General features: G+C 35.8%; 10 protein-coding genes and 1 long non-coding RNA gene across 40 annotated transcripts; 5 read left to right on the forward strand and 6 right to left on the reverse strand.

Annotated features, from left to right (window-relative positions):
• Positions 1-13,276: 13,276 nt before the first annotated feature.
• LOC110812919 (serine/arginine repetitive matrix-like protein) lies at positions 13,277-17,847 on the forward strand. Its single transcript, XM_022039842.2, has 5 exons — positions 13,277-13,618; positions 14,213-14,318; positions 15,368-15,491; positions 16,105-17,019; positions 17,332-17,847. The coding sequence occupies exons 1-5, from the start codon at positions 13,441-13,443 to the stop codon at positions 17,725-17,727; spliced, it is 1,719 nt and encodes a 572-aa protein (XP_021895534.2). The 5' UTR covers positions 13,277-13,440; the 3' UTR covers positions 17,728-17,847.
• A 1,401-nt stretch (positions 17,848-19,248) lies between these two features.
• Positions 19,249-21,070, reverse strand: LOC148253485 (uncharacterized). Its single transcript, XR_015812786.1, has 2 exons — positions 20,472-21,070; positions 19,249-19,972 (listed from the first exon to the last, which is right to left on the reverse strand). It is a non-coding gene; the product is annotated as an uncharacterized LOC148253485 (long non-coding RNA).
• A 92-nt stretch (positions 21,071-21,162) lies between these two features.
• LOC110812895 (putative inactive receptor kinase At5g58300) lies at positions 21,163-23,709 on the forward strand. The gene is given in 3 exon segments (XM_022039787.2): positions 21,163-22,546; positions 22,735-23,322; positions 23,325-23,709. Coding segments are annotated over 3 exon segments (1,974 nt in total). The 5' UTR covers positions 21,163-21,312; the 3' UTR covers positions 23,477-23,709.
• Positions 23,710-23,806: 97 nt separating this feature from the next.
• On the reverse strand, positions 23,807-39,011 carry LOC110812896 (Mitochondrial ATP synthase D chain-related protein). Of its 12 annotated transcripts, none has more exons than XM_088206240.1 (14): positions 38,803-39,011; positions 38,360-38,598; positions 30,437-30,484; positions 30,213-30,278; positions 30,003-30,065; positions 29,756-29,821; positions 29,546-29,608; positions 29,350-29,412; positions 29,202-29,264; positions 28,195-28,257; positions 25,885-25,944; positions 25,470-25,610; positions 24,765-24,857; positions 23,807-24,589 (listed from the first exon to the last, which is right to left on the reverse strand). In XM_088206240.1, the coding sequence occupies exons 2-14, from the start codon at positions 38,561-38,563 to the stop codon at positions 24,119-24,121; spliced, it is 1,464 nt and encodes a 487-aa protein (XP_088062366.1). In that variant the 5' UTR covers positions 38,564-38,598; positions 38,803-39,011; the 3' UTR covers positions 23,807-24,118. The 12 variants fall into 12 exon arrangements, with proteins under 12 accessions (XP_088062366.1, XP_088062364.1, XP_088062365.1 ...); XM_088206238.1 differs by having other exon boundaries at positions 38,360-38,642; XM_088206239.1 differs by having other exon boundaries at positions 38,690-39,011.
• Positions 39,012-43,746: 4,735 nt separating this feature from the next.
• TH9 (thioredoxin H-type 9) lies at positions 43,747-49,888 on the forward strand. Of its 15 annotated transcripts, XM_088222880.1 has the most exons (7): positions 43,790-44,103; positions 45,762-45,916; positions 46,143-46,353; positions 46,642-46,704; positions 46,928-47,047; positions 47,549-47,686; positions 49,481-49,888. In XM_088222880.1, exons 4-7 carry the CDS (start codon positions 46,684-46,686, stop codon positions 49,637-49,639), a joined length of 438 nt encoding a protein of 145 aa, XP_088079006.1. In that variant the 5' UTR covers positions 43,790-44,103; positions 45,762-45,916; positions 46,143-46,353; positions 46,642-46,683; the 3' UTR covers positions 49,640-49,888. The 15 variants fall into 15 exon arrangements, with proteins under 15 accessions (XP_021895522.1, XP_088079010.1, XP_088079006.1 ...); XM_088222884.1 differs by lacking the exons at positions 45,762-45,916; positions 46,143-46,353 and adding an exon at positions 45,129-45,181 and having other exon boundaries at positions 43,789-44,103; XM_088222877.1 differs by lacking the exon at positions 45,762-45,916.
• Positions 49,889-57,770: 7,882 nt separating this feature from the next.
• FER (Malectin/receptor-like protein kinase family protein) lies at positions 57,771-61,216 on the reverse strand. The gene is made up of 2 exons (XM_088206515.1): positions 61,061-61,216; positions 57,771-60,691 (listed from the first exon to the last, which is right to left on the reverse strand). The coding sequence occupies exon 2, from the start codon at positions 60,674-60,676 to the stop codon at positions 57,998-58,000; it is 2,679 nt and encodes an 892-aa protein (XP_088062641.1). The 5' UTR covers positions 60,677-60,691; positions 61,061-61,216; the 3' UTR covers positions 57,771-57,997.
• A 2,229-nt stretch (positions 61,217-63,445) lies between these two features.
• MAN6 (Glycosyl hydrolase superfamily protein) lies at positions 63,446-65,294 on the forward strand. The gene is made up of 6 exons (XM_022038199.2): positions 63,446-63,549; positions 63,641-63,914; positions 63,982-64,176; positions 64,251-64,373; positions 64,454-64,665; positions 64,731-65,294. Exons 1-6 carry the CDS (start codon positions 63,464-63,466, stop codon positions 65,161-65,163), a joined length of 1,323 nt encoding a protein of 440 aa, XP_021893891.1. The 5' UTR covers positions 63,446-63,463; the 3' UTR covers positions 65,164-65,294.
• Positions 65,295-65,558: 264 nt separating this feature from the next.
• Positions 65,559-68,603, reverse strand: STN8 (Protein kinase superfamily protein). The gene is made up of 4 exons (XM_022038198.2): positions 67,850-68,603; positions 67,133-67,306; positions 66,256-66,660; positions 65,559-66,053 (listed from the first exon to the last, which is right to left on the reverse strand). Exons 1-4 carry the CDS (start codon positions 68,411-68,413, stop codon positions 65,706-65,708), a joined length of 1,491 nt encoding a protein of 496 aa, XP_021893890.1. The 5' UTR covers positions 68,414-68,603; the 3' UTR covers positions 65,559-65,705.
• Positions 68,604-79,898: 11,295 nt separating this feature from the next.
• On the reverse strand, positions 79,899-84,649 carry LOC110811621 (serine/threonine-protein kinase AtPK2/AtPK19-like). 3 transcript variants are annotated; one of them, XM_088222766.1, is made up of 7 exons: positions 84,493-84,649; positions 82,671-83,613; positions 82,334-82,416; positions 82,125-82,245; positions 80,755-80,928; positions 80,445-80,549; positions 79,899-80,363 (listed from the first exon to the last, which is right to left on the reverse strand). In XM_088222766.1, the coding sequence occupies exons 2-7, from the start codon at positions 83,343-83,345 to the stop codon at positions 80,061-80,063; spliced, it is 1,461 nt and encodes a 486-aa protein (XP_088078892.1). In that variant the 5' UTR covers positions 83,346-83,613; positions 84,493-84,649; the 3' UTR covers positions 79,899-80,060. The 3 variants fall into 3 exon arrangements, with proteins under 3 accessions (XP_088078892.1, XP_088078894.1, XP_088078893.1); XM_088222768.1 differs by lacking the exon at positions 84,493-84,649 and adding an exon at positions 84,363-84,484; XM_088222767.1 differs by lacking the exon at positions 84,493-84,649 and adding an exon at positions 84,215-84,356.
• Positions 84,650-93,710: 9,061 nt separating this feature from the next.
• Positions 93,711-109,231, reverse strand: LOC110811626 (uncharacterized). Of its 3 annotated transcripts, none has more exons than XM_022038178.2 (7): positions 108,566-109,231; positions 108,272-108,352; positions 107,946-108,020; positions 107,582-107,626; positions 105,583-105,672; positions 105,297-105,398; positions 93,711-94,051 (listed from the first exon to the last, which is right to left on the reverse strand). In XM_022038178.2, exons 1-7 carry the CDS (start codon positions 109,100-109,102, stop codon positions 93,863-93,865), a joined length of 1,119 nt encoding a protein of 372 aa, XP_021893870.1. In that variant the 5' UTR covers positions 109,103-109,231; the 3' UTR covers positions 93,711-93,862. The 3 variants fall into 3 exon arrangements, with proteins under 3 accessions (XP_021893870.1, XP_088078387.1, XP_088078388.1); XM_088222261.1 differs by lacking the exon at positions 93,711-94,051 and adding an exon at positions 94,597-95,086; XM_088222262.1 differs by lacking the exon at positions 93,711-94,051 and adding an exon at positions 99,065-99,295.
• Positions 109,232-120,134: 10,903 nt separating this feature from the next.
• Positions 120,135-121,291, forward strand: LOC110811634 (myelin transcription factor). The gene is made up of 3 exons (XM_022038186.2): positions 120,135-120,631; positions 120,730-120,804; positions 120,878-121,291. Exons 1-3 carry the CDS (start codon positions 120,203-120,205, stop codon positions 120,977-120,979), a joined length of 606 nt encoding a protein of 201 aa, XP_021893878.1. The 5' UTR covers positions 120,135-120,202; the 3' UTR covers positions 120,980-121,291.
• The last annotated feature ends 5,633 nt before the right edge of the window (positions 121,292-126,924 follow it).

A 126,924-nucleotide genomic window follows, 5' to 3' on the forward strand; every position in this document is an offset into this window, starting at 1 on the left:
TATTGATAATTTTTATAGTCTTTTCGATTATTTGGGTTAATTGGCTCATTCTTGCATGATTTATCTAGTTATCTTATTACTCGGTTAGTGATTGTGATAAATTTAATCGTTTACTTAGATGATGTTTTATTGATATGTGAATATAAAATGAGATATTGGTATTGCGTAGTTGATTGTTATGTTGATGAAAATCTGTATGTGAAAAACTTACTAGGTACCTGGAAAAGGGTGGACGGACCTGATACATAGAGAACCTTACCGTAAATGTTACCTCAATCGGACGAGGCTAGAAAGTTCCTTACCAGTAAGGTTTAAGAGATATGGTTCACTCTCATATCGGACGGGGTATCAAGGTGGTGGAATGTTTGGCGCCCATTATTAGACAGGGTATGGGGACGACCGATTAATTGTTTAATTGGATATTGGGTTCACGAATAGGGAGACATCCCTATAGACTTCTAGGGGTACCAGTAAACGGGTTAAAAAAAATAAAAAATGATCGTCCCTTATTATCTTATATGTGAAAATAAAAAGTGATGAATATGAGTTTTCATATGTTGTTTTTGAAAAAATTCGTTACGTAAATACGGAATAAGTGACTTTCTTTATATTAAATGAAATTACATTAAATTAAGGGCTCCATTAATTGTTTTCTGATTTTTACTAATCTTCAATTTTTCATATCTGTGATTACTGTGATATTCATACTGGGTTAGTGTAGCTCACCATTTCATTAACTATTTAGATGAAGAGGATCATGATTCAGATCCCATTAACAAGAGGATTGTAAGTAGTTCACTACCCAAACTTCCTTCAAGTGCTAGTGAAGGTCATCCTATGATATTTATTTATTCACTTTTTTTAATTACTATTTATCTTTTAAAAGGGACATTCTCGTATCCTTATTGGGCATTCTAAATTATTTTCTAAGGAATATAAATCCTGACTTTATTAATCGTTTTCGCATTTAATTTATGAATCTATTTTCATTTAAATTCTGGACCTTTACACTTAAAGTCAAGAACACTTGTGGGCAAACAATTAATAGAATATGACAATTCTTGCTTTATGCTACTTTATTCTATTATGGAGTGTGGACGCATGATGATTCATGTCCTTCTTGGTGAAAGAATGATGAAAGTGTGTTATTAAAAAAATCTTTAGCTTTATCAGTACATAATTTTTCATAGATATTTTAAATTGAGTTTTTATCATCTTACAAAACTGAGGTATGATATAAATCACATTATATTTAGCTTTAAGCAGAAATAAGCAGGTGACTCTAATGTAATCGTCAATAAATAGCAAAAACCATCAAATCTCATAAATATTAATATGTGAGATGGTCCCCAAATATCACTATAGATTAATAAAAACGTAACTAAATTTCGTTTATTACTAATAAAAAATATCACATGCTTATATTTTGTAAACTCACAAATAGTAGTAGTAGAGGCCATTTATGGGTTCAGCATATCCAATTATCTTTCCCAAATTCTAGTCCTAAAAGTCACAAAGAGAATATTCAAATATAATTTTGTAATTTAAATCTTGTGATAATTTATTTAATGACACGAGATTAGTAAATAATTTAAGAACATGTAATACATTTTTTAGGATAATGATAAGGTTAAGTTTAATGTCGTTTTTGTCTACAATAGAGTAAGCCATCTGCAATTATAGTTTGTCTGTTACTCGGATGTGGAATGTATGTATAAAAATATTTAAAAGTATTGATCATATAATTTGTGACTCTTGAGTTTATAATTTAAGAGTTTTCAAGAACTTATATGAGGTATTTAGTTCCTATAATGTAGAAGTCATACCTGAATGTGTCAAGAGTTTTCAAGAGTTTATACATATTTGTCTCTTTAGGGACTCAAGTCGTGTCCTAAATCTTTCAATATCTACTCTGAATTTACTAAGATCTGAAGTTGGCATGTTGGGATTTGCTCTAATAATTTAAGATGCACTCTTTCACATCCTTTAAGAATTAGCTGGTAATTAATTGTCGAAAATAAAAAAAAATTACAGGAAAATTTTTACCAAGAACATGTTATTGTATGAAGTTGTTCTCGTCTGGCCACAATAAAGGTGACAGAGAGAAGCACATTGTAACGGCCCCGGAATTTTAAAATGAAATATGTGTATTAAAATGGTCAAATGCGGAAGCGTAATAAAAAATTTTGATTAACATCCCTTACACTAAAACCAAAAACGTGCTCAAAGTATAAAAGAACAAACTAACTAAAAGAGAAACTCGAAAATAAAAGCTATAAATATAACTACGGAGTCTTCAGGCGTCCCCTTCGCCGTCTTCCTGCGGAACGGGCTCGGGAACAATGTCTTCCTGATCTGAAATGGTTAAATAAGGAATGAGCTACACCAACTCAGTAAAGACATCACACTATCTCACTGTCACGGAGGTAAAGGTGGGTAGAAAACACAAAAAGACCAATGGAGCATAATTTACAACAAATTCTTTTATCAATAATAAAATTCTTTATCGTCCACTTAGCTCGGTGAAGTTCATAAAACAACATACGAAAGCAATAACATTATCATCATCATGAAATCATATGAACTGTATAACATAATACTTATCACGCCTTTTGCATTTCAATCATTGCACAACATATTTTTCCTTATTTACCAGCCTACTAGTATCCATGGGGATCTATAGGGGTCCCGCTACCCGTGAACCCTTAACACTTGTAATCATATTTCAGGGCCGTCCCCATACCCCGTCCGGTATGGGCGCCAAAACTATAAACCTCAATACCCCGTCCGGTATGAGGGTGAAACGGGCCGTCCCCATACCCCGTCCGGTATGGGCGCCAAAACACATAAGGTCTCCATACCCCGTCTGGTATGAGAGACCACAATCCCGGTAGGGTTCCCTACGGACCCGGTCCGTCCACCATCTCCCAGTATATCTAGTCAGGCTGATCACATTATATAATTATCAATTTACATAACCTTTTATTCCCCTTTTCCTCAGTCAGCATCATCAAATCACACACAAACAAGCAAACCAGTAATTTATGCCAAACAAGACAACATCGGGTTCTCAGTCATTCAACCCATAATCAATAAAACAGTGATATATACACACGAAACTATGAAATGAAAACATCAGACCTCATACTGCATTTAAAACTGTAAAATAGGTCAAACAACAGCTGACCGACAAATACACCAGACTCGGGCTCCATTAGCGACCTTAAATAATTTCACACATCTATTGATTCATAGAATACCGTTTTATCATTTATTGAACTTCAATACCGTGATAGGAAATAGGGTAAGAGGTCCTTACTTGTTTCGGGGTCCGAATACGGCTCTACAGTGCGCCTACAGGCTGTCCCTAATTTTTTCTGAATTTTTTCCGGGCAACTGAAACGCACTACTGGTACCTGCACGTGTCCCAAAAAATCCCAAATTAGACCCAGGGCCCTTTTCGGCCAATATCGCAATTCCGGCACGGCGGCTCCGCTGTGCTCCGGCGACGGCGCCGCCGCTTGCGGCGGCAATTCGCCTCGGGTTGGTCGTTTTCGGCCGTTTCCAGCCGAATTCGGCCACACTTGCATCGGTCCCTGCGATAAAACAACCCTAGGGCCCTCGGGGGGACAAAAAATACGAAAAAACTGAAGCTTACCGGCGGCGGTGCTCTCGGGTGCAGCGGCTCTCCGGCGATGTTCGTGTTTTGGTGATTTGGCTCCGATCAACCTTTAGAGAAAAGAATGGTGATCACGGTGATATAAAAATTGTATCAAACGGAGGCCGGGAAGGGCCTCATCGGAGGCAAAAATCGAGGAGAGGCGCGGCGGCGCCGCTGGGTTTCGGCCGTGTTTTCTAGCCGTTTGGCCGGGATTTGAGCTCCGATTTGGCCACAGGGGAACTCAGCATTGAAAAACGAGCCGGGGGTATGAATTTTACCTCAATCGGCGGTCGAAAAACTCCCCAGTGCGGCGGCGGGTGGCAGCAGCCGACTCCTCCAACGTCTGGTTCGTCTTCTCCGGCGAGGGCAGGCGGCTAGGGTTTTTGTGATCAGGTGTGGGGGTTTTATTTATACCCTTTTGTCTTTTGATCACAGCCATCCATTTTGATTAAATCTGGGTCGTCCGTGCTTAATTGAATCTGGACCGTCCGTGCACGTGCATCTGGGCTGTCCGTGCGCTTACATCTAGGACGTCCGTGCGCACGCTTGATCTAGGCCGTCCGTGCGCGCGGGGACGCATCTGGGCTGTCCAATCGCGCGCACGCGGATCGCCCACGTGGCCCGTTCCTAGGTTGACGTGGTCTTGCCACGCGGCAGGTCCTGGTTGGCCAGGACTGCTGATTGGGCCGCTGACGTGGCTGCTGACGGGGCACAATTTTTCTAAATAACATTTTGACCCCCGGTTTCCGATTTTCTTTTCAAAAATACCCCCAGAATTCAAATTTTCACCCCTTTTTCCCAAAATCAATTTCAGTTAAATCCAAATAATATTTTTACCCAATTTTATCATTATTATTATTTTATTTTTATTTAATTTAATTTAATTAAATTAAATAAATCAATTAAAATTCAAAAATCATAAAATAAATTAAAAAAAATCAAAATAATAATAATAAAAATTATAAAATTAGTGGGTGTTACAACTCTCCCCCCCTTAAAGAAATTTGGTCCCCTAAATTTGTTTCTTACTCTTTGTCGAACAAATGGGGATACTTGGCTCTAAGTTCTGATTCCAGTTCCCAAGTAGCCTCCTTGGGCGTGTGGTTCTGCCACACGACCTTTACAAATGATATTTCCCGGTTGCGGAGTATTCTGCTCTCTTGGTCCGTGATACCGATCGGTACTTCTTCATAAGACAAGTCCTCTTGGAGTGGAAGCGGTTCATGAGCCAAGACATGAGAAGGGTCCGGGTTGTACTTACGTAGCATAGATACGTGGAACACACTGTGAACTCAGGAGAGCTTAGGAGGCAGTGCTAGTCTGTAGGCAGCGGTACCAATCTTGTCTAAGATTTCAAAGGGTCCAATATATCGGGAGTTTAATTTTCCCCTCCTGCCGAACCTACTAATTCCCTTGAAAGGAGTGACCTTAAGAAACACACGGTCGCCTTTCTCAAACGCTAGGTCTCTCCTCCGGATATCTGCATAACTCTTCTGCCTACTTTGAGCTGTCTAAATGTTCTTCTTGATTTTAACTATCTTGGACGTGGTCTCCTCTACCAACTCCGGGCCGAACAATCTTCTATCGCCCATTTCCTCCCAACAAATCGGTGACCTGCACGGGCACCCATAGAGCGCCTCATATGGAGCCATGCCGATACTTACTTGGTAGCTGTTGTTGTAGGCAAACTCTATCAGGGGTAGATGGTCGTCCCAATGGCCCCCGAAGTCAAGGACACAAGCTCGGAGCATATCCTCAAGCGTACGAATTGTCCTCTCTGATTGTCCATCAGTCTGGGGGTGGAAGGCAGTACTAAGAGACAGCTTTGTTCCCATAGCTTGCTGGAAGCTGCTCCAAAACTGAGAGGTGAACCTGGGATCCCTGTCGGACACTACTGTTACTGGAACCCCATGCAATCTTACTATCTCCCGGATATACATCCTTACCAACTTGTCCAATGAATCGGTCATCCTGATGGCTAGGAAGTGGGAAGATTTGGTAAGTCGGTCAACGATTACCCATATGACATCGTGTCATGAACGCACCTTGGGTAGCCCCGATACGAAGTCCATGGTGATATGTTTCCACTTCCATTCTGGGATCGGTAAAGGCTGAAGTAACCCACCTGGGAGCTGATGCTCTGCCTTGACCTGCTGACATACCAAACATTTAGATACAAAGTCGGCTATGTCTTTCTTCATCCCATGCCACCAAAATCGGGGTCGCATGCTTTGGTACATTTTGGTGCTTCCTGGATGCATGGCAAACTTTGAGCCATGGGACTTTGTCATGATGTCCCTTTTTAACTCACTATCATCTGGAACACACACCCTGTCTTGGAAACGAAGTAGTCCATCGGCAGATATTCAGAATTCTGAGCTCCCTCCCTGTTCCGCATCCTTCTTACGTGCTACCAGGGAGGGGTCAACTGTTTGGGCTTCCCTTATCCTCTGAATTAACTCGGGCTGGACTGTCAGGCGGCCCAAACATGTGACTCTCTTCAGATCATGAAGTCGAACCTGTTGTGTGGCCCCAATTGGTCTGCATTCTGAAACCATCAAATGGGCTAAGATACCTGCACTTTTCCTGCTGAGGGCATCTGCTACCACGTTGCCCTTACCCGGATGGTATAAGATGTCACAATCATAGTCCTTAAGGAGTTCCATCCACCTTCTCTAGCGCATGTTGAGATCCTTCTGAATGAATATGTGTTTCAAACTCTTGTGATCGGTATAGATCTGAAAGGTCTCTCCGTACAAATAATGGCGCCAGGTTTTCAAGGCATGAATGATTGCGGCAAGTTCCAAGTCATGGGTGGGATAGTTCTTCTCATGATTCTTTAACTGTCTGGACCCGTATGCTATAACCTTTCCATGCTGCATCAGGACACAACCTAGGCCCAGATAGGAGGCATCACTATAAACTGTATATCCTCCCGATCCACTCGGTAAGGCTAGCACAGGTGCAGTGGTTAGCCGCTTCTTTAATTCTGAAAAACTTCTTTCGCAGTCTTCATTCCACTCAAACTTGGCATTCTTCTTGGTGAGTCGGGTTAGAGGAGCTACTAGACTGGAGAATCCTTCAACGAACCTGTGGTAATAACCTGCCATTCCCAGAAAGCTACGGATTTCCTTAACTGATGTCAGTTTCTCCCAACCAAGTACCGCTTCAACCTTTTCAGGATTCACTGATACCCCTTCCTTCGATATGATGTGTCCTAGGAAGGCAGTCTGCTCAAGCCAGAATCCATACTTACTCAGCTTCGCATACAGCCTCTTGTTTATAAGGACCTGCAAAACTTGGGCCAGATGGTGAGCATGATCTTCTCTGCTTTTTGAGTAGACTAAGATGTCATCGATGAACACGATGACAAACTGATCCAAGAACTATCTGAAAACTCTGTTCATCATATCCATAAAGATTGCCGGGGCATTGGTTAGCCCGAATGGCATGACCAGGAACTCATAGTGTCCGTACCTGGTTCGGAATGCCGTCTTGGGGATGTTTTCTGTTCTTATCTTTACCTGATGGTAACCTGATCGTAGATCTATTTTAGAAAAAACCTGTGCACCCTGCAACTGATCGAAAAGGTCATCAATCCGGGGAAGATGATATTTGTTCTTAATTATTACCTTGTTTATCCCTCTGTAATCAATGCACAGTCTCAACGTTCCATCTCCCTTCCTTGCAAAAGTAACTCCGGCACCCCAAGGGGAAACACTGTGTCTAATGAAACTACTGTCTTGTAACTCATTGATCTGTTTCCTTAGTTCTTCCATCTCAATGCGGCTCATTCGGTAAGGAGCAACCGAGATGGGCTGGGTACCTGGCTGTAAGTCTATGGTGAACTCGACCTCTCTGTCCATTGGTAGACCAGGCAGTTCATCCGGAAATACGTCTGGAAAGTCTCGGACTACTGGAATCTCTTGGATACAAACTTCCTTCTTGGGCTTACCTAGTTAGAGGAAATACAAGATTAAGGTACTGGGAATTAAGAAAACTTGCCATCAGGGAAAATCAATACTGAATGATTTTATTAACTTGTAAATGGCTCCTCGTTGGGAGGATTAAATACAACCTTTTTGTTAAAGCAGTCTATGGTGGCGTGATACGCCGCTAGCCAATCCATTCCTAGGATTACATCAAAATCCCCCATGTCTAACCCTATCAGGTCTACCCTCAGTTTCCTATCTGCTATCTCCACGGCACATGCCCTGTAGATAACCTCTCCTAGCAATGTCTCCCCCCCAGCAGTAGATACAAGCAACAATGAATCAAGTCTATCAGGTGATACATAAATTTTGGAAGCAAGGACATGTGAAACAAAAGAATGTGATGCACTAGTGTCAAATAAAATATGAGCAATATGGCCAGATATAGTATACATACCATGTACCACGTCCGGGTCTGCATCGGCATCCTTCTGGGTAAGGTTGTAAACTTTGCCCTGGATTAGACGCCTTCTTTGATTCTGGTTCCTCGGGCATTCCCTTGCATAGTGCTGGGCACTGCCGCATATGCGACAGGTGTTGCTGAGGCGGTAGCAGGGTCGGTCCCCATGATCCCTGCCGCAGTGCTGGCAGATCTTCCCACGTGCTGCCCCCGTAGCCTGAGGAGGGGCCTGGATGGCGGGTATGGGCCTCTTACTGGGTTGGACAGACGCGGTAGGTGCTGGCCTGCGGAGCGGGGCTGAGGGTCGGGAACTCCCCGCTAGCTGAGGGTAGGTGTCGAAGTTCCTTTCTATGATCTGCGCCTTTGCTAGGACTGCTGAATATGTCTCGAGCTCCATTATCAGTAAGTGTTGTCTGATCTCCGGGCGGAGACCCCACTGGAATTTCCTGGCTTTCGGCCCTCATCCATCAATGTCTCTGGGGCATATCAGCCCAGCTCCAGGAACTTACGGGCATACTCCGACACGGTCATGTTTCCCTGGACCAATTGAGCAAACTCCATTTCCTTCAGGTGTTGGATGTGTTTAGGGAGATACTCCGCGTGGAAGGCCGCTAAGAACTGCTCCCAAGTAGCTGGTGTAGGCAAGGTGGCCCGCTTGAGCTCCCACCAGCGTACTGCTTCCCCTACCAGCATGAAGGAGGCAATGGCAGCCCTCTGCTCAGGAACTACTCCCAAGGTCTCGAAATCTCAGTCTCTGCCAGCCAGTATTAGGCCTCTTCAAAAGAGGATCCCCCTGCAAAAGTAGAAGGATTCAGTCTTTTGTACCTCTCTATGAAGCCGGGGTCGATCAAGGAAGGAGCGGGATCCCAGGGTAGAGGGACTGGGGCCGGCTGAGGGTGAACTAGGGGGCCCTGTGGTGGCACCTGCTGATGTGGTGGGGGTACTGGAATGTGTTGTGGCAGTGCCTGGTGGTACCGTGGCTATGGTACCGGGTCGTACCGCGGCTGTGGTGCTGGGTGGTACTGTGGAGGAGCAGGCTCCTGCCGGGGTGGCTCGGGATCAGTCTGCTGTAGCGGGGGCTCAACCTGCGATAGTGGAGGAGGTCCGAGTAACTCCCTTCTCTCCTCTCGCCTTTGCTGGGCCGCTACGAGGGCTTCCACCATCTCAAATAGTCTGTCTAAATCCTCCCGAAGTGAATTATCTTGGGCCGCTCGGTTTAGTGGGGGCCTTCCTCTCCTCATTTCCGTGTACCTGCATTCACAAGGAATGGTTGAGTAACGATCTATTGGTGAGTATTTCTCTAAGGCACTATCGTGTAAGGGATGAGTCCGAGGAAACGCGGCTCTGATACCAACTGTAACGGCCCCGGAATTTTAAAATGAAATATGTGTATTAAAATGGTCAAATGCGGAAGCGTAATAAAAAATTTTGATTAACATCCCTTACACTAAAATCAAAAACGTGTTCAAAGTATAAAAGAACAAACTAACTAAAAGAGAAACTCGAAAATAAAAGCTATAAATATAACTACGGAGTCTTCAGGCGTCCCCTTCGCCGTCTTCCTGCGGAACGGGCTCGGGAACAATGTCTTCCTGATCTGAAATGGTTAAATAAGGAATGAGCTACACCAGCTCAGTAAAGACATCACACTATCTCACTGTCACGGAGGTAAAGGTGGATAGAAAACACAAAAAGACCAATGGAGCATAATTTACAACAAATTCTTTTATCAATAATAAAATCATTTACCGTCCACTTACCTCGGTGAAGTTCATAAAACAACACACGAAAGAAATAACATTATCATCATCATGAAATCATATGAACTGTATAACATAATACTTATCACGCATTTTGCATTTCAATCATTGCACAACATATTTTTCCTCATTTACCAGCCTACTAGTATCCATGGGGATCCATAGGGGTCCTGCTACCCGTGAACCCTTAACACTTGTAATCAGATTCCAGGGTCATCCCCATACCCCGTCCGGTATGGGCGCCAAAACTATAAACCTCAATACCCCGTCCGGTATGAGGGTGAAACGGGCCGTCCCCATACCCCGTCCGGTATGGGCGCCAAAACTATAAACCTCAATACTCCGTCCGGTATGAGGGTGAAACGGGCCGTCCCCATACCCCGTCTAGTATGGGCGCCAAAACACATAAGGTCTCCATACCCCGTCCGGTATGAGAGATCACAATCCTGGTAGGGTTCCCTACGGACCTGGTCCGTCCATCATCTCCTAGGATATCTAGTCAGGCTGACTACATTATACAATTATCAATTTACATAACCTTTTATTCCCATTTTTCTCAGTCAACATCATCAAATCACACACAAACAAGCAAACCAGTCATTTATGCCAAACAAGACAACATCGGGTTCTCAGTCATTCAACTCATAATCAATAAAACAGTGATATATACACACAAAATTATGAAATGAAAACATCAGACCTCATACTGCATTTAAAACTGTAAAATAGGCCAAACAACAGCTGACCGACAAACACACCAGACTCGGGCTCTATTAGCAACCTTAAATAATTCACACATCTATTAATTCATGAAATACCGTTTTATCATTTATTGAACTTTAATACCGTGATAGAAAATAGGGTGAGGGGTCTTTGCTTGTTTCGGGGTCCGAATACGGCTCTACAGTGCGCCTACAGGCTGTCCCTAATTTTTCCTGAATTTTTTCCAGGCAACTGAAACGCACTACTGGTACCTGCATGTGTCCCAAAAAATCCCAAATTAGACCCAGGGCCCTTTTCGGCCAATATCGCAATTCCGGCACAGCGGCTCCGCCGTGCTCCGGCGACGGCGCCGCCGCTTGCGGCGGCAATTCGCCTCAGGTTGGCCATTTTCGGCCGTTTCCGGCCGAATTCGGCCACACTTGCATTGGTCCCTGCGATAAAACAACCCTAAGGCCCTCGGGGGGACAAAAAATATGAAAAAATCGAAGCTTACCGGCGGCGGTGCTCTCGGGTGCGGCGGCTCTCTGGCGAGGTTCGTGTTTTGGTGATTTGGCTTCGATCAACCTGTAAAGAAAAGAATGGTGATCACGGTGATATAAAAATTGTATCAAACGGAGGCCGGGAAGGGCCTCAGCGGAGGCAAAAATCGAAGAGGGACGCGGCAGCGCCGCTGGGTTTCAGCCGTGTTTTCTGGCTGTTTGGCCGGGATTTTGGCTCTGATTTGGCCACAGGGAAACTCAGCGTTGAAAAACGAGCCGGGGTATGAAATTTACCTCGATCAGCGGTCGGAAAACTCCCCGGTGCGGCGGCGAGTGGCGGCGGCCGGCTCCTCCGGCGTCTGGTTCGTCTTCTCCGGCGAGGGCAGGCGGCTAAGGTTTTTGTGGTCAGGTGTGGGGGTTTTATTTATACCCTTTTGTCTTTTGATCACAGCTGTCCATTTTGATTAAATCTGGGCCTTCCGTGCTTGATTGAATCTGGACCGTCCGTGCGCGTGCATCTGGGCCGTCCGTGCGCTTACATTTGGGTCGTCCGTGCGCACGCTTGATCTGGGCCGTCCGTGTGCGCGGGGATGCATCTAGGCCGTCCGATCGCGCGCACGCGGATTGCCCATGTGGCCCGTTCCCGGGTCGACGTGGTCTTGCCACGCGGCAGGTCCTGGTTGGCCAGGGCTGCTGACTGGGCCGCTGACGTGGCTGCTGACGGGGCGCAATTTTTTTAAATTGCGTTTTGACCCCCGGTTTCCGATTTTCTTTTCAAAAATACCCCCAGAATCCAAATTTTCACCCCTTTTTCCCAAAATCAATTTCAATTAAATCCAAATAATAGTTTTACCTAATTTTATCATTATTATTATTTTATTTTTATTTAATTAAATTAAATTAAATAAATCAATTAAAATTCAAAAATCATAAAATAAATTTAAAAAAATCAAAATAATAATAATAAAAATTATAAAATTAGTGGGTGTTACACACATTGAGAGTCACAGTTTGCTGCAGCTGCTGGTAGAGTTGGTCGGTCCTGTGGTGGCAAGCGGCACGAGGGTGGTGCCCGATTATGAAAGTTGTCATTTTCAAGTTTTTTGTTTCGGCAATTAATGTTGAATAAAGTTTTTAAAAGAGTTGAAGGATTTCTTAACCTTAAGCTCTAATACAATTTAAAAACAATTTTTTTATTGATGTATTTTTCATCGAATATTATAGTTCAAGAAAAAAAATTGATATTTTAACCGATAAAAAAGAGAGATTTCTTTGGCATGTACTTCTTCATAATTAAAGGTATCATGAAATCTTTCCCTTAACTGCAACATATAAAACAATCTGGAATATATATTTTATCACCAACTCTATAAAAAAAAAGTGACAAAGAATATTTACAATATGCATATAATTAGTAATCACATAGTTCAATTAACTATACTTTTTGATAAAAATTACAAACTAGATCAGAATTTGTGATGTGGTGATATCTGGAAGTATACTTTTTTTTTTTTCAATTTTTATGGCCAACCAAATTAAATTAATAATAAATCAAATTTGGTAGTTATGGTTTAAAATAGAATTAATAAATTGAATAATTAAAATTTTAAATTTTCATTTGTAATAATTATGTTTAAATATATTTTTTTATAATATACACAATATGTCATTATATAAAAATAATTTTCCTTCTTTACAAGAGAGTGAGAATTTGACATTTTAATATTTCACTTAGCCAACAAAAGAATAAATAATTAATAGAAGTAATAAAATATAAAATAAAAATGAACATGGAGGAACACATGGCATGGCCCCACAAGAAGATGAAAAGTGGTGATCCTCTTGAGTTTTAAAAAAAAATGTAATAAAATGCAAAATAAAATTATTTTCTTTTATAAATATATCCAAATTTTCAGTAAAATCTTTAGAATAAATTAAAATATTTACTTTAAATTTGTCCTTAGGTTTTATATATTTATTTTACCTAAGGTTCATATAAACTTATTATTTTCTATAAATTATTATACATTTTAATTAAGTAATACTAAAATTAAAAAATAATTTATTAAAATTTTAGTGCTGACTCTTCTTAATTATGCCACCTAAGCTAATCATAAATTAATCACAACTCAAACACTTTAATCTCTCATAACATATTAATTAATTAATTATAAGTTATTATTATTATTATTATTATTATTTTAGGATTTTTTAAAAAAAAAAAAAAATTGGCTTGAGCTCGGTGAATTACGGCCTCGCTTTGCATCTACTCTTCTACACTCTGTCTCTTTCTTGCAGTAGATCCCAATTTCTCTCTCTGGAGAAACGTGCACTTCGGACGTTCAACATGGCGTCGTCTTGTTAGTGTACTAGGAAAATGCTATTGCTTCCTCTTCTCAACTAGGCCGTAAGCTTAGTAGCTACCATGAATAGGAATATGAGGGAATCTCTGGTTGGAGGGAGGAACATTTCTTCGTCTCTCTCGCACCACCGGAGGGCTCAAACTTTGACCGGATATTCCAAAGATTCCGATGAGAATCTGGATCTATTCTCCAGGACTCGCCGCAGTCTATCTGTTGCCTCTTCCGATGAATCCTCTGATGGTTCGCACGATTAAACTTCTCTCTTTCAGATTGTTCGTTCGATTTTTGTTTTTGTTTTTTTTTTAAATGAATTTTATTTTTACTTTGCTGAGCTCTGACTTCATTAGACTAGGATGCCTAATGGCTTATGAATTCCTCGAATCAAGGATTATCTCTGATTAAAAATTGCTCAGAACCTTTTTTTTAGTCTATTCTTGTCGCCATTCAGTGGGTAGTTTTCTCATATCAACCAGATCGATTTGTAATGAAAAGGATATTCACTGGCTAACAATGATTAATTTTAGCCGCTAATGTCTCAATTCCTAAACGTTGTCGTTTTGGCTCGCTCTTCTTGCAACCATCAGCGAATCCTCTGCTTTCAGTTCTGAGTGGAGGGAGAGATAGAGACATGGACTACAAGTAATTTGTAATTAATGGCTGAATTGGATACTTTCTGAATTCATAGAAGAAGAAACTTGGAAGAGATTTAATTTTCAGTCATATCAGAATATATGGAAGTCTGTAACGAGCTTTGTGGTGCATTAGTGATTTCTCCCGCCCCCGGTAATGGGCTCGCCCTTAAATTTTCTTATATTAGGTTCACTTTTATTGCAGTTTCAGTAAAACTGGGAAGGCTCTCCGTCGGGTCAGCAAAATTGGCTAGGAGCGGGATCGATGATCTTCTCTCATCCACTGATGGAGGAAAGCACGACTATGACTGGTAAAATTGTTGACTTCCACTTTTTCTTAATTATCATTTAGATCCTTCTGTGCCATTGTGATTTGGTCAAATATTATACTATTTCTAAGCTGAACATAGCTTTGTATACTGAAATGTAAGTGGAGGCCGAGTTAACAAAGTACCATATACAGTTAAGAAATGTGAAGAGAAATAAGAAATAGATCTATTTTCAGGTAAAAAGGTAATCTCTTATGGAGCATCCTATGACTCTGTAAAAAGAAAAAAAGAGCATTCTGTGATGTCAGCATTAAATATTTTTGCTTGCACCACTTCATGACAGTACTTATAAGCGGAGATCTTTGTGATAGTGAAGCATAACCTGCCAAATTTTGGATCCTGATAATGAAGCATAACCTGCCATCTTTAGCTTCCATTTTTTGTTTTGAGAATATGAAGAAGAAACCATGAAGACAGGGTCAAAGAAAGTCATTTAGTCTAGCTGAATTCTAGAAGACTAGCATTTTGAACTTTTTTATTTGAATTCTACTTGAAGTTTTTAATTTCATTAGGGTTCTTTTTCCTCTATAACAATATGCTTGTCTATATGGCACCTTTTGTGATGACCTTGGTTTATTTAGTCTGCATATTTTGTACCATGTAAGTGCTTCAGGTGTTTATTAGATTAGTAGTTTCAGGCATGCCTCAAAATACATAATGCATGAACATAACTGAAACATTGAACTTCCTTTGCTTTAACTGAATTTCTATGAAACCGGGTTTAAGTTCATTGTGTCATGTTTTCTTTTCATTTTGTCTAATCTAAAGAGAAAACTTGCATAAGCCCAATGAGATATATTGATCGAATTGTTTATTTACCAAAGATAATCGAGGCTTGAAGACAGTACCCATGCTTTAGCATGTTTAAGCTTCTTATTTTTTGTGATAACCTGATTGTTGTTTCCAGTTATCGCTAAAAGTTTGAACTTAAATCAGCATCCAATGGTTTTTTTTTTTTTTCCTAAGATTTGTAACTTCTGTTGGTTTTTTTGTTTGTTTTTGTCTGTGTTTTTTCCTTTTAATTTCCATAGGCTTCTCACTCCTCCTGGAACTCCCCTTTTTCCTTCATCTGACTGTAATGAATCTCAACCAACACTGGCAGCTCCGAGAAGCAGTTCTTTAGTCAGATCACTTTCTACAACGAAGGCTTCAAGGGTATGAAGAACTTTCTATTTTCTGAATCTGGCTATTTGCATACCTCACACTTGTATTCCTATAATTTACTGTTGATCAACTTAAGACTACTTGAGGTGATTATTCTCTTTTTTTTTTGTCAGCATTTTACAAGTTAAATGCTAAATACATATTCAAAACCACTGCCGAAGATCTAAGATTAGCATTATGTTTGGAACTTATGTACTCCGTAGGAAATGTAGAATTTATTTCCACCTCTACGTTCTTATGTTTAGTTTTACTCTAAAGCATAGAATTTATTTCAATGGAATTGAGCAAGTAAGTTTTAAATTCCATCAAGTTGAACTTTGAAAACAACTTGAGAGGTAGAGAAGAAAAAATTTAATGTGTTTCATTAATTTTTGTTTTTGTTTTTCCTAGTTGAGTTATTAAGTTGATTTATAAAATATTTTAAATTATGATGATATATTTAATATTCACCTGCAATTGAATCTCTTAGTCAACTGGTTTACTAATGAAATGAACTTCATTATTCATTTGTTGCAAACGAACAATAAGAATGCCCCTTCTTGTAAATGATATCTCATGGAATCAATATTTATGTTTAACTCTCATAATTCTATCTTGGCTTCAGCTTTCAGTTTCACAATCAGAAAGCAACCATTTATCAAGGCCATCTAGAAGCAGTTCAGTAACCCGTTCTTCTCTATCTACTTCACAATATAGCACCTATTCGTCAAACAAAGCCTCTTCAATCCTTAATACAAGCTCAGCTTCGGTCTCGTCTTACATGAGACCTTCTTCTCCTAATATCCGTTCTACATCCACTGCAAGACCTTCCACTCCATCATCCCGTCCAACATTATCACGGCCTTCAACTCCTTCAAGAGCTCGGCCAGTCTCAGCAATTAGTTCTGTTGACAGGAGTCGACCATCCCAGAACTCAAGGCCATCAACTCCAACTTCTAGATCGCAAATTCCAGCAAACTTTAATCCATCAGCTGCTCGACCAAATTCTCGTCCTTCAACACCCACTCGTAGGAGTCCAGCACCATCTCCATCTGTAACCCCAAGTTCTACAGCTTCATCTGCACGCTTTTTGTCAAATGGACGCTCTCCGGGATCTCGCCCTAGTTCCCCAAGTCCTCGGGTCCGGCCTCCACAGCAGCCAATTGTTCCCCCCGATTTTCCTCTGGATACACCATCAAACCTTAGAACAACCTTGCCTGACAGGCCAGTTTCTGCTGGGAGGTCCCGCCCTGGTGCTGCTATCCAAACTAAGGGGAATGCAGAAACCACAGGCCCTTCAAATGTGCCAAGAAGACATTCATCTCCCATTGTTGCAAGAGGAAGGCTCACTGAGCCCGTAGGAAAGGGCCGTTTGAATACCAATGGTCTTGTCGCTGATGGATCTGAGTCCCGTAAGGCCTCACATGTGTCAGATTTAGCAACACGTAAATCTGTAAAAACTTCCTCAATTGCATCTGAGAGCACTGGATTTGGGAGGACAATCTCCAAAAAATCACTGGATATGGCTATCAGGCATATGGTATGTATGCTTTCTCTTTCACGTTGTGATGAATAAGATTTATGCATGATTGATTTTTGTCCCAGTTCATACATGCAGTCCAAGCTTTTGTGTTTTTTGATTGAAAATTATTTAGCATAGCTTCTATGTACAATCTACTAACTATAAAATACTTAGCTTTATCTGTCAACTCAGATCTCTGCAACCTGCATTACTAACGCATTCAATTGTTTTATTTTTTTGAACTTTTAAAAACTGAATAAATATCTTCCAGCAAAAAACAAGGCTTATTCTGTAACAGGGAATGCTGATAATATCTTTACCATGGTGTAGGATATAAGAAACGGCTCAGCAAGCACTCGTACACTTTCAAGCACTACCCTATTTCCGCAGAGCATTCGATCCACTACTTCCAAAATCCAATCTGTCCGCGCTTCGAGTGCTACCGATTCCACCAATAGCAACGGAAGCCTGCATAGTGGAGACATTTCAGAGAATGGAAACAATGTTAGCAGGCCTATAGAAAATGGAAGTGAGGCAAATATGGGGAGATACTCGGCAAAATTGAGTGAAGTGGACATCTACGAGAGCTCTCGTTATGATGCACTGTTGCTGAAAGAGGACTTGAAGAACACAAATTGGCTGCACGGTATTGATGACAAATCTGACCAAGGACTTATCTTTGATAATGGGTTTGAATCTCTGCCAGAACCTTTTGATCTGTTATAATACATTAACACCTGAGAATTGGGTGCTATTTTTCTAAATTATATTATGTGCTCATCATTATTTGGTCACTTTGTGAAAGAATGGAATCTGTCAAAGTATATTTAACAGAGAGTCAAGAAGCAGTGTTTTTTTTTTTTTTTTTTTTTTTCTGTTGAGAAGTAAATTATTTTTGGTGTGGGGAACAAAAATATTATGCTGTTGGTTTCTGCTATTTTGCCCGAGAAATAAGGGTGGATCTTGTGGGTGGAGTCTGGATATTGCCAAGGAGCTTGTTTGGTTACTAGTACCATCAGCTTTAACCATTATGATTGATGGGCTGGCTACTACATTTTATGCTCTTATCTGAAAGGTTATGTTCTCTGGACCTATTTTGTCTAAAGACATAGATTTTTACACAATAACAAAAGTTGAAAATTTTGCAACACTCGGTTCAATGTTAGTTACTATTAAAGACGTTTATTTGATTTTAATTCTTTAAAAAATGGAAATATATGTATATATTTACACACACGGAGAGACAACACTTGGCACTTCTGTGGATTATCGCAAAGTATTTCTCAAAACATTTTGCCATGTGTTGAGTCCTGAGTCCTGACACAAACACGGCAGAGTACCACGAATAGTGGAAGTCAAAGTACGAGAAATTGATTGAATAAGAAGTGGGCCACACACTTTGTGATACCGCTTTTAACTTTTCTAAATTATGTAATTAAGAGAAATTAGTATGCAATTAAAGCATGAGGGAATCACTAATGGCCATTTGTTTTTTGTGTTTCCTAGTTATTATTCGTTCACACACACATATATTTATGTATATATGTATATATTTTTTTAATTTTTTAATTATTATTAGATGTCTTAAATTCTGAAATCAATAATCAAACTTAATTGCAATACGGAGACGTTTTCACAACCTCATCCTTGTAATTCATTCCTCCATATTCTGTGGTTCCACAAACCATTCGTCTTCAATGTCTCTCTTATTTCTTCCGTCAACCTCTGCATTTTCTCCTCTTCTTCTCCTTGTCTTTCTTTTACTACAATCAGGAGTCTTGGTAAAGTTTAAAGTAAACTACATTGTACCAGACCAGACTAAACTAGGAGACAAATAGATAATCAATCGGATTAGACCAGTTTCTTTTGAACTAGTCATGATTAATTAAGAATAATTGATGAGACAATAAAAATTAAAATTATGAAAAAAAAAAATACGACAATAAACTATAATTATTTGTCAGATAGAAAAAGTGCTATTTTTTTTATAATATAAATACATTAATATAATAAAATTACCTATCTGAATTTAGATAAAATAACTTACAAACCTAATATAGTTTGAAAAAATTAAAAAAAAAAAAAAAAAAAATCAAATCACATCAAAATCAATAAAACACATCTAATTGAATTCAAATTTAATAAAACACATCTCAAACTCGGTTATTATATATAACATATAATTTAATTTTTATTAATATATAATATATCTTCCTCATTGTCTCTGTCATTTTATTCTTCTTCAAATTTCCTATTATCTTCTTCTTTTCCCAGTCTTCCTCTCCCTCTTCCTCTTCCACTCTCTGCCTCATCTGCTTCAAATCTTCCTTCTCTCCTCTTCCTATCTTTGTCGCATCTCCTTTCGATCTCACACGTTGGATCCCTCTCTTCATTGCTGGATCGTCATTTTATCTCACTGCTCAAGTCTTCATCTTTGATCTTAAACTTGCTTAGGCACTCAGTCTCTCCATTTCAGCTCTTCCAGCTCATTTGGGTTTACATCTGTCACAAACTGACCAGTTTCCATTCCTAGCGCAGAGGAAGATTTAGTAAACATGCCTTCTATGGAAGCAAAAAGATGCCCGTAACATGAGCAAGGATGACTTGAGCTGTAACTTTTAACATGATCTCTTTTCCTACTTATGTGTCTGCTAATTATGAATTCTTTTAATCATTTTCTTGACCCAAGTAGTTGAATTAGTTGTCAAGGATCTTCTCACTGTAGCTGGTAAACACAAATATTGATTATGGGCATTAACCCCTTCTGAATAAGTAACTAATGAGTTTGACCCAATGTCATCTCGTACTCCCTCAAGATCCTGTTGAAATATCGTACCTCATCCTGTGCCTGTCCAAAAATAATACCATCATTTGCAAATAATAAACGTGAGACTAAGGGAGCACCCTGGCAGATTTGAACAGCATGGATAGCTCTCTCCCGTATGACCTCCCAAATCATGGCGTAGAAACCCTTTGCACAAAGAATAAATTGTTTTTGTAAGATAATTATTCACCCACATGGACTCAGAAACAATGTAACACATTCCATTACTAAATACACAAAAGATCAATCAAACCCCAATTTTTTAACATGATATCCCGAAGATATAGCCACACAATTTATTAACATCTAATCTAAGAGTAAAATACTGGGTATTTCTAAAATTGGTACATCTCCTCATAAAATGGAACAACTCTAAACTTACTAATGCATGATCAGTAATCAAGCAACCAAGTATAAAAGCTGATTGAGGCTCGTGAACAATTTCAGACAAACATAATCTCGGCCTATTAGCAATACATTTGGTTACTAATTTCATTACAAAATTGCAGAGACTAATACGACAAAAATCTGAAGAGGTACTTGTATTTTGGTATGGAAAAAATAGAGGTATATGTCACATCTCCTGAAGAAGGAAAATCTAATTTGTAACGAGCAAACTTCTAAAACTCCCGTCAGAAAATCTTACCAGAGAAGGCAAATGAACCCAAAACCAGGCAAGTAACTGGGACCCGCCTGCTACTGACAGTAGGGAAAAAGAACCCTAAATCAAGTACCATAAGTAACCATCTATGTAATTAATATGTCCACTTCCCTCCCTGCAAATTCACCTACTCAACACGGAGCTTTTAATAAACTTCCAGCTTATACTGATATAATTATAATGGAGGAGGAGGAGGAGGAGTTAGCATCGAGATCTGCGTTCCACACTTTTTTGTCCTTGAGCATTTGCTTCACGAAGAAACTTCGCAACGGAACGTTGGAAACTCTGCTACCGAATCTGGAGCTGCTTCTTTTTACTATTTTAATCTTGTACGTACGTCTTCTTCAAGAATCTGCAGCTCCTCCTTTTTACTCTCTTTAATCTTTTTACTCTTTAATCTTCTACCTCTTTCTTGTTTTTTTCGTATGCGTATTTTTGAAGAAACGCCGTTAAAGTTTATTCCACCTCTCTCTCTCTCTCTCTCTCGTTTGCTCGCTATTTTATTCGATGCTGCCACTCGCCCGAATTGTGAGTATATGGTGGCCGACATGCTCATTAGAAGGTTTGACTTGTTTTTTCTCTCTCCCTAATTCAAGAAATTTTCTGTTTAATTTTCTTCTTCATGTTTTTCATCATTGCTCACATGCTCTGTTTCTTAACTGATTAATAAAAAAGAATCTGTGTGAAATTTGAAAATGAAACAACTTAATTTGTATATTATAGTACTTGCTGGTTTTGAATGGAAAATTAGGAAACCATTCGCGTAAGGAAATCAGTTGACGTTCTTCTGAATCTTCTGTTATTATGCCTGCAGAGTAGAAACCCCATGAAGCTACTCTGTGTTCTACTCGTGTTTTTGATTCCCTTAATATTGGCTGATTTGAATTCCGACAAGCAAGCGCTTCTGGATTTTGCTGCCATTGTTCGTCATGGTCCAAAACTCAACTGGAATTCCTCTAATCCACTCTGTACTTCTTGGATTGGTATCATTTGCACGCACGATGGCAGTCGTGTGTTCTCCCTGCGCCTTCCTGCTCTTGGATTGCGAGGCTTAATTCCACCAAATACACTTTCCAAGCTAGATGCTCTCAGAATTCTTAGCCTCCATTCCAATCGTCTCACGGGGAATCTCCCATCTGATTTAACCTCTCTCCCTTCACTCCGATACTTGTATCTTCAGAGCAACAATTTCTCTGGTACTATTCCATCATCTCTATCTCCTAATCTGATCGTCCTTGATCTTTCCTTCAATTTCTTCACAGGCAACATCCCACCCACTATTCAAAATCTAACTCACCTTACTGCTCTAAGCCTACAGAATAATTCTCTTACAGGATTCATCCCTCTTTTTCATCCTCCTACTCTTAAGCGTTTGAATTTGAGTTACAACAACCTCAATGGTCCAATTCCATCCGGCCTCCACAATTTCCCTCTTTCCTCCTTTGAAGGGAATCGTATGTTATGTGGTGCACCGCTAAACCACTGCTATGAGATTAGCCCATCACCGTCTCCTTCCCACTTTATAATCCCTCGGAAACCAGGAAATGGCTCCCAAAGGCTACTCAGTACAGGAGCCATTATTTCCATCGCACTTGGGGGCTCCGCCATACTCTTCTTTCTACTCCTGATTGTGTTGATCTGCTGTTTAAAGAGAAAGCAAAGTGAAGCGTCGAAAGGGAAAGGTACGAATAAGGAGAAGGCAAAGGAGGAGTTTGGGAGTGGGGTGCAAGAGGCTGAGAAGAACAAGTTGGTTTTCTTCCATGGGTGTTCCTACAATTTTGATCTTGAGGATTTATTGAGAGCCTCAGCTGAAGTTCTTGGAAAGGGAAGCTGTGGGACAACCTATAAGGCCATTTTGGAGGAGGGAACTACAGTGGTTGTGAAGAGGTTGAAACAAGTGGTGGTGGGGAAAAGGGATTTCGAGCAGCAAATGCAAAGTGTGGGGAAAGTTAGTCACCACCCAAACTTAGTTCCTCTTCGTGCATATTATTATTCCAAGGATGAGAAGCTCCTAGTTTACGACTACATTTTAGCTGGAAGCCTTTCTGCATTACTACATGGTATGCTTCCTCAATCATCAAACACAAAAGGCGACTCTTCTTTTTCCAGACCCTTTGATATACTATTCTAGAATAATTATTTATAAATTACTTAATGTTACCTTATTATGATATGCAGCTTTTTCTAGAGTTTGAGAACATTTTGAGATCTTATTCTCCCTATTCTTGTATACTTTGCAACTTCACAGGAAGCAGGGGAACTGGACGAACTGCAGTAGACTGGGAATCCAGATTAAAGATTTCCCTTGGATCTGCAAGAGGCATTGCCCATATTCATTCTGCTGGCGGAGGGAAATTTATCCATGGCAACATCAAGTCCTCAAATGTCCTTATCACTGAAGATCTCTATGGCTGCATATCTGATTTTGGTACAACTCCTCTAATCACTTTCCCAAGTGTTCCATCTACAAGTACTGGATACCGAGCTCCTGAGTTTATTGAAACTCGAAAATTTACTCAAAAATCAGATGTATACAGTTTTGGTGTACTCCTGCTGGAGTTGCTGACAGGGAAAGCACCAGCTCAATCAGCCGGTCAAGAAGAAGTTGTCGATCTTCCAAAGTGGGTGCAATCTGTTGTCCGAGAGGAATGGACTGCAGAGGTGTTTGATGTGGAACTAATGAGATTTCATAATAGTGAAGAAGAGATGGTTCAGATGCTTCAGATAGCAATGGCCTGCGTGGCGAAAGTTGCAGATACCAGACCTACAATGGAGGAAGTTGTTAGGATGATTGAACAAATCCGGCCATCCGAATCAGACAATAGGTCATCATCAGAGAGAAGAAGCCCAAGGACTCCAATTTCCAGAACCCCTTAATTGATTTATCCATGCTATTCCTAAACGGCTATTCCCAGGTTGAAGACATCATAAACTGCTGCTTCAGCCAAATTCCACAATGGAAGATTTCAGGCACTAGTAGACTATCCTAAAATAAAGAGGCCTTACAGTAGAGTGATTTTTACCTGTAACATTTGTCCAATAGTGTGATTCTCTCTTCTTCTGAGAGAAGAGTAGGCTATGATAAAAATTATATTTATTATTGTTTGTTTTCCACTCATTGTCACTTTTCCTAAAATTGTATTTTAATTCTTATGTATATTTTTTATTGGACAATTTGCTTTCCACCCCCCAAAAAGTAATGGATACTCACTCATTATATGTATATGTTTGTAAATACAGCTATTTTCTCGATCTGTCAATCTGCCTAACTCTTGGTCACTCTATGTCACCCCTATACATAATCAGTATACACACGCACCTGAGAGCTTAAATAACATTCATCATCAAATTTCACACAACTTTATGCAGTCAGGATCAAGACCGTATCATTCAATTTAAGGCCACCATGGTCAAAGAAATAATACAATGCGAGCTTCTAGTCCGTTAAAACTAGGGAATCTGATTTGCTATTTTTTTCCTTCATTGGCTTTCTTTTCCTCCCTCCAGGTAACTTATATATTCCCACTATAAAAGAATACAAAATGGCCCAATTAGACCTACCTTTCTCTACCTCCAACCTGTATTACTTGTGCACGACCAAAAAAGATATATATATATATCATACTAACAGGCTAACTTAAATTTACTGACTTGTCTAAAGAATTCTTCGCTGCCAAGTCAGCTCCACTAACATATTTAGCAACAAATGACACCAGCCGGAAAGGAGCACCAATCAGTGGAGCATCTGAGAGTGCCACTGCTGCCTGTTTCTCTCTCTCAACAGCCTCTGATTCCAAAACCTGAACTTCATTAGCATCTGACATAATGTGCACAATTTCTCCAGATTCTCCTTCACTAGGATTTGATGACATGTCAGCAACCTCCACATTTTTACTATCATCAATTTTCTCATGTTGGACGAATGCATCTTCTACAGACTCCAGCTCCTGTCCAGGTACGTACATATTTCCATTTGGTATAGACATATGATCAGCCGCCCTCTCACTCTCAGCCATTCCAAGCTGAGGATCAGGACCCTCAGTAGATGAAGAAAGCATTGCAGACATGCTTTGCTTGTTTATCTTAATACACAATTCATTCACCTGGAGACGAGGAAGAAATATGTAAAATTCCACAATGGACTACATTCTAAGAGAATAATAAACTTCGCTTATATATTGTCCGGGTAAAGAAGGCTTTTTGCAAAACCATCAACACGAATTAAGAGATTGGCAAATAATGGGGAAGATAAAAATAGGAAAGAAGGCAGTTAATTACCTTCTCGACAAGCTCTGCGTTTTCTGTGATCAACTTCTCAACCAGGACGCATGCTGCTTCAATTTGAGAGTTGAGCTCCTCTTTGGAAGCAGCCTATATTGATTAAACAATTATTTAGATCAGCAGTTTGCCAGAATATATCCGTGATATTAATTATTCCCTTCGAGATAAAAAATGGTAGAAGTGATATTAATTATTTCTTGTGCATATTTTTCATCTTAGGCATTCCTTAAAGAATGGACACCAAAATTCCCATGCCAGATTGTTGCACCAAATATTTCCAACATGAAAGAGCTGCCAAATGACTCAAGGCTGTCTTTGGAACAAATAAATAATTTCTGTAAAATTCATTTGGAATTCACATTAGTTAACTACAAAGTATGAAGATTTTTTACAAAACAATAAAAGTTAACCTCCTAAAATCTTAAGTTGAATTGGAACTATACACTCCAAATTTCATCAAAATTGTTTGAAATTTGTTGTTTCAATACAGCTTAAAAGACTCTAGGAGATTAATTTTCATCAGTGTATAAAGAATTTTCACAAGTCATTGAATGATGTGTCAATTTCCAAATGAATTCCATGTAAATCATTTATTTGTTACAAACATAGCTCAAATCCCAAAAATACGATAAATATAGCAGATCTTATTATGGTCCAAAATATAAAAAGCGAAAGAAATAGAAAGAATCACAAGAAGCAAACCTTTCTAGGTTCATATGCTGAGTGAGCAGAGGAAATGGATTTGTCAAGACTTTGAAGCTCCATCTGCAGCCTCTTTACATTTTCAATTAGCTGTTGGTTTTCTTTTGAGAGATCGTTCTTGGATTCTTCCAACTCCACAACCTGCCGGGCTTTGTTTCAATTTCCACTTATTAGAAAAAAAGAACTATCAACTATCCAATAGCCAATGAAACCAATTGATGATTAGAAATTTTAAGAAATGTGAAGATCTTTTATTAGTAGCTATATCCTAAGAAAGGCAAGAAAATAATATTAACTCAAAAAGTATACCAAATTACCTACACAAGCAGGCTAGCAGGTTCCTATGAAAAATCCTTATCCAATTGATTCTTAGCACTAATTTTATATAAAATAGAACAAAAAGAAAATCAAGTACCTGCATTTGTAGTGTCGTGATATCATCATTCAGGCGAGCATTTGTTTCTTTGCTTGCAAGCTGTAAAGTTGTAAATTTCCACAATGAGAAATGAATACATCAATTGCCCCTATGCCTGACTTGTCTCGATAAGGTTGAAAGCTAACAAGTTACAACAACAAAGATTCTCTTCATAATTATGTATATACAATCATCTTTATCAATTTAGAGCAGAGACCCTTGCCCTAAAGACCTTGCTTTTCATATTGTTCCAGAAATATTCCATAAGCCAAATATTCTTGAATATTCGGTGTTTCATACCCGCTACTCCAGCCAGTATCTTTTTTTTAGATGAATACTGATGTAGGATAGAGAACAGAAATCGAGAAAGAACAGGGAAAGAGTCAGACAGTAACGAAGTTTTTTCCTTTTTTTCTTTTAAAGAAAACATTAAAGATTTATAAAAAATAAAGGGGAGAAAATCCTGAGGGGAAGCAAACAGGTAAAAAGGAGTTGGCAAAAGTTCCGAAATTATACTAGATTAGAAAAAACATCATCCGACATAAAACTTAGTCTAGAGATTAATCCCATCATAATGGGTGTAAATCACAACCAGAATAGCTAATAACCAGATCCAAATGACATCGAAATCAATTGACCCAGAAAAGAATGTATAAAAGGTGTCCTAATTGAATTAAAACTATTAGCATTAATCCTAAATAAATTAAAATACTAAATAATTCACATAAAAATTCCCAAGACTAGAAATGTTCAATCTACTTTGTCTTCTTTTTGCATCATTCTCCCCTTCTTGGAGAAAACTCAGCCTCCATTTCAGAAGTGACAAAGCATCAAGAATGGAAAAAGAAATGGAACAAGCAATTCAAAACCTTAAGACTTGCAATAAATGTATTTATCCATGATAAAGCAGAAATAATGGTGCAAAATTTTGATCTGCTCAACATGATCAGAGGGTTGCTTCAATTTTTCTTCTTCGCCGGTGCTAATATAGGAGAAACTTCAAGCATTGATTCTTCCAGGATAAGTATTAGCTAGAAACTTCAGCTCATCTTGTAATTTTGCACAAAATCCAACAGATCTTCAACTTCCAAACACAAGTCATACTCAATGTTCAGCCCTCGTGAATGCATTGATACTGACTATGAACTTGAATAGGCAAAAGTATATTAATTCTTTTATAGATCCATAGGCGTCAAAAAACTTGATATAACACATACTTCCAACTATGATAAACTATATGATGGATTGTACCAAAAGAAGTCAATTTTAACCCCATTTTAAAGCGTCATACTTTTCTCTTTTTTTTTTTTTTTTGAATCCCTTTTCTTTATCTTTTTAATTAGCATAGCAAGAAAAAGAAATATTAGAAAGTAGCTCAAAAAGTGTTAGGTTAGTTTATGTCAACCTGAGTTGAACAGCTTATATAGGCTTGAATCGGATAGCTCAAACAGATCTATTTGAAATCGCTCATAGCTTTCAGCATGTGTAATGCACAGTGGCTTTTCAGTGACATAGGACAAATTAGGATTGTTAGTCTACCTAAGTTTTGGGGTATAAAAACCTAGAAATTACATCCAGAGTTTCATATCACATCTAAGAAGTTTAAGCATCAGATCTAAAGGTTGATTGCATTATACAACCAAAAATTTGAAAAAAAAAAGTCTCAAAATATTTATTGAATAAATGAAGTTGGTCTCACAACCAAAAATTATTACGGCACTTGAGTGCATCTTAATTAACCTTTCCCACATACAATTATATTAAGAAATACTAATATAATTAGAAAATACTACTACTGATAAAAAAGAAAAATTAAATACTGGAAAGAATATGTCAACTGCCTAAAACAGATGAAATCTGTAAATATACAATACTGCAAAATCAAACTGATCAATAAAATAACTCAAAAACAGAATAATAAAAAAAAACAGAATCATGGCACATTTATGATGCACTATATCCAGAACTAGATAGAATCATGCAAGATTACTTTTTCTTTTCTTGGGCGCATGTGTTCCACCTGTACATGTCTTTTTTTTTTTTTTTGAAAGAAAGGGTTCCACCTGTACATGTCATGACAGTAATTGCCTATATTAGAATTGACTTCTCTAGTTGTTTAGTTTCTTCTTCAACTAAGCTGGCCTGTTTGACATCATACAAGTTAATTTAGCATTTCAAACCAATTTCCCAGGAAGTATTCTACCAAAGCAACTAGCCAAAATAAGAAAAAGCACAACAACAAGCAACAGAACCAAATTAACTTTCTATTACGTTCTTCACTAAAAGACTTGATTAAATACAAAACATTACCTCTTTCAGTTGCAGAGTGGCAATTTCCTCCAGTAACTGACTAATATTTTCCTCCAAACCAGCCTGAATGCAGCAAAACACCATCTTACCAATTCATGATATAGTGTCTCAAGATCCTTAAAATACTATTCTTCACGAGGACAAAATTGAGAGATAAAGTCAACAATGTTCATATGACCCTATTGTCGGAAGAAGCAAACAGAAAACGTAAATAAAGAACTTCTAAATTTCAAATATCACAATCATTCACTCTAAATTTCCTCTTTTGATGTCAGAAAATTTTTTTTGTTCATCATTAACATATAAATAATATATTGGACTCATTTCTATAAGCTTAAGTTTTTAGGATAACTGGCTACAACCAATTTTTTTCACGTAATGTTAGAGCCAAAGAACTAGATTTCATATCCTAGCTGCTGCTCCATTCAGTTATTTAAATTTTAGCACAAGGTTGGGTGGGTTACTTGATCTATACTTTCAACTTGGTGAACTTGCATATAAGGGGTGTGTTAATGTGAAAATAATATATTGGTTTCTTTTCTAAAAGCATTTAGGATAACTTACAACAATCAATTATTTCTCATAATATCAGGAAACCTCTTTGAATCTTGATTGGTTTCCTATCTTTACTAATTATTTTAGCATAAAACATGGTGGATTGTGTTTGATCTATGCTCTCAAAAGGTCCAAAATTCAAATCTTTGTTGCCACCCTATGTCTATTAATTAAATTTCATCACAAAGTCTGATGGACCTGTATTTGATCTACATTTCTAACCTCATGAGCTTGCACGTGAAAGAGCATGTTATAGCATTTAAAAAATGGATCTGACTCATTCCTATCAACTTAAACTTGAGAAGTAATTAGCAATCATCAGTTATTTCACATTCATGGTTTGAGAATGTTGATCTCTATACCAGCCTCTGATCATAAGTCCAGATAAGCAAGCCAAATCAGAAAATGCATACACCCAAAACAATAGGAAACAAAGCACAGCTAGTACCAACCTCTTTTTGAATATGCAAACTGTTTTGATTTTGTAATTTTATGATTGTATCTTCTAAGATTGCCTGTCAAAGAAAGTAAATTAAATTTGCCGTTCAGTTGGGGGATAATGAGATAATCTTTGTGCAACTTCAGTTTCTGTCACATTACTTCTTTCTGCATGCATGAGGCATTCTCATTTCTTAATCCTGTGATTGTCTCTTCTAAGATAGCCTATAAAACAACACAAGTTAGTCTATGTTACATATAAATAATTTAAAAGAGAGGGAGGACTGCAGACATTTTGCCCAACTAAGACTTCACAGAGTATTTCCTGTCAGTCTGGTATAGCTTAGTTTTTCTGTACCTCTTTCTTTAAGTGCACATCATTTTCCATTTCTAATTGTTTGATCCTCTCTTCTAAGGCAACCTGTAAAATAACATAGGGAGTTACAACATCATGGCAAAGAGATGAAGATAAAAATATTGTCTAGCATAATTTAGGGAGAGGGCAGGAGTGCAAGAAGTTCAAAAGCCATGAACCTTCTTTGTCCATAATTGGATAAAATTTTATTACCTCCTTTTTCATATATAAATCATTTTTTTCTTGTAATCGTTTGGTTGTCTCGTCTAAGATAGCCTGCTAAAAAGTAGTGAGATATGATGTGCTTCACATTAGATATACATTAGTAGATGTGATGGTTAACAAATTATTGCAAAAACAACACAGATGCATGGACATAGACGTGTGTAAGTAAAAGACGACATAATAAGAGTTAACAGAGTATTTCCTATCAGTCTGCTCTAGCTTATTTCTTCCGTACCTCATTCTTTAAGTGCACATCATTTTCCATTTCTAATTGTTTGATTCTCTCTTCTAAGTCAACCTGTAAAATAACATAGAGAGTTACAACATCACGGTAAATAGATGAAGATAAAAATATTATTTAACATAATTTACGGAGAAGGTAGGAGTGCAAGAAGTTCAAAAGCCATGAACCTGCTTTGTCCATAATTGGATAAAATTTTATTACCTCCTTTTTCATATATGAGTCATTTTTTTCTTGTAATTGTTTGATTGCCTCATCTAAGGTAGCCTGCTAAAAAGTAGTGATATATGATGTGCTTCACATTAGATATTCATTAAAAGATGTGATGGTCAACAAAAAAAACGCAGATGCATGGACATAGACATTTGTGGAAGTAAAAGACGACATAATATTTTTATCTATTTCCATGACTGCAATGAATGTATTACCTCCTGTCTGTATGAATCAGTTTCATTTTTCAGCTGTTCTGAGATTCTCTACAGTGGAAAAAAAAGACAAATTAAATTACTTTACATTCAGACTAAAACTGACAAATTAAATAAGGCAGTCTGACAAGAGGAAATGCATCTCTCAACTCTCACAGCATCTAAAGTTTCTCAGCTTCAGCTAAGAGGGATTGCATCCATATTAAAGAGATGCATATGTATATGTATAGAAATGGTGTTTGACTCACAACCACTTGCACATGTCTATATATATGCGTGTACATTTGTCTAATTATGTATGTATTACGTGTTATGTTGTAAAATGCAATGTAACTTGGATCCCACATAAAAGGCTTACGACTTAGATGTGAAGTTTATATGAGTTTGGCCTCTCCCAGCCTAAAAGCTAGTTTTTAGGGGGTTGTACTCTTAAACTCACATCAATGGTGTCATAGCAATTCACCGCCTCCCAGAGTTGTAATCATGTTGCCATCTGGTAATGTTTAAAAAAAGCATTAATGCAAAGCCAACCTGTGGGTGTTGGGACTGCAGAGCATGGTGGATTGTTATGGGTTAATTGCAAAATAACTTAGTTCCAACATTGAAGACACACAGCTATCGTGTAGGGTTTATATGAGTTTGGGGGCTCCACCATAAAAGCTAGCTTTTAAGTTGTGGTTCTCATAAACTCATATCAATATGCATGTATTTTATGCATCTAGTGCAAATATCAGTGGGGAAACTAAAACTATATATATTTTCGATAAAGAATTTCTAGAATCACTAGTAATGGAAAGTGGTCCCAAAGAATTGTCTTATCTTCAATCAGCATTAGTTATAATTTACCACTACAAAAAAGCATATGTTACAGAAATACAAATAAACATATAGGACTATGATAGGTAGGCAATCTATTTTACCATATGTGCACAAACTTGAAGAAACTATCAAACCCTGTATATCACATAAGGCAGCTTTCTATGAAATATTTGTTACTTCTACTGTGGCAGTACTTATTGGTATCTAGTAAACTGGCACTTATATCAACCTTTCTCACTTCTTCGATTTTTTAAGGACATCCTTTTGTCTAACTTACTGTTATATCCTGACTAATAAATCTAATTATGGGACGATTAACACATAAATCAGTAGGAAGAACGAAGTTCTTCTTTGACTTTCTGTCTTTACCTATTTTTTAATTGAAACTAAGGGCTCACTAGGAAGAGAGAACTCGATGATCTCAAGAGTAAGAAGGTACTCTGCTATAAAATTCTTCTTCATACATAATCTGTCTTAAGGACCACAAATTTGGTTTTAGTACAATAATAGGGTAGTTATTGGAAGTTATTTCCAGAATTTGATAACTACTGTGTCTAATCCCTTTAATTTCTTACTTTTAACTACCCATACTTTACCAAATATTCCTACATAACATTCTTTTTTTTTTAGATAAAAATACAGAAATGTATTAAGAATTTACACCAAAGAGGTGTCACCCATGTACAAAAGATTTATGTATTGATAAGTATATTTACAATTGCTCCAAAGTCATCTAAGCTATAAATGTTATGTCCCAAAATATAGGAGCCAAAATAGTGAAACCAACTATCCTTAATGTTAGTGAACAGTTCTTCCTTCCCGACAAAAGCTCTGTTGTTGAGTTCTTTCTAAATAGTCCATAAAATGGGTAGGGGAATGAGGCAGACAGCTTTGTTGTTGCCAATGAGCCCTCCCAAGCATTTAGTTCACAAATGACCGAGCCCGCCATCACCCAGTTGATGCCCATAAGGCTGTAAACAAGAGTCTAGAGATTGTAAGAAAAGGGCACCATAGCAGTGGATGACTACAAGATCCAGCAGTGCTTTTACAAAGAAAACATCTGTTCACCAAAATTTTCCCCCTTTTCATAAGATTATCAATAGTCAAGATGCTTATTTAGACATTTCCTAAGCGAAAAATGATACCCTTAGAGGAGCAAGAGTCTTCCATCTGAGTTTGTGAGGGAAGCTGTCGTTCACACCAGTCCTGTAACTGATCAAGATGTTGTACAGAGAGCTGACCGAGAAAGATTTATTCTTAAAGTCCAACAGATTTTGTCCATGTTATCACTGACCTGAACCGTGTTTATAAGGGAGAGAAAATTTTCAAACTCCTCAACCTCCCAGTCTTTTAAATTCCTGCAAACAGATATAGTGCAAACCTTGCGATCGGTGTTACTGAATGCGTCTCCCAACAGAATGTGCTTGTCTTTGGCAAACAATGGAAAACTTGGACATGAGATTTAACTCCCCACACCAGGTATCCTGCCGGAACCAGATTTTATTGCCATTTCCGACTTCCCATCTGGTGAAGTCAAGCACCCTGCTGTGCATGGCCATAATACCTCTCCACAAACTTAAACCATGAGGCCTGTTGACTGAAGTGAGATTACCACTGCACTCCTTTCTCATCCATTTAATATCAATGATCTTCTTCCAAAGGCTGCTATCTTCATTTAGATACCTCCCTATCCATTTTTCATGGAGAGCTTTGTTCATGGTGGTGAGAGATCTTAGCCCCAACCCACCTAACCTGGTAGGGCACTTCACCTCTTCTCAATTGACAAGATGGTATGCTCTTTTACCGTCGACATCACCCCAAAGGAACCTGTTTTGAATGGATTCAAGTTGTTTTGCAACATACACGGGAATTGTGAAGACTAACATATAGTAAATGGGGAGGTTAGAAAGTGTGCTTTTGATGAGTGTTAATCTGCTACCCTTAGAAAGAAATCGTCTCTTCCAACTGGTCAGCCTTTTCTCAAACATATTAATCACAGGAATCCAATTATTTTTGACTTTGAACCTAACATCCAGTGAGAAGCCAAGGTATTTGTTAAGAAATTGTTTCCAACACAGCCCAGAACATTTGCCGAGTGCTTCCCTTTACTCCCGATTCAATACCCACAAGTTCAGACTTTCTAAGATTGATTTTGAGACCGGAGACAGCTTGAAAACAAAGAAGTATACATCATAGGTTTAGCAGCATCCCAGCATCTGATTCACAAAATATTAAAGAATCATCTACGAAGAAGAGGTGAGTTTTTTCAACCTTTTCACCATTGTTCTCCAGAACAGTGCCCTCCACCAACTTTAAGGCCCTAGCCTTTAAGAGAAATTTGTTAAAGGCGTTCATAACAAGAATGAAGAGCATGGGAGAGAGTTGATTACCCTGTCTCAACCCTCTAGATGCTTAAAAAAAAAAAACAGAAGGGCCGCCATTGATCATAACCGCAAAACTAGTTGTGGCAATGCAAGATTTGATCCATTTTCTCCATTTATACCTAAAACCGTGTCTATACAACAAATAATCCACAAAATTCCAGCAAACGTGATCAAAAGCCTTCTCCAATTTACAGAGTATCCCAGACCTTTTGTTGTGAACCATCCCATCAACCACGTCATTTGCAATCATAAAAGTGTCAGAAATCTGTCTTCCGGCAACAAAGACATGTTGGCATTCATCAATGAGCAAATGAAGGATTTTTGAGAGCCTGTTAGCAAGAACCTTTGTGATCAGTTTGTACAATCTGCTAACTAGGCTGATTGGCCTGAAATCACTAATATCTTTTGCTCTCTCCTTCTTAGGAACAAGGACAGTGAAGGTGACATTTATCGATTTTACAAAGGAGCCTGATCTATGTAAATCAGATAACATATCCAGGACATCTTCCTTCATAAGAGCCCAAAAGGTCTGTAGAAACTTGAGATTGAAACCATCAGGTCCAGGGGCCTTATCCCCATTGCAGCTACAAAAAGCATCTCAAATTTCCTCCTCGGAGAAAGGAGCCTCCCGCTGACTGTGATTTAGATCGTCTAATCTCTCAAAAAGTAGGTTATCCAATTTAAGTATTTGAAAATAATCCTCCTTATAAGGATTCTGGAAAGAAAAAACTTTTGCACCCTCTCTCATGGCCTCATTGTCTGAGATCGAATTCCCCTCAATATGCATCCCATCCACATAATTAATTCTTCTTCTATGGTTTGCAAGGCAGTGAAAGTACTTCGTATTCTTATCCCCCTCTTCCAGCCACTTCTCGCTATATTTTTGTTTCCACGAAATTGCTTCCATATGAAGACTGTTTGTCAATTCTGCTCTCAGCTTGTTCCTTTTCAGTAATTCCTCAAGGGAGAGGCCCGAGGAGCTCTCAAGAGAGTCAAGGTCAGTAAGCTCCTTCATGATATCATCAATGTCCCCCCCCCCACTCCCCCTCCTTGAGGCCAACTCCCTTAGTCCATACTTTTATCTCATATTTAAGCCTTCTGAGTTTGAAAGCAATTCTATAGCTAGCAGTACCCTCAACGACGGTATTGCTCCACACTCTATGCACTAAATCCCTGAAACTATCTACCTTCAATCATTTATTCTCAGACCAGAAAGGGACAGGACCTCATTTTATACCATCAGATGTTAGAAAAATTGGAAAATTGTCAGAGATGGGTCTAGAGAGTATCTTTTGGATCAACCCGATAGAGTGCAGTAGGAAATTGGGAGCTACCAGGAACCGGTCTATCCTGGAAAAAGAAGGGGGATCTCTTTGATTACTCCACGTCCACAGTGGCACATCGACTAGGTTGAGCCGATCAATGTTTTCACTAAATCCGGTGGCACAGGAGGCAGAGAAGTGATCTCCCAACCTCTCATTACGCCCCAGAGTCATGTTGCCTACATAATATTCTTACAAAATAGAATAGAGACAAAAAAAAAACAAAATATTCTTGTACAATATTCTTAGAACTTTTCCAGAAATTCTTCACTTTCCTTATTACCTACATCTAAATAGCACTCTAAGATTACTTCCCCCTTTGAAGATTGCGCTTGTCCTCAAGTGCAAGAACTGATGCCTAAGGTGGATCTCATTGGCTCTCAAACCTTTCTTCAGCCGAAGTGTTGGTTGTGAATGATTCTTCCACTTCGAGCCAGAAGAGCCACTTGCATCGATGGCCGGGCGTGAAATGTTCATCACAGTTGAAGCAGAGGTTCTTTGTACACCACCGGTCTAATTCTTGAGCAGACAACCTTTTAATGGTGGCTGGTCAGGACAGAAAGTTGCAGCAGCTTCAAGGCTGCTATCATTGATGAAGTGCTACCCACTGGAGAAGAATCAAAGGAAATGCTATTGCCACAAGAAGGCATTGAAATACCCACCTCTGTTTTGCAGTAATACTTGCGCGCCAAATTCATTGTTGTCGTCAGATTGGTGGAAAGTGTATTTCCAGTTCTACAGCAATATAATCTTGCAGGCTGCTCAAGAAAATTTCCGCTCCCTGTTCAGATGTCAATGCACTCACCTGTGCTGACAGTAACTCATAATTTCTTTTGAGTAACTCTGAAAAAGTCCCTGTTTGGGACAATTTTTTAAGTTCGCCGAATATATTGGTTCTAATCAGTGGCCCAAATCTAAGTTGATAAAAGTACCTAAATTCTGGTCACCGCAAATTAGGTCGACCACGATCCAACTTCATGGATCAAAGTTGAGCTTCGGCTTCAAGATGAAAGAAGGCCAAAAAGACTTTACCATCTTCCGGTGTAGGTTAGTGATGGAAAAAATATTCACAGCAAGCCCACCATGATAAGGTATCTCCATAACCATCAAAATAAGAAAATCCAATTTGGTGTAACGAGGCAGAAACAAGCAATCAGCATGATGGTGGTACCCGTGTGCGGAAGGGTCACGCTGGACACACAGAAGTGCCTGCATAGCATCTGTTGTTGCACGCAGAGGGGTGTCATGCTGGAAACTTTCCTCCTCGTGCATTTTGGCTGCGGTAGAATCTGTTGCATCCAGCTTGCGTGACTGCTGGTAGTTCGCCTGGCTGCTTCCTTCACTGGACTTCTCCAAAGAAATTCTCGACAACTCCTCCAATTCCCCCACTAAAAAGTCTTGTTCCAGTCTTCTTGATAAGTCTGCAGATCAAACATGGACTACAATTCTCCCATAACTATTTGACTCTGATACCAAATTGATATGGTTCTGACTAATGGATCTATTTATGGGATTATTAACACATAAATCAGTAGGAAGCACAAAGTTCTTCTTTGATTTCTGCGTTTACCTATTTTTAAATTGAAATTAAGGGTTCTTTAGGAAAAGAGAACCTTACGATCTTTAGAATGAGAAAGTACGCCTTTAAAATTCTTGTTCATGCATAATCTATCTTAAGAACAGCAAATTTGGTTTTCAATACAACTGAGAGGGTAGTTATCTAGAAGTTATTTCAAAAATTTAATAACTACTTTGTCTAATCCCTTTAATTTCTTACTATTAGCTACCCATACTTTACCTAATATTCCTACAAAATATTCTTACAAAATGAAATACAGAAAGTAAAACAGAATATTCTTTAAAATTTTCAGAAATTCTTCTCCTTTCCTCATTACCTACATCTTAGCTGCACTCTAACACTTACCCAGTCAAGTGTTTTTTCTCAAGTGAAGGAGAACAATGGAAAATGAATAGAAGAGAACTTCAGGTATAGAAAAGCTAAAAAGAAAAGAAAAGGGAAGGCTAAGAAGACTGTTGGTATGGTGACTAGAAATAAGGAGGGTTTTGCAGGGGAATATGTTTTGTGTAACAACAGTAAAATTAATCGGAACGTTCTCTTGGCTGGGAGGTTAATCATATGACTACCTAGTTGGCTTTGCTGGAATCATGTAAGTTGCACCCTCATGAGAAGGATCAACCAATGTGGAGCTTTACTAGAGTACTTGTTTTCTGTGAAGTCCACCCTTGTTGATGCAGAAGATCTTGGGACCTCACATATTTCCTCAAACAAATTCTGTAAATTGATTTTACATGGATGACAACCCTTTTGTCTCTAGCAAATATAATATTATCTTTTTTTCCTCAAAAGTCTAAGCTAGTTTTGCTTTGTAGTTTGTTTCTTTAGTATTTCCCATCATAACATTTTCGTTAATGACTTCAACTTTTTCATTCTTTTTTGTTTTCCTAAGTGGTTCATACCTTTTCTTTATTCTGATTATATTGGTGTTTATATAAAGGATATACTAGGATAGTCTCAGACAGACTTCGAGTACTACTATTTCAGAACTTAGAATTATTATTGAGATTCCTTATCTAGATTTTTGTTCTCCTTTCAAGTTCTTCCTAGTTTGAGATAAGCTCTCCTTGTCTTCCATCATAAAGTCCAGTGGTAATTTAAGACATTTCTCTGTGTCAACCATCTATGCAGAAACCTAAGGTGTACAAGTATTACACACACTGATGAAGTATCCATAATATCAAATAATCTTTAATTGGTATGTTATGATCCCTACTGATGGGTCAAGTTACAGGTAGATGAACATGAATCAGTAGGTAATCATGAATATTTTGTGTATCTTTCTTCCTTCACCTATGTTTGAATTAAATATAAACTCGTTAAGAGAGAAGCCCATGATCCCTTTGAAAAGAGCACTCAAAATTTTGATAAAATTCCTTCATGCATAATCTGTCAAAAGAGACAGAAATCTATTTTATTACAATTTGGGAGAATAGTTGTTCTCAAAGTTATTAGAATTTATTAACTACCTTGTCTAATCCCCTTATTCCTTAACTATTAACTATCCATACTTAACTACACAACACTACATAATATTCATACAAAATAAAACACTTTGGGGACATATATAAGTAACTATAATTAATTCGTCCAGAACTGCTCTTCCTTCTCTGATACACCTTGGCGAAAGGGGTTCTTTTGCCACTAACATGGTACCCTAAAGCTTAGAGCAATGAACTATCGTTTAGATGGAAAAGCAAAGCAGAATCTCTGGGGTGGGTAAAAATATCCGTGTAAGAGCTAATTAAATAATGATGCACAAAACAAACAAAATCGTTCTCAAAATAATAAGACATTCAGAACGCTAAAAGCCAACTAAACTTACGCCTTCCGTTCCACTGAGCTGGTGGTGCCCGTCCATATCCATCTCGGTATCTTGTACATTACCATTCATCGCATTCCGACCACCGGTGACGCTACTCTCATTCACAGATGCAGTTTCTCCACCGCTTAAGGCCACATCCGTCGCCTCGATCAATTTGTTCTTCTTTTTCTTATTCCTCTTCTTCTTCTTCTTATCGTCATCCATTTCCGCTTGAACTCAGGATCCGAGAGCGAGATCCGCTTCAATTAAATGAACAGCCAGCAATACATCAGATGCGAAACCCCTAATATCCCAGGCACGAAACAAAAAGAAAATAAAAAAAAAACAAACCATAAGATTCCATACAATAGAATTCGAACTTTGCAGATCCTAGGTTTAGGCCTGAATCAGACAAACGACAAGTTCAACACAATGGATTGCAAATGCTGAATTAGATTTGACACCTATGGTTGAGAAATGAGATACGAACGGATCCACAGAATCCAACGAGGTGGATGTCGAATTCCCAGCAGCTTGCAAATGCAAAAGTTGCGATATCTGTAGCTTTTTAAACGTAGCGTTTTGTACCAGCAGAAAGGGGAAAGCGGAAGCGAGGAGCAAAGCTTTGGCGACGGAATAATACGATTCAAAATTGTGTGGGCTCTTATAAAAGAGGTACCAATTACATTTTATTTGTTTAATTCCAAGTTAATATATTTTTGCCAAAAGCTTTTATTTCTTTTATTTATTAAAAGTGTGTGAATATTTACGTTTTTATTGCGTCACGGTTGTATTCGAATGAGCCACGTGTCGTACTCTACCAAAAATTCCTATTCTTTTTTTTTTTACCTATTTCAATTTATTTAATGCAAAATTAATACAAATTCTTATTTTCTTTTTAATATATTTCAATTTATTGAATGTAAAATTGAAACACGGATAATGAATGAACAATTCTTTATTATATACTAATACAGTATTTGTGATTTATATATACTCATAATTACTGCCATAATTAAAATTGAGAATGATTTTTTTTACTAAAAATTGAAAAAAAAAAAAAAGATAAGTAAAAAGATGGATAAACCTAGGGCCTTTTATATATGTATAAATTGTAATGGCGACTCAACAAATGCTTATGATAGGGATTGATACGAAATTTTTTAGATGAATAAATTTTTGTTTGAATACCAACAAAAAATTATAAGGACTAATTTAAACAAAACTATAAAATTCAAGGTTTTATGTATTTTAACCAATCAATTTATATATATATATATATAATGTGATAAATCTAAGGTAGTCACTGAAATTTACATACATCTACACCAACTATTTTAATATAAAATTATAATACTAATTGATACAATATTTATTACTTTCTCAAAGTAATGAATTATTTGAAGATACAAAATATCTTCAAAAATATTTTTTTTTTTGTCTTTTCGTAATTGGTTAAAATATAAAATTAGTTTTTTTTTACATGATTATTTATGAGTTATAAAAAAATAAAATAAATATGTAACGGCCCCGAAAATTTAAATGAAATATATATATTAAAAATGTCAAATGCGGAAGCATAATAAAAATTTTGATTAACATCCCTTACACAATAACCAAAACGTACTCAAAACATGAAGGAACAAACTAATTAAGAGAGATATTCGAAATAAAAACTATAAATATAACTATAAAGCTTTAGGTGTCCCCTTCACCGTCTTCATACGGAACGGGCTCGGGAATAACGTCTTCCTGATCTGAAATGTTTAAATAAGGAATGAACTACACCAGTCCAGTAAAGACATCACACTATCTCACCGTCACGGAAGTAAAGGTGGGTAGAAAACAAAAATGACCAATTGAGCATAATTTATAAGAAATTCATTTATCAGTAATAAAACCATTTGCTGTCCACTTATCTCGGCGAGATCCATGAAAACAACATATGAAAACAATAACCTTATAATATCATGAAATCATACACACTTTATAACATAACATATATCACACATTTACATTTCAATTATCAGGAAACAGATTCCCTCTTTTACCAGCCTACTAGTATCCCTGGGGATCCATAGGGGGTCCCCTCTACACGTGAACCATTAACATTTACGATCTAATTCCAGGGCCGTCCCCATACCCCGTCCGGTATGGGTGCCAAAACACATAAGGTCTCCATACTCCGTCCAGTATGAGAGACCACGTTCCCGGTAGGGTTTCCTATGGACCCGGTCCGTCCACCATCTCCCAAGATATCTAGTCAGACTGTCCACATTATCCACTTATCAATTCACATAACTTTTTTGTCTTTTTCCTTAATATCAATTATTCAATCATACAAAATATATAAATCAGTAATTGACACCAAATAAGATAATACAGTACCGGGTTCACCATAATACAAACCATAATAAAAGAAACATAGTTCATGCATACGAGAGCATAACATAATTACATCAAATATCATGCTGCATTTAATACTGAAAATTAGATCAAACAATAACAGACCAACACTGTATCAGACTCGGGCTCCATTGGCAACCTTAATCAATTAAACATCTATAAAGTCACTCGATACAGTTTAATTATTTATTTAGCTTTAATACCGTGATAGGAAATAGGGTGAGGGGTCCTTACCTGTTTTGGGGTCTGAATTCGACTCTACAGTGCGCCTACAGGCTGTCCCTAATTTTCCTGAATTTTTTTCAGAAAACTGAAATGCACTACCGGTACCTGCACGTGTCCCAAAAAATTCCAAATCAGACCTAGGGCCTTTCGGCCAATATTGCAATTCCGGCACGGCGGCGATCCGCCTTGAGTTGGCCGTTTTCGGTCGAATTTGGTCACACTTGTATCGATTCCTGTGATAAAACAACTCTAGGGCCCTCGGTGGGCTAAAAAAGCACGAAAAGCCGATACTTACCTGCGACGGTGCTCTCGGGTGCGGCGGCTCCTCCGGCGTGAGTCGCGTTTTGATGTTTGGCTCCGATCAACCTGTAGAGAAAAGAACGGTGATCACAGTGGTATAAAATTTGCATCGAACTGAGGAGGGGTGCAGCGGCGCCGCTGGACTTCGACTAGGTTTTTCAGTCGTTTGGCCGGTGGTTTGGCTTCGGTTTGGCCATAGGCGGACTCAGCATCGAAAAACGAGTAAGGGAGAGAAAATTTACCTCGATCGGCGGTCGAAAACTTCCTCGGTACGGCGGCAAGTGGCGACAGCTGGCTCCTCCGGTGTCTGGTTCTTCTTCTCCGGCGAGGCACTAGCGGCTAGGGTTTTTGTGGTCAGGTGTGGGTGGGGTTATTTATACCATTTGCCTTTTAATCTCAACCGTCCATTAAGATTAAATCTGGACCGTTCGATCACGATTTAATTGGGATTAAATCTGGACCGTTCATCGCGATGCAATCTGGACCGTCCGTGTCTGATTGAATCTGGGCCGTCCGTGCGCGCGGGAACGGATCTGGGCCGTCCAATCGCGCGCACGCGGATCGCCCATGTGGCCCGTCCCCTGGTCAGCGTTTTGTTACCACGCGGCACGTTCTGGTTGGCCGGGGCCGCTGATATGGCTGCTGACGTGGTGCTGACGTGGCACAACTTTTCTAAATTGCGTTTTGACCCCCGGTTTTCGATTTTCTTTTCAAAAATACCCCCAGAATCTAAATTTTCACCCATTTTTACCAAAATCAATTTCAATTAAATCCAAATAATATTTTTACCTAATTTTATCATTATTATTTTTATTTTCATAAAATTAAATTAAATTAAATCAAATTAAATTAATTAAAAATAAAAAATTCTAATAATTACAAAATAAAAATAATAACACTTGGGTGTTACAAAATAAGTCTACTTAATTAGACCATGTATTATTAAATTTTATTCAAATTAACCTATGTAATATTTTTGCATTTATATTAGCCTCGTATTTAAAAATTGTTAAATATTTATTATAAGAATATATGTGATTGCTAATTTACACGTATAAGTAGTCATATTTTAACAATGTAGCAACTACATAGCAAAAATATAAAAAAATAATTATTGATTTAGTCTCGAAATTCAATATTTGTTACAATTTAACCCATAATATTTTTTATTATACCTAAGTTCTGAATTTTTTTTTATTTTAAATGTCTATTTTCATTTCATTTTTAACTAAAAAAATAAAATAGTTAGATCATGTTATGATGCTTTGAAAAATAACTTTTCTTAATAAATTAAATTAATAAAATAATAATAATAAAAGTATATAATAATATTATTAATTTAATAATATATCAATTTATTTAATTGGTTAAACTAATTATTTGAGCTGTTATAAGTCATGAATGAATGCTCTGAAAAAATAATTCAAATAATAACCTTTATTAATTAATTAAATTCATCATTTGGGCTACTTTTTTAAAGCATTCAAATATGGTCAAAATATTTTACCTTTTTTTTATTAGAAAAGTGAATGAAACTAAATATTTGAAACAAAGAAAAAAAGTTATGAAACCAAATTATAATGAAAAAAAAAAGTAAAAACTAAATTGTAACAAGTGCTAAATTTTTAAAAACTAATTTAGTAATTTATTCAAAAATAAAACACAAAAACCTTATACACTTTTTCTCTTTATATCTTCTTACTTCCCTCTCCCTCTTGTTTGTTTCGTCTATTTTTCTATGAAGATAAATTTTATGGTATTTTGGTGGTTAAACGAAGTATTTTTAGTGTAGATAATAAAATTATTAAACAATTAATAAAATAAAATAATTATAAGCATTATCGAGTTACATATTATTTTAAAATATTGAATTAATAAAAAAAATAAATCAAAAACAAACTTAGAAATAAGCAGATATTGATTAGTGACAAAACCAAATACGAACATATAGTGAAATATAAAATGTCTTATGTCTAAGAACAACCAAAATCCACCATAGTAGAGAGTAAACCTATCTTAATTATACATTAGATAATAAACTAGTAAGACCAACATAAATATTTTTTTTTATAATTACTCTAATATTATTTTAAATAATAGTGAAATTTGACTCCCACGTAAAAAATAGAGAATTGTGAAGTTCAAAATTATGATGAAATACGATCACATGTAACAAACATTTTATTTTAGTATTATCTAATTATTTTTCTCACTGTTTTTTGAACATTAAAATTAAAAAAACTAATAAAAAATTTTATGTTTTAGGAAAAGATTAAGGAAAAAAACCGGGGTCAGACCGAGCCCGGTCCAACTTACCTGTTTTTTTCAAGATGTCGGTTTGTCCGGCCCAACTGCTAAAGGTGACGGGCTTGAACCGGCCGTTTTGACTCGGTTGAAAGCTGCAGAAAAAAATTTGAAGACAATTTTTACAAAATTAGAATAAAAGAACAGAAACACAAGCTGAGCCGGGACTTGGTCTTCCTTAAATCCTTCAACCTTATTTTCTGTCTTCGGCGGCACAAACTCCAGCTTGAAGCTCGTCTCTTGTTGCAAAACTCATTTTAGAATTTATAGGGTAACGGCTAACGTTAACACTGACCGTGCAGTTGGGTTTAAAAGCCACGTGGATGATGACGTGGTTTAGAGTTGAGGTGTCACACTCCCATTGGTTAGACTCATCGTTGATTATCAGGTACGGACACAGCATATAATTTCTACGCCCCGAAGAGAATGCATTGGGTACGACCTTGTGAGGCCGGGATTAACGAGACTGGCAAGGATTTCGGGATCAAAACAAAGCTAGGGCTCAATTTGAAGGGAGGACAGGAATCGAGGTAAATAGACTTCTTTCTTCTTTATTTTTCTTCCGAATTTGGATCTGAGATTAAGGGTGGAGAAAGGGAAAGATCAGGAAAATTCGAGGGTTTGTCGTTTCTGTGAGAGTTTGGAAGGAGAAAGCGGCTTAGGAAACAGAGTAACGGAGGTAATCTTGAAGCTTTCTAGAATTGAGGGGTTAAACAAAGGGCCTGGGATTTTTTTTTTTTCTGAATTTGGAAAGCGAAGGAGGAAGATTTTGTTTTAAGAGAAGAGGCGAAAAGGAAAGATCAGAATCTGGGAACAGGGTTTCTGTTTTTGAGGTCCTTTAGGTAACAAGTTCTGTAACGGATTTTTGTTAGTGAGTTTTTTAATGTGAGTTGTATCGACAGTAGAAAATGAACGCATTTTCTAATTTGATCGCGGGATTGAAATGTACCTTTTGAGTGTGTTAAAATGAAAAGGAATTTATGCTTGCCTCAGTACATATTAGTTTGTGCTTTGGTTTCTCTTAATCTGATTTAACACCTTAATATCCTTTAGATGACTTTTCAATTTGTTTAGCTCTACGATGATATGTGAATGGCTTCTTGTTCTGTTTTCATAATGTTTGGGTTTACATCATAATGATATGGCTTTGAGTTAGATTCAAATCTGGAGCTTCATATCTTGGTTTATTGTGTACATGACTATTAATGGCTATGTTCATTGAGGAAGATATTTTATTATTTAAGAGCTGGTTTTGATCGGTAACCTGAGTTTCTTTTCTTTTGTTCTTGTATGGATGCATTGAGGAGAGGATGAATCTGAAATACACTTTCATTTCATTTCGAAATTAAAGTTAATGGTTCAATGATTATTTTTCCAAATCACACCGTTTTGTGTAACAACCTTTTGTTTGTGCATTATTGGGCCTCTTTGAATAAATGCCTATTGTTAATTAGATGAACTTATGTTCCATATGTAAAGGAGAGATCTTGGATTCTAGATCATTACCTATTCTTTTGGTATCAAATTGTAATGGAAGAAAGGTAACAATTTTCAGGTAGTCATTTTTGTAAAAGGCATGTTTTGAGTTTGGAGAGGTAACCAGGAAAGGTAACAATTTTCAGGTAGTCATTTTTGTAAAAGGCATGTTTTGAGTTTGGAGAGGTAACCAGCTTTAGTTGTTTGATTGTCCTTCATTTTCTTTTTTTTTTTAACAGTATAATACTAAAAAAAGAGATGCAACCAGTATATAAAAACTGTACACGTCTATCTAGTTCCAATATGAGTGTTTTACTCTTTGCAGTGTTATACCTTTCTAGTATTTTTGCTATGATATATCATTTGTTTGTTTTTCTATCCTTTGGATTGTCATGGAATGTTCTGTTCATATATTGGTTTCATGTGAGTCCTAGTATTGATGACATTTCATCTTCCTTGGTTACCTTTTAGTATGTTTAGGTTTAGAAAATCTTTGGTTATTACTTAAAAGCCCATACCACAAGATGGGAGCCATGAGAGAGTAGCACTTAGAAGAAGATTGGACCTGAAGCTCATTGTTTTTAATTTTCTATGCCCCTCTACTTTTATTCTATTTTACAGTGTATTTAATTCCTCCTTCCCCAATTTGGCATTTTTTAAAGTAATTTTCTCTTTTTTTATTAATTTAAGAATAACAGTAGCATTCACACAGGGGCAGTAGAGCTAGGACAAAAACATTGTTGCATGAGATCAGATTTTAAATTAGTGCACACCATCAGGAAACCTTCTTGTCCTGGTTGTTAACAAACTTGGGTCTCCAATTTGACCAGTGCCAATCAAGTGCGTCTGATCCTGTCCCCAGATAAGGTCAATGATGGTTCCAACTGTCAAGTATCATTTTTAATTTCTTTATCCTCTTATTTTTAATTTTCTATGCCCCTTTAATTTCATGGTTCCAAATGCGCGCATTATTTTTAATTTTGCTTTTTCCCATGACTTTTATCCTACTCTACTTTTTTTTTTTTAATTTTTGGTGTATTTACTTTCTCCCTTCCTGATTTGGCATTTTAAATAATTTTTTTTTTTTTTTCAGATTTATGAATAACAATAGCACTCACAGACAGGCACTACGTCTAGGACACAAAAAACTGTTGCGTGCAGATTAGATTTTAAATTAGTGCACTCCATTGGGACACTTCTCGTCCTGGTTTGTTAACAAACTTCTCGTCCTGGTTTGTTAACAAACCTAGATCTCCAATTTGACCAGTGCCAATCAAGTGCATCTGACTCTGTCCCCAAGTAAGGTAAGTGAAGGTTCCAACTGCAAGAATCATTATTTGGAGCACTCGCCATTGCACCGGTTACAAAATGTAGGAATATTGGTTTCATGTTTTCCAGTCTACTTGCTTTGTTCAGAAGCAAGTTTTGTTTATGACTGCTTTGGAGTTTATAGAAAGACTTCTGATGTTGCAAGACTTTGTTTATTATCAGTGTTTGGAACAGATTTCATCACATTTTATTAAAGAGTTAATCTATGATCTCAGTTATCTGATCAAATAGGTGTTCTTCTTTTTCTTTTTGTGTATTTCCAGGCTTCTGCAACTGGGTTTGGAAATTGTCTTCTAGGCATCAAAATGGGAAACTGTGTAGCTAGGGTAAGTAATTTCTCCCAGTAGCTGTCCAACTCTTCATGTGGCTGGGGGAAGGGGGTAGTTGTGTATCTGATGTTGGTTATATATTTATATATTTGTGTAATATGATATGCGTGATGTCCGTTCTGGGTTTGTTTGTCGTTTTCTCTTCTTATTGCGTTGGATTGAGCATGATTTACATCACATATGACTAATTATTTACAGATGGTGTTCATGATGCTTGTAGCCAAAATTTGAAGATGATTCTGAAGAACATGTAGAGCTTGCCGGTGGGAATGTACATCTAATCATGACAAAGGAGAGTTGGGATCAGAAGTTGTCAGAAGCGAGTGAGGCTGGGAAGATAGTAAGTGACTCATTATTATCTTTAGATACTGGTTTGCTGCTTTTTCATATAAATAAGCCTTTTTTTACAAACCAGGAATCTGATGGTCGGTTGTGAATCCTTTTTTTGTTTGCTCAATGGCTTTCTTTGTTTTTTTTTTTTGGTATTCTATTAGTTTGAAAATGATTGCAAGTGGTTTGGAACTCTTTCAGTTGCTAGGGATTTAGTTCCTTTTATGTCGGTTTATGCACCATATAATTTTGTTATATTTATCTTAACATTTTTTAATTGCTCCTTTTGTCGATTATGCTCTTTATATTTGAACTTTACTTGATATTTGTTTCTTGGATGATTTCATTGGGTTGTACTTCTTTTCTGTTTGCTCCTTGTGTGGGTTATGCTGTTTATAATTGGAATTTACAAGATATGTTGGTTCTACAGCTTTCTACATTTCTTCCCTGCTGTGGGTGTAATTTGCTGACTCTTTGATAAACTTCAGTTGGTGTAATCTAATGAGTGAAGGTGGATATTTGGCAGGTTCTGGCAAACTTTAGTGCAACATGGTGTGGTCCTTGTAGGATGATAGCACCTTTTTTCTCCGAGTTATCTGAGAAATACCTTTCTCTAATGTTTCTAGTGGTTGATGTTGACGAGTTAACTGTAAGTGTTATATACTTTAAGCTTTAGATCAATGGTTATGTCTCTTCATGGCATGTTCTAGTGTCGTGGATAGGGCTCTAAATGTTTTCTTGATTCAGATACGCTTGACAAACCGAAGTGAAGAACCAGAATATATCTCGTTTTTCTTTTTCCTTTCTGACTTATCTTGACCGATGGAGAGAAATAAAGATTTCCAAGAGTTCTCAGTAACTCAAAACTTTTTGAATAATACTCTGCATATCTTATCCACTACTCAGATGGCCTTTTATGGTGTAAAAAATATGAGCCAAGTAACTGGTATCTAGGGTCATAACAACCCCAAGAGAATTGCGGACCTAGCATGCAAATTCAACATAAAAAAAAAAACTGTCTCCCAACTACCACTGACAATAAGAAACTGTCAAGATATAGTAAAAAGGCGCAATAATAATTAAATAAAAAAATTAAAGTTAAACACTTGGATAGTAGTGACTGATCCTGCTGCTGTTTCTTTCCACGAGGGAACCTTCTATGAACTTTGCTAGTGAAAGGAATTATTCGACTCACCTAGACTGAAACTTATAATATCATTCATGCCCTCCAAAGAGCGTTCATTCTTAAGTGCAATGTGAAGTGTAGCAGATTGGTGAGTGATCAATCGTTTCTTAGGAAGCATGCATCTACAGACAACTCTTTCCAATAAATTAATGCCTCAAACTGTCCAGATCCAACATGGAACCTAAAGCTACCTAGGAGTAGGAACAGGAACACCTCGATTGACAAAGCAGAAAAGTTGGAAAACAGGATCAACCATGGTTTTAGGTGGCAACCCCAAGCTAGGGATGATCATGGGGTCGATTTAGGATGAGTTTTCCTTTCTTTTGATCCTCTCTGCTGAAAACCATCCTTTACCTGGACTTGCCAGGTGGTTGATTCTTACTATCTGAAACCCATCCCGCCACTCCCTCCACTTGCTGTTTGGAGAAGTCATCAGCAAAAGAACAAAATAAGGAAGATGTGGGTCTTCCTAATCTCTATTGTTACCAGAAAGATGCATAAATGGTGAGTTGAAGACTAAAATTTTTAAAAGACTGAAAATGAATTTTGATTTTAAAAAACATTATTAATCTAAAATGCTGTTCATTCAAACATATTGCTTATATTATTATTTTGCTATTTACAGTATGAGATATAATAATTAATCTAAAAATGTAGTTCACATAGCAAGAAAAATGTAAATCTCAGTCAAATACATGAAAAATATATGAAAATCGGAATATGTATGAAAAATGAATTAAAAAAATTACGAACAAAATAATAATAAAAGATTGCCAATCAGTTCCCGGTGGTGAGTTCCTGTTGTGGTTTGTGTTCAAAAGATATATGTGGGTCCCAGGTGTATAGGCAGAGTTGGGTGAGATGATTTTGATAGTTTGCATAAGAGGATTAAGCACTTAGCTGATAGTGACTGATCATGATTGTTCTCTCCATGAATGAATATTCTAAGAAAGTTTTCCAGTTAAAGGAACTATTCAACCCAACTCTATTCATTGACATGGGTTGTGGATGAGTTCCATGAATGGTCTTACTCCCCACCTTACCACCAAAGATATCAGGACTACCAAAAGAGTGAAAAAAAATCCCTTGGCAGGGGTGAAATAGTTGTTTTGTAGAGGTGCTTTAGTATCTGTTCCTGCTAATTATTTCAAATAAAAAGGCTCGTATAATTGGCATACTTGCAGTAAATTTATATTTTGAGGTGTTCATGGTAGACAATGGTCTAAATTGACAAGCTTGTTGCTTCACAACGTGCAGGATTTCAGCTCTTCGTGGGATATTAAGGCAACTCCTACTTTCTTTTTCCTTAAAAATGGGCAACAAATTGACAAGCTTGTGGGAGCAAACAAGCCAGAGCTACAAAAGAAAATAATTGCTGTTGTAGAATCTGCTGAGCCTTCCCCATGTGATCTTTAGCACGATTCTGTCCTCTGTTAGTGATAAGGCCATTTTGATTTGTTTTCGTAGTTGCTGATGTGTGGCCTCTCTGTATATCCTGTCTACATGCATATCTGATGCAGAAACCTTGAACCTTCATCCCTTGGTAAATAGCTCATTGGTTGAAAGACTAGAGTGCTTGAATTTAAATTCCTGTTATCTGTAATTTGGGTATTGATTCTGTTCCATTCTTCAAATGAAAATGATTCAATGTGTGATTTTTCCCTTCCCTCTTCCAATACGCACATATAATATGTATATATATGGGTGTGTATGTAGACATTTATGTGTGTGTATATATGAATATATTCATTTGCATTCATGAATATGTGCAGATAACTCCAGATTTAAAGGTGTATTATGTGCTAATAGTGGCAGGTCGATAATGCTTAACCTATGGAGTTCAATGACTTAATTTATTATTGTGTTGATGAAGTTGTAACGATTAAATTAATTAATTTTTTAGTGAGGCACGACACATTTAGGCAAAAAGAATGTTATGTGACGACTAAATTTTTTTTAATTGAATAGTTATGATAGATTAAAATATCTGACTACTTATTTTTTTCTTTCTTAAAAAACATGCATTTATAAATAAGTGACGTATGCATTTGTAGCTTGCCTATGCATGCAACAATGGCTTGTTATTTATGTTGCTGAATTCGTAGGTCCGAGAGATTGCTTGTTATTTAGGCTTTGTTTGAGGGAAATTTTGACTTTGCTTTTTACGTGTTTAAGAGCACTTTGTAAATAAATAGGTGAAATGAAAAGTATTTTGGGCAAAAATCAAAGTTAAAATATATTTTTGATAGGTTTAAATAAAAAAAAAAAAATGTATAATTTATAATTTTTAAAAAATAATTTTTACTTTTTATAAAATTTTACACTTGAAATATTAAAAGTTTTTTTTTTTTTTTTGAAAATAACAGCAGTTTTTTATAATTATTTTTATCAAACACTAAAAATAATTTCAGTAAATAAATATTTTTAACACAATTATTTTAGCATAATTATAACAGCTCCAAACAACTACTTAATGCAATTAACCATAGAAACAGAAAGATGGTCTTTAACAGCTCGTCTCGTCATGTCCTGCGTACTCCGTGCGCATAAGGGGCTAAAAGTCAATTAGTGATCACGGGCTACATTCAGATTCAACATTGCGTGCACATTCGGCCTACTCTTTTTATTTTTGTTTTAAAGCAAGAAATTTAGTAAAATTAGGGATGATATTTTAAAACATCTCAAATTTTATAACAATTCAAAATTTCAATACCAATTTGGACTATACCATATACTAAATGAATTATTTTATTTAAATTTTCTATTTAGTTTACTTCATCCATTCGGTTCGGTGTAATTTTAAAAAAAGTTATAAGACAATAAGTGATAAGAATAAAAATCTTTTAAACAAATTAAACTTTTGTAAAAAAAAAAAAATTAAAACTAATCTCATTCTTCTTTCTAGAGGTGTACAAATCTCAGTTTGGATTAGAAAATTGAATCGAACTAGTTTATTTGGTCTACACAGTTACGAACCAAATATATTGTCGATACAATCTTCAATTATTAGATAAGTGGAGTAGATCATATTTTTCGGTTCAAACCAATTATAGCTTGATTTGATCTTGACCTAAAAAAATAAAAAAGAAACACTCCCTCCTCTCTTACATCCACTAGCTAGTGGTTAATGCTCCTCTTCTAACCTCTATCTCTAGTGGCCCAATGCATTACTAGCTCACCGTGTTGCACTTCTTCTTTAGCCTCTTGGATCTTGTCCCTCCACCTCCACAGGTTTGTTAGTGAATGACGATCATCGATATCTTGTCTTTTTCTCTACACTCTCCTTGTTATAAGAACTAAGAATATTTTATTTCCCTTCTTTCCATGTGTGTATATGTATATGTTCTTTTATATCTATTAGTTAAGAGATTTAAGCTTATTTATGAATCCACTTTTGCTTCGGTGGCTTTGTTAATTGCTATATTTGATTTATAGTTTCGTTGATTTATAAAGTGGTAAATGGATTGGTATGAAGACTATAGTTTTTTATGGCATTAATTTTTTTTTAATCTCTTTTATTAATTATTAAAAAATGATGAAGATGATGAATATGTTGATACATTTTTTTAGAGTTCCCATAATTCAGAGAAGCATATAAATATGTTTAGTATGAATTAGACGTTAAACATGATGATAATGGAGTTAAAAGATTAGCACAACAACTGTTTGAGGGCTTAAGTGGTGAGTCGAATCTATTGAAAAAAATTAAGAGTAAAAAAAGCTGAAAGAAGATGGACAGGTGGACTGCCCATATCAAAACCCTAAAATGAAGGGTCAAGATTTTTTCTGCTTTAAAATTGGTTAGATTATTGGGGACAGCTGGTGGTCTCAGTAGATTCTAGAGACCACCTTTCCCCCTTTTTCTTTTACTCTCCTGCATGTGTATATATTCCCAATGCCTTCACACAATTAATAAGGCAAAAAATCAAAAGAGTACTAAAATTCTATTTACACCCGATTGGATTTTTTTACATAGTATCAGAGCAGTGCCTGTAATAAGTACTGATTTTTATGATTTCTACACTATATTATTACTCAACTACTTAATGGCAAACCCTAATACAAATGTGTTGACACTCCTAAACTCGGATAAGCCTGGAATGCAACTTGTCACAACTACCCTTGATGGCTCTAATTATTTATCTTGGAGTTGAGCCATGGTGATTGTGTTGAGAGCCAAAGACAAGCTCGCTTTCGTTGATGGCAGATGCCAAAAATCCCGAACTTAATGCAACAGAATATGAACAATTATACAAAACAGACAGCATGGTGATGTCCTAGATCCAAAGCTCGATGAACAAAGAGCTTGCTAGCACATTTTTGTTTACCACATTAGCAAAAAACTTGTAGGATAAAATAAAAAAAAAGTATGGTGAAAGTAACGGGCTTTTGTTGTATCAATTAAAACATGAAATAAGTTTAATCACGCAGTCTAACATTTCTATCACAACCTATTATATAAAATTCTTAACTCACCTAAGGCCCTCACCTGTTTGCACTTGCCATGCTGCAACACAACACAGTGAAATTGACAATACTGACAACTTGATCCAATTTCTAATGAGTCTTAATGACTCATACGACCATGTGAGAAACCAAATATTGATCACGGAACCCTTACCCACTGTGACAGAACTTATTCCATGGTCATTAGCGTTGAAAAACAAAGGAAAGTACACAATATCAACTCACCTGAAGGGATACACGTTGCATTTTATACCAACCTAAAAGACAATCAAAAATTCCAAACCAAAAAAAGAAAAAAGACAGCAGAACATGCACTTACTATAAAAATACAAGGCATATAAAGGACACATGCTTCAAGTTCCATGGTTATCCAAAATGGTTTGCAGAACTCAATGGGAAAATGAACAAAGAAAAAGCCAATGCAGTGGCAAACAATGCCCCCGATGGCACCAAAACAGAAGCATCCAACATAAATTGGGGCATAGAAATGGCTACACTCATACAATAAAAGATCAACAAGTACATGAAAAACCAAGGAGCAAACACATCAGAGTCGACAGGATGCATGTCTGGCCTCGCTAGTAAGCAACCTAAATGCTATTTTTTGCATACCTCTAATGATATAAGAACTTGGGTAATAGACACAGGTGTCATATCACACATATGCCATGATTTTAAAATGCTTTCAAAACCCGTAAAACTAGAACCAACAGTGCCTGTCTCGCTAGCAGACGGAACCACCAGTCATTCAACCCACAAAGGAACTATAAAGCTGTGTGATAATCTAATTCTGCAGGATGTCCTCTATATACTAAAATTCATTTATAACATTATTTCTGTCAGAAAGCAAACCCAAACTTCAAATACCTACATTTTCTTTCATCCTAACCATTGTATTGTGCAAGATTTGACAGCTAACAAAATATTAAGGAATGGAATAATAATGAAGGGCTTGTACACCTTGAGTGAAGATATAGACTCTAACAAAGCATGCATCAGCCACACCCAAGAAAATAACCTACAACTATGACACAAAAGACTCGGTCACACATTCACAAAAAAATTAATTCACGTACCCAGTATAAAGTTATCAAGCAGTGCAGTTTCACATGATTGTGAAATATGCCCTTTGGCAAAATAGTAATGTTTGTCTTTCTCTAAAAGTTCCATCAATACCAATGACATTTTTAGTTTGATATATGTTGATCTTTGGGGACCATACCCGGTCAATTGTATGTCTGATACATTCTTTTTTTAACCATAGTTGATGATTTTTCAAGAGCCACTTGGACTTATTTATTAAAAGAGAGAACGAGTGTATCAAATAACTTAAAATACTTTTGCAATCTAATACACAATAAATTTCAGAAAACAATCAAAATAGTTAGGACAGACAATGACATTGAGTTCATAAACACCTCATGCAAAAATGTTTTCAAGAAAGGGGAATCATGCATTAAAAAACCTGTACATACACACCACAGCAGAATGGTGTGATGGAAAGGAAATATAAACACCTACTACAAATTGCTAGGGCATTGATGTTTGAATCAAAATTACCAAAAAATTTTGGGACGAAGCCATACTCACAACCACACACATAATAAACATTTTGCCAAATTCTATTGTAAAATAGAAAACTTCTTATGAAATTTTGTACAAAAAACAGCTAGATTACTCAAATCTAAAAAATTTTGGTTGCCTATGTTTTGCTACAAACATTAACCCCCAAAAGGACAAGTTTGAACCCAAGGCTTTAAAATGTGTTTTCTTAGGGTATGCACTCGATGCTAAGGCCTACAAATTATATAATATAATATAATAAACATAAAAACGATTTTGTTAAGGGATGTCATATTCCATGAACATATTCACCCATACCAAACACAACACCCTAAACTAGATTATCATGACACACCACTACAAATACTAAGCATCGACATAATAACCATACCCAAAAACTAGTTACAAAGTAGAGAAAAAATTCCCTTACCAGACATCATCCCCCAAGAGTCTGAAACGAGGAGGAGCACCAGGGTGAGAAGCAGGCCCGCCTGGATGGAAGACTTTATTGCCCATATCATCGAACAACCTGTGCCCGAATCTCCCTTCCTCATGTCCACCTCACCTGCATACAATCATGACTATGTTAATTTTATTGCATAAGTGTTTATTATGAAAGAACCAATGTCATACAGAGATGCTAAAAAGGATAGCAAGTGGGTTGAGGCCATGCAAGCCGAACTGTTCGCACTAAAAGATAATAACACTTGGGAACTAACTGCAGTACCAAAAGAAAAGAAAGCAATTGACTCAAAATGGGTGTATAGAATAAAATACATACTCCACCCAACATCTCAATCAGTTCATGCAACAACCCAGACGGTCCTATCTCGACGTCGCACTAAATGTTGCCGAGTACCTAAAGCAATATCCGGAGCAAGACATCTTCTTTTCGAGAAGGAATGACCTTAAAGTTTAAGCCTTTTGTGACTCGGACTGGGCATCGTGTCCGATGACCCACAAATCTCTCACAGTCTTCTGCGTCTTCCTCAGGCTAGCGTTAATCTCCTAAAAAATAAAGAAACAAACTACGGTTAGCAAGTCTTCTGCAGAAGTTGAGTGCAGAAGTATGTTATTCACAGTACGTGAGGTTCAATGGATAACTTACCTCCTTCGAGATTTTCAAATAGTACCTCACTTACCCGTAATACTGAACTGCGATAACAAATCTGCCAAGCACATCGCAGCAAATTCGGTCTTTCACGAACGAATAAAGCACCTCGATATTGATTGCCACATAGTTAACAACCAGGTACAAAAGGGCTTTGTCAAAACAAAACACGTCACCTCAAGAGAACAGCTCGCCGATCTGCTCACGAAACCTTTAAGGACCTCAGCACATCACCAACTTCTGTTCAAGATGAAGCACCTGCAACAAGAAAACACAAAGGGTTAAAGAAGTGGTGGTGAGGAACTTGAAGAGTCGAAAATGAACAGGCTTCATCTTGTGGAGCGGGTGAAAAAAATTAAGAGTAAAAAAAGCTGAAAGGAGATGGACAGGTGGATCGCCTAGATCAAAACCCTAAAATGAAGAGTCAAGATTTTTTCTGTTTTAAAATTGGTTAGATTATTGGGAACAGCTGGTAGCCTCAGTAGATTCCAAAGACCACATTCCCCCTTTTTCTTTTACTCTCTTACATGTGTATATATTCCCAATGCCTTCGCACAATCAATAAGACAGAAAATCAAAAGAATATTAAAATTTTATTTACAACCGGTTGAGTTTTTTTTCATAGAGATAGATCAAATTTTGTGAGTGTATGACAATTGATTTTTTAGATGTTTGTTTTATTTTGGTGATTAATTTCCACTTCTATTTGCAAAGTGGATGTTTACTTCTATGCTTGGCTGGTGAGAAGGATATTATATCCATTTATATTATTGTTAGTAAAGGAGGCCATGGATAGATAATAAGCTGATGCAGAAGTAAGCTCTTTTAGCATAAAGTTTTGTTCACTATTATGTTTTAATTGAAATTAACCAAAAATGTATAGGTAAAAAGTTTTTATTTATTTTTTTAAATAATAATAATTAAAAAAATGATGGTGAAATCAAGAAAGGCCACATCTCATGGGCCATGAAAGAGCCTTTTAGACTTTTTGTGGCTAATAATGATGCAACATGAAAATTTTCATGTTTTAATTTTACTTTTCTTTTTAGGTTATTTTCAATTTTGGTCCCTTTTCCTCTGGAGTTAGAATGAGAGAACCGTAATCAACACGAGATTGGGGTAGATAATGCGGTAATAAAGTAATAACTAAAATGAAGTAAAAACAGAGATCATATGCATGCATGACAATAGTAATTAATTATAATAAAGTATATTAATCACAATTTATTAGAATACATCATAGGATGAGTGCTTAATATATTCTTCACCCATAGAATCAATGTGACTTAAACATAGAAGCGTGACTACTTGTTATAATTTTCGATCACATTTTTAATAGAATAAGTAGTGACAGACTCCAAAATCCTTCAATCTTATTTTTGTAGAATTTTGTTCCAAGACACTTAGATGGCTTCGCTGAAAACATTTCAAAAAAAAATTTCAATTGGACAATAGTCTTAAAATTAATTACAATTTGTATGTACGATGATTTAAAATAAATTTATTTATTTTTTTCAAATTAGATGTAATGTATTAAGTCTTACCAGAAACTGAAGGAGGAAGATTAATATAAATATTTATTTTTTAAAATACAACGACTAATTTGAGAAAAAAATCAGTTTGGACATACATGTATGTATATATATATATGTATCAAAAATATATTTTAGTGGTTGTTCTTTTACATTTATTTCAGAATGGGACAGAGACATTTGAGACAATTAATAGGGTTGAGCTAAAAAAAAAAAAAAAAAAAAGCGGCTAGTGACGTGTAGCTGGCACGTCTTTTTGAGCTGCACGCCACATTACCAACCTCCACTCCATTATATTGCCATCAACTTCGTGAATACAACTAACTTCTACTTTACCTTACATACTTATAATTAAAATATTCTTAATTTTTTAGTAATTTGAAATATAAATTACCATGTTTTATACAAGTAATTATTTAGTAATTTGGAAGGCAGCTGATGTCTCATTCGTCAAATTTAATATCAGAAAACAAAAAATTATTAGTAATTAATAACTACGTTAGTTATTTTAACTACCAAAAAATCTAATTTAATTTAATAAATGTGATGGGCATAATCATTTATTCGACCATCCACATGGCCACCTACAAAAACTCAACACACACCTATCTCAACTTACGTAACATCCATCCACTTACCAGCCATTTTCCAGCTGATCCCCAATTCAATATTCTTTTGAAAAAATAAAAAATTAATGAAATTTCCCCGGATCTTATGGCATTAATTACTATTACTATTATATTTTATTTGTAATCTTTTCAATCATAGATGTTCTGGGCAATACAATGAAGTAGTGGACATGAAACATGGTGTATATATATATATATATATATATATATATGATATCAAATACATAGATATAGCCTCCTGGAAATCCATAACAAAAAGTGCTGCAACATTATTTTACACTCTTCAGCATTTTATCCATACAAATTACAACTGACTTTATCAACACAAATTAGGGGAACCATGTAAATAAATAATCTGTTAATTCAAATAATAATAACACATTCAACAGCTGAATTCAAAAAAAAAACAAAAGGCAAAACACATTGCCTTACCGGATTCTTGTGAAGGTGAAACCAGTGGCAAATGCAACAATCAACGTCCCTTTGGATTCATGATTTGTGAGAACACAGCACTTGGTGTGAGTCCATCAGAGTCTTCACTCGCAAGGCTCCGTCCCCCAATGCTCATACTCATCCCGCTGCTCCTTGAATCCGTCACATTACCATCAAAACCCGACAATGCATTGGGATCTTTCTTCCCCTTGCAGCTCACATCATACGGCTCCTCTTCTATGTTCATTTCTCCAATACCCTTCCCGCTTTCCTCTGCACTTTCTTGTAGCTGCAATGCAAACTCTAGGTTCCACAACACATCACCCATGGATGGCCTCTCGATTCCTTGATCTGCCACGCACTTCATTGCAGTCTCTGCAAACTTTCTGAAGCATTCATTTGCAATCTTCCCCTTCAGATGAGGGTCAACAATCTGATCAAGAACGCCTTTCTTGTGGCAGTGTGCAGCCCACTCTGCCAAGCTAACTTGCTCCTTTGGCAGCGTTGGGTTTAAGGCTGGCCGAGCACACAGGATCTCGAAAAGCACAACCCCAAAAGAATAAACATCCGACTTATCTGTTAGTTGCTGCCGTCTGAAGTACTCTGGATCCAAATATCCAAAGCTACCTTTTACAACAGTGCTCACGTGTGTATGATCCAATGTGGGACCTGTTTTCGACAATCCAAAATCAGAAACCTTGGCAACCCACTTCTCATCCAAAAGAATGTTAGTCGTTTTAACATCCCTGTGGATAATAGTGTGTTTGGCACCAGTATGGAGATAATGCAAACCACGTGCAGCCCCAATGCATATCTCAAGCCGTTGCTTCCATGGCAAAGGGGGCTTTTGGGTTTTGTATAGATGTTCTCGCAATGTCCCATGAGCCATGTAGTCATAAACAAGGATCATTTCACAATTCTCTTCACAATACCCGATCAGTGAAACAAGGTGGCGATGCCGAAGTTTTGAGAGCATTTCAATTTCAGTCTGAAACTCATGCACACCTTGCTCAGATAGTGGGTTTCCACGCTTGATTGCAACCTTTGTTGTTCCACCATCAATTTCTCCCTTGTAGACTTTACCAAAACCTCCAACCCCAAGAAGCAGAGCTTCATCAAAGTTATTGGTCGCAGCCTTGATCTCTGCAAACGAGAAGTGTCGACAAAGATTTGAAGGGAGGGAGGATGCATAACTTCCTGTAGTGTTTGTCTTTGCAGAGCCAGCAGAGTGTGAATTTCCATATAGAGATAGAGGAAGCCATCCTGATGGCCCATCACTTGTACTGTGGTCCTTCCCTTGCCTGCGACGACGAGAAGCAACAACAACACAGAAACCAATAAGAAGAGCTAGAATAATTCCACCACTAACACCACCGGCAATAATCCCTTTCTGGCTTTTTGAATGACCAGTAGATGGTAAAACCAATGAGGGGTCAATTTTTTCCTGTACAGGACCTGGGATAGGATTGGGCCCTGCAAGATTACCATTTTCATCACTTATTTTGAATATTTCCACTCCATTTAAGATGGAATCATAATACTGCGGTTTTGTGGCTGTATTTGGGTGAAGTGCAAGCCATAGATCCTGCTGTGAACTCCCACCAGGACCGAGAACCACATAATCCTTATAAACTGGAACTCCGTTATTCTGTGCCCAAGCTATTACATCAGCCGATTCCTCAGCTGTTTGATTATTGAGGAAGATGCTAAAGACTCTCTCATTGATCTTCGTAATATTTTCAATAACCTCACAGAAGTGGAGCCTTACGAGGAAATTGAAACTGGGGTCAACACTGAAAATCCAGGTCAAATTGTAGTTAAGATTGATCTGAGAATTTGGCCCCATGGATCTAGCAGTTGCATAGACATTCCTTGGTGCTATATAAGAAGGCATGTCCTTGGGATACTGAATGGACAAGTTTGGACTAGCGGTTACAGGAACACCAATTGCAGCCCCAAAAATATATGGCTGGTCATCACCCCAAGACCTAAACAGTCCCGTATCACCGGAAGGCGAGATATCATTTCCGCCAACATTTAATCGATAAACATTCTCAAGAGCAGTGGAATTATCGATGGTGAATGGACTGGATTGACCCACAATCATCAAGGATCCGTCAGTACTGCTATAAATATCAGGCATAGACATAACCTCAATTCCATTGACAAAGGCATATGCATTTGAAGGAGTTGAAGACGGAGTGAAAGTTATGTTCAACGTACCACCGTCTACGTTAACTGAATACTCCTTGACAAGAAAAGCATAATTCAAAGCTAGGGTGGTTTGAGCAGCACTGAAATTCTTAAGAAGAGTATAGGAGCCGGTTGAGACGGAGAATAGCGCATTGGTTGCATTAAGTCCATCATAAGAATTGGAATAGAAATAGAGACGAACAAACTTACGACCAGCTCCTACAGGGAAACTGTAAGTAAACTCGGAGTGGAAAATACGAGCTGTCATGAACGGGACTTCAGGAACCGCGGGATCCTGAGTTGCAGCCTTGGCTGGCTTCGAATCTCCGGATGAGGACAAAAAAGTGGATCGGACATCCGGAATCCAGGTCCTGTTATCGGAATCGGTAGCTTCCGAGGACTCCCCACAATTTAGTAAAATCTTATCAAGTGCCACAAACTCCGCAGCTAAGATAGCAGGAAGCACAGATCCCAAGAAGAAAATAACAAGAAGAGAAACGGGAAAGAATCTTCCGACGTTCCTCATGAAAATAAGCCAAGTCTGAGAAATTTAACAAAAAATTTATATGAGGTGAAGATGTTCAAACCTATAGACTGAGACTAAGCAATCAGAACCAGAGAAAAGAGGAAGTTGAAGCTTGAACTCAACATCTATCAGCGATTAGTGCCAAGATCTAACGATTTTAGATCTAGCCACCAACTTTCATGAAAGCTGAAAGGTATAACTAGGTCGCAATCGGCAGAAGGTAAAAAAGTTACGGAGAAAGGTCAGCAGATGGGAAGACTGGAAGCCATTGTTGGTAGATTAACAGAAGGTGAAAAGAATAGAGCGGAAAATAAAGTAAGAGAAGTAGAACAAATAGAATGTGTGTAAGGAAGAGATAAGGAGTGAAGGTGGAGAGATATTCACCTGTTGAATCGGCAGAGAAGCTCAGGAGAGACACTGTAAGAGAAGCGGAGAGATCTTGAGAGATTAGGGAAGAGAGAAGAAGAAAACTTAAAGCCGAAAATTTAGTATTGAATTTCTGAATATTTAGAGCAGCTGTAATTTAGTTGCGTCTGTTATCAAATGTTTTAGAAAATAAAAAAAAAAATAATAATAAAAAAAGAAAATACTGGTTCAGTCTAGTAATGGTTTTAGTGGGAATTTAATAATATCGATTTTGCGGTTGTTGAAATGACGAAAATGCCCTTAAGAGCTAAAGTCACGAGTCGGGGTAGTAGCCCCATCTGTCATGGATTCACGAACGCGTTAACGCGTTGCATGTTTTTAGGTACGGTGACGGTGATGAAGTGGGGCCGGAAAACATCAGGATCGTCCATATTGGAGGGAGTTGATAGCTGATCATGTACCTGCACGTAGAGTATAACATCCCTTTTCACGCATTTATTCTAAAAATCTTTAGTTGTCACCTTATTTTCTTATTGAAATAATTTTTCTTATTATATCTTTTAAAATATGTATTATTATACTTGCTAATATATTTAGCATTTAAAATTTTTCTAATCTTATATTTTAAAAATAATTTTCTATTTTGTTTTATTTTATAATTTTACCATTATTTAACTTTCTTTGTTATATTAATTGTCAAACGTGTTAAATTATGTCAATACCATCCACTAAATTGATCAGTGGTTTTCTATTTCTTTCAATAGTTATTTGTTTGGTTTTAGTTAATTAATTATTTTACATTGTTAATTGCCACTTCCAAATTAATTTTTGTTTAATTATTTTATTTTTAATTTATGACCACTTTTCTTTTTCCTTTTTTTTTTTTTTTTTCAATTCTCAAAATTTACTCTCACCTTTTTTTGTACAATAGAAAGTAATTTTGATAGGAAAGCTACCTTTCTACACTTGTAAAAATATTTAAGCTTTTACAAATTGATTACGAGCCAGAGAGACTCAAAATTTTGATTAGTTCAGTGCTTGGTTTAAATTGAACCCAACAAAATTTTATAAACAAAACATTCAAATAATTAAAAACTTACTTAATGATTTTGCTGCTTCTACTTCCAGACGGATAAACACAAATAAGAAGAAAGTTGACATTTTGCTGCTTCTTCTTGTGTAGATGTATATTATCTTTTTCCCTCAAGCCTCTCTCCTCCTAGGGTTTTTAGATGTGGGATTTTCTTTCTTTTTTTTTTTAATGGATGAGTTGAGGGTAACTCACTCCAATTTTCTGCAAAGAATAGAGATGGGTTTTGTGGGGAAGGAGAAGTCAGCAGCTGTTGCTGATGAAGAAAGGGAGGGAAAAAAAAAGAAAAAAAAAACAAAAGAAACAGAGACCAAAATGTATATATATATGTATTACCCCAAATATACAATTGAGCATTTCACATTTTGCCAACATAAAATATGTCTCCTCTTTCATATCACAACATCTAACATTAAAATATAATAAATTAATTATTAGTAATGAAATCAACTCTTAATTTCAATTAATAAAAGTAATTCAGTAATGATAGAAATCAGGAACAACTAATTTCACACAATATAAGCTCTTCAATGATCGAACTAAACACATCAATACAAGTGGAAAAGAGTAAGGTACAAGTTCAAACTAAATTGACAAAGATTCAACCATCAGTCTCAAACCCATACCACTCATTTTAAATTTCACAGTTATAGAAAACACTATTAATTGAAAAGAAAAGGAGACAGTCAGATAAAGCATACTTCATTTTGCAAGTTCTGGAAAGAATTGTTTTCTAAGTGTTTTCTTATCTCCAAACAACTGCGCTTGAAGTCTATTTACTCTCAATTTTCATATTTTTCCAACAAAGACAAAATACTCTCAGTTAATTTTGTTCTTCCTCCTTTACTTCCATTAAAAATTAAGGGAATAATCAGGGAAAGAGCAGGAGAAACGAACTCTAGTAGCCACAAACTGAAGAAGAAAATGATCATCTTCTCTCCTCATCTCCTTCAGTCTCGCTAATCACTGGGAGATTCAAAATAATGTTCACTTTACATCAAGCAAACACCTATAGTCCCATGTCCCTCCTTATTCTTCTTTCTTCTTGATTTTTACAGAAGGTTGGTATCAGGACCTTCACGTTCATTTTATATTGCTGTAAATAGAAAGGCTGGATTTCTATTGAGTTTAATCGATTCAATTGCAGTGACTTTTAAGCGTAGCTTAGGACTCATTTTTATGCATACTTTCTTTTCAAGTATCTGGTTTTAGAAGACAAGGCAAGAAATTTTTCTTGGCTTCAAAGCTAAACACTCATCATAGACATATAGATGGATGTATAAATTTGTTGTCCTAGCAACACAAGTGATGTGGCTCCTCCTCTTCAAACAATGGATACCCACAAGACAAAATTGGTTTTCTCACTCACCCTTTTTACTATCTTGATCAGGAATGTGGCTATAACAACAAGTGATGGGTATTTGAATAAAGCAGTAAATATTTTGAATACATATATATATATATATATTTGTATGAGTTGATGATTTTTTTCTGGTGGTGGTGTTCAGGATTTATGAGTTGGAAGATGATGATGCATGGCAAATGGCGCAGAGAAAAGGGAACCAATTTGTTGTCAATGACAAACCTTTCTATGTGAATGGATTCAACACTTACTGGTTAATGGTATTTGCTGCGGATGAATCAACAAGAGGAAAAGTGACCGAGTTGTTTCAGCATGCATCTTCAGTGGGTCTAACTGTGTGTAGGACTTGGGCTTTCAATGATGGTCAATGGCGAGCTCTTCAGAAATCTCCATCAGTCTACGACGAGCAAGTTTTCAAGGTTATCTTCATGCCCAATTGCACAAAATTAGAGTATAAAAAATGACTAAGTATTCTTCAAACTGCAGGCCCTGGATTTCGTGGTAAGTGAAGCAAACAAATACAAGATCAGACTCATATTGTCATTGTCTAATAATTGGGATGCATACGGAGGGAAACCACAGTATGTGAAATGGGGAAAAGAAGCTGGCCTTAATTTGACATCTGATGATGACTTTTTCTCCCATCCCACTCTCCGAAGCTACTACAAGGCTCATGTTAAGGTGTACTGCTACTGGCTTCTAACTTTTCCTTGCAGTGTTTTCCGTTCTCATTTGTTCATGTGTTTCCATGGCAGACGGTGCTCAATAGAGTCAATACATTCACAAACATCACTTACAAGGATGATCCTACGATTTTTGCCTGGGAACTGATGAATGAACCCCGTTGTACCTCGGATCCCTCTGGTGACAAGCTGCAGGTTCATTTTCTCATATCTACCTTTGCAAAATCTCTGTGGCATCCAACGAAATGATGTTAGTGAATGTGTTTGTGTTTCAGTCATGGATACAAGAAATGGCAGTGTATGTGAAGAGCATGGATGCAAAGCACTTGGTTGAGATTGGATCAGAAGGATTTTATGGTCCCTCTGCACCTGCAAGAACTCAGTTCAATCCAAATACCTATGCTACACAAATTGGAACTGACTTTATAAGGAACCATCAGGTTCTGGGTATTGATTTTGCCTCTGTTCACATTTATGCCGATTCCTGGTAAGCATCACACCTTCTATTCAAACATTTTCCCCTGTGCTATGTTAAACATGTCACATGTGCAGGCTTTCACAAACCATCACTGATGACCATCTTCAATTCACCAAATCATGGATGGAAGCACACATTGAGGATGCTGAGAAGTATCTTGGAATGCCTGTTCTGTTCACTGAGTTTGGTGTATCTGCTAAAGACCCTGGTTACAATTCATCCTTCAGAGACACCCTTTTCAACACAGTCTATAAAACACTCTTGAACTCAACAAAGAAAGGAGGCAGTGGAGCTGGGAGTCTTTTCTGGCAGCTCTTCCCTGAAGGGACAGATTACATGGATGACGGCTATGCCATAATTCTTCCCAAATCTCCTTCCACAACCAATATTATATCTCTTCAGTCAACAAGACTCGCAATCTTCAATACCATGTGCTCTTGGCATTGCCACTGGGGCTGCAGGAAGAGAACTCCTTTGGAGTCATTCCTTTACCATGATGATCTGTAACTTATTCAAGTAATGCTGTTCTCCTATTGGAGAAAACAACAAATATGTATTAATCATCATAATATTACCTGTATGTACTTACTACTGCAAAAATATGAATACTTTAATCTTATAAACAAGGGTTCTGAGAAGTCAGAGTGAACACGAGAATATATATTTCCTGCAATCATATATATATTTATATATATATATATATATGTCATAGTTATTGGACAACCATGGTCAAGCAACCTGACTCCAGCCAATGGACAAACTCCAGCTAGAAATCTGCATTACATGAAAAATTGCAAACCTGGTACTACCAGCTGTTAGTAAATGATTGGACAGTATTCTACGTGGTAGCTAATCCTCCTTGGATACAAAAACATTACCAGACCAACTTGAGATTCTTGAACTGTTCCCAACCCAAAAGGAGGGCTTAGAATACGAGATGAGATGGTTTTCATTGATTAAATCTGAAAATAACCTATATAAACTGGTGAAATCTGCAAAATGAAAGAATAAGAGAGTAAAAAATATATATTTACATCCCAAAAATCTTATTATTTGGTTAAGCTGAACTTTGACAGAACAGCAGCTGCCTGGTCACCACCCAACAAAAAATAAGGATGCGCCAGAGCTGCAGCAGCTGATAAACGTCCTCTTTGAAAAGAATCTCTTTCTGATATTAGTTTTCTAGCTAGATCCCAGCCTCTACCAGAGTCAAGGTCAAGAATTGTCAAATCAGGCCTGGAACGAGTCCTCTCCCGCCAAAGATTCAGATCGTATTTAGCTGCCTTTATTTCTGAATTGAAATTTTTTAACCCAGCACTGGATCTTAAGCTTGGTATTGCCATTTGCAGGAGTACAATCCCAGCAGAATACATATCAAATAGATCAGGACTGTTTAGCTGCAAAAAATAAAAATGTTAACCAGGTTATTAGTAAGCTGTGAAAACATGTTTCAGTTGCAAATTTAATAATCTGAGGTTATGCAAATACCAGACTACATAATCACGGTTATGTTGCTAAGTCCACATACCTTCTAGGAAGCAACAATGAGTGACACATTCAATTTCTTCAATCAAAATTTGATGGTAAGTCAACAAGTACCTGCCATATAATTGGAGAAAGAAAAGCAGCGATGGGTTCTGGAGGAGGACTTGGTGTTTCCTCTGGAAGTACATAGAGTTCAGGGGGACAATAGTCCGGATCAAGTAAGGTGCGGTTGGGTACATAGTTCTTGCCAATGCGAAGATCTGTTGCTGCTCCAAAATCTATGAGCTTAATCTGCCCGCTCTTTGTTACCACTAAGTTGGCTGGCTTTACATCCCTGTGAACTATGCCAGTGTCATGAATTTTTCTAAGAGAAGTAATAATCTGGCGCATTATTTGCTTGATGATGAGTGCACTCCGTTTAACAGAGTCTACTCCTTGCAAGACACGCCCAAACATTACGGACTCCAAGTTAAAAGGGAAATTACGATCCTTCAAATAATCAGCGAGACTTCGATCTCCCTGTCATATGGACATCCCTACAATTAGTGCAGCGGATAGAAGGTGAATACCTACACCTTCATAACAAAAAAAAATCTGCTTGCGCTACCACACAGAAACTGCATTTCGTCAAGGAAGATGATGAATTTCAAATGAACAGATAAGCTACATACAAGAAATTAGAAAAATTATTAGGTACTCAACAGAACAAATGAGTTGGAGCAGCCTATGAATTTAATTGGTTTATTTTAGATTTTATATGGCAGAAAAAGAGCTATATTTTTCTAAAGTTGACTAATAATAAATAAATGTCCTAGCTTATTTTTGCTCCATGAGCACATAATGCTTTCTCAAGAAAATAACATGCGTGTGATACCTTCAAACAGCTGTTTATTACAATAGATATCATCATTTTTAGCTGCTTACCCAGAAAAATGGATCCACAAGAAAAACAGCTTCTAAATCAGAGATTAGATCCAATTAGGTAGAGTACCTCAAATTTCCAAACAAGCCATTTTCCACCTTTAGTAAATTGTGAATTTGTTTTGTCAGCAACAAAAGTTCCTAGGAATTCAGCACATGTTTCAGGCGCTGCCCTGGACAGCCTGTAGTTAAACCATTCCTCAAAATCACCACATTCTTCGGCCTCTTGAACTCCAACTTTCACCTACATGATCACATCAGAAAAGAACGAAATTTCTGCTTCCTTATGTATGGGATAATTAATAAAACAAGAATGTAAAATCATCTCTAAGGGGGCAAGAATACGAAAATTTAGAAAATGTGGAAATCATCATATTTACAAGAGCGCAATCCATCCATTAGAGAATAGAACAGTTGTTTTCTAGACTCAGCCCAAACGTATTTTCAGGATTCCCATAAATTTCTAAATTGATATCTCAGTGAATCAATCAAGTGCCAGGGCTAGGACAAAAGAGTACAAAAATTAAGTAAATGTGGAAATCATCATATTTACAAGATAGCAGTGCATCCATTAGAATAGACCAGTTGTTTCTGAGCATCAAAGTCCAATACATGATTCCCATAAATTTCTAAATTGATATCTCAGCGAATCAATCAAGTTCCTGGGCTAGGATAAAAGATTAAGAACAAGTGCAGCAAGGCATATTGAATTATACAACAATAGAAATGATAATGATATTTCAGTTAGTGCAGCAGGAAGTAGAATTATTTGATTGCAGGAAGTTACCTTCTTGAGAATGACCTTCTCATTGAACTTGCTATATAGCTGTAAAGATTTTCCTCTTCTGCTCTGCAACTTCTCTTGATCAGTCACATTCTTGGGGACCATAACTCCAGAATAAACAACACCGAAGGAGCCTTCTCCTAATTTATCACCAATCAAAAAATCCATCCTCCTCAACTTCCTCCCACTCAAATTTTTCAGACCTAGCTGTAGAGGAGCTAGAACATATGCATCTATAGCACCTATTAGCACTCCAGGTCTGGCTGTCAAGTAAACCCATGTCAACCCCCCAAAAACCCCAAAACCCCATTTCTGCAAGTCAGATAATTCTTCAAATTGCATAAGCACAGATTGAAAAGCAGGCAACTGAGACAATGACCCCTCCAGTTCTAATAGGTGAGCTTGAATGTCAACAAGATTAGCATTGCACCTTTGTAGATTACTGCATTTCGAGCGACTTGTGGGGGACCAAGTATGATATCGGAAAGTGGGTTTTAAAGGAGACAAGTTAGTGTAGTTACAGTTCTGTTGAAGGTTGATTGGGGATGGAGAAAGGAGAGAAGCCATGATTGTTCTGCAAACAAAAGGACCGCGGTTTTGACCTCACTAGTATCAGTTGGGTACTTCTATAGCCATTAAAGGAGACATCAGTAAAGGCGTGTCATTTGCCACGTTAGTCCCTAGATTTATCCACTCCTTCATCCTGAAAACTGTGGACCAAATCAGTAATTGCGTTTTTGCCCTATTAAAACACAGAGAATCTCATACTTGCTGAAAAGAGAGATTTTTGAAGTATAAGAAATGTGAATCTGAGTCAATCATAACAATCTCATACATTTTAATCTCATACTATTTGGTTGTTAAATCTTGTCTTAATTTTTTTATATTTGATTTACGACTTAAAATTCTTGAAGTTAATACCCAATTTTTATTCCATTCTCAATTTAATTCTTCGCTTAATATTTCAGTTTAACCTAACAAATTTTGCCATTACACTTTCTAGTTAAAATAATAAAATTGAATTTAATAGGACTAGAATTTGACAAAACAAATAATTCTTATAAGATAAAATGGGTACACACCCTAACAAATAAATTAAAGTAAGACTATGAAAAGTGAAAATACATTGAGCATGTAGGTGTATATAACATTTAATTGTTAGAAATTTTGATGCAAAAGTCATTTTTTATTAAATTCAACACATTTTAAGAAAAAAAAAATAAACAAAATATTAGAGTTACATACTACTCGAAAACGATATAATCATAACGTGATTGAGAGACCCATTGATAAAAATCTTAATTATTTGATTCACTTCTTCTATTTATCTAACTATTATGCACAAAAATTCTGAAATTTTAATTGATGGAAGACACATTGAAAAAAGAATTTGTACTCTTTTTATATATAAGAGAAGAGACCAAAGCACATTCAAAGTAATTGCATGTGTTGATAACTATTATTATTATTATACTTTAATTATTATAAAATACAATAATTATATAGTTTATTTTAAGGTTACTAACTTCATTAAGGTACATTTTCCTTTACAACGATTATTTATTATTTTAATTATCATTTAAGTTGGTTTCAACCATTATAAGTAGATAAAAAAAATAAAATATAAGATTAGTGGGTCAATTACTTTAATTGCTGAAATTAATATTTTTCCACTTGACCCACAAAACTAATTATGAAGACTATAACATATATATATACATATATTTTATATTAAAATATATTTATTGAAAAAATGAATTTGATACGTATTAAGATAAAATCAACCAACAAACTCAAATTTATTATATCATAATACTAAAATAACTTATATTATAAATGTGAATAATAGCGGTCACATAACTTCAATATCATATTTCTTACACGCACCACACATCAATAACTTTTATTAATTCAGTTTATAATATCAAAACAGTCTCTATAATTTGTTTTATCAAAGCATTCTGATGTGAGCATGGACATGAAACATAAAAAAAAGACTCAATCCAAAGAAAGAGGAGAGAATAGGTAAAAAATGAGATCTTATGACTGACTGTAATGACCCCAGAAATTCAAATGAAGATGTATATATTAAAAATTTTGAATGTGGAAGCGAAATAAAAATTCTGATTAACATCCCTTACACAATAACCATAAACGTATTCAACGTATGAAAGAATAAGCTAATTAAAAGAAATACTCGAAATAAAAACTATAAATAGAACTATAAAATCTTTAGGTGTCTAACTCGCCGTCTTCCCGCGGAACGGGCTCGGGAACCACGTCTTCCTGATCTGAAATGGTTAAGTAAGGAATGAGCTACACTAGCCCAGTAAAGACATCACACTATCTCACTGCCACAGAAGTAAAGGTTGGTAGAAAACAAAAACGACAAATGAAGTATAATTTATAACAAACTCATTTATTAATGATAAAAACCTTTATTGTCCACTTACCTCGGTGAGATTCGTGAAAATAACATATGAAAATAATAACATTATAACCATCATAAAATCATATACACTTTGTAACATAACACATGTTATAATTTTACACTTCAATAATCAAACAACAAATTTCCTCTTTTACCAGCCTATTAGTATCCATGGGGATCCATAGGGGGTCTCCGCTACACGTGAACCATTAACATTAATAATATGATTCCAGAGCCGTCTCCATACCCCGTCCGGTATGGGCGCCAAAACCATGAACCTCAATACCCTCCGGTATGAGGGTGAAACGGGTCGTCTCCATACCTCGTCTGGTATGGGCGCCAAAACCATAAACCTCAATACCCCGTCTAGTATATGGGTAAAACGAGCCGTTCCCATACCCCGTCCGGTATGGGCACCAAAACACATAAGGTCTCCATACCCCGTCCGATATGAGAGACCACGTTCCCGGTAGAGTTCCTTACGGATCCGGTTCGTCCACCATCTCCCAAGATATCAAGTCAGACTGTCCACATTATCCATTTATCAATTCACATAACATTTTTCCCATTTTTCTTGGTCTCAATTTTTCAATTATACATAAACACGTAAACCAATAATGAACACCATACAAAACAACACAACATCGGGTTCACCATAATTCAAATCATAATAAAAAAAACCATGATTCATGCATACGAAACCATAAAATAAATACATCAAATACCATACTGCATTTAAAACTGAAAAATAGATCAAACAACAACTGACCGAAAAATATATCAGATTCGGGCTCCATTAGTAACCTTAATTAATTATACACATGAATTAATTCATGAAATGCCATTTTATTATTCATTGAGCTTTAATACCGTGATAGAAAATAGGATGAGAAATCCTTACTTGTTTTGGGGTCTGAAATCGGCTCTATAATGCGTTTACGGGCTGTCCCTAAATTTTCTGAATTTTCTCCGGAAAACTAAAATGCACTACCGATACCTGCACGTGTCCCAAAAAATTACGAAAAACTAAGACTTACCGGTGGTGGAGCTCTCGGGTGCGGCGGCTTCTCCGACGCGAGTCTCGATTTGATGTTTTGCTCCGGTCAACCTGTAGAGAAAAGGGCGATGATCACAGTGGTGTAAAAATTACATCGAACGGGAACCGGAAAGGGCCTCATCGGAGGCAAAAATTGAGGGAAGCCGCGGCGGCGCCGCTGGACTTCGGCGGTGTTTTTCGGCCGATTGGCTGGTGGTTTGGCTCCGATTTGGCCATAGGTAGATTCAGCATCGAAAAATGAGTAAATGGGAGAAAATTTACCTCGTTTGACGGTCGAAAAACCCTCCGGTGTGGCGGCGGGTGGCGGCGGCCAGGTCCTCCGGTGATTGGTTCTTCTTCTTCAGTGACGGTACTGGCGGCTAGGGTTTGGGGTCGGGTGTGGGTGAGGTTATTTATAATCTTCCCCTTTTAATCTCAGCCGTCCATCACGATTTAATCTGGGTCGTCCGATCGCGATTAAAATGAGAATAAATCTGGGCCGTCCATCACGATGCAATTTGGGCTGTCCGTGTGCGTGAGATCTAAGCCGTCTGCACGTGTGAGATCTGGACCGTTCGATCGCGTGCACGCGGATCACCCACATGGCTTCGTCCCGCGTGGCCTCCCGCGTCAGCTTCCTTGCCACGCGGCGTGTTCTGGTTGGCCGGGGCTACTGACTGCGCTTCTAACGTGGCACAACTTTCTTAAATTGCGTTTTGACCCCCAATTTCTGATTTTCTTTTCAAAAACACCTCCAGAATCCAAATTTTCACTTTTTTTCCCAAAATCAATTTCAATTAAATCTCAAAAATAATTTTACCCTATTTTATCATTATTATTATTTTTATTTTTATTAAATTAAATTAAATTAAATTAAAACCTTAAAAATTAAATATTGAAAAATTAAACTAAAATTCTAATATAAATTAAAATAAATTAAAAAAATAAAAATAATAAATTTGGGTGTTACAATGACCCTAAATTTTCATGTATCTCTATTAATTTGACCACAATCTCTTTTAATTAAAGGAGAAGACTAAATCTATCTTAATTAAAAAATTAGTCTTTAATTTTTAATTTATTTCTATATGTCTCTCCCCTTAATTTGGCAATAATTTCTTTTAATTAAAAAGAAATACTAAATCTATCTTAGTTAGGAAATTAGTTTTTAATTTTTAATTTTTAATTTATTTCCTATGTAATTGCAAATTAAATTTAAAAAAAAATTATTTTTTTATTTACTTAGTTTAGCCTATAAATAGGCTACTAAGTCTTTATTGTAGGGATTCAAAAATTATCTCAATAAAATTAAAAGTGTTTCTTTTCAAAAGAGCCTTTTCTATCATCTTACTAAGTAAAGAATTGATCTACTTATTAATATACGACATTGTGATTTTTTTCATCATATTTATTTTATTTCCAGTGACTTTAGTTTTTATCATTCTTGATAATGGATTAAGTAGGAAGGATTTTTATATGATCAATTTCTTTGATGCCTTTAAATGAAAATGTGTGAGTTTCTGATAATGTTAATTGATCTTGGATTCTCCATTATATTCCCTATTGATTAAATGCTAACTTGTGCATCTATGATTAAAAAATAAAAAAATAACAGAAATAAATTTTAATACGCAAAATATCAATTATTCAACTACTGAAACATCGATCGTCATATTATAGATTACTTAAAAAACCTAACCTTACAACATGTTATGCATATGTTCTTGTAGGTAGTACTTTAGTCAATGGATCATTAATCATAAGTGTGGTATTAATTTTTAATCGACACTTGTTTCTGGACTCTTTCTCTAATAACTAAATAATTTAATTCTATGTGTTTGGATTAACTAGAATATTTGTCATTCTTAAAGAAGAAAACAACTGCAGTATTATCACAAAATATTTTCAGCGACTTGGCAATAGAGTAAACAATAACAAGTATTGAGATGAAATGTCGCAACCACAAAGCATGACTTGAGGCTTCAAAACATGCTATAAACTTAGCATCCATTGTGGATGAGGCAGTATTGGACTGCTTTACACTCTTCCACGAAATTGTCCCATTTGCTAGCATAAAGATAAAACTTAAAGTAGACTTTAAGCTATCACGATAATCACCATAATCTGAGTCCAAGTATCCAATGACCTCTAATTATTCTGATATTTTATATATGAGTATATAATCTTTTATCCCTTGAAGATACCTTATAACCTTCTTTACAGCTTTTCAGTGTTCAATTCTCAGATCACTTCAATATCTTTCCAACATACCAACAACATAGCTGATATTTGATCTAGTACAGGTTTGAGTGTACATCAAACTTCCCGCAGCAGATACATAAGGAATGTTTTTCATCTGTTCTCTTTCTAAGTCATTCATTAGGCACTGATCTTTATTTAACTTATCACTCTTAAGAATGGTGCAATACTTGTTGAACATAATTGCATACTGAATCTCTTTGAAACTTCGTTAATATGTCATGTCTGAGATAAACCTAATAATCCTCAATATTGATATCTAAAGATTTCTATTTTAATAACATAGATAGTTTCATCCATATCAACCATCTGAAAGTTTTTAAAGAGATATTTCTTGATTTTGTATAACAAACCAAGATTACTACTAGCTAACAAAATATCATTCATATATAGTATCATAAATATAAACTTACTCCCACTAATTTTTAGATATATGCACTAATCAACAGCTTCTTTTTTAAATCCAAATAATGTAATGGTATCATTAAACTTTATATACCATTGTTTGGAAGCTTATTTAAGACCATAAATAGATTTCTTTAATTTATAAACTAGGTGTTCTTTTTCTTTCTTTACGAACCATTCAGCTTGTTCTATATAAATATCTTCATCCAAATTCTCATTCAAGAAAACAGTTTTCACATCTATTTGATGTAACTCTTAATTAAAATGTGTTATAAGTGCTATAATGATTCTAAGAGAATTCTTTTTAGAGACTTGAGAGAAGGTATCTCTATAATCTATACATTCCTTTTGAGTAAAACCTTTGACCACTAATCTGACTTTAAACCGTTTAATACTGTATTTAACGTCATATTTGGTCTTGAAGACCCATTTATAACTGATACTTTTATAATTATCAGACAATTTTGACAAGATCCCAAACATTATTATGGTTCATAGACTTTGACTGTTCTTTCATAGTTTATATCCATTTACTAGAATCATCACTTTGCATGGCTTGTGAAAAAGTAACTGGATATGTTCTTATCATAATATCAAAATTAGATTCTTGTAGATATACCACACAATCATCTAATATAGCATATTTTCTTTCCCTTTGAGATCTTTTCAAAGGCATTGATTGAGGTTATTTTATGATATTTTAAATGACGATATCTTCTTGTGGTAATGAACCATTTCCATTATGTAACTCACTTTTTATAACTTACTAAGAAGGTTGAGCAACAATTGTTTATTGAGGCAAAAAGGGTGGTGGGATATCCATTATTATTCTCTAAGGTCTACTTTTCTTAGTTCTTCATTCTCACTAATTTCGTCATTCTCTAAGAATCTGACATTACCAGTTTCACCTATTCTCGAACTATGGTTAAGACAGTAAAATCTATATCATTTAGATTTATCTAGATAACCAATAAAATATCCAGATATTATTATTGAATCTAGCTTTTTCTCATGAAGATTAAAGATTCTTGCCTCCACTGGATAATCTCATATATGTAAATGTCTTAAACTTGATTTTCTACCAGTCCATAACTCGAAATGAGTTACAGATATTGCCTTACTAAGAATTCTATTCAAGTACGGTCTTTAAGGCTTCACTCATAAAGAAATAAGTACAGAAGAATAACTCATTATTCTCATAACAATTTTCATTAAAGTACGATTATGTCTTTCATTAAGTTGTGGCATACTTGACATTGTGTATTGAGCACGAATGTCATGCTTTTCTAGGAATCTGGCAAAAGGACCAGGATTTTGTCCTGACTTATCGTATCTACTATAATATTCACCACCTAGATCAGATCTCACAGTCTTAACCTTTCTATCTAATTGTCTCTTAACCTTTATGAAGTACACCTCAAAGATGTTAATGTCTTGAAACTTATCATGCATTAGATATACATAACCATACCGAGATAGATTATCTATAAAAGTGATGAAATACCTTTCTCCAGTGAAACAAGGAATGAAGAGTGGTCCTTAAATGTCCGTATGAATTATCTCAAGAAGCTCATTATTTCTTATTGCACATTTCTTTGTATGTTTAGTTTACTTTTTTTTATGCAATCTATACGTACTTAAAAATCAGTAAAGTCAAGATTTTTTAAATTCTATCATTCACTAATCTATCATTTCTTTCGCTAGAGATATGTCTTAGCCTTTTATGCCACAAGAATTAATAATTTTCATTAATTAATCCACAATTTAAACCAATATTTGAATGCAAGGTAACTAAAGCTCATGACTCAGATGAATTTTATATAAAGTATTATTTAAAATACCGGAACCAACTATCATTGAATTAAACACTAAACTTACTTTTCCACAACCAAAATAAACCCAATTTTCAATAATATCTAATTTGGATAGTGAAATTAAATTTTTATAAATCGAATGTATATAAAAAGTGTTCAAAAGATCTATTTGATGATCAGTCTCTAATAGCAAGCGATTGGTACCTACAACTATCACTTCTACTTTGAGACAGTTTCCCATATAGATGAATTTTTCACTTTCATTTTTTAGATGACCTTTCCTGCCACAAAAGTAGCAACTCAGAGTAATTTTTCATCATGACTTTGGTTATTCTCCCCACATCTACTCTGTTTTTTAAATGGAATATTTTTAACTTTTCTAGATTTACCTTTAGTCTTCATAGCTCCACGAGTAACTGTAAGAGCAAAATTATGTTCATCTTGCTTTAATCTCATTTTCTCCTAACTATAGTTGGTAGTAAGCTCATTCATGTTCCACTGCTCATTATTAGTGTTATAGTAAATTTTGAATGGAGCAAACTACGAAGAAAGTGAGTTAAGAACAAATTGTACTAAGAATGACTCACCCATGTTCATGCCCAATGCCTTTAGTTTTGTAGCATTTTCAGCCATGTTCAAAATATGTTGCTGAATTCCTTTATGACTGTCACATTTCATGGTGGTCAATTTAGCCATAAACGTGCTTGCAAGAGACTTATCGGCACATTTAAAATACTCCTCCATAGATTTCAGAAATTTTGAGACTATCTCAGTTTGAGAGACATAAGTTTTGATGTTAGTGGCAATGATCATTCTCATAAATATAAGAATGAGTTTGTTTGACATTGTCCAAATTTTTAATTGTTCTATATGCTCCAGAGTACTATTATCAGTAATTTTAGGAGGTTTTTCAATTATTAAAACTAGGGCAAGATCCAATAAACTCGTCAAGAATTGGACCATTTTATATTACTCTGCAAAATTCGACCCATCAAAAGTTGTCATTCGAGATGCAAGAGAATATAGTAAAGTAAGAACTATAAAAAATAGAATGATGCTCCAGTAAGGTCTCAAGTATATTTATAATATAAAATTGAAATTTATAAATGGTGAACTATTGATATCATTATAGTTTTTCTTTTTGGTAAAATGTTAACAAATCTAATGTTCATTCAAAAGGATTTAAAATACTTAATATTTTGCGTCATTTACATGTTACTTTTGGGTATCCATCTAAATAACACAAAATAAATTATTAGTTCATAATTAGTGAAAAGTGACTCTCTTTTGGATTAGTCTCAATCTTATAATTATAAAAAATATATATGTTATTCCTTATAAGTCTCCATATTAATAAATCTTAAGTCATAAAACTATGGAACCATAATTTGTATAAAATATACATGTATATTTACATTTATGAAATTAACTATAATTTAATATATATATATATATAAACTATTAGTATAATATATATACATATATATAGTATAATAATATGTAACACCCCGAGCCCAAGATTTTGGCTTGGGATGACTAAGTTTATATTAATAATAATTTTAAAAATTTTAATTTTAATTTTTTTTTTGAATTTTTGAATAAATATGCATTTTGTATGTATTTGAAAATAATTTTAAAAGGAAGGGACCAAACTGGAAATAAGAAATGACCCATTTAAAAACTAGAGTAAAAGTGCAAAAATGGAAAAAGTGGCCACGTAGGACGACCACGTCAATAACACGGCCAGTCACCGTGCGTCGCGTGGTAGACACGCGGATATGCATTCCACGTGGGAGGCCACGCGAGTAATCCGCGTGCTAATCGATCCAACGGTCTGGATTCACTCATGCATGCACGAATGGTCTAGATTCGTTTTCCTATCAAGCGCGATCGAATGACACACGTGCCTTCAATTGGACAGCTCTGATTGGCTTCCCAAAATAAGTTAGATCCGATTGTGGAGATTGGCTCATGCGGACCCAAACTGACAACCTGAATTGAGAGGAGATGAGTATTTAAACTTCTATTCCACCAAAACCCTAATCCTAGCCTCAATCAGTTCGTCGAAGAAAAAGAAGAAGGGCGACCAGAAGAGAACCCGACCACCGTCGCCGTCGCACAAGAGACTAAATCGACATTGAAAGGTGATTTTTTTTCCCCATTCACTCTGTTTTTCCATTTTAAACCACCTCAAACCCTTATCGATGCCGAAAAACTAAAGGAGAAGCCAGAAATGAAGGGCAGAGCTCGATTGAGTCGTCGCACCCAAAACCAAAAAAACCCCTCTGGCGAGCCTAAATCCTTTTCCTGTTCCCTTTCATTTTTCGATCATAGGTTATCTAACATATTTTTGGTGCAGGACAACCAAATGAGGACTGCGACCGCGAGGTAGAACCGGCAGAGTCGCCATACCAAAAACTCGAAACTGTCAGTAAATTTCAGTTTTCCTCATTTTTCCACAATTAGAAGCCACTTAACCCTAAATCGCATAGATTTTCACCAAGAATCGGCCAAAACTGGCCTGACCGAGAGGGGGAGCCACATAGGTGGTGGAACCGGCGCCGTGCCGAAATCTTAAATTGACCATCATGAAAATTTTGACCTTTTTTTTGCGCATTTCCATGATACTTGACATATGTTTTGATTTTCACAGAAAAACTCAAGAAATCTGAAAACCAGGAACCGCCAGGAATTATAGTAGAAAAGGCAGTGTTCTGGACACCAATTCCGGGTAAGAATCCCTCACATTTTCTCCTGTTACGATTAAATTAAAGTTTAAACAAATGATAAATGAAAAATTATAAATGTTGGCAAACCCTTGATTAATTAAATATAGGTCACTAATGGAGACAGTAATCGGTCAGTGTATAATTGTCCTTAATTTATCTATGTTGCCTATTTGTTGTTATATTGCTTTACTTGCCTACTGTTACTTCGTGTACTTTAATTTAGTAATTTTAATTGTTCTTCTTATTTATTTAGTTTGTTCAACCGTTTTCATCTTTATCCGTTAATTTAGTTTGAAACGAATGTCTTAATTACATTTTCTTGAATTATTGAGTATTAATTTATATTGCCTATTAAAGGATTGTCCTATTGTCCCGAAATTTTGAAATGTGAGTGTTGCATGTATTTGGGGGCTAAATGGTAATGGGGACTAGTATGCGTATGCAACATGCCAAAAAATTAAAGTGGCTTATTGGGTGTCATGGGAAAGGGTATACGGACCTGGTACATAGTGTAAACCCTGCCGTGACGTTACCTTCAGTCGGACAGGACTTATGAATCCCATACTGGAAGGGGTTGGGAATTGTTTAGTTACGCTCATTACCGGACAGAGTATTGAAGCAGTGGTGTGTTTGGTGCCCATTACTAAACGAGGTATGGAGACGGCTGGTTGATTAATAGAATGGATACTTAGTCCACATGTAGTGGGAACCCCTATGTACCCCAAGTGGTACCGGTAAATAAGTAAAAAGATAAAAATTAATTACTATTGGCCTTTTAGAATATATGATGAGAATTACTATTCTGATTTTTTACTTCATAAATAGTATATGGGAACTTAAAGGTGAGTGAGGAATAAATATTTTTAAGTTAAATGAATTTACTTAAGAAAGAAAAATAAACTTCATTGGTTGTTTTATGATTTCTACAAACATTCAATTTTTCCATATCAATGGTAAAATATTGATATTTTTATTTAAGTACTATAGTTCACTCCCTTATTATCAACTATTTTAAATTAGAATGACCAATTTCAAATTTTAATGATGAAAAGAATTTATGATTAAAAGAGTTAATTAACGATAATGAAAAATAAATATAATCAAGAGTTAAAAAAAATAATAAAAATTTAAAGTATGATATTCATCAACAATTAGTAATGCGGCAAAATACTTTCGGAAAAAGAAAAGTAACAATGAGGAACCACCAAAATAAACATGACGAACAACTTAATTTTCAATTTCAATTTCCAAAAAGTAAAATTTCAAACTTTGAGGAGTCCTTTTAAAATCCTAAAAAAATCAAACTTAATGATTATGATGGATTAAAATTTGGGGTTTATCTTTCTCTGTGATAGACAATATCGTTTACCTGCCCAGATAAAATCTAACCAACTATGCCTTGTCCGTTTAAAATTTTAACATTGTCTGTCTTAAAGCATAATTAATAAATCCTCCATCCAGCAGCAGGATTGCTACTTCATACAATTATATCTGGAAGTTGCACAAAAAACATTTTTTTTTTAAAAAAGATAGAACTTTCTTAACACACGGGACTATTCCTATGAAGGAAAGAGGCTGGAGGCCTCACATAAGTGAAGTCGACAAATGGGTTTACATTAGTCTTCGGGCTGGCTGCCGGTGAATCCAGCAAAGGCATGTCTGTCCATCGCTTCTCAAAGTTGGCTATACAAAGCTGACCGGCAACCTCTGGGCGAAAACTAGGCTGGACCTCTCTTGCTTCCAGTTTCTTCCAGTTAATTGGCTTGAACCACTTGTGCCGCTTGATTTCCTCACTTCCTGTAGCTCCACTTCCCAGGCGTTTGCTGGGATCCTTTTGTAGCAGCTGCATACAAGAACATAAATTCAATCTACTGCTAATCACAAACATCACAACTCTATTTTCATAATAATATCAACACTTTACCCCTTTCAACAGAGAATGTGCTTCACTAGTCAAAAATCCTGGAAGCTTAATCTTATCCTTGACAATCTTCCGTTGGATTTTCTCCCTGTTACCTAGAAAAGGGGGCTGGCCCAACCAAAGAACAAAACAAAGAATTAGTAGGTGGTCTACTATATGCTGTCTTATCCACTAACTAAAAGTATGTGCTTTCCAAAGTCAACCTACCAAAACTTTCCAGAGAAAAAGTAGCCAACAAAAAGAGGGCTTAAAAGTATATCCAAGTAAAACATTCGGATAATGCAAGACAGAACAAGATAATAAGAATACCAACCTTGCCAGTAAGCATTTCATACAACAGAATTCCAACACTCCACCAATCTGCAGCTTTATCATGTCCTTTCCCAAGGACAATTTCAGGTGACATATACTCAACCGTTCCACACATGGAGTTCGATCTTGTATTTTCATTAAATTCCTTTGCCAAGCCAAAATCAGTCAACATCACCTAAAATAACAGAGCACACTATCAAAAACATGAGGATTTCTACTCAATATAAATGTCTACATGTATTATATTTGCCCGGGTGCGTAAGGCATACTATATAATTAGGAATGGCAATGGGACAGGTTTGGGTAACCAAACCAAAATCCAGCCTAATTTCTTTTGTACTAAACCCCGAACCTACCCCAGACATAAGGCGGGTCTAATTTTTTTAGCTTAATTTGGGTTTTATTGAATTTGCGGATTATCCACTCTGTATAATTCAATTAGCCCAATTTTTATTTAAAGCGAAAATTAATTCAATCCAGCCTAGTTCACTTACAAGGATAGCCCATCAACTTTTTAACTTCGACCAAAAATTAAAAATAAGTAGTCTTCTAAACCCACAGTCTAGGTTCAAATCAAAAGCACAAAAAGGAGATGGCCAAAACTATGACGTTTTAAGTGTTGGTTCTTTCTTCTCCCCCTTTGGCTACATAAGATGAGAAAGAGAAACACTTTTAGGGCTTTGGCAACTCCAAGCAAGAAAAGGATTAAGGAAAGAGGAAGTGCAGGTTTGGGTGGCATAATTGCTGAGGTTCAGAAACATAGCAGTCTCAGTGGCATGGAGCAGAGGGATCTCGACTCTCCGTGATGACGATTTTGATGTGTTGATGACGACGATGATGATGACGATGATGATGTAGAATGGTAAAATTCGAAAGAAAAGGAAAGCAAGGTTGTGTGATGATAATGGTGATCCTGGAAATCCTTTTCCCTTACCTTATGGGAGCCGATAAATGATAGAGGAGTTATAGGATACTGGCAGAACTGCTGGCTGCAAGCTGCTGGTGCGGCTGCATGGGCAATGATGGAAAACTGGACTGGCGGCGAATAAAAAGATAAAGCTAGCTGCTGGCTCTGGAGGTGTATCTGGAAAGAAGAAAGTGAAGCAGAGGATGATGGCCATCGGAAGTGGACTGCTGGAGGTGTGGCGGTGGCTGGTGGTGGTGTATTTGGAAGGTAAAGAATGAACAATAAAGAAGGCTTCAGCTAAGAAAAAAAAGCCGCCTCGGGTCGGGCGGATTATGCAAGTCTAGGCGGATCTTGCCATCCCTATATATAATGTGTTACGTGCACATGAAAATCAATTAATAACACTAACAGAGTTGCCAACATATATATATATATAGAGAGAGAGAGAGAGAGAGAGAGAGTACATGGCCATCTGCATCCAAAAGAATGTTTTCAGGTTTTAGATCCCTATGCATTATTCCTTTTCCATGAAGATGGGAAACTGCAGAGATAATCTCTGCAGCATATATCCGAGCCAGGTCCTCTCTGAAACAAAATTACAAGTGTTAATCAAAGCTGTTTCAACAGGCATGCACATCATTAGCAAGAGTTTGATGCTAAGGAGACAAGATACCTGAAAAGACCATGGTTATCAAGCTGAAAAAAGAGATGTCCCCCATTTACAAAATCCAGCACAAGGTACAGTCTGTACTTAGTCTGCTTGTCAACAAACAATTAGAAGTAAATATCTAATTCATAAGAAATTAACAGAAATTGCTAGTAAAGTTTAAATCCTTTGTTTTGAGCAGAATCATTTGAATGTATTAACTATTAATCTCTCTCAAGATTATTCTCTTTGGTCAATCATAATTTCCACACACGAGAAAAGATACATATGGTTAAAGTTAAATAGATACTTCAAACATTAAAACACACAATGCTAAGGCTTAAACTGAAGAAGTTAAGCTTACTTGGAAGGAGAACTTGAGCTGAACAATGAAGGGATGATCTATTTTAGTTAAAATATCCCTCTCAGCTATCATGTAGCCAGCATGATTTTTTTCCATTATTCTGTCCTTCCGCATCACCTTCATTGCATAAATTTCTGATGTACCCTTTTTCCTCACTTGGTAAACTTTTCCAAATGCTCCCTGTCCTACAACCTTCAGCACCTCAAAATTTTCAATGCTTACAGCGCTGGTCTTTGTGGAGTTTCCCTCAAGAGGTTTGAGAGAGTTTTCGAGGATATCATTAATAGTCTGTTCTTCAACTTCTGTGATTGACTCCCCATTAACACACTCGAGTAAATCCACTGTGTCCTCATTCTCATGTAAAGTAAGCTTGCTTAGTTTCAGGGACTGGCTGACACAAGAAGAGGGGCCAACCAATGAGTGGGAACGCCTGTAAAGAACAGGAGGATCATCATAAACAAGCTCGCTAGCATCTGAGGTCATAAAATTTCCTTGGTCAACTCTGGTTGTTTCTGTTGGAGTCTGAACGGGTAAAGGACCAAAAACATCTGAGAAATCTAGCTCGATGTTATCAGTCACAACAGCATCTGGGAGGTTCATTGCAAAAAGCATATTGTTTTGCAATGGCTTGCACATGTTCTTCCCACTCAAACCAGCTAACTGCGAGGACACCATATTACCTAAATACTAAAATGCAGAATACAGATGGCCAAGGGATAACTATTACAGCTTGGTTGCACAAAACTCTCTAAACTACACTGCTGAGGGACTCCTGTCAACAGCCTTAACTAGGAGGAAGTTTACGTATGTGATTGGAGTCCCAAGAAACTTTGGTAGCAGGCAGAATAAGATCCAAAAAAAGAAGTTGTTCTTGTTTCCCGATTTGCAGGAAACAGTGGATACTCCAGTAGTTGTTGAACTCATGAAGAACAGGCTGCCAAATCTGCAATTTAGAGGGGATAAAATGTCATAAATTAAATTATACATAGATATAAAAAACATAATCTATCAATCAAAGATAACGCACTCTTCATAATTTCAATTTTGCTCATTGACTTGATCAAGAAATAGAAGTATTCAAGTAATCTTCTTCATATTATATCTGTCTGTGGTAAAAAAGCCTTTTTTTCAAAAAAAAGAAAGAAAGCAGCCAGAGGCGGCACAGACTCAAACCTAGATTCTAAGAATTTGAGCGAACAAGGGGAGAATACAAAGAAAGATGAAATCCAGGTTTAATTGGCTTCTACCTCGACAGTAAATTAATATAGTATTTCACAAAATTAGAATTCAACAGAAGGTATTAAAAATTTCAAAACACTAAAGATTGATAATCAAGTTTCAGAATCAACTAAGAAATCAAGAAACAAAATTGACACAATAACACAAATCGCAACCTTCATTTTTGTAAGGGATAACAAATTTTAGTCTGTTAAAAGCGTAAATATCAGAACAACAACCCCAAAAGGGACAAAAAATTTCATGCATTGAGGAATCATAAACGAAATCCCTAAGATAGATTCACAAATAATAAAGAACACACGAACCTAAAACATGAAACAGGAACCCGCAAAGGCCAAGAAAGCAAAATCACGATCGAATCAGAAAACTCGAAAAGTGATTCAACAAGAAAGGATCTTTCCGCTAGTTTGATTAAAGCCAAAGAGAAAAAAAAAAAAACAAAATTATACTAACCTAAAGATGCGAGCAAAGGCGGAACAGTCTCGTAATATTTAGAGATTACGGCTCCGCCTTTGCCGAAAAGGAAACGGAAAAATAAATAATTGGGAAAAGAAAATTACGAAGGTGGAAGGAAAAGGAGTACCTGAGAGTGAACGCGGAGGAAGGAGGCAATTCTGAGATGTTGAGAGACGGGGGAAAGTGAATTCAGCGATCCGCGGAGAAAGGGGGCCGCCCAGCCATTTAAATAAAAAACGTGAAGAATATTTTTTGTTTGGTTTTGGGTTATCGACACGTGGCATTAATCTAGTGGTTCGTCAATAAAGTGGGCAACCAATTGCGTAGCTTTTGAAAATTCGAAGCTGGGAGGAATATGCTTACCATATGCACGAATTCTTTGACCACCTCCTTTACTGAATTTATAGAGTTACATAAGTCTGTTTATGTGTAATTAAATTTAATAAAGCGTTTTTTAGTTAATATTTTAGAATAGATATATATATATATATGGATTTGCTGTTTTTTTTTTTTTTTAAAAATAATAATTTAGTAATAATAGCATCTACAAATCTAATTAATTTCTTTTTTTTTATATATAATTTTAATATGCTGAATATAAACCGAATGAATTGAATTTGTTGAGTTTGTGCAGTTTTAGATACAAAATTATTGTATTATTTTATTAAATTTTAGTTGCAAAATTTGAAAATTAACTAATTTTTTAATAAATAAATTTATTATATATTTGGATATATACATGTAATGGTCGGTTGATTTTAATTGTTACTTTGATTTAAACCGAATCCAATCTTTCTTTCTTTTTTGCTCTAATGAGCTTATTATTATTATTTTTATATAAATTGTCAAATACTTAATAAAATTAAAGTTTTAATATAACTTTTAATAAAATTAGTTATTTTTAATAAAAATAAAAGTACAGCTAGATGACAGCAAAGGAAGTCAATGATGACCTTACGTACCACTATTGATGTGATACATTGCACTGCCCATGTAGCTCCTAATATTTATTTTTAAATATTATATATATATATTAAACTAAATGAAATATAAATATAAAATATTGATTTTTCATTAATTAATTTATCATTTATAATACTATTATTTACTAAACATAGATTATATTGTAACACCCAAGAAATTCTTTTTTATTTTTATTATTATTATTATTTTATTTTATTTTAATTTAATTTATTCTATATAAATATAAATAAATATTAATAGAATTTAATTTATTTTAATGAAAATAATAATAATAAAAATTGATAAAAATTATTTAAGGATTTAATTGAAAATAATTTTGAAAAAAATAGGTAAAAATTTGGGTTCTCGGAGTATTTTTGAAAAAAAAATAAAAAATCGGAGGTTAAAACATAATTTAAAAAAAATGTGCCATGTCAACTGTCCGGTCAGAAGCCCCGACCAACCAGGATATGCCAGGTGGCAGAGACGCTGATGCGAAAGGCCACGCAGAAGGGAGCCACGTGGGCGATACGCGTGCGCGCGATCGAACAACTGAGATCCGTTCCCGCGCGCACGGACGGCTGAGATCAAAAGCGGATGGGTATAAATAACCTCATCCGCACCCAAACCCTAACCCTAGCCACCAGAGCCCCCGCCGGAGAAGACAGCCCAGCCGCTGGGGAGCCGACCACCACTACCCGCCGCCGTACCGGAGCAATTTTCGACCGTCAAATGAGGTAAAAATTCTACCCTTTGCTCAGAATTTGATTCTAAACCCACTTATGGCCAAATCAAAGCGAAAGCACTGGCCAATTGGCCGGAAAACGCCGCTGAAGCCCAACGGTGCCACCGTGGGGTGTCTCAATTTTTGCCTCCGATGAGCCCCTTTCGGATTTCCGTTTGATGTGATTTTTTCACCGTTATGATCACCATTTCCTCCTCTACAGGTTGACTGGAGCAAAACACCAAACTGCGACGTGAATTGGAGGAGTCGCCACACCGGAGAGCCCCACCGCCGGTAAGTTTCAATTTTCTGTGTTTTTTTGGCCCACTGAGAGCCCTAAGTGTGTTTTCTCACAGGAACCGATGTAAGTTTGGCTGAGTCGGCCAAAAATGGCTAAAAACAGACAACCCGAGGCGGATTGCCGCCGCGAGCGGCGGCGCCATCGCCGGAGCACGGCGGAGTCGCCGTGCTGGAATTCCAAAATTGGCTGAGTAGGCCCTGGGTCTGATTTTTGAGTTATTTGGGACATGTGTAGGTACTGTAAGCGCGTTTCAGTTCTTGAGAAAAAAATTCAGGTAATCTAGGGACCATCCGTAGGCGCAATGAAAATCTAGTTTTCGGCGTCAAATCAAGTAAGGACCCCTCACCCTATTTCCTATCATATAATTGAAGTCTGAATAAATGATAATACTGTATTTTGTACAAATTAAATAGATATGCATAATTAATTAAGGTTGCTAATGGAGACCGAACCGGACATATTTATCTGTCAATTCTTGTTTGATTTATTTTACAGTTTAAATGTATTATGGTATCTGGTTTATTTATTCTATGATTTTGAATGCATGTATCACTGCTTACTTCACTATTGTTTGATTTTGGGAATCTAAGATATGCTTGCTTTGTTGGATGCACGCTAATAGTGTATATATTCATGTTTAAGTTGGTAACGGAGACTAAGGACAAATAGGAATGGAATGGGATTTGATAAGTGGATAAGATGACAGCCTCACTAGATATCTTGGGAGATAGTGGACGGATCGGATTCATAGGAAATCCTACCGTGAACGTTGTCTCATACTGGACGGGGTATGGAGACTTGGTCATTTGGCGTCTATACCAAATGGGGTATGGGGATGGCCCGCTTCACCCTCATACCGGACGAGGTATTGAGTTTTATTATTTTGGCGCTCATACCGGACGGGGTATGGAGACGGCCCTGGAATTAAGTTTGTTAAAGGGAATGATTCATGTGTAGCGGGGACCCCTATGGATCCCCATGGATACTAGTATACTGATAAAAAGGGGTAATTGTTGTTGGATGATTTGAATATAAAATTATAATATGTGCTATGTTACAGACTATATATGAATTCATGATATTTATAATGTTATTGTTTTCACGGGTTGTTTTTATAAATCTCACTACGGTAAGTGGACGGTAAATGGTTTGATTATTGATAAATGAATTTGTTTAAAAATTGTGCTCCATTGGTCGTTTTTGATTTTATATCAACCTTTACTTCTGTTACGGTAATTAGTGTGATGTCCTTACTGGGCTAGTGTAGTTCATTCCTTATTTAACCATTTCAGATCAAGAGGTCCTGGTTCCCGAGCCTGATCCACAAGAAGACGACGAGTAGATGCTAGATACCTTATAGTTTCATTTATTTTTTTTATTTCTCGTATTTTTTTAGAGAACTTATTCTGTGATATTGTCTAGTACTTTTAAGTTATTGTGTAAGGGATATTAACCTTAATCTTTTATTTCGCTTCCGTACTCAGATTATTATATATATATATTTTTTGAATTTCTGGGGCCGTTACATATATAATCAGTAAATTTAGTTCAATAAATGTTAATGTTTTATTAATAAATAATTCAAAATTCAGCATCTATATATATATATATATATATATAAGATATATTCTTTAAGGGTAAAGAGAATAATATTGTATGCATAAAATTAACCATAAATGAATTACTTCTTAGATTTTTTAAGAATAAAAAAAAAAAACTTTCAATTATTACTCTTATAACTCTTGAATACCCTTTATTATGGTTGTAACTTAGTGATTGCTATTTTAGTTTGCTACAAGAAGGTAAAATAATTTAATATATAAAACATGTAAGGATTGCTTGTTCACATCTTAGTTTTTTTTTTTTTGAAATAAAATGTATATAACTCAATTTAATATTCTCATAATACAAAATTGAACCTAAAAATAAAAATTATTCAATCAAGTTGTAATATCCGGACCTGAAAAGCAGTTCAGGATAATTTTTTCTTATTAAAATAATTATTTATTTTATTTTTATTTAATTAAAAATTTATCAAAAAATGAATTAGAGACGATATTAAAAATAATTTAAAAAAAAAGAGGTAAAAATTTGAGTTCGAAAATATATTTTTTTTAAAATTAGAAATAAGGTGTTAAAGTACAAAAAAAAATGGCCACATGGGATAACCCAATCAGAAACCCTAATGAATCGGAGCATGCCGTGTGTCAAAACACACTGACGTTAGTGTCACGCGGGTGATTCGCGTGCCCAGCGATCTAACGGCCCAGGTTCGATAACACGCGTATGAACTGTTTAGATTCGTTCATTCCTTATGCGCGATTGGACGGATGAGATCAATCGTGATTAACGGTTCAGATCGATGCAGGATGGGTATAAATACCTCGCATCACAAGAGAACCCAAACTTTAACCACCAGCCCCCACCGGAGAAGAAGAATCAGGCACCAGAGAAGGAGGCTGACTGCCGACTGTCGTCGCACTGAAGCCACTGTTGACTGCCAAAAAAAAGTAAAATTTCATCATATATATTTGGAATTCGATTTCGAGCATCTCTGTGGCCAAATCGGAGCAGGAGAGACGGCGAGTGAGCCAGAAACTACGAGCAAATTCTAACGGAGCCGCGGCGGCCAAAACTCAAAAATTCCTCCGATGAGCCCCTTCTTGCTTCCCATTTCACGCAATTTTTTGATCACTGTATTGACCGTCTATTTTTGTGCAAATTAGCCGAAGAAGGAACCCCAGCCGCGAAGGAGGATCGGTAGAGTCGCTGTACTCGAAGACCCCTTTGCCGGTAGGTTCAGCTTTTCTGTGATTTTTCAGCCAACTAAGACTCCCCAATATGTTTTCCATAGGGATACGTGTAAAACTGGTAAAAATAAGCTAAAATCGAGCAAAACTGGCCAGGGTAAGGCGAATCACCGTCGTGGGCGGTGGAGCCAGTGCCGGAGCACGACGACATCGCCGTGCCGAAATCTCAAAATTGGCCGAAAAGAGGTTTGGATACGGATTTTGGATTTTTAGGCGTATTTTTAGGTACGTGACGAATGTTTTAGATTCCACATGAAAAATTTAAGAAATCCGGCATTCGTTAGGAGTCGTGGTAAACAGTGCGACATCTCAAAATACTTTTTTGGATAAGGATCCCTCACCCTATTATCCGTTATAGTAAATTGAGACTTAACGATATATAATTTTGTATTTTTATGAAAAGTTAGAAAACTCTAAAAATAGTTACATGTCACTATGGAGCCGGAACTGGTTAATTCACAATTGTCTTGATTTTTTGTTTATTTTTTTATACTATTCTACTTGTTATCGTATTGCGCATGTTCTTAATTTATAGTTTCAATTGTTTTATCGATTCATCTATTTTATTTGGTTATCTGGTTACTCGATCCCTTGTTATGATAAGTTATATCGTCTGCATAAAGGTCATTTAATTGATCTTTAAATATAATATGAGATATTGGTATGCATTTGTTAGTTGTTTTGCTTGATGAGAATCTTTATGTGAAAGACTTACTGAGTACTCAGAGAAAGGGCGAACGGGCCCAGTACATAGGGAACCCCACCGTGGACATCACTTCAGTCGAACGGTGTTAAGAAGTCCCATACCGAAAAAATTTAGGAGAGATAGTTCACCCTCATACCAGACAGGGTCTCAAGGCGATAAAATATTTGGTGTCCATTATCAGATGGGGTATGGGGACGACCGATTAATTGTTAAAATTAGATATTGGATTCACGAGTAGGGGGTTATTCCTATAGACCCTAAGGAGTACTAGTAAACAAGTAAGAAAAGAAAATTGTCGTCACTTGTTCTCTTATATATGAAAATGAAAAGGGGTTCGGAATAATTTTTTCTTATTAAAATATTATATTAAAATAATTATTTATTTTATTTTATTTTTATTTAATTAAAATTTTGAGAAAAAATGAATTAGAGACGAGATTAAAAATAATTTTGAAAAAAAAAGGTAAAAATTTGAGTTCGAAAATATTTTTGAAAGAAAAATTAGAAATAAAGGGTCAAAGTACAAAAAAAAAATTCGGCCACGTGGGATAACCAAGTCAGAAGCCCTGACGAATCGGATCATGTTGTGTGTCAAAACACGCTGACGTCAATGTCACACGAGTGATTTGCGTACCCAGCGATCCAACGGCCCAGGTTCGATCCTGCGCGTGTGAACAGTTTAGATTCGTTCATTTCTTATGCGCGATCAGACGAACGAGATCAATCACAATGAACAGCTCAGATTCATTTCCTCTTTAATCGCGATTGAACAGATGAGATCAATCGTAATGAATGGTCCGGATCGACGTAGGATGGGTATAAATACCTCACGTCGCAGGAGAACCCAAACCCTAACCACCAGCGCCCACCGAAGAAGAAGAATCAAGCGCTAGAGAAGGAGGCCGACTGCCGACTATCATCGTACTAGAGCCACCGCCGATTGCCAAAAAAGGTAAAATTTCATCCTATTTGTTTGAAATTCAATTCTGAGCATCTTTGTGGACAAATCGGAGTAAGAGGGACGACGAGTGAGCCAGAAACTGCATGTAAAGCCTGGAAGAGCCACCGCAGCCAAAACCAAAAAATTTCTTCGATGAGCCCATTCCTGCTTCTCATTTCACGTAATTTTTCAATCATTGTATTCACCGTCTTTTTTTATGCAGGTTAGCCGAAGAAGGAACCCTAGTCGTGAAAGAGGACCGACAGAGCCACCGTACCCAGAGACCCCATCGCCGGTAGGTTCGATTTTTTTGTAATTTTTCAGCCAACCGAGACCCCATAATATATTTTTCGCAAGGATACATATAAAATGGGCCAAAACTGGCTAAAACCGACCAAAATTGGCTAGGTCAAGGCGAACCACCATTGTGGATGGCGGAGCCAGCGCCGAAGCATGGCGGCGTCACTGTTCTGAAACTCCAAAATTGGTCGAAAAAATTTTTGGACATCAATTTTAGATTTTTGGTAGTATTTTTAGGTACGTGACGAATGTTTTGGATTCTACAGAAAAAATTTAGGAAATCCGATACCCGTTAGGAGGCATGGTAGACACCGCAACATCTCGAAACACTAATCCGGATAGCAATCACTCACCTTATTCCCCGTTACGGTAAATTGAGGCTTAACGATTTGTAATTTTTGTATTTTTGTGAAAAGCTAAAAAATGCTAAAAATAATTATAGGTCACTAATGGAGCTGGAACTGGTTAATTCACAATTGTTCTGATTTTCTGTTTATTTTTTTGTACTATCCTATTTACTTGTTATCATATTGCCCATGTTCTTAATTTATAGTTTTAATTATTTTATCGATTTATCTAGTTTATTCGGTTATCTGGTTACTCAATCCCTTGTTATGATAAGCTATATTGTCTGCATAAATATCATCTAATTGATCTTTAAATATAATATGAGATATTGGTATGCATTTGTTAGTTGTTTTGCTTGATGAGAATCTTTATGTGAAAGACTTACTGAGTACTTAGGAAAAGGGCGAACGGAACCAGTACATAGAGAACATCACCGTTAATGTTATTTCAGTCAAATGGTACTAGGAAATTCCATACTAAAAAAATTTGGAAGATATGGTTCACCCTCATACTGGATGGGAAATCAAGGCGATAGAATATTTGGTGCCCATTATCGGACGGGGTACGAGAATGACCGATTGATTATTAAAATTGGATATTGGATTCACGAGTAGGGGATAATCTCTATAAACCCCCAAGGGTACTAGTAAGCAAGTAAGAAAAAAAAATTGTCGTCACTTGTTCTCTTATGTGTGAAAATGAAAAGTTGTATGGATATGAGTTTTCATATGTTGTTTTTGAAATATCCGTAACAGTATGTATCAAATAAATGTCTTTATGTTAAATGTATTTAATTAAAATAATGGTTCCATTAGTTGTTTTTCTGATTTTTACCAATCTTCAGTTTTTCGTATTTTTGATTAGTGTGATATTTATATTGAGTTAGTGTAGCTTACCATTTCATTAACAATTTCAAATAAAAAAGAATAGGATCCAGATCTTGATCAGTAACAGAGTTGTGAATAATTCACCACCCAGACTCCATTCAAGTTCTAGTGAAAGTTGTATTAAAATGTTTATTTATTCGTTTTTTTTAATTACTGTTTGATTTTTAGAATGGATATTAATGTAACCTTATTAGGCATTCTAAATTATTGTGTAATGAATGTAAACTCTAATTCTATTATTCACTTTCGCATTTAAATTATAAATTCATTTATTTTAAGGTTCCGAGCCTTAACACAATTAATCACATCTTAATATTTTAAATAATAGTCCTAAACATATATAATGGAAACCTAAATAATCAAATGTAATTGCCTATACAATTGAGGAATTCAAGCATTATAACATGACATTAATAAATAATAATGATAAATAAAGAAAGAAAAAGTAAACATTTATTCGAAATTAAAAATAGCATGAATTTTTAGATTTTTAAGCTATTATTCAATCTCTAATAAGTTAGTAGAAAGAAAAAATTTACAATAATAAATGTAACATTCGATTGTTCAAAATATAAAATAATTAATATCTTTATAAAAATATAATAGAATTCTTCTTGTACAAACCAATCCGAATTCAAACCTAAAAAATTAAAATCAAGTTATTGGATATGTTAAGAAATAGATGATGGGTTAGTTGAAAGGGGGCTATTTGATTTCCCTCTATAAAATTCGTACATATCAATATTATTTTTAATAATATTTTTTTAAAAAAATAAAATTAATATAATAATATAAATAATAATTATTTATTTTATTTAATATGAAATATATAGTAGTTATCTATTTAAATAGTTTAAATTTAAAAATAGAATATGAATTGATTAAATTTCTAAATGATTTACTTTTAATTTATTATAAACTTTAAAATTATACACTATATAAACTCCTGATCACATATTTATCTCATTCATTTTGCAAATTTTTTTAATAAAACTTAAGGTATAATAATTTTTTATATTTTTATTAAGTAAATTCTTCACTTCTGTTTAATTTTGTTCACATAAATAATGTTTATATTATATTTATATAAATTTAAAAACTATTGGACAAAAGTTTAGCATTATCTTAAATCTCTATGATAATTAGGATGTATATTTTTAATTTTTCTATTCAATTGACCAAGAGAGGTTAACATGTATTTTTAATTTTTTAATTTTTAATAAATATATTAAGTAAAAAAAAAAAAAATACAACGACATCCCATGAAAAGTTTTCCTCTTTCTTATAAAAAAAATAATATATTATATTGACACCACAAATTTTATGTTTCATGTTTATCACCTGAGTTGATTAAAAGTATAAGATATAAAACAAAACTTTTTATACATTAACATTATTTATGAATAAAATAATTGTATTAACACTCAGTCTATCCATCTTTTCTTTGTGCATGTTTACATCGAGAAAGAAAAAAGAAAAGAAGTAAAAGAGACAATTAAGGTCGCGAGAGTAAGAAGATCATAAATAATCTAGTGGAAGTTCCCAATCATCTTCTGAATTTCTCATCTTTGTTTGGAACTTCTGTCTGCTGAATCTTCTGAGCTTTCGTCTTCTCTGGCTGTGATCAGATCTATTAGGACCTTTAGAACCAGAATATTCACCCAGCTCATCTCTCAAAGTTCCTCTGCTGTAAGAGTCCCAGAAGCCCTGTCACGAATATGTAAGAATTTTAATTAATACAAACATCACACCTTTTTCTTTGTTTTAGCATGAACCAGTACCAAAATATTCGACAACATTTAGAGAGCATCTAATTTGGTACTTGCATTGAATTCCAATGGGGCTTTTAGAGCAAGTTAATATTCACAAAAACTTGATAGCATAAAGTGTTCATGATAGGTTAGCCACTTCTCCAAGGACTGCTCAAATAGTAACTAGAATTAAGGTATAATTCTTAGCAATCAGCACATGCATTTCAATCACACGATCCACCTATTGCAACAAATATTGGTATACGACAAGTAATTATTCTGTTTAACTATCCAAAATGCTACCAGATGCATATATTTTCTTTATTTTTTGAAATAAAAAGTATGATATAATTCATTATTAATTCACAAGCACCAAATGAGGCCACCCATTTATATCTAAATTCATATCTCTATATCAATCATGCACAAGTCAATATGAAAATGGTGAGGACTTTCTGCTTCTAAAATGAAGAAATAACCTAAGATTAAAAAAAATTGAAGTATAAACAATTTGCCTTTATTATTTCTGGATAGTCATAACATAATGATACCGGCTGAGATTTCTCTATGCAGAAAGCTAGGAGTACCAAACAGGTTAGTGCCCATTTGTCACTCTGCCTCTAATAAATGACACAACTTTGGTTCAAATGAGAGAGTGTGGGAGGTGCTTCAACTTACAATAAATTCTCATTGGCTAAAATAGGTAAAAGCTCTTCTACTGTATGACTTGGTTCAAATAAACCCTTACATTTCTTTTGCGCTCAAATATATTCCAAAATTTCTAAATTTGTTCAAACTGATCCTCCGCACAATGGAAAACAAACCTTCCTCTAGTCATTGTTCTACATGTCCACTGCTTTGGCCAAGTGCTAAGCAAACCTTCCTCTAATCATTGTTTTAAATGCCCATTGATTTGGCCAAGTATGCAGGTCAACAAAATTTGTTGGCGTCCTTCCAAATTTTGCCGTCTGGTTTCTACTTTCCTTCCCCACTTCACAGTGAATAAATACCCAAAATCACCAAACTGATCAAAGATGATCTTTCATTTTCTATTTTTATCATTTCCATTTTTATCTTTTCCTCTTTTTATCTAAGTTTTAAAATAGATTAATAATTTTAATTAATTTATTAAAAAAATGAGAAAATATTAACTTATATGTTATTTTTACTATTTACTTATTTTAATTTGTTTGCTATTTTTGTAAACTCCTCATACTTATATAAGAAGATATCATTGTAAAAATTAAGCAGAGAATAATGAAAGTTATCTTATCTTCTTCAAAGATAAACTTTCTCTTAACTTTCAATTAATATATGTTTGAGAGTTGTAAAGTTCTATCAGTTCTATACGGATTAGTTTGGTATCAAAATATTTTGATCCGACTTATATATGGTTAAGACTAGAAGTGATTAAAAGGAGACAATAGAACCGTTTTCTATTCTCAACGTTCACCAAAGACCTTTAAAAAGAACCACCCGTTATAATGGTACAAGACTCTATTGTAGTAGATAGCCAAGCAAATTGCTAGTGTATTTGAACAAATTGCAAAAGTTATGTCTTCAATGGAGGATCAATCTCGTGACGATTTTGACACAAACTCTACAGAGACAATTAAAAGTCTTGATACGAGTTTAAAGAAGAAGAAAAAGGATCAATCTCCTCAAGAAGAGGAAGAGAAAAGTCAGCCAAGACTTGTTAAGATGGAGACAAAAAATGATATTCCAACATATGACCGTTCAATTGATGTTAAGAAATTAAATTCTCGAATTAACCAGCTAGAGACTTATTACCTTATACAAGAATAGTAGAAAATATAAGATCTTATTGGCAATACTGAAAATAACAAGTCATGTCTTAGTATTGCGGAATGCATATATACAACACATGAGGGGGAAGAAATAACTTGGGATTATTTTCTAGATCTTATTCGAAAAGAATTTTATCCAATGGACTACCAAGAAAATCGAGGGAGGTAATGGCACAACCTACGTCAAAAGCGATATGAATCAGTGCAAGAATATACCAGTGAATTTAGACGTCTAGCTGTGGCGTTATGAGTTTCAATGGATTTACCTAAGACATTAATGAAATACACATCAAGACTATTGCTACGTATAAGTACTGAGATCTTACTTTACAAACCAAACGATGCATCTAGCGCAAGTACAATAACTATGACCATCAAGAAGAAAAATAGCTGTAACAAGAAATTCTTTGAAGGCTCAAGATCAAGTTCATCAAAATATAAGAAGTTTAAGAAGGCTACTTCAGCCTTATCATCCTCATCATCAACACCAAGTGCTGGAAGGTACTGTGACCATTGTAAGATCAAAGGTCATACAAAGAAAAAATGTTGGAAGTTGCACCTAAAGAAAAGACCAAATGGTAAGACTGTGGCAACAATAACCAGTGATAAAGAACCTATAGTAGTTGATCATATTCAAAGAGCAAATCCAAACTTATCTCTAATAACAACACCAAAAGTTATGGATTCAGAGTTTCTTACTGAACCTGATATAGGAAAGGAGTTGTTTGTCCTTAAAAATCTAAGTAAAATAAGAGGTGATTACTGTTTTGATAGATAATGGAAGCCAAGGAAATCTCATCTCTGAGCAATTGGTGTAGAAGTTAAGATTGTCCAAAACCCCTCACCTTAAGCCATACTCGTTAGGTTGGATTCACAAAAATGTGAGGCTTCAAGTTAATCGACAATATACATTTCGGTTTGCTGTTACCAATTAGTTTATCAATGAAGTGACCTATGACATAATCCCTCTTGATATATGTCAGGTTATACTTAGAAGTCCTTATTTATGAGACCAAAATGCCATTTATTATCCCGAACTCAAAAAATTCGGTTTACTAAAAGAAGGAAGGAAATACCTCTTTTCTGGTCAAAAAATGAAACAAAATGTTGATTTGATCACTACATGTCAAGTCAAACGGATAATTAACTCGTTAAAGAAGTCTGTGTTACTATTTATATGACCATCTAAAGATGAGGAACACACAGAGGCACTCAATATTGTCAATCTAACTCATGTAGTTATTGCTAAGTCATCTCAAAATAAAGAGGAAAATGAGTTAATATTGTTGTGCGGAGAATTTCTTAACCTATTTTTTGAAGGACAAGATTTACCAATTGCTCAAAGATGAGATTTCTTTAGCTTCCACTATCCATTATAGCAGTAATTACTTCTTGTTTTCCTTGGATTTTTAGGATAAACAACTCCTCTTGTTCATCAGGTTTGGTAAGTAACTCCGGATCCATAACTTTTGATATTGTCATTAGAGATAAATTTGAATATGCTCTTTGAACCTAATCAACCACTATAGGTTCATTATCACTTATTGTTGTTGTCACGGTCTTACCTTTTGGCTTTTTTCTTAAGTGCAACTTCCAACACTTCTCCTTTGATGACCATCGATCTTACACTAGTCACAGTACCTTTTAACACTTGGTGTTGATGATCAGTACGATAAGGTTTAAGTAACCTTCTTAAAATTTTTTTGATGAGCCTGATCCTGAGCCTTTGAATGATTTCTCGTTACAACTATTTTTCTTCTGAATGGTCATATCTATCATACTTGTGCCAGACACATCGTTTGGTTTATAAAGTGAGATCTCAATACTTATACGTGGCAATAGTCCTAAAGTGTATTTCATAAACGCCTCAGGTAAATCTATCGAAACTCCTAACACCACAGCTAGATGTCTAAATTCAGTAGTATATTCTTGCACTCATTGATCTCGTCATCGCCTCCACTGATCTTCTTAGTAGTCCGTTGGACAAAATTCTTTTCGAATGAGGTTCAAAAAATTATCCCAACTTATTTCTTCATCCTCATTGGTTGTATATATAAATTCCACCATACTAAGGCATGACTTGTCATTTTTAGCCTTGCCAATGAGACATTGTCTTCACTATTATACTTATATAAGATTTAGTAAGTCTTCAATTGGTTCATCCAAGAATCTAGTTTCTCAGTATCAATCAAACTGTTATATGATATAATATCAATTTTTGCCTCCACCTTAAAAGGTTTTGGCTGCCTCTCATCTTCCACTTCTTGAGGAGACTACTTTTTTTTTTTAAACTCATACTAGGACCTTTAATTATCTCTATGGAGTTTCTGTCAGAATCATCACGAGATTGATCCCCCATCTAAGACATAATTTTGTCATATATTCAGACAAACTAGCAATTTGTTTGGCTAAATCGACTGCAGTAGAGTCTTATGCCACTATAACAGACTCAACACTTGTGGTTCTTTTTTAGGGTCTTCGGTGAACGTTGAGAATAGAAAACGGTTCCCTTATTTCCTTATGACCACTTTTAGTCTTAACGACATTTCAAGATGATATAACTATTAAACGAGGATATAACTACCTATATGTAGTAGCAGATAGAGTTCCAAAATGATAATATTGATACCATGCAAGAAGACCATCACTGGAGAATAAACAGCAAAACTTTTCTTCAGAAATATCTAAACACATTTTGAGTTATCAAGCTCTATTGTTTCATATCGTGATAATCATTTTCTTGGAAGCTTTCGAAGATCATTGTGTCTATGATTGATACAAAGTAGAATAGAAGCACAACTTTTCATCCATAAACTGATGGTCAAATTGAAATTGTCAACTGAACCTCGTATATTTTCTGCAAGGTTATAATGCTCGACAACCTAAGAATTGGGATGAGAGTTTATCATATCTGCAATTTGCCTTTAACTGAGCTATTCATACCTCCACTAATAAGACACCATTTGAAGTTTGTTTTGGATACTTACCACAAAACCTATTTGACATTGAGTTTACACTTAAGTCAACATCAAAGAAAATGCAAGATAAGAATGATCTAGAGAAGGCTCAGAAGTTCTTAGAATATATTTAACAGGTCCATGATGAAGTAAAAAACTTTCTCATAGTTAGAATATATTTGATGTGTAACAGCCCCGGAAAAATTTAATATTGGAAAGGCATATATATAGATAAATAATCTGAATTTGCGGAAGCGTATTAAACATTGCAATTAATATCCCTTACGCAATACCAAAACGTGTTCAACAAATGAGGGAATAAACTAATTAAAATAAATGCTCGAAAGTAAGAACTACAATTATAACTATGGGATCTTTAGGCGTCCCCTTCGCCGTCTTCCTGCAGAACGGGCTCGGAAACTACGTCTTCCTGATCTGAAATGGTTAAGTAAGGAGTGAGCTACACTAACCCAGTAAAGACATCACTCTACCTCACTGCCACAGGAGTAAGGGTGGGTAGAAAACAAAAACGACCAATGGAGCATAATTTGTAATAAACCCATTTGTTCATAAAAACGTTTACTTTCCATTTACCTGGGTGAGATCCATAAAACAATACACAAGCAACACATTATCATCATCACGTTATCACATAGACTTTATAATACAACATTTATCACACGTTTGCATTTCAATCTTTAAACAGCATAATTTCTCTTTACCAGCCTACTAGTATCCATGGGGGTCCATAGGGGTCCCGCTACCCGTGAACCCTTAATATTTATAACCTGATTCTAGGGCCGTCCCCATACCCCGTCCGGTATGGGCGCCAAAACCATGAACCTCAATACCTCGTCCGGTATGAGGGTGAAACGGGCCGTCCCCATACCCCGTCTGGTATGGGCGCCAAAACACATAAGGTCTCCATACCCCGTCCGGTATAAGAGATCACATTCCCGGTAGGGTTCCCTACGGACCCGGTCCGTCCACCATCTCTCAGGATACCTAGTCAAGCTGTCCACATTATCCGTTTGCCAATTCACATAACCTTTTATCCCTTTTTCTTTAGTCACCATCATCAAGTCACACACAAACATGCAAACCAGTAGTTCATGCCAACAAGACAACACACAACATCGGATTCTCAGTCATTCGGTCCATAATCAATGAAACAGTGATACATGCACACGAAACTATGAAATAAAAACACCAGATATCATACTGCATTTAAAACTGTAAAATAGAACAAATAACAACTGACCGACAAATACACTAGACTCGGGCTCCATTAGCAACCTTAAACAATTTCACACAGCTATTGATTCATGAAATACCATTTTATAATTTATTGCACTTTAATACCGTGATAGGAAATAGGGTAAGGAATCCTTACTTGTTTCGGGGTCTGAATACGGCTCTACAGTGCACCTACAGGCTGTCCCTAATTTTCCCTGAATTTTTTCCCGGGGAACTGAAACGCACTACTCGTACCTACACGTGTCCCAAAAAATCTCAAATTAGACCCAGGGCCCCTTTCGGCCAATATTGCAATTCCGGCACGGCGGCTCCACCGTGCTCCGGCGACGGCACCACCGCTTGCGGCGGCGATTCGCCTCAGGTTGGCCGTTTCCAGCCGAATTCGGCCACACTTGCATCGGTCCCTGCGATAAAACAACCCTAGGGCCCTCGGGGGGCCAAAAAATTTCGAAAAACCGAAGCTTACTGGCGGCGGTGCTCTCGGGTGCAGCGGCTCTCCGGCGTGGTTCGTGTTTTGGTGATTTGGCTCCGATCAACCTGTAGAGAAAAGAATGGTGATCACGGTGATATAAAAATTGTATCAAACGGAGGCCGAGAAGGGCCTCATCGGAGGCAAAAACCGAGGAGGGGCGCGGCGGCGCCGCTGGGTTTCGGCCATTTGGCTGGGAGTTTGGCTCCGATTTGGCCACAGGGGAACTCAGCATTGAAAAACGAGCCGGAGGTATGAAATTTAACTCAATCGGCGGTCGAAAAACTCCCCGGTGCGGCGGCGGGTGGCGACGGCCGGCTCCTCCGGCATCTGGTTCGTCTTCTCCGGCGAGGGCTGGTGGCTAGGGTTTTTGTGGTCAGGTGTGGGGGGTTTATTTATACCCTTTGCCTTTTAATCACAACCGTCCATCTTGATTTAATCTGGGCCGTTCGATCGCGATTTAATTTGGATTAAATCTAGGCCGTCCATCGCGATTAAATCTGGGCCGTCCGTGCGCGCGGGGACGCATCTGGGCCGTTCGATCGCGCGCACGCGGATCGCCCACGTGGCCCGTTCCCGAGTCGATGTGGCCTTGCCACGCAGCAGGTCCTGGTTGGCCAGGGCTGCTGACTGGGCCGCTGACGTGGCTGCTGACATGGCGCTGACGGGGCACAATTTTTCTAAATTGCGTTTTGATCCCCGGTTTCCGAATTTCTTTTCAAAAACACCCCCATAATCCAAATTTTCACCCCTTTTTTTCAAAATCAATTTCTATTAAATCCAAATAATATTTTTACTCAATTTTATCATTATTAATATTTTTATATTCACAAAGATTAATTTAAATTAAATTAAAATAAAATAAAATAAAATAGAAAAAATTATTTTGGGTGTTACATGATGTGTCTTGCAATCATTATTGTAATTCTCTTATATCCTCTTATTTGACAGATATTATTGTAAGAATTAATAATATCTTCTTATATAATATTCGTCAAATATATCTACTCATACCTAGTTTTGTAAACTCTTCATAGTTATATAAGAGAATATTATTGTAAGAATTAAGCAGAGAAAAATAAAAGTTATCTTAACTTTTTCAAAGATAAACTTTCTCAATTTTCAATTAATATCTGCTTGAGAATTGTTAAATTCTATCACTTTCATACGGATCACAAATAGATCACTCAAAATATAGAATCTCATATGAAATTCAAAACCAAAGTCACATTAGAAGAAAATTTGATCACATTTAGATAATACCGAAATGGACCCGCTTTCTATATGTATCATTCTTCGCCACTCTCTCTCGCCCTCTAGACAAAATCCAGTAGAGCTGGCTTCTTAGTCCCAGCGAGCAAAAGGCGTATGTGGATCTTGGTTAAAACATTGTAAACCGCAAGATCTTCGTCTGGATTGTGAGCACCATCTTTATCTCTAGCTTCCTCACTAGCTTCATTAGTCTCATCATCAAGATGGTGTTGCGCCACCACCACATCCAATGCTCCTTGCAAAAACTACACCGTTGCTCTCCATAAGGCCCTCATGTTCTTCAATATTCAGTGTCGGGTCTAGCATCGGCCATGGAGAGGCTCCTAGAGCTAGTGTGTCTTGAGAAGTTCTAAACGGAGAACTTCCTGTTGTAAATCGACTAACCTCCAATGCCATTTCTTTCAGTCAAGTTATTGACCTAGCATATCAATCCAGGGATCACAACTAGAAAGTGGAGCCCTTGTAGTGGAGGGGCTTATTAGTGCAGCCAACACCCTTCTTGCCAATGCAGAGAGCATGAAACTTTCAGCTGTTCCAGGTATGGTGTTGACGAACAGCGCAATCATGACTTTCCAATGAGCTACTCACCGATCATGAGGTCGAAGAAGACCCTATGGTTAGCCCTCCTCCTAGATTATGAACAGATTTTGCTTTTATATAAATATATATATATATATGTAGATACATATATAGACTAAAATATACAAGAAGCCCCTCTTGATTTTTTCAAATCAGCCCTTCCATTAACAAAAAAGAAAATGTTCATTTCATGTTCTGTTTGAACTGTTTATTTTTGATAATGTGGCTGGTTACTTAGTATTTTTATACATTACTGCTAATACTGGATACACATAATATGCATTTTTACTTCTCTTATTTAAAAAAATTAAAAGAAAAATTAGAATTAACAAACAAAAGCTCTCGTTTTCCTTTAACTTTTGTTCCTCTTCATTCATTTGAGTGATCCGATTCAACAGCTGCATAATCTTCTGCACCCAAAAAATTGAGTTTCTCTTCGGCATTTTCACTAACACCTCAAAACCAGAAAATCCTAAAACTAAAACCCCACTGGAACACATCTATACCCCTAAAACCCCATTAGGTCATATCAGCTCTTGAATGGCTTCTTCTTCAGCAAACTCACTGCTCATCTGAAGCTCTTATCATCCCCAAGTACCCTTTATTATCTTCCCCTTCAAAGCATTCAAAGATATCCCTTTAATCCGATAATGTTTCTCCTCAAATCTCTCCTCCGAACCCAAACCTTCTGTACATTCGTCATATATTCCTCTGTCTTTCTTCCTCAATTTTCCACCAAACTCTTACTTTCTCATCTCCCAAAACCATTTTCCAAACAACCTAAGATGACAGCAGCCAAAAAGAGAAGAAACCACTCTGTTTTCTTCAAAGAAGCAGTAGGTTTGGATTCAAGAACGCAAGATAATGGACATGAAGGTGAAAACCACGAGCTAACTAAGAGGTTGATTGAATTAGAAAGAAAAGTGAGGGAGCTGAAGGAAGCAAAATTCTTTGGAAGAAAAACAAAGTTTTTAGTTGACGAACCCAGAACAGTTAAAGATGTCAGAGAAAATGAAGGATAGAAGAGCTTATTCTCACTGTTTGCTAGGAAAAGGAGAAAAAGTCGGGCGAATAGGAGGTGGAGACGAATAGGAGAGAGGAGGCAGAGAGGATTTCTCTAGAAACTTCCATCAGAGATGAGTTGTTTCTGAGCGTTGTGTGTAAAGAAGGGTACTTCAAGAAAGCTGATCTTTTGCGTGGATACTTCAAAGTATTCAAAAGTACCCCTTTAATCCAATAATGTTTACTCAAATCTCTCCTCGGAACCCGAACCTTCTGTAAATTCTTCATATATTCCTCTGTCTTTCTTCCTCAATTTTCCACCAAACTCTCACTTTCTCATCTCCCAAAACCATTTTCCAAACAACCTAAGATGACAGCAGCCAAAAAGAGAAGAAACCACTCTGTTTTCTTCAAAGAAGCAGTAGGATTGGATCCCAGAGCGCAAAATAATGGACATGAAGGTGAAAACCACGAGTTAACCAAGAGATTGAATTAGAAAGAAAAGTGAGGGAGCTGAAGGAAGCAAAATTCTTTGGAAGGAAAATAAAATAGTGGACGAGCTGAGGAAGCAAATTCTTTGGAAGGAAAACAAATATTTTAGTGGACAAACCCAGAGCAGTTGAAGATGTCAGAGAAAATGGAGGATAGCAAGAGCTTATTCTCACTGTTTGCTGGAAAAAGGAGGAAAAATCGGGAGAACAGGAGGAGAGAGGAGGCAGAGAGGATTCTCAAGGAGCTTCCATCGGAGATTGAGTTGTTTCTGAGAATTCTGTGTAAAGAAGGGTACTTCAAGAAAGCTGAGTTTTTTGCCTGGGAATCAGTTTGATAATGGGTGTTCCCATTGAGAAATCACAAAGTGAGACTTTGGATAACTAGTTTGTGCAGCCAAATCATCAAAATAAATGGTTCAAGCAAAATAGGAAAGCACCATTCTCTTTTAGTTGGTAGAAAGGCTGATTTGAAAAAAAATTTAAACTTTAGATTTCATTTGAACTAAAAAATATTGCAGGTGCTGATTCAAAAAAAGTCAAATAGTACAAGGGCTTCTTATATATTTTGGCTCATATATCTAATATTGTAAAGTAACCAACTATATTAGAGGGCAGAAAGAAACAAAGGAGTTTCTTCTTTGAAGAAGATGAAGATGACAGTGAAGAAAGGGGAAGGAAGAAGAAAGCAGGACAATTTGGGAGGTTTAAGATTTTTTTGGGTGGGTGGGTATATATTGCCAGAGTGATATAGACATGGATGGATGTTGGCAAAATTTTAATTCTTTGTATAAATAGCCAGTCAGCAGACACGTAGAATCATAACTAATTGGCAGTTCAGTTTCTGTCCAGTGGAGGATTGATTTGTACAAACTTCAAAACTTCAACATGTATTTGAACAGAAAAAAAAAAGTGTAAGTGCTTATCTAAACAAAGTGAAATAACACAATGGCTTTCTTTTGTCACCTATTTTAGCTAATTTTCAGTTAAAAACTAAGTAGTTACACTGTTATTTTATAAAAAAATTGATAAATATATATTTGTTATAAATATTTTAGACTTACATTATTTGATGTATATATTGTTAATTTTTTAAGAAGATAACAGAAGGATAATTAAGGAAATTAGTTAAATTAAAAAAAAAATCCTAAAAAGTCGGAAATAGAGTGTTTATTTTCTACCTTCTTAAGTCATTTTCAATTTTAAAAACCTGATAAGCACCCTATTTTTTGCAGTACCACACACAAGATCAAGCACATGGTGCTTAAATCCGCTTATAAACAGTAAATAAGCAAATTCCAAACACCTTGCAACACATTTTTAGTTTAACAGTTAACTCATTAAATCTTCCTTAAAAACCAAAAAGTACCTTTGACAGCCTTTGTAGACGGTATGCTGCAGCTTCATGCACAACAACAGTGTCTGATACAACTTCCAGCACATCCTCAACTGGCAATCCATAAGTACTTACCTGAAATTATAACAAGCATGTAATATGGTACATATTCATTTTAGCAAAAGATAATGTCCATGTATACTCTAGCATATAAAAGGTCACTCATCATGCATATAGCTTAAACAGTATAAATGCTAAAAATTAACAGCCAGAATCTTGGCATTTGCTTTATTCAAGAAAACAGAACCAGTTTACCTACCAAACTTGATGGAATAATGGATATCCCAAAAGAATCAAACTCAAGCGACTGAACAACCCCTGAATTAATGTTGAATGAATAACCCCGCACCTAGAATTGCAAAAATATGTAAGACAAATATACGACAAGTGTAAATGATATGACATAAACTTTTGTTTATGTCAATGGCAGTTAATAGAAGCCTTTAACTGGATATGATTTAAACTTTTTTTTATTATGATATCGCATTTAATAAAATGCACAACCAACTTCTGTTGATTAAATGTTTTTAGTGACTTCGCATTCAAGTAGTACTATTTAAAGACCCAAACTTATCTCTAACCATTATATTTCTCATACATCTAGAAACATCATTTCTTACATTCATTTTGCAAAAGAGATCTAACTTTTTTTCCTAAATCAAGATTTAAATAAGTCTCTTGTTCTTCATTTATAAATCTACCCTTTGAGAGAACTTGTTTTGGTAATTTTTGTAAAGCATTGAACTTTATAAAAGAAGTTGAGATATCTCTTGGATTGTTTTTCCAAGTATTTTTAGACAAACACTTAAAGATGTAATTGGCTAAGCGCATATCAACTATCTAGCGAAAAGAAATTGAAAAATATTGAAGTAGAGGATGTAGATATGAATTTTTGCTGAAACTCTAAATATCAATTGCATTTCTCTTCTAACTCTCTTTTATTTATAATTGTGTCATGAAGAGATTAGAGTTTTTGAAATGAATTGTTTATGTTTCTGTTATGATCAATTCCATGACTGAATACGTTGATTTATTAAAAACATATAATCTGTAGGATAATTGTCATATTATTTTAGCATACTCCAAATCTTAGTGGTGTATTGTTTGAAATTGTTTAATCTTTAGGAAACCCAATTACCTCCCTTCTATGGTGTCAAAAACCCAAAAGCTACCGATTTGTATTTTTTAGGAAAATCTATAAAATATTTTAAATAAATTTTGCGTATAACTTAAGTATAAGATTTAGTACTCTTCTATTTAATCACAGTTTTTTTCCATGTTATGATTGAGTTAAAAATTGGTTTTTAGTTTGTCGATCGTTTTTTAGTTTGTCGCATAGTTCTTTGAGTTACATTTTTCCGTGAACTGATATAACATTTCTTAGACCTCTTTCTTTCATGTGCTTTTTCAAAATCTCAATTATTGTCCAAATTAGATAATTATGCCAATAAATTAAATTTCATTATTTCATATGTATGTTAATTAAATTATCATTTCCACAAAAATAATAGTAAACTAATTAAATAACTTTAGTTTCGAAGTCCTAATCTAATACATTTTTTCAGACAGGATGGGTTCAAACTACAACGGGTGAGACTGTTATTTATCCCATAAATTGCATGTAAATTATAAATTTCAAATTTTAATACAAATTTGCAATAATAAGCATTCAAATTTTATTTAAATGTCAGAAGTCAATTAAAAATCTCCAATTGAGGTAGGACAAGTAGCTTTGAAACTACTTTTTAACTGGATAATTTAGAAATAGAGAAAATTTAAGTGAGATACAGAAGAATAGAGATAGACCAAGAGAAAATAGAAGGTGAAAAAATTTAGGAAGAAATGGAGTAGACAAGATAAGTTAGGTAGAACAAATAACTATAGGAATGATCTTATCCTATATCACTAATTATTATATAAAACTATAGTTTATGTTTATTAGTTTTCAATTTATTTTATTGCTAGATAATTGTTTTAGGACAACAAATCTAAAATGCATTTGCAAAGCATCAATGAAGTATCGAGAGTTTATAAAACGTTACCAAATTTCAAATTTAAAAAATAAATATTTTTGAAGTGTTCAACATCTGGCCAAGTGCCCTAAAGGCATCAACATCGGGCTCAGTTTAGACAAGGATATTGTGGTTGTGGTTGTGGTTGTGGTTGTAAATCAAGAAGTATTAGTGGAGTTCCCTTCCCAGTTTACCTTAAAATAATTTAAAAAATGTAAAGTGTGGTACAAGAATTAATGGAGTTACCTTCCCGATGTTTTGCCCACCTGGTGTTACAACTCTGTATCCTACCTAGGACATGTCAAATTTTGAAAGGTAAAACACTATTATCAGCAGTAATATATAGATATAACTTTGAAGAGAGGAAGTTTATTATCACTTAAAAGTGTGCTTAGGTTGTGTATTCCTTGCGCAAAAGATGAGAAAACTTTGGAAAGAAAAAAGTAGCTTCAGAAACAGCCCATTTGGTTTAATTCATTCCTGTTCTTTTAGAACTCAATTACTAGATTATGTATGAATCATATATAATCTCGTAATTGAGTGGTAAAGAAATGAGAATGAATTGAAGCAAACTGGCCATGAGATGAACCAACCACCAAAAGTACAATACCAGTGTTTCGAGTCCAAACATCTTAAATTCATTGTCCATCACATTCTCATCCTCAACGAGCACAACATCACCAATCTACAAAGGAACAAGTTTGAGCTACTAAGGCAACTGGCGAACTGACGAATCCAAAACCAGAAAGCAGAGCACAAATAAAAAGAAATTGCCGGTGGCTCTGGTTGATCGTTTAACTATTGATGAAGAAAGCAGTATGAGAATAAAAAATCATTTACAGAGAAAGTAGTGGAAGAATACAAGGTAATAACACTGGTTTCAATCAACAACAGGACAGCATCACGAGGACATGAAAGTAACAAAATAGAACCTACCTGGCTAACATCTTCCAGAAGAAACCGTCCTGATTCCCCAGAAAGCAAGTTGGGCCTCACTTCTACAACTAGTACCAGCCACTGAAGAAATTTAAAAAAAAAATTAGAAAATAAGTAACTGATTCTGCAGATAACCCAAGCGTCATTGAAAGATTCAGTACATCAAATACTAACTAAAAGTAAGGTATGGATAAAAAGTCAAAACAATTTTTGGAGCCCATGCGCATGATAAGAATCCAGCAAGTAGTCAGAAATGTATAACTCCGCAATTGCAATTCAAGCTTCGTTACTTACAGAGACGGTATCCACCCACAATTGCGAGACAAAACCCAGGCTACGAGCGGATTGAACGCTAATAACTTGCTTCGCCACAATATTTGATCTCTTCATCATTTGCTTCCCTCTCTTTAAACCCGCGTTTTCCCAATCACTCTTCTTCGGAACCAAATCCTCTTCCTTGGAACTTGATTTTCCTTTTCTCTCCTCTTCCTCCTCCTCCAATTCAAGGAAATTTAATTCCGAAGAAGAATCCGTTGAACTACTGGCATCAGTTCCATCTCGCCTAGATGATACTTTTTCTAAATCTTGGAAACTTGTGGTGGCCGCGCTTCCTTCGTCCTTGAACCCTAACTCACCACTGAACAGGGATTCTTGAGAGCCAAGCGCAGCCAATTGGCGATTGGCTCCTGTATTTGACAGAGAAAAGCTGCCATTCTGGAAACCAAAGTTAATCGGTAGATATATTGTGTTGGAATTAGAAGAAATAAAAGCTGAATTCCGGCTTCCGGGAAAAAGCAAAGGAAGAGAAGAGGGGCGCAAGCAGTGACACATGGCTGGCTCTGAGTTTGAAGTGTAACCGGAGAATGTAATTAGACGGATGTCAGGTGGAATTACAGTCGGGCGCCCGTATCCGCCCCATCATCATGATTACCCGTACCGGCAATATGAATCGGACTTTGATTTGAGAATGGGAAAAACATATATATATATATATATATTTATTTATACAAATTCGTTATCTATATAACTTTTAAATAAAAAATATTGAAAAATAAAATATTTTAAGGAAGACAACAAAAGAAACGCATGTTGTTAAAATAAATTATGTAAATATTTCTTTTTTACAATAAAAACTAGTTGCTTATTTAAATATTTGATTAAATTTAGTTTTAAATAGATTAAAGCGAAATGTAGCACCGGAAAGGAGGAAAAAAAAAAAAAAAAAAAAAAGGGGGGCCACGTCAGCAGCCACGTCAGTAGGCCCGGTCAGCAGTCCCGGCCAACCGGGGCCTGCCACGTGGCAAGACCGCGTCACTCCGAAAGGAGCCACGTTGGCGATCCGCGTGGGTGCGATCCGACGGCCCAGATCAATCGCGCGATCGGACGGCCCAGATTCAATCGCACGGACGGCCCAGATTCAATCAAAAACGAACGGCCCAGATTAAAACGAAATGAACGGCTGTGATCAAAAGACAAGGGGTTATAAATAGAACCCCCACACCAGACCACAAACCCTAGCCGCCCGCCGCTCGCCGGAGAAGACGAACCAGAGGCCGACCGCCGCCACCCGCCGCCGCACCGGGGAAATTTCCGACCGCCGATCGAGGTAAATTTCATACCCCCGACTCGTTTTTCTCCGCTGATTCCTCCTATGGCCAAATTGAGGCCGAAATCCCGGCCAAACGGCCGGAATACGCGGCCGAAACCCAGCGGCGCCGCCGCGCCCCTCTCGGTTTTTGCCTCCGACGAGGTCCTTCCCGGCCTCCGTTCGATGCAATTTTTATATCACCGTGATCACCATTCTTTTCTCTACAGGTTGACCGAAGCTGAATCACCAAAACACGAACCTCGCCGGAGAGCCACCGTACCCGAGAGCGCCGCCGCCGGTAAGCTCCGCTTTTCCGTGATTTTTGGCCCCCCCGGGGGGCCCTAGGGTTGTTTTCTAACAAGGACCAATGCGAGTGTGGCCGAATTTGGTCGAAAACGGCCGAAAACAGCCAACCCGAGGCGACTCGCCGCCGCCAGCGGCGGCGCCGTCGCCGGAGCACGGCGGAGCCGCCGTGCCGGAGTTGCGATTTGGTCCGAAAGGGGCCCTGGGCCTAATTTAGATTTTTTTGGAACACGTGCAGGTACTGTTAGTGTGTTTCAGTTCCCCGGAAAAAATTCAGGGAAAATTAGGGACGGCCTGCAGGCGCACTGTGAATCGTATTCGGATCCCGAAAACAAGTAAGGACCCCTCACCCTATTTCCTATCACGGTATTAAAGTTCAAAATGATAAAACGGTATTTCTTGAATTAACGAATGTGTGAAATTGCTTAAGGTTGCTAATGGAGCCCGAGTCCAATGTGATTGATGATTTACTGTTATTTGGCCTGTTTTACAGCTTTAAATGCATTATGAGGTTTGATGTGTTCATTTTATAGTTTCGAGTGCATATATTACTGTTTTATTAATTATGGGTTGAATGACTGAAGAACTGATACTGTATGTTGTCTGTTCGGCATGAATTACGATTTGCTTGTTTAAATGTGAATTGATGATGCTTATTGAGGAAAAGGGAAATGAAACATTGTATAGACTGATAATTGTATGATGGGGTCAGCCTGACTAGATATTCTGGGAGATGGTGGACGGACCGGGTCCGTAGGGAACCCTACCGGGATTGTGGTCTCACATGCCGGACGGGGTATGGAGATCTTATGGTTTTGGCGCCCATACCGGACGGGGTATGGGGACGGCCCGTTTCACCCTCATACCGGACGGGGTATTGAGGTTTATGGTTTTGGCGCCCATACCGGACGGGGTATGGGGACGGCCCTGGAAACTGATTATGAATGTTAAAGGTTAACGGGTAGCGGGACCCCTATGGACCCCCATGGATACTAGTAGGCTGGTAAATGAGAAAAGAATATGTTGTATAATGATTGAATTACAAAAGGCGTGATAAGTGCTATGTTTTACAGCTTATATTATTCCATGTTTGTGATAATGTTATTGTTTTCTTATATTGTTTCATGAATTCTACCGATGTAAGTGGATGGTAAAGGTTTTCATGTTAATAAACGAGTTTATTGCAAATCATGCTCCATTGGTCTTTTGTGTTTTTCTACCCACCTTTACCTCCGTGACGGTGAGATATCGTGATGTTCTTACTGGGCTAGTGTAGCTCACTCCTTATTTAACCATTTCAGATCAGGAAGACATGGTTCCCGAGCCCGTTCCGCAGGAGGACGACGAAGGGGATACCTAGAGACTCTGTAGTCATACTCATAGTTTTATTTTCGAGTTTCTCTCTTAGTTAGTTTAATCTTTTATATTTTAAGTACGTTTCTGGTTTTTCGTGTAAGGGATGTTAACTGAAATTTCGATCTCGCTTCCGCATTTGATATATTTAAATACTCATTTCATTTTAAATATTTCCGGGGCCGTTACACGAAATGTTAAAATTAAATAAAAAATTGTGTTATTTACTTAATTTCATATGGATTGAATTAAATCAAATTGTAGTATTCAAATTATAAACCTTATAATTTTAACAACAATCAAACATCATTAGATTATATTAAAGTTTTTTAAAAATAAAAAATAAAAGAAAATATTATTTCTAAGCCAATGATTAAAAGTTGAACACTTTAAAATTTAAAACTAAGAGTTAAAACACTTTACACCTATGCTTTTTCTTTTTCCACACTCATAATAATTTTGCATATAGATATGGAGACAAATTATAAATATTTGATTTTTCACATAATTATTGTACTATAGAAATTGTAAAATTCTTAACTAGTAAAGTAAATTATATGAGACTATAAACTATTTAATATTTTCACAATTTAATTTTGTAATATAGGTTGTCAAACACATGTTGTTACATTCCTCAAAGGTTGAGGGTGGAGGTCATACCATAACCCTCCTTAAAGTCAAGCATTACGAGGGCCAAATCAAGAGTCATTTAAGGCATGATGTTTCTTTTTTTTTTTTTTTTATGTTCGAGTGTGATAGCTCTATCACTTAATTTTTTTTAAAATTAGGAGCTATTAAATGAACTAACAAATCTAATACATTAAATGGTTGAAGTATAGGCTATTATAGTTTTGTTATAAACCTAGGCTTCTTATTACTTTCGTGAGAGTTATCTTATTGTTATGAAGCCATTGCAAGTTTAATATTTTTTATTTATAGACATTCAATTATTGGAATGGATCTTTTGATTGATTATAATATGTGCATAACACGCAGCAGAAGATAAAAAAAATAATATAATCTGATTTATTTGTATTTAAAAATTATATTACAGGTTAAATATCAAATTTAAAACGTATCTTACAGCAAGTTCTCAAATTAAAATTATTCAAAAATACGAATACTTTATGTGTATCTACATTAAAATTAACTTGTGTCGTTCAACTATTTAATTAACGGAACGTACGGACAAATTTAACAATATAAATATATTAAAATTTTTTAATAAAATCTTTCTTTTTGGTTTGCGACTGACTTTCTAATTCACTTCTCTTGCTTTTCAAAACCCACACACACACATGTATATATATCATATATATATATATATAGGTGGCATGGGTGGAGGAGTTCCTTTAGGACTCTCTCTCTCCAAATTTATTTGGACTCATCACCTTTTTCTTTTCTTTTAACACCCAAAGACTTACATATATTATATATATATATATATATCTCATATATATATATGTTTATCTTTTTTAATTATTATTATTTAATAAAATAATTTTATAAATCAATTTAATTTTAAATTAAATTTTATAACAATCTCAATTATTATAATAGCCACATATTTTATATTATTATACTAATAATATAATAACAAAAAAATAAATATTAATTTTCAATTTTAAAAATAGAAAAATTTAATTTATCTATAATATTAATTATATTCTTGATACTATTAAAGAATATAAAAATATTCTATTTAGATCAAAAATTTTATTTATTTGATTAAATTAAATTCTCTAATTTAATTCTTAAATAATTAAAATAATTAATCTATTTAGCAAAAGTCAGAACACTCGTTAGTATGCGACCCCATAAGTTCAACACTAAACTGGTAGCAAATTGGTTAAACCAATTTACTAATTAAGGTTGACATCTAGCAACACTGCTCAACGACCGAATAGTATGAAATGTACAATTACTCTCAAGAACCTGTTAAAGAAATACTTTATATTTTCTTTCGTTATTATTGCTCTACGTTAACCCTAAGATATGGTTTAACCGTCAAATTCAAATAGGTAACCAACTATATTTTATATCAATTATAATTGACTAATGAATTACATAAAAAAACTCTTTTCTTCCTTCATTCAACTGTCCTGGCCAATGTCTTAATTTAATCATTATAATAAATAACAACATAGAGTTTAAACTTATTATCCAAGTTGACAAATTCAGTCTTGACCAATCATTAATTCTATAAGTATTTAATCATACTCAATATCTTTTCAACTACAGTTCTATGAGTATAGGTGTTAAAAATCAAAGTATAATAAATGACTTATCAATTACTATGATGATATCAAGTTTAAGAAAATTCTTACATCTTATCAAAATAAGAGAATACTCTACTAACAGTTTAAGGTAATATTAACCATCAGAAATTCTTTTATTGGGTCAGTTCATTGATCATATCTCCATATGTATAATCTATATATGTTATTTAATTAATGAGATCAATTAATTTTTATCTTATAGAAACTATCACATATATATTAGTCTTACCATATCACTAATGTCTTATTTTGATGATCCAACGATAAAAAATATTTTAAATTAAATCATAAAAGGTTTTACTCTCATTATCAATATCCTTATTTTGATGTGAAATCTATAAATTTAATCAAAAACTTTATCACATAAATTAAACGATATGATAATAAAATACTATTGTCATATATTAAAATAAATTATCAAATAATAATGTATTCAATAGATTACACGAATAATTGAATCGTGGGCATAATACTTATATCCCCAACATCTTTAAGTGCCAAAAATATGGCTTCAACCTATCGAGTGGTTATGTTCTTACATGTTTTCATTAATGTGTTTATCAAGAATTGTAGTGTCCCTTATCATTCCTCTATAAATAGGTATCATTTATTTGATATTGTATCATTCACGCAAGGTGAAACAATAATTTCGTAAAAAAACTCATGTTTCATTAAGACATTCATTTATAGATTTTTGGAATGTTAAGAAACTTGTTTTAATGAATATAAGTTTTTTGTTAGAAGTCTTGGCTATTTTTACTTGTTAGGACATAATTTTTTCAATGCCCTCTATTTCATCATGTTAAAACAGTTGAAAGCTAATGTGACATTTGAGTAGGGCTCTTAATGATCAATGTTTGGTACCAAAATATTAATAGTCTTTTAACTCTTTCATTAAAAGAATTTAACTCGCTTTAATCCGCTTATCTTTATTATGTGATCTAATTTAAGTATTTTTTTAGTGTTAAAAAATAATCTTAATAAGTAACATATCAAGAGAGTAGTGTAAAACTTTTTTGAAAGGTTAATGAGTTTGGTGACATCAATATATCTCATATTGACTTCATGTTATAGGAGGTTGATATAGAGATACTCTCTTTGTGCTTATACAAATTAATAATGCTCTTAAGCTAATTGCATATGAATTTTATTAAACATGGTTATTTAATAGTCTTATGTTGATTATTAAACTTTAAATATCAAAATGAAATTTTTTTTATCGAGAATAGCTCCCAATTATTTTTATTTAATTTATTTTACTATTATATGAATAAAACTTTTAGGTCTCTTGATGAGAATTTTAAATTGTGATAAAAATCATAAAAATGGTGAACAAAATTTTAAAGTCTTTAAAAGATCCTTATTCATAATATCGTGAAGGGATATTTACTAATATAGTTTAGATTGATATACATTATACTCCTTCAAAGTAATGAGATTTATCTCATTAATCTTGTTTGTTTGATATAAAAGTAAGTGTACAGATGTTCATTAAGAATGAGTATTAGCGATAATATGTCTAACAAGCCAATTTGTAATGATTCAATCTATTTTAGAGTATTGAACATACACTCACGACTCCTAAATCAATAGAACCAATGAATATATAATAATTAACCATTACTAATTAAGATAGAAATTGTATCCTTTATATATTTAGTTTCAATCTGTAACATCTATAAGGCTTGTCTACATTCCAAAATAAATACTAACAGCAAAAGAAAATGATTAACCTTAAATTCTATCTAAATAAAATAGGAAGTCCCTTAGCGAATCTCTATTGTTCAGGAGCGGGGTCCTAAACGTCCTGATCTGAAAAGCTAAAATGATAACTAGAGTAAACACACACTTACTTAATAAGGGTACAAGAACCAAACAACATAATTGTTCATTCCAAAACATTGTAAAAAATAATAAAATAGCTTATGGATTATTAATTTTAACAAAACTAGTTTTGGCTTAGAAACTTATTTAATTTCTTCACTTCACATCAAAATTGAATCAAATTCACATTCAACTGCCTTGTTTCATTAACAAATACTATCAAACCACATTAGGTACATATTCAAAAAAAATTCATTTTCAATAATAAATATTATTCGATCATATCATATTCGTATCAAAGTACAACACACATATCAAATCAATCACCTTTCTTTTATTTTATTAGTATCATTTCCCTCTACCTGTATTCTTAGGCCCCATAGAGGTTCCCTCACACGTGGATACTAATATTTCTTTTACAATTATCGATCGTTCCTACACTCCATCTAGTAATAGGCATTACTTTTTCTGGCTAACTTCATATCTCTTCCGATATGAGTGCCACTTTTACCAGTTGGGCTCGAACCCTGTCCGATATGGGTGCCATTAACGATTTTCCAACCCCGTTTCAGTATGAAACTTCCCAATCCCATACGATTGAGGGTCATATTTACGGTAGGGTTTGTCCTATATACTCCCTCTATGATATCCGATAATGTAACGCCCACTAATTTTATAATTTTTATTATTATTATTATTAATTTTTTTATTTATTTTATTTAGTTTATTTTATAATTTTTGAATTTTAATTGATTTATTTAATTTAATAAAAATAAAAATAATAATAGTGATAAAATTGGGTAAAAATATTATTTGGATTTAATTGAAATTTATTTTGGGAAAAAGTGGTGAAAATTAGGATTCTGGAGGTATTTTTGAAAAAAAAAACGGAAACCGGGGGTCAAAACGCAATTTAGAAAAATTGTGCCCCGTCAGCGCCACGTCAGCAGCCACGTCAGCGGCCCAGTCAGCAGCCCTGACCAACCAGGACCTGCCGCGTGGCAAGACCACGTCGACCCGGGAACATACCACGTGGGCGATCCGCGTGCACGCGATCGGACGGCCCAGATGCGTCCCCGCGCGCACGGACGGCCCAGATCAAGCTTGCGCACGGACGGCCCAGATGCACGCGCACGGACGGTCCAGATTTAATCAAGTACGAACGGCCCACATTTAATCAAGATGGACGGCTGTGATTAAAAGGCAAAATGGTATAAATAAAACCCCCACACCTGACCACAAAAACCCTAGCTGTCTGCCCTCGCCGGAGAAGACGAACCAGACGCCGAAGGAGCCGGCCGCCGCCACCCGCCGCCGCACCGGAGAGTTTTCGGACAGCCGATCGAGGTAAATTTCATACCCCCAGCTCGTTTTTCAATGCTGAGTTCCTCTGTGGCCAAATCGGAGCCAAACTCCCGGCCAAACAGCCGGAAAACACGACCGAAACCCAGCGGCGCCGCCGCGCCCCTCCTCAATTTTTGCCTCCGATGAGGCCCTTCCCAGCCTCCGTTTGATACAATTTTTATATCACTGTGATCACCATTCTTTTCTCTACAAGTTGATTGGAGCCAAATCACCAAAACACGAACCTCGCCGGAGAGCCGCCGCACCCGAGAGCACCGCTGCCGGTAAGCTTCGGTTTTTTGTAATTTTTTGGCCCCCCGATGGCCCTAGGGTTGTTTTATCGCAGGGACCGATGCAAGTGTGGCCGAATTCGGTCAGAAACGGCCAAAAACGGCCAACTCGAGGCTAATCGCCGCCGCAAGCGGCGGAGCCGCCGTGCCGGAATTACGATATTGGCCGAAAGGGGCCACGGGTCTAATTTGAGATTTTTTTTGGGACACGTGCAGGTACCAGTAGTGCGTTTCAGTTCCCCAGAAAAAATTCAAAGAAAATTAGGGACAGCCTGTAGGCGCACTGTAGAGCCGTATTCAAACCCCGAAAACAAGTAAAGACCCTTCACCCTATTTCCTATCACGGTATTAAAGTTCAATAAATGATAAAACAGTATTTTATGAATCAATATATGTGTGAAATTGTTTAAGGTCGCTAATGGAGCCCAAGTTTGGTGTGTTTGTCGGTCAGCTGTTGTTTGGCCTATTTTACAGTTTTAAATACAGTATGGGGTCTGATGTTTTTATTTCATAGTTTCGTGTGCATATATCACGGTTTTATTGATTATGGGTTGAATGACTGAGAACCCAATGTTGTATGTTGTCTTGTTTGGCATAAATTACTGGTTTGCCTGTTTGTGTGTGAATTGATGATGCTGACTGAGGAAAAGGGGAATGAAAAGTTATGTAAATTGATAATTATATAATGTGGTCAGCCTGACTAGATATCCTGGGAGATGGTGGACGGACCGGGTCTGTAGGGAACCCTACCAGGATTGTGGTCTCTCATACCGAACGGGGTATGGAGACCTTATGTGTTTTGACGCCCATACCGGACGGGGTATGGGGACGGCCCTATAATCTGATTACAAGTGTTAAGGGTTCACGGGTAGCGGAACCCCTATGGATCCCCATGGATACTAGTAGGCTGGTAAATGATGAAAAATATGTTGTGTAATGATTGAATTGCAAAAAGCGTGATAAGTATTATGTTATACAGTTCATATGATTTCATGATGATGATAATGTTATTGCTTTCGTATGTTGTTTTATGAATTTCACCGAGATAAATGGATAGTAAAGGATTTTATTATTGATAAAAGAATTTGTTGTAAATTATGCTCCATTGATCTTTTTGTGTTTTCTACCCACCTTTACCTCCGTGACGGTGAGATAGTGTGATGTCTTTACTGGGCTGGTGTACTTCATTTCTTATTTAATCATTTCAGATCAGGAAGACATTGTTCCTGAGCCCGTTCTGCAGGAAGACGGCGAAGGAGACGCCTGAAGACTCCATAGTTATATTTATAGCTTTTATTTTCGAGTTTATCTTTTAGTTAGTTTGTTCTTTTATATTTTGAGTACATTTTTGGTTTTAGTGTAAGGAATGTTAATCAAAATTTCTATTATACTTCCGCATTTGACATTTTTAATACACATATTTCATTTTAAAATTCCGGGATCATTACAGATAATGGTTTTATTAATTTCAATTATCATATTCTATTTTCCATTTACAACCAACCCCGCAACATGTAAATATTCAATCAAGTTCATATAACTTTTTATTTCCAACCATTGAAATTTCAACACGTACATCAGAAAATGATGCTAGAATACGTAATTCATAATTAAATACACACTGAAAGATAATTAATCACCAATAGGATAAAACGAAAACAATAAAAATAAACAACTATAACCTACAAAACAAACAAGATAAAACGATTAACATAAATTCAAATAATACATAATGAAATAGAATTTAAATTAAACAAAATAGTAAAACATAATAATAAAATAAAATGATATAAATAAAATAAAATAATTAATAAAATATAAAATAGCAATTAAAATAGATAAAATAATAGAACATGATAATATAATAGAATACTATGAAATAAAATAAAATAATTAAAATAAAGTAATTAATCATCGATGACATGTAACCGAATTAACAAATAACAATAGATTCTTTTTTTTTTTTTTTAATTAGGCGAAGGCTTTGATTAAACCACCATTGGGGAAGGATTAGGATTAGGGTATGTATATATTCATCACATAACATTATGATGCACACACTCCCAATGGATACATACATACACCCACACATCCTGAACCATTCACATAAACAGCCATGAACGACCTTTTTTGAATGTTAACCCGCAACGGTATATCAATCCATAATGACATACGAGATATCAAATAATAAAAACAAACGTATATAATTAATCATATATTAAGAATGTACGAAATTGATTTAAAATATCAATATCGACACCTTACATGAAATATAATCCAAAATTATAATTAATCTAACTTATTTAAGGTCAAACATCGATCAAATGATTACGGAGAGGATTCGAGTATCCTTACTGGAGTTAGAAACCGATCGTATTTTAACTGTGTCAAACTAGAATCTACATAATTAAATTATATAACATTACTTTTTATATTTTTTAATAAAAAATTATATATTTTATTAATTATGTGATACATATATGAATTATAATATAAGGATACACTAATATAAAATAATATAACTGAAGAAGAAAAATAGTTAATAATTAATTTTTTTTGCACTCAATTTTGTTAGTAGGACTCAAACAAGAATTATTCATATTAGGAAAATAGGAAATGCATATTTCTCCTTTATAAAATTACTGGTTAACATTAATAGAAGTTGTGGGTACCTTTTTGTAGTAAGAATTAAAAGTATTTTTATGTATATTAAAATTATTATTTCTAAATAATAGTAATAATACTAAGCGAATGAAGTCTTTTTTGAATTAAGAAAATAAAGTTAAAAGAAAACAACAAAAGAGAACAAATAAAGAATTACATAAAGTAGCCGTTAAACGCTTCCCTGCCATTCAAATTCAAAACCCTCCGCTTTAATTTGTTTCTTTTTCTTCTTTTAAATCCTCCACTTTCCATCTCCTACACCAATCCCAACCCAACCCCTACAGAAATGCCACCGGCACAACACGCAGTTCCCGGAGATCAGAAACTCCGGCCAAAATCAGCCCGCAAACCTCTCCAGCCGAAAAATTCCTTCTCCATCGAGACCCCAGACGCCAACACCAACGTAAAATCGAAGCAAGAATGGGCGGAGATCTCTCTCGGCACAGAATCCAACAAGGAGAACCATCCGATCTACGTCACACCTGCCAAGATCCAACCATTCGATGCGTCGCTTGCGGAGGAGCTCAGTGCCATCAGGAAGAAGCTCGAGCGGTTGAGATTGGACAGAGAGAAAACAGAGAAGATGCTGAATGAGAGGACTACTGTTCTGGATATGCAAATGGAGGAGCTGCTACACAGAGGGGAGATCCAGAAGATGCTCGAGATTGAAGTTGATAGGTTGTACAGATTGAGGGAACTCAAGCTCTACTGTATGGTAAGATGAGAAGGATACACCAGAATGAAAATGAAGCTTCCTACTATATCTTATATATATATATATGTATTGTACTTACTGCTCTGATTTTCTTTCAGAAAATTTCCCCAATTCGTTCTCTAAGAGATAAGCAACGAGAGAAAAGGAATTTCATTGATGAAACACGATTGCAGGTAAATTTCCATTGACAATGTTGTGTGAAAGAATCTCTTTGGCATATCACTGAAAACAAGTTCGAATATCCAGGAATCCAGAGCTGAGGATCTAGAGGAATCCGTAGGGGAAAACATATTGCAGAGCTCAGGTTCCAGTTCACCAGAAGTTAGTTCAAAAGAAGATCTGGTTTGAAAAAGGAAAATAATATTATAATACCTCATTATAGTTGATGGGTTTGAGAATTCAAAAGGGGTTTTTGAGTTGTTTTGGCTCCAGCAGTCGTCTTTTATTGTATCTGTGACCGAGAAAGCTTTTGTAATTGCTTCTGAAAATTAATGGCTTATATACAAAGAAAGATAGATAGGCTGGGATTGTTGGGTAAAAATTTCAGTCCATCTCCATTCCAATTATGTATGAAAATCAGAAAACAAAAATATTTTCTTGATTTTATTTTACTACAAGAATATCCATTCATTTAGTAATATAATAATTAATATTATAATAGATGACATTCCATTCTAAAATTTTTAGTAAGTAAATTTAATAAAATAAGAGAACATATACTTATGTAGATTTTGAAGTTATTCAATTTGCTCTTTATTTCTAAATGTGCAGCCTTCATAGTAGCTTCATTTAGATATAGTCAATAGATTTTGAAGTTATTCAATTTGCTCTTCATTTATTAAGTAGAATGTTACGTTGAAAAAGAATATTTAATTAATAATTAATAAATACTTTTACTATGAAAAAGGATTATCGTAAGAAACAATCAATTTTTACATTCCTGTTACGAGCGATCCTTTTTAGTTAATTCGTCCAATCTAAAGATGACTATAGTGTTAACTAATTCTTTAATATGTAATTTGAGAAAACAAAAACTTAATCTTATTAATGATCATATATTATGGAAATAGAAAATATAAGCTCCCAGTACAATGAGACATAATTATATATATATATATATATAGTTAAAATTTTACCTTTTAAATATATTTATATAATTAATTGACTTAGAACTTTTTATCTTTTTGAAAAACATATAATCTTTGAAATTGTTTAATGCTATAAAATACCACTTTATATTTTATGTATTTTACACGTAATCTTATTAATCAATTTTAACAATTTTAATATTATGCCATTTTTTAAAGTTATCATTACCACCGACATTTCTTTAAGTTCATCTTGCATATTTTACTGTTATGTCTTCTTTCAATAGTACTGTAACTAATACAGCTACTAGCACGCATCTATTTATGCATTCTCTTGTTTTGGGCATTAGTGTCTCAAAGTTCTTTCTAAATATATCTAAAGTCGAAGTCTTTAATAGTGACAACTATCAATGATGGTAAGAAATTCTATTTTTATACTTGATATGCATGGAGTAATGTAGACACTTGCTATTGCAAAACCCGGTGACATTGACAACTTGTAATTGGAGCTTCATTTGTATGCTAACAAGGTATGTGAACCAACAAAAATTAACATTTGGTTTAACAAGATCTTGATATATATATTGTTACTATGATGATATAAAAGAAATATGAAGCATGGAGTAATGTAGGCACTTGCTATTGTGAAATGTAATGATATTGACAACCTGAAATTGGAACTTTAATTATATTTTAACAAGGCATATATGTAACGGCCCCGGAATTTTAAAATGAATTGTATATTAAAAATATCAAATGCGGAAGTGAAGTCAAAAATTGGATTAACATCCCTTACACTAAAACCAAAAACGTGCTTATAAAATATAAAAAATCAACTATCTAAAGGGGAAACTTGAAAGTAAAAGCTACGAATATGACTATGGAGTCTTTAGGTGTCCCTTTCGTCGTCCTCCTGCGGAACCGGCTCGGGAACAATGTCTTCCTGATCTGAAATGATTAAATAAGGAATGAGCTACACTAACCCAGTAAAGACATCACGATATCTCACCGTCACGGAGGTAAAGGTGGGTAGAAAACACAAAAAGACCAATAGAGCATAATTTACAACAAATCTTTTTATCAATAATAAAACCTTTACCATTCACTTACCTCGGTGAAATTCATAAAACAATATACGAAAGCAATAACATCATCATCATCATGAAATCATATATAAACTGTATAATATAATACTTATCAAGCCTTTCGTAATTCAATCGTTACACAATATATTTTCCTCATTTACCAGCCCACTAGTATCCATGGGGATCCATAGGGGTCCCGCTACCCGTTAACCCTTAACGCTTGAAATCATATTTCAGGGCCGTCCCCATACCCCGTCCGGTATGGGCGCCAAAACTATAAACCTCATTACCCCATCCGATATGAGGGTGAAACGGGCCGTCCCCATACCCCGTCCGGTATGGGCGCCAAAACACATAAGATCTCCATACCCCATCCGGTATGGGAGACCACAATCCCGGTAGGGTTCCCTACGGACCCGGTCCGTCCACCATCTCCCAGGATATCTAGTCAGGCTGACCACATTATACGATTACCCATTTACATAATCTTTCATTCTCATTTTTCCTCAGTCAACATCATCAATCCACATACAAACTAACACAACGGTAATTTACGCAAAACAGACAACATACAACATCAATATCCCAGTCATTCAATCCATAATCAATAAAACAGTAAAATATGCACACGAAACTATAAAATGAAAACATCAAATCTCATACTGCATTTAAAACTGTAAAACATGCCAAATAACAGTTAACCGACAAACATACTAGACTCGGGCTCCATTAGCGACCTTAAGCAATTTCACACATTCGTTGATTCAAGAAATACCGTTTTATCATTATTGAACTTTAATACCGTGATAGGAAATAGGGTGAGGGGTCCTTACTCGTTTCGGGGTCCGAACACGGCTTCACAGTGCGCCTACAGGCTGTCCCTAATTTTTCCTGAATTTTTTCCGGGGAACTGAAACGCACTACTGGTACCTGCATGTGTTCAAAAAAATCCCAAATTAGGCCCAGGGCCCCTTTCGGCCAATATCGCAATTCCGGCACGGCGGCTCCGCCGTGCTCCGGCGACGGCGCCGCCGCAAGCAGCGGCGATTTGCCTCGGTTTGGCCGTTTCCGGCCGAATTCGGCCACACTTGCATCGATCCTTGCGATTAAACAACTCTAGGGCCCTTGGGGGGCCAAAATATTACGGAAAACTGAAGCTTACCAGCGGCGGTGCTCTCTGGTGCGGCGGCTCTCCGGTGAAGTTCGTGTTTTGGTGATTCGGCTCCGATCAACCTGTAGAGAAAAGAATGGTGATCACGGTGATATAAAAATTGCATTAAACGGAGGCCGGGAAGGGCCTCATCGGAGGCAAAAACTGAGGAGGGGCGCGGCGGTGCCGCTGGGTTTCGGTCGTGTTTTTCGGCCGTTTGGCCAGGATTTTGGCTCCGATTTGGCCACAGGGGAAATCAGCGTGGAAAAACGAGTCGGGGGTATGAAATTTACCTCGATCGGCGGTCGGAAATCCCTCCGGTTCGGCGGCGGGTGGCGGTGGCCGGCTTCTGGTTCGTCTTCTCCGGCGAGGGCAGGCGGCTAGGGTTTTGTGGTCTGGTGTGGGGGTCTTATTTATACCCTTTTGCGTTTTGATCTCACCCGTCCATTTTGATTTAATCTGGGCCGTCCGTTTTTGATTGAATCTGGGCCGTCCGTGCAATTGCATCTGGGCCGTCCGATCGCGCATACGCGGATCGCCAACGTGGCCCGTCCCGGATCGACGTGGTCTTGCCACGTGGCAGGTCCCGGTTGGCCGGGACTGCTGACGTGGTCTTGCCACGTGGCAGGTCCCGGTTGGCCGGGACTGCTGACGTGGCCCTTTTTTTTGTCTCTTCTTCTTCAATTTCCCGGGCGCTACAATATAGATCTATAAAAATTAACATTTGGTTTAATGAACTTTTAATAGCAAGTGTTAAAGAAATATGGAATTCAATTATAACCAAATATAGTGTTAAAGATGCTGAAAAAAAAAAATTCTCTAGAAAATATTAATGATGAGAGTAATAAGATAACAAAGAAAATAAAATACAAATTAATGAATATCACAAGTTGTTGGAAGACTTGACAACAAAAAATATTTTCATTTAAAGCGAATTTATTGTAAGTTTCTTGATTTGAAAGTACTAGAATTATAGAGTAACTATAAATAGGAATTGAAACATAAGCACAAATTACTATCACTTGTACATTTGATCACACACATCATTATTAGAGATACAAGCCTAAAAGATCATAAAACTAACAACATAAAGGAGATGACTTTTTAGGAAAATATAATGCAACAAAAAACTCACAACACTATAGAAAAAGTATGAAACGCAAAGCCTCGATTTTAGAAAAAAAGAAAAAAGAAGTTTTTCTTTTGTTTGTGGCAAACTTGATAATCATGCTCTTCAATATATATAGAGAATGAAAAACAACATTTATGCAAACTAAAGATAATTTGGTATAAACAAATTGTACAATTGTAAGAGTCATTTCTTAAAAACTATTATAATCAACATGAAAGAACAAATAATAATTTGTGCTACAAGGCATATTTGTGTAAGTAAAGATGTAGTTATCTCTTATGTTTCAGCAAGGATGGAGAGTAAACTATATATCTCAAAATACATAAGTTCTTTGAAGAAGCAAGGTTCTTCTTAAACTCACATCTAGTAAAACTCTTAACTTTGAATTATGTGATGCATGTTCCATATTAGAGCAAATCTAATAATATGTTGATATTGGAAAAAAGTTTGGGTTATAACTGTCATTCAAATTTTACAAAATCATAATAGCAAAAATAATGTTTTGTGGCAAATATTTCTGTAAGCATGAAATTTGTATTCAGCATTTCTAAAATAACTAATGAGAATGTTGCATTTGTACTCATTTCTTTACCTCTTACATTCATTTACTTGACTCATTTGATGTGAGGCATGGTAGATTATAGCATACTACTTAATTTTATATAAAAATGACAAATATTTGTTTTATTAGTAAAATAAACTTTAAATCTTGAATAGTATAAATAAATTTGAGATGTGTGCTAAAACCAATTTGATAAAGAAAAATTGTTCATATATTAAAAGAAGAATTGATCTATTAAATTTAATTCATGATAACTTCGGATATTCAAGCAAACTATAATTAACGATGGGAAAAAATATTATGCTTTGTAGAGAACACTATTCTAGATATATTAAAATATTTTTACTAAGGAATAAAGATAAAACTTTTGATATATTTCTTTTATATAAAGCTGAAGTAGAAAATAAATTTAATAAAAAAATAAAGAGCTCGATTAGATAAAGTGGGAGAATATACATTGTCCAATAATTAACATGAAAAAAAGAAAAAACTGTACATGAAATTACATAATAACGCATGTTACTCCTCCTTATTTCTTTAAATCAAATGGAGTAGTTAAAAGGAAAAATATAACTTTAAATCAAATCAAATAAATTCCATACTTATTAAATTATTTAATATACGTACCGATCTGTTAAACTTAGCTATCAAATATGAAGACGAGAGAAATAGAACAAAATAAAAATACATATAAAGTAAATAACTAAAAAATATTCCAAAGCACTACGTGTAATGGGTAACGATATGCATGGCATGGGTCCTAAAGCAATAATAACTCCTATTAGTAGATTGTTTTTCTCCAGAGGATTTTTAAGTGTCTCTGACCTAAAGTTGGGATTCTCGGATCCTCATAAAAATATTTTAGCAATATTTTCAAATCTTTAATCTTTGTAGCTCTTATTAAGTCTTCTTCTAATGATAAAACTGATCACTTTGTTGTTACAAATAGTTTTTTATTTTGAAATAACTTAAGTTTAGAAACAAAATAATTTAATATGGGTAGTTTTGCTAAACAACGTATCATACAATTTAAGTAATAAAAAAAATCCAACAACTATTTTTTTAAAATAATAGAAAGTATCACATATTCTTACTCATAAAAACTATAAGCTTATAATAAAAATGAACCAAACAAAATTTTCTAAAGAAAACATATTGAGACATAACATGATATGAACTTCCATGATGAAGACATTAAAGTTATGAAAATAACATAATAATTTTATGAAAAAAATGGCACTCACTAATGAGGTGAGAATAAATCCAATAAGATAAT

This window comes from Carica papaya, chromosome 6, assembly GCF_054855325.1.
Source record: "Carica papaya isolate Zhongbai chromosome 6, ASM5485532v1, whole genome shotgun sequence".
Lineage (NCBI taxonomy): Eukaryota > Viridiplantae > Streptophyta > Magnoliopsida > Brassicales > Caricaceae > Carica > Carica papaya.

Excerpts from the sequence above, each read along its gene's own strand:
- LOC110812919 (XM_022039842.2), top strand. The coding sequence starts at position 13,441 with ATGAATAGGAATATGAGGGAATCTCTGGTTGGAGGGAGGAACATTTCT. Across the intron at positions 13,619-14,212 it reads TTCCGATGAATCCTCTGATG|TTTCAGTAAAACTGGGAAGG; the intron begins GTTCGCACGATT and ends CTTTTATTGCAG. Across the intron at positions 15,492-16,104 it reads CTACAACGAAGGCTTCAAGG|CTTTCAGTTTCACAATCAGA; the intron begins GTATGAAGAACT and ends TCTTGGCTTCAG.
- LOC110812896 (XM_088206240.1), bottom strand. The coding sequence starts at position 38,563 with ATGGATGACGATAAGAAGAAGAAGAAGAGGAATAAGAAAAAGAAGAAC. Across the intron at positions 30,066-30,212 it reads ACTCATATATGAAAAAGGAG|GTTGACTTAGAAGAGAGAAT; the intron begins GTAATAAAATTT and ends GTTATTTTACAG. Across the intron at positions 29,265-29,349 it reads CCTCATGCATGCAGAAAGAA|GCAATCTTAGAAGATACAAT; the intron begins GTAATGTGACAG and ends TTTCTTTGACAG.
- TH9 (XM_088222884.1), top strand. The coding sequence starts at position 46,684 with ATGGGAAACTGTGTAGCTAGG. Across the intron at positions 47,048-47,548 it reads CGAGTGAGGCTGGGAAGATA|GTGGATATTTGGCAGGTTCT; the intron begins GTAAGTGACTCA and ends TAATGAGTGAAG. Across the intron at positions 47,687-49,480 it reads TTGATGTTGACGAGTTAACT|GATTTCAGCTCTTCGTGGGA; the intron begins GTAAGTGTTATA and ends CACAACGTGCAG.
- FER (XM_088206515.1), bottom strand. The coding sequence starts at position 60,676 with ATGAGGAACGTCGGAAGATTCTTTCCCGTTTCTCTTCTTGTTATTTTC.
- MAN6 (XM_022038199.2), top strand. The coding sequence starts at position 63,464 with ATGGATACCCACAAGACAAAATTGGTTTTCTCACTCACCCTTTTTACT. Across the intron at positions 64,177-64,250 it reads ACTACAAGGCTCATGTTAAG|ACGGTGCTCAATAGAGTCAA; the intron begins GTGTACTGCTAC and ends TTTCCATGGCAG. Across the intron at positions 64,666-64,730 it reads CACATTTATGCCGATTCCTG|GCTTTCACAAACCATCACTG; the intron begins GTAAGCATCACA and ends TCACATGTGCAG.
- STN8 (XM_022038198.2), bottom strand. The coding sequence starts at position 68,413 with ATGGCTTCTCTCCTTTCTCCATCCCCAATCAACCTTCAACAGAACTGT. Across the intron at positions 66,661-67,132 it reads GGCTTGTTTGGAAATTTGAG|GGAGATCGAAGTCTCGCTGA; the intron begins GTACTCTACCTA and ends TCCATATGACAG. Across the intron at positions 66,054-66,255 it reads TTTCTCCAATTATATGGCAG|CTAAACAGTCCTGATCTATT; the intron begins GTACTTGTTGAC and ends TATTTTTTGCAG.
- LOC110811621 (XM_088222766.1), bottom strand. The coding sequence starts at position 83,345 with ATGGTGTCCTCGCAGTTAGCTGGTTTGAGTGGGAAGAACATGTGCAAG. Across the intron at positions 82,246-82,333 it reads GATAACCATGGTCTTTTCAG|AGAGGACCTGGCTCGGATAT; the intron begins GTATCTTGTCTC and ends ATTTTGTTTCAG. Across the intron at positions 80,550-80,754 it reads ATGAAATGCTTACTGGCAAG|CCCCCTTTTCTAGGTAACAG; the intron begins GTTGGTATTCTT and ends TGGTTGGGCCAG.
- LOC110811626 (XM_022038178.2), bottom strand. The coding sequence starts at position 109,102 with ATGTGTCACTGCTTGCGCCCCTCTTCTCTTCCTTTGCTTTTTCCCGGA. Across the intron at positions 108,021-108,271 it reads TTCTGGAAGATGTTAGCCAG|ATTGGTGATGTTGTGCTCGT; the intron begins GTAGGTTCTATT and ends GTTCCTTTGTAG. Across the intron at positions 105,673-107,581 it reads GTGGGCAAAACATCGGGAAG|GTGCGGGGTTATTCATTCAA; the intron begins GTAACTCCATTA and ends TTGCAATTCTAG.
- LOC110811634 (XM_022038186.2), top strand. The coding sequence starts at position 120,203 with ATGCCACCGGCACAACACGCAGTTCCCGGAGATCAGAAACTCCGGCCA. Across the intron at positions 120,632-120,729 it reads AACTCAAGCTCTACTGTATG|AAAATTTCCCCAATTCGTTC; the intron begins GTAAGATGAGAA and ends ATTTTCTTTCAG. Across the intron at positions 120,805-120,877 it reads TTGATGAAACACGATTGCAG|GAATCCAGAGCTGAGGATCT; the intron begins GTAAATTTCCAT and ends TCGAATATCCAG.